The following is a 141,803-nucleotide window of genomic DNA, read 5'->3' as shown; positions in this document are numbered from 1 at the left end:
TCGAGATGGTCCTTGGGACCGCTGGCGTGGCCCTCCGCGTTCCCTGGGTGGCCAGCCGCACACGTGTGCTCCCGCGGGGTCTCAGCTCTTACCTTGCCTGGGACTCGGAGCTGAGGGCAGCGGCGGGTCCCAAGTTCAAGTGGTGAAACTGAGACACCGAGGTGGGAAAGAGGAACTTTATAGAGCTTAAAAGCCGCGCTGGGGGCGGAGCCCGGGGCGGGGCGGGGCGGGGCGGGGCGGGGCCGCCGGGGCCGGGGGGAGCGCTGCGCGCCGCCAGAGGAGCGCCCGCGGGCGAGGCCGGGGCGCGGGCTCCGGGGACCCGCCATCCTGCGGCGCTCGGCCGGTGCCGCCGCGGGCCAGCGTTCCTCGGGGGGGGGCGGAGCGCCGGCCTCCGCGACCCTCGCTGGCGGTGGTTTCCCGCGAAAGGCGAGGCGCGACCTGGGGACCGCGCTTCTGCGCCCGGACCTGCGGGAGGCTGCTCGATGACTACTAACAGCAGAACGACGGCCTGTGGTTAGCGCGGGAAGTGGGGGTGGCGGGGCGGCGTGCAGGAGCGGGAATCCGCCGCGAAGGGGACTGCGCTGGCAGAGCACGGAAGCGCAGACGGAGGGATGGTCCTTGCTGAAGTGGGGGGGTGGGGGGACCTCGGCCCCATCGCCGTCCCCACGAACCTGCGCTCTGCGGTGTTTAGAGAGCATCTACTCATTAAAAAGAAAAGAGGAAATGGCCCAGATCCCTTGAGGTATAAAACTGTGGTGCAAATACTGTTTCTATGTTCGAAATGCTTACATACTTTTGCATCTGTTAAACTGGTGAATTGAGGTGACTCAGACACTGCGTAGCCCCCAAAGTTTCAATTACAGCAACATGAAAGACTTGGGGAAGGGATCCCGAAGTATCCAAGTGCTTAACTGCTTCTAGACTTCAGTTCACCTTAAAATGACGTAGTTTTAACCTCATCCTGGTAGGAAGCAGCTTACTAGTGGAATATAAATGTCCAGACTAGGAATACTATTTAGGCAGACCAGAAATGTTACTTAATTTCCCAAGATGTCCTTAATATCAAAATTAATACCTGAACACCTGCTCACTAAACTTTCACCAGAGCATCTCGGATACTCCCCGCATGTTTATTTACTTAGCAATTTCAGGTAAACCATCAGATCACCGGTTTCTATATGATTTTAGACTACCGTCACCCCAGGTCAACTCGCAACTTTTGTAAAGCTTTTGATTTCACTTATTTCTCAGTTTTTCTTTTAATCTCATATGATGGGTCAATGTCACCTACCCAAAGAAAATACTAAGTTCAGGCTAAAGCAAAAACAGTCAGTTAGACACAGATCAGGTATACTTTTCCTAAAACGAATGAACTTTCTCAGAAATTAACAGGATGCCATATTTTTTTCAACCAAGTCAGTTTTCCATTATAAGAGTCTATGCAATAAACAACAGGGTTTTATTCAAAGAAAATTCTGGTCATAACCTGTTCTTCCTTTCTTGTCCTTTCTCAGATTCATTCATTCAGCAACTGTGTTGTGAGCACCTACTATTTTACTTGACAGGAACTGTTCTAGGAACTTGGAATACTTCAGTAAACAAAACGAAGAATGCTGCCTTCATGTTGCATTACATTTTAATCAGTGAATTGTTTTTTTCCCCCTCCAAATTGTTCACGAACAACAGACAGAAGGAGATTGCTAATGACAAAAATAGCAAACTAGAGCTTTTCACACTTTCGTACACATGTCCTTGCATCAGGTTTAGTGAGTTTCAACATTTTCCTCACTCATCTACTTTTAGAAGTTCAAAACAACAGTCATTGTATGAAACTTTTGAGACTTTAGCAGTCTATCTTGTTTTAAAGTGTGATTGCTAATCTTCAACGCCATCTTCTGGTTTACTCGTTTGTCATATTGATCTACTAGAAGTGATTTTTTTTATGATGAGGTGACTATAAAAAATAATATTTTTAATCACTAAAACCCTTTATGTCCTTATTACTCCTGGGGAAAAGGAGGGAGTGAATAGGTATGCACTGACAGTTGCTCACCAGACTTTTATGCCATAGTCATAGTTGAAACAAAAATGACAAGTTTTTAAAGTTGACCATGTCCCCACACATTTGAGAAATTCAAAGTTTTCATCAGTAAAAGACTAGACATTTATTGTCAAGTGTCACAAGTTGTTAAAAAGTGAAAACAAGCAGAAAGTCAGTTAACTGAACATCTATCCAAAACAAAGACATCGGATTCTGTGGGGAGATTATTTCAGGGAATTGTCCGATGCTGCAGTGCTGTTGTAGATGGAGCTCAATCGGAATGGAGTATTTCAATTTTCAAGTCACATTTATCAGAGAGACTGTAAGAAAAGCTGAATTTACCTAAACTCATTATTTTAAAACTAAAGCTTTAAAATTATACATTCACATGCAAGAAAAATATTTTAGAAAAACCCATAGTAGACAAAAAGTAAATTATAAAACCATGTTTCAGATGAAACTATTTTCTCACTAATTCATTCTCTAAAAGGAGAGCCATGATTAATCAAAACCAATGAAACTATATCCTTCAAAAAGTATGAAGGGCAATCACTTTTTAATTACTTGTTAAAAATTAGGAAAATACTAAAAATATTTTGTTGATATGATATAGTTCATATAGGATAAATATCTTCTCTAATGCTCTTTGGTTGTATATGTGTGAAATGTTAATTATTACCACGACCATGGCATCTCATACGGCAATGTTATTAAACTATTCTTGTATTATTATACTATTATATAAATAGTAACAGTGATCTCTATGTAATAGTGATCTCTATGTAATAGTATAATAATATGCAATATATTACTATACTATATACTATAGTAGCCTAGTAATATAGTAATATAGTACTAGTATAGCATTAGTATGCTATAGTAATATATGGTATATATAGTATTATATTATTGTATAATATAGTATTGTATTATAATATTATTATTCTATGGTATTATTCATAATTAAATGTTCGGGTGTGAGGGTCAGCTAGACCTTGTTCAAATCTGTGAGATCTTGGATGAATTATTTAACCAAAATCTTACCTTCCCATGGACAATGAAGGTAATGACTTTTTTGCCTCCATTTGTGCTGTGATAATGAAATGACGCTTAGCATAATGCCTGGCACATCCTAAGTGTTCAACAAATACGATTATTATCATCACGTTCTGCTTCAATATTTAGGGACGTTTCAGAGACTATTTCATTTGATCTCCCAACCAAATCTGCCTGGTGGCAGGGCAGACTATACTCAGCCCCATTGTACCGATAGAGAAAGCGATTCAAAGAGGTCTATTGAGGTAAAAAGGTCTTGTCCATGGAAACCTTCTGACCAATTTGGTGGCTTGTTGCATTCATATTTCAGAATCAGCTCGAGTGCAGGCCTGTCAGTCTGGAGGTGGCACTTTAATTCTAGTCTGGCACTTATTGGTCAAGTCAACATGGGTGAGATGCATTCTTCTTGACCTCATTCTTCTTGTCCGTGAAGTGGAGATTGGCAGCAGGTAACCCCGGAACTGTCTTCCAACCCTAACAATTTCATTTTTTCTGCTCTAACTTAGAACAATTAATGGCAGCTAGTGGCCTTTTTGGTTATGGTAAATTCAGATTAAGAAAAGCTGCATTGTTTTAAAGCCACTGAACTAACCACTGGTCTTCACTTCATTCTTCTTCATGAAGCTATATTCATTTTGAGGAAACTGGAGGAAACGGGTGCTGCTTCTCAGCTACTACACTCGAATATTTAATCCTCTGAAAAAAATTTAACTTTAAAGCTACTTATACAGAGGAGTTAAGATGGAATACTCTGGAAATACAATTATGTGCTAAATGTTATCACCGCACACCAAATTTAAATCAATTGAGTTGAACTTTCTTTGTAAAGTGGTAAATTCTTTGGTAATTGAAATAGGGCACACAAACCTGGATATTTTCCTGCAGAGCTGCGTACACATCCTGATTTAATCTGCAAAGTGCTCTGAGTTTCTTCAATGAAAGCATTTGGCAGAGCTATAGCATTAAGTTTTCCCAGAACGTGGGCTGTTCAGGACTCGTCTGTGAACTCTGTAAAGTGCAGAGCTTATATGCATGGCTTTTCCCTAGGCACAAAGAATGATGCACTTTCAGGCTTATAAGAAATTGGACTTGTCATTTTAATCAATTAGGTAAAACAAAATCAAAGACACTAAGGCTACATTGTCCCCTCGCCCTTTGTTTACAAACAACTATTCCCTTTTTGTCTCTTCTCACCACTGTTCTAAGAAGTTTCCTTATAACACTTTCCTGCTCTCTGACTTGTTTTACTCTCTACATAAGTACTGACTTGGCTTTTAACAAAGGACCATTTGATACTGTCAACTCCCTTTGTCAAACCAACAAATATGCAAATGGTTTGCATAAGTTTGGGCAATTTTCTGAAAATTGAAGCAATAGCTTAAAAGCACATAGCTTTGTCTAATTCCTCCCATTGGTAGCAGTTCATAATGTTGGATTATTCTAAAGTTCATCAACTGTCCTTTCAGCTGAATATTGTAAAACAACACACCACCTTGTGTGTGACAACCACCACTTGTCATATGTTAAGTGTTACTTCTGAGACTCAAGGGCACTCTGGGTGGTACGGTATATCTTCAGGAAAGGCCAAATTATGCTGTGGTAATAAGTCTCCAAACCTCCGGGGCTTTCAACCACACAGAGGTATCTCTTATTCCCATGACTTATTCACTGCTGGTCGCCACCACTCTGAGAATGCAGGCTGGCAAAGCAGTACCTACGCATCTAGAATGTTCCTGGTCATATGGCATAGTGGAAGAATATAGGGAGAACCATGTGCTGGTTCTTTAAGCTTCACACCATCTTTTCTCATATTCCCGTTACAAGGTAAGAACTGTACTGAAGGAAGAATTACCTGACTATAGCGTGGGTGAGGTAGGAGAGAAAAGAAAGGCCAGGAGTCCCAGGAGGCCTCAGGTAAGATGTAAGCTGCTTGTACTGGAGAGAGGTGGATGGAGGAGTATTTAGAGGAGGGAAGGAAGAGTGCCCAAGGGGCGGGGTGTATATGGCACAATGAGGTAGAGTCAAAGATCACTGGAGTTTCCAGGCTCAGAGACTGGGGGTGTGGTATGACCAGAACCTAAATGAGAAAATCCGAAGGAGGAACAGGTTTACGGGGGACTAGATGGGATATTTGAGATGGCGTCCCAACACCCAGGTTGGTGTAGGTAGGTGATGCGGCTTCTTGATCATCTTTGAACCACAACAGCTAAAAGTGCTGAGTGCCTCAATGCAATGTGCTTGAAAATGAATGTGTCTTGCCTCTAAGGGCATGCTTCTGGGACAAGAAAATGAGATGCCAGTCTCCCCGGCAGACCCTGAGAGGGAGGTTAGTTATGGGATGTTCATTAAGGATTGCTCTTGAGTCGAATACTTGTGGAGTCAGGGAAGGAATCAGGACTAGGCGGGAAGAGAAGTTGAGATGCAATGCCTACCAAAGGCCCCAGTCAGTGTAGCACAGAGCTCAGGAGCCAGGAAGGACCTGCTTCATATTGGGGTAAAGAGGCAGGGCCATCAGTCACAGGGGCAGGCTGCCCTTGGAAGGAGGCATGCATCAGCAAGGTGGTTTTCTTCAGCTGGAGCAACCTCCAAACAGGGCTGCCTGCGAAGAACCAAACCTAACCATCTTCCAGGAGCAGCTCAGTAGGGGGAGTGACTCACTGTCCAGTGGGGACCTGAGAAGTTCATGGTAGCACTAACTGACCCACGTTGGCTGCCTGCTCTGCTTTGGACCCACTTCCTCACATAGGTCCTGGGAGCAGGTCCTCCAGCCTTCCAGTGGTTTTTCTTCCTGGAGTAGGGTTGTCAGGTTAAGCAAATAAAAATGTAGAACTCCCAGTTAAATTTGAATCCCTGATACACAATGAGTAGTTTTTTTGTTTTGTTTTGTTTTTCAGTGTGGGTATGTTCCATGCAGTATTACAGACATGCTTATACTAAAGAAACTGTTCATTGTTTATCTGAAATTCAATTTTATCTATTTTATCTAGCAATCCTATCCTGCAGGAAACTTAGGAACAAAAGGTTAGTAGGGTAAACTACAGCCCTACTACTGTTGCTGGTTTGGGAGCCCCAATTGGAATTGATTAATTGTGTTTCCTCCTCTTTCCTTTCCAGATCCCTTGACTTTTAGCCAGCCACTCTGTTGGGCCAGTGGCTGAGTTGGTGGCAAGCCCTACACCTTCATCCCTGAGGACTTGGAGCCCCTCCTCACCATGCCCTTAGTGGTCCAGGGTGCTGCACCCCCAGTTACTATTTGCTATCAAAACTGTATAAAGGAGCACACAAGGAGCCCAAATGAATCACTCGGTCCTACCTTACTGTAGTCCAGCAGTCCACATCTGATGATCAGAGTCAAGATGGTGACTTCTCAGCTGCCCAAGAGGCCTCGCAGATGGCTGCCATAGCTTAGTGGGACTCTCACTATGTTTCCTGGGGGTAGAGTGACCCTTTTGGAACCAGGACCTCTAACTTGCAGAGCCCAGCTTTGCAGATACGAGACGCACGTCTTCACCGAGTGGTCTGTGGAAGTGATGACAGTGATCCCAGTTCCAGCACTTGGCTCTCTGCCCCATATGTTTCCAGCATCTCCTGGGGCTTAGCTGGCTGTTCAGTCCCATCTCTCTCCTGTGCACCTCACCCCCACCGCCTTGGCACAGCATTCTTAAAACCCAGGCTCACAAATGCCCTCCCGGAGGTGTTGCAGGCCATTCTGGCACTGTACCTGCACATTGCAGCAGACAGTCTCTAACTTGACCCTGGCTACTGGCCTGGTGGCCAGCCAGAAGGCGTGATGGGCAGAGCCTGAGGGAGCACATGTCCTACAGAAGAGAAGCCTCTGCATCATTTCTGAATAAGGAGAGCACTAGCCATATGGGAGAGACAGGGCCACTTCTGCCAGCCGCGAGACTTCTGGGGAACCTGACGACTCAAGCCCTCCTGCAGGGCTTTCAGCAGCCAGGGAGTAAACCCTTCTTTCCTCTGTGTGATCCGGCAGTGCCTCCAGCATGGTCCCCAGGGACCCAGTGCACGCATTCTGCTCTGGGACTCAGTGTTCTTATATGTGCAATTCACTGACTTATCCCTTTTCAATGTGATGCGGTAGAGGGGACGGCCACATTAGAGGCCACTTAATCTCTCAGTGAGCTAACAGGAGTGGTGGGCAGGGGGAAGACTGTAGAACGAAGCACTGCAGGAAGGCTTCTAGGAGTTTGCAAGAGAGTTTGATAGGAGAAGTGATATTTGAACAGAACTTTGATGGGAGAGCTGGGCTTTTCCAGGTAGGACAGGGTGGGGGAGCATTCCAGGGTGGAATCCATGGACAATGACAAATAGGCCAGGGAACCCAAGGCCTGGTGTGGGACTGGGAGTAGGGTGGTGTGGACAGCAACATCTGGAGCCTGTGGGGAAGGAGGTAGTGGGGAGGGAGAGGTGTCCCTCTGGCCGCTTGGGGAGGATTTGAAGAGGGTGTTTTGGAGTAGAAATTGTTGGTTCCTCCTTTGCTTCATGCTTTATGGGTTAGAACAGCCTCTTACACATAGTAGTTTTAGTGCTTCATACCCATTAAGCGATTTTAGCAAGAGAGTTGCTAAGTGTACTTTAAGTTGGATATTAGGCAACTCAAAAAATTCTCTTACAATTACCCTCCACATATGTTTAGATTTAGCTTAAAATATCTGAACATATTTTCTTTGTAATATGCTAAGACTGCTATTTATGAATGCAGCTGATTTGTCCTGTTTCAGAAGTGTGAGAGGGCTACCCAGGCCAAATCTGATGGCAATTCAATTTGGACAAGGGCTTAGATACAGGTTCTTCACCTACTCTGCAAAGCCACCAGCAGCTGTGGAAACGAACACCTTCAGAAGTTTGATGTGGAATTCCTGCTTTGGGTCTCTGAACTAGAACAAAAGGCTGGCCTTCCTAGAGCCTTCTGATTCTGCTTGGGGCTTCCCCAAGGGCAGTGTGGCAGGACACATGCAACAAATCCACGGAGTCATCTAAGTGCAGAAATTTGTCTTGAGACACATTGGTTAACATGAGGCCTTCCCCCTCTGGTTTGGAAGCCTGGACTGCTCCCAGACACATTCTGACTGTGGATAAGAATTTGTGCCCTTTCTGAGCACCTTGGCACAGTGTGATGTCTTCCCACTGAATGTTCGTCTGACAGCAGCAGCCAGCTGGCTACACTGGGCCTTGATTCTGATACTTCAAGGAGGCTTTGTGACATGTGAAGATAGTTTCCTCAGTCATTTTCACTTTAAGCCAGTGGGGAAATGAAGCAGCCATTACGATTCCGTTTTAGAGATGAACACTTGATACGGAAGGGGTTTGAGAGTTGCCTGATGTCAACAGAATGAGCGGGGCAGTGAGGACACTCTCGGCCACATGCCATGCTGACGGCTCAGTCCCGGCCTCTGGCTTTTCACCCAGCCTTTCTGCCGCTCCCCACCCATGATTGTCACCTCCTCCCCCTTCACTTGCTCCCTTCCCCTCACTCAGAGTTGTCCTTGGTCTGGCTTGTGTCTGTACCATCCAGTTTGGGCCTGCAGGCTGTGTTTTCTCCTTAACTCCCTCCTCATAGTTCACAACGCCCCAGGGCTTTGTCTCACCTGCTCACCTCCACCTACCTCCCCCACGGAGATGAGACTGTCCAGGCATCTCTCCCTCCAGCCTCTCCTCCTGAGTTAGAGGAGGTTTCTGTGTCTACTTGCAACTTGTTGATATGGCTGAATGAGTGAATAAGGGGGTAACTGGAGGTGCAGACGTGATACTTGTCCTATGTCCTCAGCGCCCCCTGCAGTCAGACCCACGTGCTCAGTGGGGTTTCTGCTTTGACTTTGCCATTGCATCTCACATCTTCAAAGTTATGTGCTGAACTGGCACATAGGAGCAGGAGAGTAAAGCAAGTGGGGGTACTCGTGGCCTGCAGGAATGGACAGCATTGTGCTGGTGGCATTCAAGAGGGACAGTCTGGACATTGCACAAGACATTTTGGCCTTCTTGAAAGGCAAATGTTGTTCTAAGTTGTTTTTCATAAGGCTTGTTGGACAGCACCTGATAAGGGTGCTTGAAGTGAACCGCAGAGGGTTTTACGAGGACGAGTCTGCTCAGAAATGTCTGAGACCTCCAGTGAGATGTGGGCGCTCATCCCTGCGGGCCTCGTGAACACCTTGGCTGTCCCTCCCTCCTCCCACCCCTTCTGGGCCCTGTGTGTGTGTGTGTGTGTGACTGGGGGAGAGGGGCAACTCCCAGTACCCTGGGGACTTCTTTGGGAAGGGCGACTCAGGCTGTCTATGCACTCCTGCAGCCCCTCGCGGTACCTCGCTCTCAGGAGGTTTTCAGCAATTATTGAACTACCTAGTGTCCCTCATCCAGTTTAAACTGAAATTTCTGTTTTGAAACTCCCTTCAGAAATTCCCTTTCTCTTATAAACGTTGTGCCTTTTCTTTCACCTCTTAGAAAAATCATTCAAAGCCAGTAGACAGTGAATAAACCTATAGATTTGTCTGTTCATTTCTGCTTACTGAATTAGCTTCTCTGTTTTTATTTGGTATTATCTGTGAAGTGTAACAGGGAACTAACTTACATAGAAAATAAGGCCTCAGGGGGCTATGCTATGAACATTTTAACTAAGCTTCTTTGGCAGACGTATTTTATCTTGGATAATCGATGTGTCACTGTGGTTCCCAACAATGGAATCACGATGGCACTTGGCTAGTTCATCCTGGGTGACCTATGTGGAAATTTTGGGAGGCATGAAATATTGCATTTTGCCAATTTGTGATTTATAGGAACTTTTGTTTTGTAAGTTAATATGCTGTCCCTTTTAGGGGGTAAATTTTACTATTTCTTAGGTTCTTTACGTAGTGTCTGTGACAAAAGCCCCCCCTTATATGTTCTCTGCCTCCATCTTTATAAATTAGAAATCAATCGATATTCCTTTTTCCCCTCACAGAATCTTCCTAATTCCCTCAATGTTTCTTCCTTCTGAAAATTAAGTTCAGGGTCTGTCAGCAAATTTGAGTTCCTGGATGTGTTCATTTTAATTCCCACACTAAAGCACCCAGTTGATGAGTGTATATTTAGTGGTTGCTCTGTTTCGCATTAGCCTATTGAATAATTTTCCGAGAAAGACTATTCTTGAATTACTGAATTATCCTGCACAGATCTCAGTAATTTTGGCAATCTCCTTGTCATGGATTTTAGACGCACTGCTCCCTCATCTTTCATGATGAGGTTCTATGAACTCTGCGGGTCCTGCCCACCCCACTACCCCATAGCTCTTCTTGACTGAGAGACATTTCTGTTCACTTTTCCATTTGTCTGGTTGAGGAAGATGTCTCAACGTGCGACAGTATAACCACGGGAGACGCTTCCTTTGCCGGGGGCTGCGAACCCTATTGTGTGACCAGGTGTCTCAGATATAACAGGTGTTTACCTCATGTGATTTGGGGACACCATGAGTCCTATGCACCCACTGCACTATACCTTCCCTCTTTAAGGTGTCGTGGGTTGTCCTCCCCACGTGTCAGTGAACATCCCACTGTGTTTTTCCGAGTCCCTTCTCCAGAGTGGCTCTGTGAACTGCCTAGGGCACAGACCCTCTCTCAGTGAGATATTCTGCTGCTGGTCTCCTTTTCTTCTGGGAGGCAGGGCTTGCTAAAGCAGAGTTCTGAAACTGGCAGCAAGCGCATGACATTTCTCTTGTAACAGCTTCAAGCTGGACTTACATCCTGAGTCTCAACAAAGCATGGTTTTCTTCTGAGATTCTGTGGTTTATTTCAGATCAGCCACCTTTGGGAGGCATAGGACCAGGCACCATGGAAGACATAAGGATGACCACGACATGGAGCCCGTCACAAAGAGGGCACCACGGTCATAAGCCTGCACTCTGTACGTACCACTATCCATGGGAGGAAAAACAAGGAAGAATGAAATATACTTAGGACAAAATGGAAGAGGGGAGGTTCAACTGAGGGAACTGGAGAGAGCATCACGAAGATGGCATTTGACCTGAACTTGGAAGTCTCAGGGTTTCAATATCTAGGCTGAGATCAGAGTAGCCAAAGCCATGAAATGTGACAGTGGAATATTGGTAGAAAAGTATAGTCTGGGGCAGAGGTGGAGATTCATAGCAAAGGGGCTAGAAAGGAGGCGTGAAGCCCATCAAGGACGACCACAGAAGGCCTTGAAACCAACTAAGGGACTCGTACTTTATTGGCGGGACATTGATTATCCAAATATCACATATTCTAGAGATTCAAACTCTGGAATCTGCATTTCCATCAGATGGTGGGGGAATTTTGTTTCAGGGGTCGAGGCCCACACATTTTGAGCAACACAGATGGGATAAAGGGGGCTAGTAGGGGAGGCACATGGGCAGTTCTGGAGCAGGAAGTGACTCAACCCAACTCCAGTTTCAGGAAGGTAACTTTGCAGTAGTTGCAACATGGATTGGAGGTGCAAGAGAGTGCAGGCAGAAGGACAAGGCGCTGCATGTGTGGCAAGGGAAGGGGACACCAGGCGTGCTGAGAGCCGGGATAGCAAATGATGACAGGAGTGATGTTTAGGGTGCAGGGTGATAAGTCTGACTTGGAAACTTGGGCTTGAGGTACCAGCGGGACCTTTGGTCTGATTGTCCTGTAAAAAGCACTTGGAATTCACGTTGGAAGCAGCTTAGGTGGGGGACCAGGCTGGGTTTGCACATTTAGGACCCACTGGCAGACATGGAGGTTTCAGAGGATTCGTTAACTGTCTTAAAAGCAGTGGGTACTGCGGTTAACAGCAGGCTTCTTTATTTGCCTGCCCTAAACTTGTAAAGTTGGGGGCAGGGGGAGGTCAGGAGGAACTAGGTTTCCTCTGACCATGGCTGCCGGTCACTTCCCTCTGAGAGGTTTCATTTGGCTTGGTTTTGGAGTGGCCTGAGTAGGAACCACCCAAGGTGACTTCCTGTAAGGCCTGCTGCAGGTTCCTTTCCCTGGAAGGAAAGGTGGCCCTATGCCATGCCTGTCGGAGTCCTTCCGAGCAGACTGCCCTGGGAGCAGCCAGGGTGCAGGTCAAGCATGCAAAGGAGGGAAGACATATTGGGGAGCGTCCTATGAATGCTCCAGTTCTATGGAGGATTATTCTCCCAAACTGTTTTGAAACATGAAGCTCTTCTGCTCCACACTGGAGAAGGGAATCTGGGGGACCTGTTCCTTCAGCCAAGGTGGACTGAGAGGGAGGACAGAGGTCTCCGCAGAAGTGCTGCTTTGGATCGGGGTTCAGTGGTAAGCTGCAGAGGGGCCAACCTCACGTCTGTGGCTCACGAAGTGGGACTTTTTCCACTGACTCCTCCACCATTTTTCACTATAACTCAGTGAAATCATAGTGCTGCACTGCAGGCATTATGATTTCACCTAGAGATGAACATGATGAGATAGAGGGGTTATTAGAGGTACATGGTGTCAAGAGAATGAGTTAGGCAGTGAGGACGTGTACCTCATTATGAAAGAAGCCCAATGTGATCAACGTGAAAAAGCGTGATCAGCCTCATTAATAACCCCTCTGTCTGGAAAGCTCTTTTCCTCCTGTGCTTGCTTCTTGGTTTCGCTCAGGCCTGTTCTCAAAGACCACCATGCAGGGGACTATTCGGCCCGAAGGAACACTCAGGAGCTCACGCTGGCCTTACTGTCCCATGCGGCTAGCCTTACACGGGCAGTTTTGGAGCAGGAAGTGACTCCTTACAGTCTTTTCCCAGTGCTTGTTGGCACTGGTGATGGCTCCTGTCTGCTCATGAGAGTGCGACTTCCATGAGGACAGGGCTTTGACACTCTCGCTCCTGCATCGTCAATACCATATCTGCACATATTCTATATTCGATAAATAATTTTACAATAAAAAAATTAAAGAATAAGTGGATGATCATTAAAAAGAGAAAGCAAATTCACACCCATTTAAATGAAACCACAGGAGACTACAACTGTGTGGCTGAAATGAACATACTCCTTCTTCTAGAAAGCAATTGGACCCTCTTCTTCAAAAATGTTAAGCTCAGCATTTGTTGCTGTAAAACTCAGAATTAATTTAAATATATAATCTTTGGGGAACAATTAGATACATATTAATACATTCACACAGTTGGGAAATTATATTTATGAAAATGTTTGTTAATTGGGGGAAAACGCTGGTGACATGAAGTTAAGGGAAAGGAGCAGGATGCAAAATTGCATGCATGACATGATCTTAACTAAGAAAACACACCAGAGACAGGGCCCCCGTGTGTGTGGTGAGCTCACGCATTGTTTATAGAAGTTGTTTGTATCTCCATTTTCCTTCTGAAGTTTATACTTTTTTTAGGGATAAAAATATAATCTAAACAATAAAAAACATTTTCTTAAGAACAGAAAATTACCATGCATTAAGATCAACTCATGTTGATTTATGTCAAATACTATAACAATATCTGCCGACCTTCACTTTGACTCAATCCCTCGATCTATGCCAGCCATCCATTCTCCCTTCTTACTTTAAAATTCATTCCTGAAACATGCCTTTAATGCAAGTTACTCTCATTTTCCCATTGGTGTCTTTTTCTGGATTGCTTGAAATCTGGCTTGTGTTGAAGCTCTTGTCAGGGAAACAAGAACTCCATTGTCAAAATTCAAAGATGATATTCTGGGCAGGGTATTTTAGGGAAATACAAAGATGTATTAGAGCATGGTTCCTGCCTTCAATCAATTTTCAGTTGAGTAGTTCTAGTTCTCTGGCCTTCACCTTGGAGGAACTACTTTTATTAAAACCACTAAAGACATTCTTCTGGCAAAAATCCAACGGCTTCATTCCTTTTCTGCACCTCTGGGCCTCTCAGCCCCTCTGCTGAGGCTGACCAGTTCCCTTCTCCATGACGTCCTCCCTAGGCCTGTCTCCAGGGACATTCTGTACCCTTAATTATAGCTTTCATGATCTGTTGGGCAGCCTAACTGAACTCCTTTCCTCTTTCTCTGAATCTCTACACCTTACATCGTTCTTAAATCAACCCTGATTATCTGACCAAACACTTCAAAGATATCTATCTTCATGACACCAATTACCCTCATAACCTTGGGTCCAGTGGCCTATGTTGCCTTCATCAACCAAAGAAAAGAACACTGTTTTTGCCTCTCACATGTATCATACGCATCTCCATCTCCTAATGATTCAAACCCTCTGTTTTTAGCAGAAAAAGGCAGGCCTCTTTTCATCCCACAATACTCTCTTTGCAGCCCTAATTCAACCATTCAACCACAGCTTTCAACTTCCTCTTTCTGGACTGTCCCTGTCCCACTCACCTTTAATGGGCTGTCCCTTTTCTTAGCACAAGTTTACATCTCAGAATAGGTGTAATATCTATGGCCATCGTTTTAAAAATTTATTAACTATTTACTTAATTTTTAAACCACTTTATTGAGAGATGATTGACATGTAAACCGTGGTACATATTTAATATATACAACTTGAGTTTGGGGATTAGTAATACAACTGTGAAACCATCACCACCATCAGGGCTGTAAATATATCCATCACCTCCCCAAATTCCCTCCCATCTCTTTTGTTGTTATTATTTTGTAGCAAGAACACTTAACATAAGATCTATCCTGTTAGCAAAATATAAATAAACATGCAATCCAGTATTGTTAGCTACAGGTGCTATGCTGCACAGTGCATCTCCAGAACTGTTCATCCTGCATAACTGAAATTTTGTGCCCTTTGATCATCATCTTCTTTCTCCCTCCTCCCCAGCCCCTGGCAATCACCATTCTACTCTCTGCTTCTATGAGTTTGATTATTTTAGATTTTACATATAAATAAGTTCATACAGTATTTGACTTGCTGTATCTGGCTTATGTCACTTAACACAATGTCCTCTAGGTCCAGCCACGCTGTCACAAATGGCAAAATTTCCTTCTTCTTTTTAACACTGAATAATATTCCATTGTATGTATACACCACACTTTCTTTATCTATTATAGGCATGTTTTAAATCTTTTATTTGTGTATTTTTCTTGTAATATCCTATTTCCCCCTAAGAAGTTCTAATGGCAAGGACCGCATTTTCTATTTCTTTGTTATTTTTCACATGACTTTAAATCATATACTGCACAAAGACAAATGAAATAGAAAATTCAGGTGATTTTTCAAATAAAGCTAATTTTTTAACTTGCTATTGAGAAACACAAGATGTCTGAGTTTGGAATATCCTAACTGCCCATCTATACTGGCCAAATTCAGGTGCTTTTTTCCCTCATACTTCATTTTATCCCTACAGAGACCTCAGAGGCACATTGTACTTGACCCTCAAGCTTTCCAAATGACACATTACTCCTGCCAGGGTTTCAGAGCCTTTCTTCATTCCAACCCTTATCTTTTTGTGTTTTAGGAGAGCAGATCCCCAGTATTTTTTTTGACGGTTTCTCAGTCTCTCCTTGTCTTTCTTGACCTTGACACTTTTGATAGTTACTTTGTAGAATATTCCAAAATTTGGATTTGTCTAATGTTTTCTCACTATTGGTTACATTGAGGCAATGCATTTTGGGGCAGGAATCCTATGGAAATGACACTGCATCCTCCTCCCACAGGTCTTCCTGGTGATGGCACCTTAATCACTTGATTAAGGTGGCTACAGAGTTTCTCCACCATAAAGTTACTATTTTTCTCTTTCTGACTGACCAATCAGGGGGAGATAAAGTGAGACTATGAGAATGATCCTGTTTCTTCTCAATGATTTTTGTACCCCTCAGCCATCTTGCTTGCATTGATTATTACTACATTGTTTGCCTGTTGGTGATTTTGTATTTCCTTATTGCTTCCACATTTGTTAATTTGAATTATTCTTTAAGGAAGAGCTGCCCCTTCTCTGTAGTCTATTTATTTAATTGTTTGTTTACATCACTATGCACTCATGAATATTTATTTTATTCTGTGGATTAGGACCCAATACTTCTAATTTATAGATTAGAGTCTATTAATTTTGTTGATCCAATTATTCCAGTTCTGGCCTTTGGGAGCTTCTTCTGGTTGGCTCTGTGTCTTCTTGTCATGTTCTTTTCTTTTTCAAACACACCCCTGTTTTCTGGCTCCATGAGTTTCAGGCTCATCTTGTATTTTCCCTGCTTCAACCTTGAAATCAACTGCTTCTCCATGAAATCCAACTCCACATTTTCGGATCTCTATTTCACAATCACAATTGCATTTCAATCACCACCTTCTGGTAGAGATGTTGGCCCCAGGAGAGTAGAGGCCTTGCTTGTCTGGTCATCGCTATTTCCACAGCCCCCCAGACAGCACCTGGTACAGTTTAGGAAATTGCCGGGTATTCTTAGAGGAGCCAGCAGAGATGGGCTCCCTCCTTTCTCCTTTGGTGACTTCTCATCACTTAGCAGAGAGTTCTGGTCAGTGGTCACAGAAGGAATTGGTGGCTTTGAAGCAATTCTAGCTTCTGCCAGCTTGGGGAGCCTGAAACTAGGAATCAAATCTCTGTCCTAACTTTTCTAAAAATATTTCTTAAGGAAACAGAATCCAAGAGAGCATAACTCACTCCACAAAACTAAATGTGCTTGACACAGTCAGGAAACAGGGATATGTCATAGGACATCTCAGTAATTGTTTCATCATTAAGCTTGGTGTTAAACGTGCAATGCTGACATGAATTCTGAAGAATTCATTGGCACACACATACCAAATTTATCAACCAACAGCTGGGAGCCAGGCAGCGCGCTGCCTAGTTGAGCTATCAAAGAAGTAGAAGAGCATTTAGAGTAAAGTTGACTCTATATAACAAGGCATTGGAGTGCTGCTAAGTGTTGCTGTAAAATTCATCTAGAATAAAGTACTTTAAACATTTATTCAGTTATCTTCGCTACTGGGAAAACATTCTAATTAACGTTTTCAAAAATAGTCTGAATGACAAGATAGGCCCCCCCAAAAAATCTCTCCATTTGCCATCATTGCATCGTTAAACCAAGGAGATTCACTGTTTGGATTCTCAAAGATTCTTGAAGTGTGGCATACTGAAGTGTAAATAGTGGTTCTTTAGACCTTACAATGAAGAGCTAAAATTTCAGGAACTAACAAAGTTGTTAAGCGTCAGTCCCAGCTCCTGGCTCACTATGAGAGCTGACAACTAGGAAGCTGATTGAGTTCTTGGCCTTGCCTTGGGGATGTAATAGTGAAGTACCAAGTTTAAAGGCAGAACCCACCCTCTTCCAATCCCAGCTCCTCCCATCACTAACTGCACTTCCTTAAGCAATTGTTTAATCTTTCAGCCTCCATCCCCTCAAATGTTAAACGGTGATAATAATGCAACTCTTCAATTCAAATTTTCCTTATTAGGCATGTGTTATGTGCCATCTTCTCAGGTAGGCCCTAGAGAGACACAGAAGTGAGTAATGAGCAAGGCAGATGAATTCCCTCCTCTCACTGGGTTTGCATTTTTTATATCAATATAAACCCATGGGTATTTATTTCGTTCTATGGATCAGAATCCAATACAGTCATTTATTTTTTTTGCTCAACTTCTTCCATCTTTTGCCATTGGGAGTGCCATCAGGTTGGCTTTTATGTCTTTTTGATACGTCCCCATCCTATTCTGAACACTTTCTTCTTTTATGACTCCACAGACAGAGGAAATAAAGGTTTAAAACAATTACAATAACAGAAAACTAGCATGCCTCAGGTGGCCAAGCTTCTACCTAACGAGGCTGACTTTAAGCTAAGACTGTGGAGGTGGGAGATGGCATAGAGGGACTCGGAAGGTGACAGTGATGCTTGTCTTGTGAAAAGTGTGCTGGGGAGAGGGCAGGATACAGCAAGGAACTGAAAGAAGGACCCAGGCTGATGCCGGTGGGGCACGTGGCTGGAGGAGGGCACAGTGGGCCCACACGGTGCCATGATGCTGGAAATCAAATAAGGAGCTCAGACATTATTCTAAGGGTAACTGAAGCCATGAAGCATTTACGACAGGGCTGTTTTTAAGATTACATGAGATCACACCCAGGACAGGTTCAGCACGGAGGAGGTGTTCAATAAAGGGTGGCTGCTGCTGTCACTCTGCTGTTACTTCTGCTACTGCTGCTACTATGCCACTGCTACTACAGCTGCTGCTGCTACAATGACTGCTGCTGCTGCTATTACTACCACCACTGCTGCCGCTATAGCTATTGCTACTACAGCTGCTATGGCTGCAGTTACTTCTACGCCACTGCTACTACTAGTGCTGCTTCTGTTGCTGCTTTTACTCTCACTGCTATTTCCACTACTGCTACGATTACTGCTGATAGGACTTCTACGACTGCCACTACTACCACTGCTACTATTGCTATAACTAGTGCTATTTCTACCACTACTGCTACTGTGACTACAATTAGTTCTACATCTTTATCCCTATTTCGGAAGCAATAACCAAAGTTCTCTTTTTACTGAACTCTGCATATGTGAAGGCCTCCAAACTGGATGCTAACCACTCCATAACTCCCTGTGTTAATTTACAGGGAAGTTGTTAAGACTTAATTGGGTGCAGTGTGTGGGAGTTGAAGAGTTTGCTTGAGATCGTCCTAGACAAGAAAGAGCCCCAGTCTGGAGAAGACAGGCCTAGACCTGCTGCTGGCCCTGACGCCATGGACTCCCTGAACCACGTCAGTCTTGGATCCAGGTAAAGGTGATTTCAAGGCAAGTAGCTTTGCTTCTTCAATAAGCCTATGTTGAGTACCCGCCATCTGCCAAGCACTGTTCTCGGGGCTGGGATACAGCAAGTACATGGTGCTTACATTCTTAGCAAGGAGCGCATGTAAGGAGTCTCCAAAAGAATAGATCATAACATCTGTTTCTATTTGTTTTCATCTAAAATTTAAAAAATAAGCTGAACTCATCCTTAGCCTAGAAAGTGACTGTGGCCCCACTTTGGCCATCCAGGAGGCTATCCCACTCCACGATCCATGAAGGAGGGTCCTAATGGTGACTGCCACTATGCACTGTAGGAACCATCAAGTGGACTCGGTGTTAAGTAGACAACCCCAAGAGGAACTACGAGCAAAGAAATTGTGAATGAAAGATAGCAGTAATAAAAACCAAGCGAACAGGAAATGGTAGGACCCTTTCTTCTTCTCCTCTGAGTATAAGCACTTTGTCAACTGCCTTTCCAGATTAAAAACATAAGTACTAATGTGGCAAGATCTGAGAACTCAGCCGTCTACATTTGAGATTCTCTAAATGGTTATTTGAAATATAGATGCTATAGCCTGAATGTGTGTGTCCCCATAAAATTCACATGCTGAAACCCTTAAGCCCAATGTGATGGTATCAGGAGGGGGGGGCCTTTGGCAGATGATTACGTCATGAGGGTGGGGTTCTCATGAGTAGGATTAGTGCCCTTATACAAAGACCCCAGGGAGCTCCCCTGTCTCTCCCACCACGTGAAGACACAGAGAGAAGACTGCTGTCTATGAACCAGGAAGAGGGTCCTCACCAGACACCAAATCTGCTGATGCCTTGATCTTGGACTTCCATCCTCCAGAACTGTAAGAACTAAGTGCTTGTTGTGTAAGACACCATTCTGTGGTAGTTTGTTATAGCAGCCCAAATTACTACAATGGATGTTCACCCTCTGTCATTAACATTGAACCTCATACTAGATGCATGTTTTACCCTAAGGTATTAGCTAATGATAGCAACCTTATCCCACGGAATGGGAGGTGTGAACTTAAGTTTTCCCCTTCAACAGAGATGCATGGTGTAAAAGTACACAGGCTTCAAATCAGCCACAGCCCACTCTCACTGAATGAAAAGTTCATTCAATAGCACTTATACCAGGCAGCCTGCTGAAAGCTAGAGGTGCTGAGAGGAGTAAGACACCATCCTTGGCTTCAAGGAACTCTCACACATTCATAAACAATGTGCGCTCTTTTCATACACACTGCATAATGCGGTGTGAGAAGTGATGTACAAGAAGAATTCTGCAGGATGGTGTTCTGTGGGTGCAACAAGGGATGTGTCTGGCAGGAGCAGCGAGGGTCCAGGGACAAAGAGCTAAGCACTGGAAGACAGGGAGTGCAGCAGTCTTCTGTGAGACAGACTCCTCCTGTGAGAGGAGAGGCCAGACTGAGGTGTCAACTTGTGCAGAAGCAAGGAAGCCCTAGGGCAGATGACCTACTGAAGGGACAGTAAAATGTCCTGGGGGGGGGGAGTTGGCACCCTGGAGGCTATCAGGAAGGGCGTGTTTATGGCCACCAGGCTCTGCCAAATTATATCACGGACATCCTGTTGCCCATGGGCCACACAGCCTCTCCCAGGGAGCTAAAGGACTGTAACCAATTCCAGGCAAACCTTCCAGAAAATTTCCCACAGACCTCAAGGTTTCCAAGGGAATCTCAGTGTCCTGGGCAGAGGAGAATGCCAGACATTCTGTATGAATATGAGTGGCTTGACAGGGAGCCAACTAAATGGCAGTCTCTGACCCCACTCCTACCCTGGATCTTCCCCAGAGGTCACCATAACCATGATTTGGGCCTATCGTCCTGTTACTTATTTCTAGCCTTTAGATGTGTATTGTGAACAACATATGATATTTTTTGCTTGTTTTTAAAAGGTTATAGAAATGATATTTGTAACATTTGATATCTCTTTTAGAAAAAGTAAATATGACAAAATATTAAGCAATCAACTTTTATAGTGGGAACCTGGCTATTTGCTATATTGTACTTTGCATACTTTGCATTTCATTTTTTAAAAAAGCTAGTAAAGCTTGGGACCCCAGGTGACTGACAGACCTCTCAGCCCCACTCTACTTACAGTTCAGACCCCAGAACTCTTTCTTATCAGCTCCTCTGGGTGGTGGTGGGGTGGTTACCTAAGAACTCACAAGGGTTGAAGCAGGCATGTGGTCCTGCCCACAGAGCACAAGTCACGGGAGGCTCAGGGCCTGTGCTAAATTCCTGTGGCCCCAGGGACAGAGCAGGGACTTGTGGACACATCTCTGCCTCAGACCCACAGCTTATGTACTCGCACGCAGTGTGGAGCAGGGTCAAGATCATGCCTGCGAGGCCTGGACACATTCAGTTCGAGTCCAGCCTCACCCTTTCTAACTATGTGATCCTGAGCAAGTTGCCCAACAGTCTGAGAGTGGAGATCCCAGTACTAAGCTGATTCTGGACGGATGCAGTTTGATACAACCCCAGGCAGGTGGCCTGGGATGGAGGAGGGGGCAGGTGCCATCTTCTCTAGTGACCATCCTGCTCTCTGTGACATAGTGAAAATGAAACAGATCTCCTTTCCTTTCACAACTAATGAAAAGTACCTCTGCTTCCTAACAACAATATTGTGAGGGTTAAAAACCTTGTCTAAATGCTTTGTGCTCTTTGGTAGAAGAGACAGTTTATAAATACAAGAAAGCATGTCCTCTCAGGGTGAGGTGCAGGAAGCCAGAGTCTGCCAAGTGCTGGACAGCTTGGTGTTTCACCATTTAGAATTAACACCACTTTTCTCCCCTGATTGCACTATAGGTCATTGCATGTCTTTAGAGATTACAGGATAAGCATTTCCTGAGTGCCCTTTAAAGAACAATAATAATTGAAGCCCTCTTATTAACAAAATAAAATGTCTCCAAAGAAGATCAAAGAATGAGAAAGAGATCACAGAAGGCAGGCCTGAGAAGTGGAGAGAGGTACTGGGGTCAGGAATGGCTGTCAAGGTACTGGCGAGCTCTGTCCAGGGCATGCAGGCTTGCGGGTACAGTTCTAAAAGGTAACCATTTCCTACTGAACTAAAAGTTTCCTGCTCCCAGAGGTTTTTTTATGCCTCCATAGGTGGCAAACATTTCCTATGGGGACAGAGTATCATCCTGATGGAATAACACACACATTCTTTTTTTTTTTAATTTATTTATTGGGGTGACAATTGTTAATGGAATTACATAATTTCAGGTGTACAATTCTGTATTACATCATCTATAAATCCCATTGTGTGTTCCCCACCCAGAGTCAGTTCTCCTTCCATCACCATACATTTGATCCCCCTTACCCTCATCTCCCTCCCCCGACCCCCCTTATCCTCCGGTAACCACTAAACTATTGTCTGAATACACACATTCTTAAGGGGAAAAGTAAGAACAGTAAATAATATACTGCTTCTCTCTGTGATTCTGCGAGTTTCGTCCATAATCAATTCTGGAGAGAAGAGATGAACACAAACATAATTCTCAGAACACTTCCCTTCTCTCGACCACCTCCTACCATTGAAAATCAAAATACTTATCCCTAGAGAAGTTTTTATTTTGTTGTTGTGTTCTTTTAAAGTGAGAGTGAGGAGTAGGACTTCATTTACATCTCCTTCTTTTAATTACCTACGAGGAAGTGGGAGAGAGAGAGACAGAGGAATGGAAAGTCACAATCCACTGTCCTACAGTGTTGTGTAAAGTACAGTTTGACCTGGAATTTCTGGAGGTTATGTAAATGTGCATATACTTTGACCCAGGATGGCAGGATGGCACTTCTGGAAAACTATCTTCAGTAGAAAACCACTTAGACGTGCAGAACTATGTGCATGAGGGGGTTCACTACAGTGCTGTACACACCAGTCCCCACACTCCCCAACCTCCTTACACGGAAATGAGTTTGTCTCCCTTCCCATTAGCATGTCTTGTTTGCTGATGTATGTCTGGATCGGAATACTGAATGACATAGAGTAGGCGGTCAATTAAGACTTGTTGAATGAATGAATAATTGGCTCCAATATCAATGTACAAAAAAGAGAATATATCTTCCCAGCATTTAGCACAGAGCAGGGACACATTGATGGAAGTAGGGAAGTCAAGCATAAGATCAGGGAGTGTTTCTGAATCGAGGGGAGACGCTCGGACAGCTGGCAGACCCTCCATGTGAGGCAAGTGTATGCCTGAACTTCTCTGTAGAGTGGAAGTAACGCTCTTGGGCTAGTGTGGACTCTGAAAGTCCTATGCCTCCACTGTGTTAGTTTTGGTGTCAAATGTTTGCTTTAGTCCAAATCCAGTCTTTATCAGCTCAGTAGGGCTTAAAGAGTTTAGGTTAAAGATAGCCCTAGAATATCAAGTAATAAGAAATCAAAAGGTCTTGGCTTGCTAAAGGTTATTTTCCATGTAGATGGTATTGGTTAATTTTTTTCTCAAAGGCATCTTTTGTCCCAGTGTTGGGCTTTTGAGGTCAACTTGTCTTGCCCTACTCTCACAGGAAGGCTTAAAAATTTAGGAGAGAGAGAATATAAGTCAAATATATCATAGTTATGAATCAGTGTGGCTTTTATAATTATGACATACAATTAGATGTATTGACAGGGAACGTTGACTTAAACTGTTGATTAAAAATGCCTGCTATATAACATTATATATACTGTAGTGTCATTTACATAATACTCTTGTCAACCATCTTCCATCATCTATCTATCTATCTATCTATCTGTCTATCTATCTATCTATCTATCTATCTATCTATCTATCATCTATCTATCATCTATCATCTATTTATCTATCATTTATATCATCTATCTAATCGGCCTAGAGAGATAGAAGAGTAATATTCAGTAGATGTTAAATTAAGGTTGTTTATCTCTAGGTGAAGAACTAGAGGTAACTTTTACTTTCTTTTTTATATTTCATATATACTATTTCAGTGTTTAGCAAATATTTTTATCTTCGGAATAAAGCACTTTAGTTTAGAGAGAGGGAGAAGGAGAGAGAAACACAGATTGGCCATATTCCTGAGCTCACATTCAGGTGGGACATTTCATCGCTGAGGCTGAATCCTCTCTGAACAGCACTGGAATAACTGAGCTGACACATTTATGTGTGCAGGTACTATATCCTTTTTCTTTTTTAACACGGACTTTATTTTTTAGAGCAGTTTTAGGTTCACAACAAACTTGAGAGGAAGGTACAGAGATTTCCATGCGTATGTCTCCTGCCCTCTCCCCACAACACTCACACACAGCCCCCCCCAGTATGAACATCTGGCTCCAGAATGGACATTTGTTACATTTGTTACATCAAAAACTACACTGACACGTCATCATCACCCCGAGTCCATGGTTTACATTAGGGCTCACTCTTGAGTTGGACATCCTATGGGTTTGGAAAAGTGTATAATGACACATATCCATCATTGTCACTGCTTTTGTGGCTCTGCCTATTCGTCTCCCACTACCCCTTACTCCTGCAAGCACTGATTTTTTAATTGTTCAAATTGTAGGTTTTAGAGGCAAGCTTTCCTTTTGTGCGGCTTCTCTCTTTAGAACGTGGATTTGGAGAAAGCTTGCTTTGCGTCCAGGCGCTATTACACGCCAGCTCAGCGGCTCCGGGCAAATTCTTCAATCACTCCGATCACGTGTCATCAACTGTAACACAGGCACATAATATCTACCTATCAGTGATGAATAAATGTGTACAAAGTGCCCGTGGTAATTCTGAGGAAGTGTGCATGGATGTGTCTGAGCACACGTGTGTATGCATGTATCGAATGTATATGTTCATGGAGATGCATATAGATGTATGCACATTTGTCATGTGTACATGTGGGTCTGTACATGCACACATTGTGTGTGCAACTATGCATATGTACGTGTGTGTGCACGTGTTACTTGCATATTGTATATGTGCACATATGCATGTGTGTGTACACGTTTGTTGCCCTCCTTTTACTTCTACGCGTATTTCTGATGTGGTTTACTATTAATGTAAAGAGGAAGTGCCATGCTACTGAGACTCAGGGGTGACCGAGGACATTAAAATGCAGAAGAGCCAGCAGAAGACCCCATTCTGCACCCCTCTCCACCTATCCAGAATACCAGATACTCCACCTCCTCACCTTTCTCCATAACTGCCCCAGGTTTCCAAGAGCTGAGACAGCACTGCCCACTGGAGCTAGAGAGGGGTCAGAGTGAGGAGAAGTTGCCAAGCGCAGCTGAAACCCCACTGTTTGTCAAATTCCCAAAGGTACCCTCTACCGCGTAAAGTTTATAAACTCACATCACATCAGTCTCCTCTTAGTTCTTAATCTCCAAACACAGTACTTTGTTTTCAATTCATCAGTGCACAAAGCTCAAAAGACCTGAGAGATAGACTTTCACCTCTTGGCATCTCAACCATCCCAGAGAAAAAAATTGAGCAGTCAGGGAGTCTCTGGTCACAGTTAAAATATTTTAATTCTGGCTCATTTCTTCTTATTCAATCCAAGAGGGGTTTTATGCTGTACCAAATGTTAGGTGATAAGAACTTCTTTAGTTTTGTTTGTTTTAGATCTGTTTTCTTTTAACTTCTGCCCCCATATAAACTTTATTTACTAACATTAAGAATAACTCAGCAGATTCAAAATTCTGAAGCTGAACTGGCAAAATATGCTTGTAACTAGAGTGCATAATATTGGTCCTCATGCCATAAAAATTTTGGTGCAATTTGTTGCTAAATAACTATAATGTCATTCATTAAATGCTTTTATTATAAGCCTCCCAAATGGTTCCTGTGGCTTCCTGGAAACTTAAGCTGTACAAGCCAACCGTGTTTGCTACTTTCCTGTTGCTAAATTTTCAAAACCAGGTTGTATTGAGATATCAACCAGGAAACAAGAATTATATATAGAATTATATATAACTCTTTTTTTCTTCAGTGTTTTCTCTGGTGGACAGTGCAATCTACTGAATACAATATTTTTGGAGATTCCAGAATTTTCCCCAATGTTAAAAAAGAGATCAGTTACTCACATGAGTTCATATTTTAAGCATACATGAAATTAGACAAATAGGACCCTAATGCAATGACATGTATTATAATCAAAGGGAAGATTTCCATCATGAAATACTTGGTTTTAAACATGTAGCCTGAAGATAAGTAGAAATTCAGCAAAGTCTAACTCCGAGATTCTCAATTTCAGCCGCACTGACGTTCTGAGCCACATAACTGTTTGTTGTGGGGCTGTTCTGGGCTCGGCAGGAGGCTTAGCGGCGTCCCTGGCCTCTGTCTGCCGGGTATCAGCAGCAGTCCCCATTCCAGCTGTGACAATGCCAAATGCCTCCAGATGTCTTACAAACTGACCCCAGTGGAGAACCACTGTCCAACCCACTAGTGATCAGCCCTTAACTCCAATAAAAAGCAAACCCCACTGTTCAATAAAAAAGGAAATACACCATGGATGAATCTAAAAACACTTTATGCTAGGTGAAGGCCGCCAGACACGAAAGACTATATACAAATGGTCCCATTTATATGAATGTCTGGCAAAGGCAAATGCATAGAGACAGAATGCAGATCATTGGCTGTCAGTGCTGGGGCCGGAGTGGGGACTCACTGCAGACGGCCATGAGGACTTTTATTGGGGTGATGAAATGTCCAGAATCTGGATTACGGTGACTGCTGCACGATGTTGTAGGTGTCCCAGTAATCACCGCAGTGTACTTTACATGGATGAATTTTATGGTATGTAAATTTGACCTCAATAAAGCTGTTTTCAAAAAAAAAAAAAAGAAAGATAAAATGTATTGCAGAAGAAGAGAATCAAAACAGGACGTATACCTAATCCCAGTGATTTCCTTCAGCTACGGGAAGCAGTCTCCTAAAAGCAGAGCCCAATGCCCCACATTCTATCAACCCAAATGACCGTTAGAGTAAGCCCACAATGTTTTTGCCGGCCAGACAGCTGCAATGTCTGTTAGCACCTGATGCGACTCAACGGGCTGTTTAATTACTGCTACTATGTGTCTTTCTATGGAAAATGACGTGTACGCATGGTCACTCATGTTCAACATAGCCAGAAAGAAGACGGCAATTAGCAAGGGTTTGTTGTGTAAGACAGTCTATGCTGTTAGCAAAGAAAATAAGTTACATTCATGATGAAACATGCCTATGTGACATGATATGTGAAGGGAAAAAGGTTTGAAACCACTCAGAATCCCCCAGTACCCACTCACACCTCTGCCATAGTAAAATAAAATTTAAAAAGCTTTCCTTTTTTGCTATTGTTTGCTATTGTTTTTGCTATTTTGCTATTGTTGTTGCTATTCAGAGAAATTCTGGGGACTCTCTTATTGTAAATGCAACAGCACATGTCTTCTTGGAAAATGTTCAGCTGCTATTAATTTACTGTAAAAAATATTTACTATATTCACTCTTACTTAGAGGCCTAATCATTTTCGGGGGGTTCATAACCTGTTTGGGCATGTTAGCAAGTGGGATGAAGGGGCTCTTCCTGGTAACTTATAAACACTAACTTGGCCAAATACACAGCCTTAAGTGAGGCAGCACTTGAAATTTCTAGAATCTTCAGCTCTGATGGAGCTAAGAAAAAGGAGAAATGGGTTAGAAATTGGGTTATTTGGGTTATTCCACGACCTCAATCTGGCAAAATTTGGGGCAAAGGAAAGTGTTGATAGTAAATTTACAACCCACTCCCTTTAGCTGGAAACTGTGGGGACATGGAAGAGAAGAGATAATTTCAATAATTTAAATTTCCCCCAGGCGACACAAAAAAAGACACTTTCTTCTTTTAACGACTCTACATCTGAGATGTCATAGAACATTGAAATTCTAAGAAATTCTGTCCCTATTTTTAAGGCCTAATAAACTGAGGACTGAAGAATTCACCCTGGGCCTCAGCAAGGCAACCAGGAAGGCCAGAGGCCCAACAACGCCTGCCAACATTTCAGGAAAAATCACTGAAATAGCACACGGTTCTGATGAGACCCACCTTGCAGGGCAGGGAGATGATGATCTACCTGATTCAACCCCTCCTGTTTCCTGGGACACGTCAGCTAGAACGTTCTCTTTGATTTTTTTTCTCATCAACTATGACAACAGGTGCTGAGAGAGCACCAGGACAACAGCACTTGTCTCAGGCATGTGCTGGGAAGTACGCACATCAAAATTTTACCGTGACATCCTGCTGAGCAGGATTCAGGCAACAAACACATTTTCAAAGTAAGCGTCTCCTAAAATATGGACTAAGAGGTGACATCACTAAAGATCCAAAGTTTGTTTTGCTTTGTTTTACGTCAAATGTTGCCTACCTCTTTTGGGTAAATAAATAAATATAAGCATCAGAAGTAATTTTGAAGTTTTCTTTCCACATATGGACTGTCGTCAAGCTCCATGCTAAGGTGGAGAAACATATGGCTGGGACAAAATAAAATCCTTGCTGCCATGTGCTGATTAGGCTGTTTTCTTAAATACCAAGTTATCTTTCATTTCCAAAGAACACTATGGTTTTTTGCTTTCTAATCTTTGAGTTTTAAATCCATAGAAACCAAAGTGGAGGAGGGTACTGATTCCTGACTAGGTTAAATCTAGCTAAGAAAGTCAGAGATATTTTAACCATTGTCCTTAATCACTGTCTTTCAAAATATTTACTTATTGTCTCTTCAGTGGTTATCAAAGCTGCTCTTCAATTGCCCCATTGCTTGTTGCCCTATTCAAACTTTTCTTTTGAAAAAGTCCATTCTTTTCCATAGACTTGAGTTTTTTGTTTAAGTTTGGGGGCAAAACAATTCTTACCTCTGGGCAAGAGGAGATTAACTCTATGGCACTAAAATTGCATTAACTTACATCTGATGATTTGGTGTAAGACTGAATTTGTCATTGATACAGAGCTCTGTTTCCCAGAATGCATAACTCAGCACTTGATCTGTTGAACTACAGATGGAGCACCCTTCACTGCCCCTAGCAGACCCCCAGGAGTGCATGGGAACCCCTTGGCGTGAGCCCTTGTTCCCACACAATCTGTCCTGACTCAGATCAAATTCCCTTCTCCCTGTTTGCTCAGCTCTTGGAACACCCATCTCATTCCCTCTCCTGTGCAGCTTCTGCCTTGCCTCTTACTTCTTTCTGCACTTTTTCTTTTTGGTTCTTCTACCTTGGTTTCTCATAGCTTGTCTATCAGTGTTCCTCCCAGAGACCCATTCCTATCTGCTGCCCCTCATAATTGAGAGGCCACTCACTTGTCTGGACTTCTTCAGTGGATTTCAGACACAACCAATTCAAATCTACAAGCCTCAAAGACGATTTCAGATTCGAAGTCGTAGAGGAAAGCAATTTTCCTGCATAAACGTACCATGAGAAGACAGCACTCTCTCACAGACTAGTTAACTGTGGCCTCATTTTCTATTTATTTCCACTTTATTAATTCATAAATTAATCCACTGAGAACCAACTATGTCAAATTATAAAGCTGCCTCGACCTTTGTTTCTAAATTATTTTGGCAGATTATCCTTGTTTTGCCACCGAGAAGAGTTTGTTGTGCATTGGTTCTAACATGGTGCAGTGCAAAGAGCACTAGGCTAGGAGTCAGACCTGAGTTCTAGATCGGGTTCCACTAGTTGGCAGCTAAATGTGGGTGCTGTTGAGTCCACAGACTTGTTGGTACAATGAGTAAATATATGTGAAAATGCTCTGCAAGTGGAAAGCACTTGATAAAGCATCATAGAATTGACCGAGAAAAAGTAGTTTTCTTCCTTTCTTCATTGACTTATTTTTTTGGGGGGAAACAAAATTTCATAATCTCAGAAAGAAGCTGTTGGACAGTAAACTTAGAGAGTGTGGTCTTTCCCTTAAAAAACCAGAAGAAGAGATGTTGTAAAATAAAACAGATGCATACCCCTGCGTGCTGCTTGTGCACTGCAGTCCACCACGGGCACCTGAGACGCGAGGCGGGGGTCTGCAGGGGGCCTGGGCTGTGAACGTGTGGGCCTAGGGCTTGTCACTCAGGTTGTTCAATATTAGCTCATGTCTTTTCTAGAGAGGCGTGAGATTTCAGTATCACAAAGATACTGTATCTCAAAGAACAGTTGCTTTAAGCAACCGTTTTAACTGGTATTGTGAACTTTGTCCAGAGCTAGTTTCACAGCAAACAATCAGCCTCAACTCTTCTGAGAAATGAGTGAAAATTGTGAGAAAGGTGGTGAATGAACAGATCCAGGAAATACAACAAGGCTATCAGATAGTAAGTGGATGGATTTGAGTGAAAGGTGACAAGAATAAGGTCAACAATATTGCAAGAAATATGTAATAGTTTAAAAATCCAAGCCATAAGAAGGTAGGTGAAGCCAGAAAAGTGTGGATGGGCTCTGGTTGGGGCTGCAGAAGCAAGTCACAGGTCTGGGGCAGCCCTGACCCCTTGAGTAGACATGTAAGTTCAGTAGGGCAGTGGTCTGGCCCATTGCTGAGGCACAGTGGGGTCACCACTAATTTTGATTGATTGTCTTAAACACAGAAAAAAGAAATGAACATATTATTATTATTATTATTATTTGCTAAAGAAGCAAAATAAAACAAGCTTAGGATGCTAGTGGGAAGGACTTGATAATAGAAAGTTTAAGAGGCTAAGATTCAATTCCCAAAATATTTGACTTTTATTTACTTTTAAAGAAAGGCTGAGAAACAGATGCTGTCAGCTCACAGGGAAGATTCTGAAGCTCGGGTTGCGTTCAGCAGGTCCTGCCCATTTCACAGAATGTTCAGACTCCTCCAGTTTCCACTGTGCTAGCTATATGGAGGCAGAGAAGGTCCCGAGCATATTCCTAAAAATTGGGTGGGTGGATAGGAAGGACTCAGTGACCGACGGTCTTTTGTTCACCATTAGATGGTTCAGCCACCTCTCACTGAACACACAAGTAAAAAGATGGAGAGCGTGTGGCCCCAAGAACACACGCTTGCCAAGAAATGGGAGAGAAGTTGTGGGAGAGACCAGCAGAGTGTTTATGCCCTGGGGTCATAAGCTGGAGGACAAGGACGGAGCCAGGGGCCGTGTGGGGGGACCCTGCAGCCATGCTTACTGGCTCCAGGCTATACAGCTATGGCCTGAATAAAGCAAGGCCACTGGGAGGCTCTGACAGCATGCGGAGCAGGCCAGAGCAGAGCAAACAACGGGGTCAAGGATTTGACAAGGGTTCACGGTAGAATAGGATGAAAGCACCAACTGTGCTGCAGGCCCTGCCCTCGAGAAGCTGCATGCCCATTGGCAGAGGCTTGTACCCTGTGACAGAGAAATGTGCTTGGTGATGTCCGCGCAGAGGAAAGCTCTGTTTTAGGACTGGGAGGTGTCCAAACATTCACAAACATTTAAATTAGATCCTATCACCAAACAGAGGTATACTATGATTTTTGCAGTAGAGGAAGTAGTCGTAATAAATTGTATGTACATAGAGTTATTAATAATATAATTCTGACTCTCTGGAAGGCACTAGGAGAGCTAGCAATTTAAAGACACACTTTAAATTGGGAATTCTTTGACAAAGATAAAGCAGAAGCTTCAGCCTCCATTGACTTCATGTGAAATGTCGATTTTCTGACACTGAGTCTCTTCATGGAAGGGACACCACAGGGGAACACAGTACATGAAAAATAAATCAAATTTCTCATCAGGGCCCTCAAAAATAATGAAGGTAATCTTCAATTATCTTTGGAGAAAGAACCAGAAAAAATGAAAGGAACATGTGAAAGTCAGAATTGTCATTATCTTTTTAATTCTGTTTCTACAGGAAAAATAGCTGGCCAAGTCTGAGGAGATGTGATAAAACCAAATGAGAACAGGGAGACAGGGCAGCCACCGACCAGGTCATAGGGAGATCAGGTAGCCTTCCAGTGCCTCCAACACTTCCAAGAAAAAGTGGTTGATACAGAAAGAGGAAAGTGAGGCACATTAACGTTTGTTTTGTTTTTCATGAAGAACCTTGTGAGCACAGGTACACACTGCATTTGACACCCACGTCCATTGTGTGACAATCAGTAATAGTTGTGGAACGAAACAAAGAATAACAAGGGACAGAAAAGAAACACAGGCTGTAAAATTTTTCTTGTACTGAATTTTATACTTATCATGCCAATAAATAAATAAGAACAAAAATTAAATATCACAGTAAAAAGGAAAATGTCATGTACTAATACTTTGTAATTACAATAATGCATATTTTGAAAAATAGGGAAAAACGTATACCTATATGTTGGTCTGTCATATTAATTAATAATTACAATTTTTTTCTGAGCCTTCGATTCTGAAAATTTCTAAATGATTTTGTCAAAACTGAACTTCTCTTTATGTCAGATTTGTCACTCTATCTGCACTCAGCATTGATCACACAACACTTTGCTTTATTTTAATTTTGAAAAATTTCTTTCAGGTTAAGCAACAGATATACAAATAATTAGGAAAAGTGTTAAACAAAAGGATAAGATTGGGAGAATCATAAAAATCCCACTCATATCCAATTCGATAAATAGTATGTCTATGTTTCTTTCAGACTAATTCTAAGGGCTTTCAAATATCTCTGCAATGAAAACATTTTAAAGACAAGTAAACATTCCAGTAGCCACACAGAATGCCAGATTGAAGTAACTGACTATATTATTTCAAATCAACTCTGCAAAAGCACAAATGTTGTATCACAGGAGTTGGAGATGAAATTGCCCCCATGGAGCTCAGATTGCAAATCTTGCTGAATTTACTAAAGAAGAAAATAAAAGCCTAGCTGATTCTTTGTGTGCCAGTACTGCCTGTTAACTGACAGTTCTCTACATTAAGTTCTGAATAGAACACATTGTTAATTAAAGAATGTGCACATTTGAAATCAATTAATGTGATACACCACATTAACAAAATGAAAAATAAAAATCACATGATCATATCAATAGATGCAGAAAAAGCATTTGATAAAATACAGCAACCTTTTATGATAAAAACCCTTAAGAAAGTGGGAATAGAGGGATCATATCTTAACATAATAAAGGCCATATATGACAAACCCACAGCTAACATCATACTCAATGGGGAAAAGCAAAAACCATTTCCCCTAAGATCAGGAACAAGACAAGATTGCCCACTTTCTCCACTTCTATTCAACATAGTGCTGGAAGTTCTAGCCACAGCAATCAGACAAGAGAAAGAAATAAAAGGCATCCAAATTGGTAAGGAGGAAGTAAAATTATCATTATATGCAGATGACATTATACTATATAGAGAACCCTAAAGACTCCACCAAGAAACTATTAGAACTGATAGATGAATTTAGTAAAGTAGCAGGATATAAAATTAACATTCGGAAATCAGTTGCATTTGTATATACCAATGATAAAATATCAGAAGGAGAAATTAAAAAAACAATTCCATTTACAATTGCTCCAAAGACTATAAAATATCTGGGAATAAATCTAACCAAAGATGTAAAGGATCTGTACTCAGAAAATTATACAACACTGAAGAAAGAAATGAAAGAAGACATAAATAGATGGAAACACATTCCATGTTAATGGATAGGAAGAATTAATATAGTTAAAATGTCCATACTGCCTAAGGCAATATACATATTCAACGCAATTCCTATCAAACTACCAACGACGTTTTTCACAGAAATAGAACATATAATCCTAAAATTTATATGGGACCATAAAAGACCCCGGATAGCCTCAGCAATCTTGAGAAATAAGAACAAAGTGGGAGGTATAACGATACCTGATTTCAAACTATACTACAAGGCTACAGTAATCAAAACAACATGGTACTGGCATAAAAATAGATACATAGATCAATGGAACAGAATAGAGAGTCCAGACATAAATCCATGCCTATATGCCCATCTAATCTACGACAATGGAAGCAAGAATGTACGATGGGGTAAAGATAGTCTGTTCAATAAGTGGTGTTGGGAAACCTGGACGGACACATGCAAGAAAATGAAGCTGGACCACCTCCTTACACCATATACAAAAACAAATTCAAAATGGCTTAAAGACTTAAATGTAAGATCTGAAACCATAAAATATCTAGAAGAAAATATAGGAAGAAACTTCATGGACATTACCCGGAGTAAGATTTTCACTGATATATCCCCTCGCGCGAGCGAAGTAAGAGAAAAAATAAACATGTGGGATTACATCAAACTAAAAAGTTTTTTCACAGCAAAGGAAACCATCAATAAAACAAAAAGGGATCCTACTGTATGGGAAAAGATATTTGCCAATGATATATCTGATAAGGGATTAATATCACAAATCTATAAAAAACTTACTCAACTCAACTCCAAAAAAACAAACAACCCAATTAAAAAATGGGCAGAGGACTTGGGGAGACATTTCTCTAAGAAGGACATACAGAAGGCAAGAAGACATATGAAGAAATGCTCAACCTCACTAACCATCAGAGAAATGCAAATAAAAACCACAATGAGATACCACCTCACTCCAGTCAAAATGGCTATTATCAATAAATCAACAAACAACAAATGCTGGCGCGGATGTGGAGAAAAGGGAACGCTAGTGCACTGTTGGTGGGACTGCAGATTAGTGCAGCCACTATGGAAAACAGTATGGAGGTATCTCAGGAATCTGAAAATGGAACTACCCTATGATCCAGTAATTCCACTCCTAGGCATCTACCCGGAGAAATCCAAAACTCCAATTCAAAAATCTGTATGCACTCCTATGTTTATTGCAGCACTTTACACAATAGCCAAGATATGGAAACAACCAAAATGCCCATCGGTAGATGACTGGATTAAGAAGCTGTGGTACATTTATACAATGGAGTATTACGCAGCCATGAAGAAGAAAGAAATCTTATCATTTGCAGCAACATGGATGGATCAAGAGAGCATTATGTTAAGTGAAATAAGTCAGAAAGAGAAAGACAAGTACCATATGATCTCACTTATATATGGAATCTAAAGAAAAGACTATGTGAATGAACTAATCAGAGTCAGTTTTGGGGACGCAGAGAAAAAACCGAGAGTGGTTAGATGGGTGTGTGGGAGGGGGTTGGGGATAAGGGGAAAGGTGAAGGGATTTGGAAGCAGCTGGTAACCACAAGATGGCCTCAGGGTTTTTCTTTTGAAAATTAATTTGGGGAAGGTATTCTATAATGTTGTAAAGATTTTGTTGGGTATCCGATGGACATGCGTCCTATTTGGGAGACCACCTCAGGGATACTGTGGATACCTGATCATGGCATTGTACATCAGAAGCTAAACATTAATGAATGCCAACTATAATTTTATATATATAATGTGATGGTTCAGTGTGAGGTCGGAGGGATAGTGGATGGGGGGAGGGGGGTTTTCACAGTGTGAGGGATATAAATGATGAACGTCTAAGTATTACCTTGTCTTGTACACCTGAAAGTAATAAATAAATAAATAAATAAATAAATAAATAAAAAAAATTAAAAAATAAATAAATAAATAAAATAAAATTATCATTTCATTGATCTTTGTGCAATTCCCAAGCAGAGCCTCTGAACTGGCCAAAGTTATCATCACTAATGAGTTTACAATGTGTCAGTGCACCTTCTGAACCTTCCCCACGCGGAACTCATCTGACCTTCACCCCAACCCCATGAAGTAGGTCCTGTTGTTTTTATAGGTGAGATGCACAGAGATTAAATGAGAAAAAAATAAGAAAAAAAAAGAGAATGTGCACATTTGAAGTTTATTATTAAAACTCTACAGTAGACACAGTCATTGTCTAGACTTAGATCAACAAAATAATTTTGCAGGGAGGCGTATTTTATCACTCATGTTCTTGGATTGTTGGCTCTTGGTGGTAATAAAAAATAGACTAACTTTTAATTATTTATTAAAAATAGTTTTTATAAATGTTCTATAGCCAATGTGTCCCCACATCCCCTGCACTGGGAGTGGAGGGGTTCTATTTCACCCTTGGTGTGGCTGAGGAGGGACAGGTGGGATTCCCTAACTCCTGGTATTTCTCTCATGCTTCCCCAAGGCACCTAGCTCTGATTCAGAGGGAGGAGGAGGAGAGGGGACGAGGGGAGTGGGGGGGGGGGCTTCAACTCACAGAGACACTCCAGTGACCAAGCCACACTGGAAGGCATATGGTTGAGCACTGGCGTTTGGGTGAAGCATTTCAGGAAGTCCACAAAGTGAGACTTTGTGGAGAAGGATCTACGCAAGGTCATGATTCAGTACCAGGTGTCCAAAAGAGCCACCAGCTTGCCCTGCCCTGAGCTGGGTGAGCTGGGTGAGCGCCCCTGATTGAGTTCTGGCCTCTTAGGACCACATTGCCCCATTTTCCAGGCCACCATTCTGAGCAACTGCCATGCCTACCCCCAAGTCCCTCTGGCTGAGAGGTGGGTCTGCCCTGTGGCCCACTGGCCTCTGTCCCCATCAGTCTCCTCCCTGTCCTGTCACAGGTGCTATCTGCCAATAACGTTTTGTACACCTGCTTCTGGAAACCTGCACCACCTGTCACTACTTAAGGTGGTGATTATCTAATTATGTCAGTCATCTCACTTGGTAGATTCATCTTTGGAGAGGTCCCATGGGGCATCAAATCAGGCTGTGATGACTGTCCCTTCTACCTCCAAACTGCTTTTCCTTCTTGCCTCCAGCCCATCCTGCATGGGCCCAAATCAAACCCAATGTCCTCCCATGGCTGCCCACAGTTTACAGAGCAAGGACGTTCCTCAGCACTTATAATCCAGCGTCTTCCACTTTCCAATCTCTACCTTCTCTTACAGTCACTTTCCCTAGGGCAGGTCTGAGGGAAGCTTCCAAGTTCACCGCATTCACTCCCACCTATGCCTTTGCTTTCATATCACCCTCTGCCCTGAATGCCCTTGACTCTTCTCCTAAGATCTCCATTCCCAGCTAGGGCACTCTCCATCAAGCATGCTTCTATGCTTAAAATTCGCTTGAAGCAGAATATTTAGGAGTGACTGCCCCCGTCAATTAAAATCTTTGAAGACAAGGCTGTCCTGCCTAATTCTTCCTTTACTTTCTGGCAGTCTGCATGGTGCTAGGTGTAAAGCATTTCATGCAGTGGCTCTCACGGTCAGCTGTGGGCACCGTGGCATGACTGAGCCACTGTAGAGTATCCTCCCCTGCTCTTCATGGCTGGAGGTCTTGTCATGAGGGCACAGTTCAGGGCAGATGCTCAGACACTTGCAGACCCTGATGGCCTTCCCTTGGAGGGTGCCATTTCTCCACATAAGCCTAGGGAAAGCCTAGGTCAGTGGGGGCACATTAGCAGGCACGGATGCTTCTAGAATGCTTTCTAAAGATGAAATCAGTGACTCACAGGCCAAGATTCAGACAGCACACTTCTGGGGCAAAGGATGTAGAAAATACCAGAATCCCAGCTCAGACCCACTTTTAGTGCCAGCTGGTGACACTCAGATACTTCTTAGAGGCTAGCGGCACTTCCTCCATCCTATCAGTGAGTCTCTGCCGCACTGGTGTAAGGCAGTCCCCCATGGGCCATAGCATACAGGCTCCTCTGCTGGCCAACTTCCCATTGGGTTCGGGGAGACAGGATAAGAGGATATGAGATGGGCCACTTGTAACCTGTTCCCTCCTAGAAGACTCACGCTGCCCAGGCTCTGCAGGGCACCCCTGCACATTCCTGTTCTCACTGGGCTCTGGGGACCTCATCTCCCAGCCCTGCCCATCAACTCCAATGGCTGGAAGGGGGTCCTGCCAGTCTCAGGTTGCCTCAATGTCCACTGTTGTTTCCCTTGACCCTGTCCTTGATGAGTGTCTACATTTGCGTTGAGTTGAGTAACACCAAGTCCCTGAGCTTCTTGCAAAAATCTCACCAGACATCAGAGTTCCTCAGTCTGTATAACAACGGCACATCAAGGACAGAGCACAGAACACCATCTGCTTAGGGTGCCGGCACTAATCTTACCACCCCCCACACAGGGGGAGAATCTAGATTTCTGCAAAGGGCCTTCTGCGGCCCCAGGACATCCCAGTACTCTGCCTGCGCCTCCAGGCTAAAGCAGAAATGCCTCCTGGAGGTATGTATGGCAGCCATAGTCAACCCACAACAGGCAGGTTTTGGTGGAAAGAAAAAAGAAATGACTTTTCCTTGTACCACTGCCTATCTTCACTCTTAACCTCCACATGAAGCCTTTAACCTAATGTAAATCCATCTTCAGAAAGTAAATTGCACATGAATGCACATGACTGTCAGCATTTCATCAGTGTGGACATCCCAGTGGTACTTGCATTCTGAATAGAGTGCTGACTGTAGGCACCGCCGAGTTGCACCGCTTAGATTCCAGTCTTTATGTGGCTACTCTAGCCCTGAGACTGAGCAATGCTCAAGTTCTCTAGAACTTAGTTTCTTCATCTGAAAAACTGGGGTGCATTAAAACTTATCTCACGAGATTGTCATGAGGATGTGATTGCAAGAAAAAATCTCAATGCCAGCTCCTGTCACATTAAGTGACCATCATGAGGTTGATTGTCTTTCTATCAGTGGAAGGTCTTTGGGATTAGAAGGGGCCTTTCTAGATACAAAAATGCCACTCAGGAAGGCTATAATGGAGACTGGCTCTGGCCACATCACGGTACCACTAGACAGGGTGCCATCTAGCACTGCTCATCCTTCCTTCCTAGGGAGTTTCTTTCACGCTAGTGTTGAGAAGAAGTTCCCCACATGAGTGGGCTGCCTCCTCTGGGACTTCCCCAACGTATTCCAGAGAAATGGAATGAAACTGGACCTTAGCCAAGCCTGTCTGGCATGTGACCACCATGCCTCCCCTCTCACTTGATGAGGGCCTGGGTCTCTCATTTGCTAAGTACTCCTCACACCCACCGACCTGCTCCATCAGGATCTGAGGATGAAGGCAGGGACCTGGTCAAGCAGAGAACTCACAGCCCCTCTGCTGAGTCAGGAAACACCAGGCACAAAGTGGGTTTCAGCCCACCCCTGCCACAGAGCTCTGGGTGTACCTCGATTTTGAAGATTTATAAAAGCTGCCACAAACAGTCCAGAAACACTCCTCTCCTCTCATACCTCCTTGCCTCTCCGTCACATTGGTATGACTTGACACAAACCAAGTAGAATCAGGACATCTGACCCCAGCACATGACAAGGCTCTCTAGGGACCCCATGCTGAGGAAGCTCTGTACCACTTGGACCTCTTGCCATGCAAGGCACACCCTTTGCAAAGCAGAAGGTGACATTTCTCTAGTGCACATGTACAGGCCTTTTGATCTTTATTTTCCAAAAAGGCTCCCCCTCACGGCCTTGGGGAAACCCAGAACCGACCAACAAAAGGCAAGCCTGCTCTCCAGAAAGTATGGTTCCTGTTTGTGCTGGCCACTTCTGGGGGTGGGTGTGTGAGGCCAAGGGCAGGGCAATTGATGATAAGCAGACACTGAGGGAAGAGAGGGGCCAATGCCATGCTGAGGCAATGTTCCATCAGCACAAATTGCTTGTCATGAGTGTGTGTCCTGGGGGACTGAGAAGCCAAGTAGAAAGGCCACTGCAAACTGATGTGGTCTTCTTGGATCAAGCTGGGAAATGGTGTGGTCAGTACTGTTTCCAAAAGCTGTCCCAGACTACACTGCTCCTAGAGGGGATAGTTACCTCTAACAAATCAAAGCCCTCACCCCACTCCCACCTAGTTTTCTTAAACAGGCCTTTGTACAAAGGATTTGCTCAGGTAAAATCCCATCCTAAAAGTCTCTCCTACTAAACCTACCTCTAAATAAAGTGACACCACACTTAGAATATTCAGGAGGACTTTCAGTCACCTGCTAAAATAGCTCTTTTGACACTGACTCTAATAACTGAACTAGAAGCTTGAGGAACTACTCACTCTTTATGATCAGGAGTTTGCATGGAGATATAGCCAAAATAAACCCAAACTCGCAGATGTTCAAACATGTGCTGGCAACTCTTTCCTCCGATGGAGACACAGGAGGCACTTGCAACCTTTAGTCAGATGTTTATTGAGGCAGTTACGTCTAAGTTGAAAAACAGAATACTAATTTTGATACTAGCAGAAATAATCATGTCCCATTGTTGTAGTCACAGGCCTCAAAATCCCTAGCAGGAGCAGTAAAACGAGAGCATGATGACAAACATGCAGTGCATTTCACAGTTCCAAACACTTGACAGTCCCCATGAGCCTTAGGCCTAAGTGGAGCCTACAAACCCTAAGATGGAACGGTGGACATGCTCAGGCTGCCAGGGACAAGTCAGAGGCACTCTGTTTGTTTGTTTGCTTTTTCTCGGTGTCTCCCTTTCTCTCTGGGCAATAGAAAGGAAAGGGAAGAGGAACTTCCCTCTGAAGTCTTGGTGATTTCTTGTTAAGTACATATATAAATACAAGCATGTTGAAAGCACATTCTTAATAAAATTATTAATAACTCAGGGTGAGGATGGGAGGAGTCTCTAATGTGGGATCACAGGGTTTTGATTCTTAGTGTGTTCCCTATTTTTATGACTAGCTGCTGGTGTGCAGAGCAGCCTTTGTGACCAGCTCTGGTTGTGCAATATGAGCTCTGACGTTTCCCTGGTGCCTAGTACCTGAGCTCAACACGCCCCTTCATGTTGCAGACACAACTCCACTGAAGGTTAAGGACTTCTCTAAAATATAATTTAAAAACAATAAACTACAGCTGTGCGCACACACACACACACAAACCACATGTGCATGCGCACACGCACACACGGCAATCATTGCACATTATAGGTTGTTTCTATGCACAAGTAACATTGAAATAGCCCCAGAAGGTGAAAGTGGGGTTCCCCACTGAGACAGAAACTAGAAAGAACCAGCACCTAATAAATCTTAAAATGTACTAGTGGGAAACCACCCTCAGGGCAGAGCACAAATGCTGTTGAGGACATGGGTGGACACCCAGGTCAATGAAGATACTCTGAAAAGTGCGCTTTAAGTCCAAGAATCCCTGTGGGCAGAGGGGGCACATAAATAGGGTAGTCTGCCTAGGATCTAGGCAAGGCAACTTCAGGCAACAAGCAGGCGCCTCCTCAGGGCACGGAGAGCCTGGAGGACGGTGGGGTGTGCTAGGGCCACAGCATGGCATTTCCAGGGCGTGCCAGATCAGGGTGCACCGGCCCCAAGCCCTCAGCTCCATGGCCATGCTCACAGGACAATGCCTAATGACTCATTTGGCTTCCCCAAATTCTACTTTTATGATTTAAAAGATGTTTTACTCATTTATTTCAGATTTATTCAGATATAATTGACATTGTGTACAAGTGTGTACAAGTAAGTTGAAGGTGTATAATGTGTTGCTTTCCAAAAATCTTGATAATGAAAGAGATAGCATGGCTAGGAAATAAAATTAGTCTTCATAAAGCTAATGTTTCATCATTCATTCATCAAGAAATTGGACATCTGAATTCTACATTAATTGTCCCAAGTCTGGTTCCTGGGAGTCTGTTCTGGGTGCAGGGACAAATTTGAATACCTGATGTTAAAGTTGGGTCGCAGCCAAGATGAACCCCCTAGGAGGCCCTACGTCTAGCAGTCAGTCCTTTTAAATCTAACCTTGAAATCACAGAGCCCACACACCACTATCACAGTGCAGGAAGACACACGAACCATGCGAGGAAACATGGTGCTGGAGGCGAGATTCCAGACAGCGGCGCGGCCCCTAAGCCCTCACTCCTCCACATTCAGTTTGGCACCAAGACTACTCACTTCTCTCTCCGCAGCCTCTCTCAAGTCCTTCTGCCTCCTTGGCCCCTCCCGTCTCCAAGCCATGACCCTGTTCAGGGAGCCATCTGCTGTCACCTGGGTGGCTGTACCAGCTGCTTTCTGACTGGCCTCCAACGTGGACCCACACTCTGGCCCCCAATCTCCAACTGCAGCGCCTGCTAGCAGAGCACATTCAGCAAGCACTGGCCCCTTCCCTCACCCCTCCGCCCACGCTGGTCCACAGAATGGCATCCGCGCTGCTTACAATGCTCCAAACCCGGGAATCTCACTTGCAGGAGGCTGGCAGGGCACCTGACCTCTGAGCTGGCTTAGCTGCCGGGCTGGCATAAGAAGCAAACCAGTTACTGTAGAGCAGGGACTAAGTAAATAATAAACGCTGCGGTCCCCCCCCACCACCACCACCTGGCTGCTCCACCTGTGCTGTGTCTGCCTCAGCGTTGTTGGCACCTCTGGCCACGACTGCCCACCCTGGTGCTTGCTCTAGTCACACTGTGCTCCCTCGTGCCACCAGCTAACCCAAGTGCTGGGCCTCTGTCTGGACTGCACTTCCTCCCACTGTGCCCAGCAATCCCAGCACTCAGGCTCCACCACTCACATTACGTATCACCTTTTTTGAGCCACTTCCTGGGCACCACCTCTCTCACCCCAAACTGGAAGAGTGTTTCTGCATTCCCTTCCCTACAGAGCACCAGGAGCACCTGTACTAATCCTTATGACCCACTCTGTGAGTGCCAGTTTTCCTAACTGCAATCCCATTGAGTCTTTCTGGGAGTCAGGCCTGTGTCTGTACATCCTGCCTGACTCCCACAGAACCTGCTGTGATGAGCAGGAAGAGAATGCAGTGAGCAAGTCACTTAGTGAAGCACAGCAAGGTGCAGGCAGCCTACTGAAGTCTCCTCCACAGAGGCCATGATTCTGAATTCCAGGCTAGAAAGAATCTGTGTGCGGGGCAAAATCACAGAAACAACAGCCGAAGAAAACTTTCCCACGCCACAGCCATCTCAGCTGACAAGCCACGGCCCCGGGGCGGCGGGAGTTCACCATTCCCCCTCTAGTGTGTCCCCAAACACATAGTCTGCTCATGGAAAGAGATGGGCCTCTGCCTTTGACATCTAAGCATGGTCAGTACTATCTAACAGAAATGTTTTGGGCTTCTAGCTCTGGCACATGGAGTACTCAGAGGTGCCTACAACCGGATTACCTGTGCTACACAGGTAACTACCTCAGCAAGCCTGCTGAGTCAGAAGCATTTCAATGCTCAGAACTGTTCAGTGCATATCATCTACACCCATCGGGGCTGCTGCCAGACAGCTCCTAGCCCCTCCCCTGAGCCCCTGGCCAGGGGCTTCCAGACATTAGAAACAGAAACTTGGAAAATATGGCAAGCCTGCCATCTGCAGTCAAAGGGCCCATGTATACCTGCCTTCATATCAAGCCAAACCCACCCTTGAAGTAAAAAGTTAAATTTCCATCCCCTCTAGTTCCTGGATGTAGACAAGGAAAATTTAGGAAATTGACTTAAATTGTGCTTTGAGCCAGTTTGTGGTTTTTCAGATTAAAAGCTGAATATGGAATCAGAGCAATTGCATTCAACAACGGGCAGCCAATGTTTACCAAGCGCCCGGCTGCATTCCCTGTGAAACACAGCAATCCCAGGGGTGCCCGGCAGGTGTGGTGCCCACACTGTGGGGCAAAGCATAACTCCCAAACCCAGTTTCTTCCTGCTCACACTGAGGATCGATTTTCCTCCCATGGACAAATTAACGCACTTTTCCTAGTGTCTACTGCACTACCTTCTGGAAGGAAACAATAGCCTCTAAAATAAAAGCAGCATTACTGCTGGAGGAGCAGGCGGCGAACTCACTTCATGACTCTCGTAGGCAGCAAGGTGTGACGTCCACACCTCAGCTAAGGAAGAATGCATTGCACATGAAGTTAAATGGGGCCTTTTATTAACAAAAACATGGAGCTTTGGGAAACTCCATGGAGAACACAAAACCGTGGATAAAACACACACCAAGAGTTATGTCCCCGCTGGGGAACTTAAGAACACGTGATGCAGCACAATTGTCATGAGAAGCAATCATGGTTTCTAACCAGAAACCAAAACAGCAAGCAGGCTCTTGAGATTGCTTTAAAGGCATTAAAGATAAGGTGAAAGAAACAGCCATAGCAGTGAAATTAAGGTGAAAATATATTCTCTCGCTAAAGAGTATCCTTAGCGCTCAGCATGTAATGACAGGATTATGTATGTATGTATTCAGTTTAAAATGAAAACCAGACAAGTTTACAAATCACTTCTGGATACTTGAATATAAACTCCAGGTTGCTGTTCTTTTTGGCAGCACCAGACTAAACTCTGTGGCTTTGCAACATTTCAGAAACATCAGCTACATTACAGTCTTCTGAGAAAGGCCCAGTACTTCAGAATTCCCGGTGTGGCTGTGGAGAAAGAACATTACTGGCAACAAGTATTAAAATAACATTCCAAGATCTACAGGAATATATTCCGACGTTCATAAATGTATACACATATCAGCATTCAAGGTGATATCCTAAATACTTTTCCAGTTAACATACTTACACTTCTTTTTGGTTTAAGGAAAAAAATATACTTTATAGGCAAATTCTTTCAGCTGTACATGGATAATTCTATGACCATGTTTCCTTTTCTTTTCGTATTTGGGGCCTGTACGAGTGTGTAGAGTCAGGTGACTTCGTTCTTCCTGGTCCCCAAAGAGTTCACCTGTGACATACCCTCTAAATGCATGGGAAACGGCTCTTCCTATTCAGGGTCTCTTTTTGTAGTGGAATCAGAGGGATGGACTGCAACATCTCTTTAGGGTGAGGCTGAGTGCACTTTTTGATTCTGTGGCGCTGCGCGCTTAACTCTGAGCAGCCGTTTTTGATAAAAAGGGCTGCACCACAGGTAGCTCACCGCATGCCAGGATGCCCACCGGCCCAAGCTGCAAACTGCAGGCGCTCCCTGACCTGCGGGCCTAGGCCCGAACATGGCATTTTACCCACCAGAAAGCATTACTGGAGCCCAAATCAGAAACTTTAAATAGCTCAATGATATTGATGCTTTCCCCTTTGGCTTAAGAAACAATCATAACCGAACATTTCCAACTATGAGGCAGAATTCATTGGAATAACGAAAAACGCCTTTTCAAAAAACATTTAATGAGGTAGCTGAGATCAAATATCAAATCCACAGCATCCACAAAGGTGCTTAATAAGTGCTCCGGCATTCTTAAATGAGTTTTAAATGCAACTGCTACAGTCCCTAATGAACGCTCCTTCTTCCCAGTCCCGGCAGGTGCATGCAGACCTGGGGAAGAGGCCCCTGCCGAGTGAGGACACCAAACGGTTGGGAGGAAGTGAGGCTGACAGAAAGAGAAAGGAAAGGTGCTCTGGGTGAAGGGTAATACTACCCATGGCACTAAAACGCAGTCAGTGCCACAAAGCACAAACACCAAGTAGAACTCCCCCAGGTACCTGATGGGCTGAAAAGGGGGCCTTGCCTTGAGGCAGCAGGGAGCCAAGGTGTGGGGCACTCTCATTGCCAGGGAGGCAGCGCTCCGAGCACCAACTTCCCCGCCCCCCCCACACCTTTCAAGGTCCCTGGAACTACCCTCAGGAGGAGGCCGGGTCCCCTGCTGCCCCGCTGTGCCACCCTGGGTTCTGGGGGAGGCTGCTGCTTTCAGCACTGGCCCCGAGTCCTCCTCACTGTTCTCACAGGCAGAGGCTGCTCCTGGATGAGCAGCATCTCAGAGGTCAGCTTTAAAGCCTTCCTCTGGAGTCTTGCAAGAGGGAAAGGTGGGGTACCAAAGCGGGCAGTGTGGATCCTGTGACTGTTTCAGCTCCAGCACTGTTCACACACTAACACGCCCACAGGCATTCACACACACACACACACACACACACACACACACACACACACACACGCTGCACAGCAGGGTACCCTCCAGGCCAGGCAGCAAGCTTTGGCTGGGCAGGGGTGGGCTGAGTGCAGGGGCCTGAGGCAGGACTGGGTGGGGTCCTGGGAAGGAGCCTGGATCACCTTCTTCGCCACCCGCCCTCTGCTGTCCTCCAAGGCAGCAGCTGGCACACCAGGGTGCCCGGTAGCAGCAGCGTGGCTCAGGTCTCTGTGGTGCAATTGCTGTAGGCCCGAGGAGGCAGGGCCTGGCAGCTGCTCCCCCTTCAGGTGCCAGGCTGGGGCTCTGTGTGCCCTTGCTCTTTATATTTACCCAGAATCTTCTTGGCTTCTTCTGTATCCCGCAAAGGGCTCTCTCCATACTCTTCCTTCAGCCACTGCCGGTACTAGAGACGTCAGAAAAAAATAAACCAAAATGTCACACACATACCTGTATCTATGTAGGCTTTTACCTATTACTTAATGATACAAATTGCCTCCCATAAACTGGGAAATAAATAGCTCTGTGGTTGGCCAGCCAGTATCAAACCTTGCCTCTTCAATACTTTGGCCCGAGGACGTGAAAGCAAGCGAAACGGCCCTTGACCCAAAGGGAAAGAAACAGAAGCCAAGGAAAGAAACGAGGCTCAAGGAAGATGGTAAAGGGTAATGTCCTGTGGCTGCGGCTGGTCAACAAAGGACATGTGATGACCTCAATGGGGATATGGCAAGGGAGGGGCGGGAGGGGCGTGCTTGGACCAGACATCCAGCAGGTCCTTTCCATCTCTAACCTCCATGCTGTGGGAGTGTACAGGACGCCCAGGCCCTCGCATGGTTACCTGGTGGACCTCGTGCTTGTCAAAGTCCTGGAGCTGCCGCTGGAAGCCCAGGTTGGGGTTGGCGCATGGGCGCCCGGCACGCACAGTGTGCAGGGCATCCTCCCAGCCACAGTCAGTGACAGTCATGACGTACGCAGTCACCAGCGTCACACTCCTGGAGACACCGGCCAGGCTGTAGGCCAAGAGAACACCACATAGGCAAAGCACGTGCAGGCCCACACCTGCATCTCCTGACCCAGATGCAGCAGGGCGTCCTGCGGACCTCGTTTTAGAAAGTCTCCCTGTGCTGGATTGCGAGTGGACCGCAAACCAGCATGTTACTTGGAAATTACTCAGAAACACACTAGCTTCCATTACACTAGGATCTGTGGCATTCTTTATCTGTTTTAGCCTCCTTTTTTATGGATTTTCTGCTGGCTAAGGCTCTGGACACTTCACTGTTAGGATTCTCTACCACCCCTGAGCTCCTCTTCAGAAGTTTCCCATTTCCCTGGACAGATAAAGTAACCAAAGCACATCAAAGGAACTTGAGGGGCCTGAGATCTATGCAAGAAATCCACTTATAACCTGCAGCAGTTTAGAAGGCTTTACTCTTTTAAGAAAATCTGGCTTTCTTAGATAAGTGAGGGCTAAATCTGTAACTGAAAAAAAAACCCCATTAAGTACAGAAACTCTTACCAAATATTTTATTCTTTTTCACATAACTAAGCAAAGCACCCCAGTGGGCATACTCCATGTGTGCTCTGAGAGTCAGGGTCAAGGCTGGTGTTCTGCAGGCAATAACAGTTCATTACCTCCACCAGCCTGAGTGAGGGGACATATTCTAAATGCTAATGCAAATTAAGGCGGTCACAGGGTGTGCTATGTCAGTTAGTGTGCTAGCAACGGTTTAAGATGGGGAAGTGTGGCAAATTTCTCATTTCTAGAAATGCCTACCTTCAGATTTACACAACTGTATGAAATACTAATTCCTACAATATCAGACCTACACATAGTTAAATAATAATAATAATACAATAATAATAATGACAGTAATAATAATAAACCACTCTCAAGTAGTGACTCTTTCCTAGGGTTTTATGTCAGAAATAATGAGAACTTTTAAAAAGATATATCCTCGTGAGCTGCAAACTTGGAGATTTTAACTGTCCAGGAGCCCTAGAAGCCCAGGCAGAGGACTTCAAAACTCCCCTTTAAATGGCTCCAGCTGCACCCCATAACATGTTCTAAAACAAATGTAAAGGATGTTAAAAACCTACAACTTGTATTTATAACATGTCCTACTCTTTTCAAAAGTAAAAATTTAAAAACCACACTATTTCAAGAACTGTATAAAACCGCAAAATGCCATTTTTGAAGATTTTTGAAGAAATCAGACTATCTAGTGTCCCTGCCCCTGTATTGCACTTTGGGTTAGTGGCCCTTAGAACAAATGCCAGTTTTCATGACTGACTGCTCTGGATACCAGGCAGCGGACCCCTCAGTCAGGGAAGGGCAGCCACTGACCACAGCAGCAGCATGCCCTAGGAGACTTACTTTGCGTTTCCAAAGGGCTTTCACTGCAATAGCAACTTCCCTGGAGGAACTCAAAAAATTATAAATTAATATCAAGCCTCATTCAAGATATAGAGAGGCCATGCTCAGCCTGCACTTTAACAGACAGCAGCACTCTGGCTCCAGAATACTGGCTGCTGGTTCCCCAGACAAATTATGTTATTAGGAAGAATACTGGAGATAATAAAAATGAGAGCCGAGAGCTGGCCGGTTAGCTCAGTTGGTTAGAGTGTGGTGCTAATAACACCAAGGTTGCCGGTTTGATCTCCACATGGGCCACTGTGAGCTGTGCCCTCCTTTAAAAAAACAACAACAACAACAAAAAAACGAGAGCCCACACTCACTGAGAAGTTCCTGTGTGCCATCAGTGCTCAGCGCTTTCTGTGTGCTGTCCTTGGGTTATGTGTCATAACAGCTTTCTTTGCACAGTGTGTATATGTGTGTATACATATATATATATCTCCACACATACAAAATATAGCTGCATGCAGGTGGATAGCCGTATATATATTGTTTAATTCTATGTGTCTATTCAGATCTTTCCACAGTGAAGTAGTAAGCCAAACACTCATAAAAGCCCCAACCTATAAATGGAGAAGAAATGGTCATTTTTCTAAACATCCACATATGTAATCAAAACTCTCCACAAAGAAACAGTGCTTTGAAAGGCCACTGAAGTTTCCAGAATGAGCTACAAACTATGCACCCTCTCTAGAAGACTGTTCTGACAAACGTTAGAGGTAGCTGGAAAAGGAGTTTCTGTTGTCCAGTAACCGGGATATCCTTACAGAAATCCTAACTGTGAAAATGAAAATCCTAAGTGAAATGACAACAAAAATGTAGGGTTCTCTTTCAGCAAAAGCAAACAATAACTAACAAATAGGAGGGTTCAGGTGGGATGTGTGTTTGAGGTTTAGGGGGTAGAGAAAACAATTAGGATATGAACTAATTATTCACACACAGAAAAACACCTGATGAGAAACCAGGCTGAGCAGAACATGCTAAGCTGTTATTAGGAAAAGGCATACGTACCAGTGTACAAGGCAGCCCTCTCCCCTGAGACGGCACTCATGAATGAATTTAATACTTTCTTTGAAATGTCTTGTCCTGGGGGGAGAAAAAAAGAGAGAAGTGGCATTTCTCCACCCAACACATGATGAAGAGAAAAATCCACCTGAGGTTTCTCAAAAAGGTCTCAGAGCCCCACAGCTTCCCACAGGTCATACTGTCCGGGGCTGCAGTTGCTTTGGCTTTAGAAACCATCACACACACTGAAGCCTGGGAAGGCTGCCCACCTTCTGGGCTTTTCAGAATTTCTCTGCAAGGAATCCCTGAAACGCGCAGTTGCCACTGACTGGTGGTGGCGATGGGGTGGTTGCCGCCCAGCCCCAGGCTCAGTCTGGGCCCCTCAGTGGCGCCACACTGAGGCCCTGAACAGCAGTGGTGGAAACCCGCAGCCATTTGGGTGAGGAAGGTGCCCGCATCACACAGGCTCCCCAAGCCTGAAGGCTAGTTCACTTGTGACAATCTGAAAACCTAACAGTGCTCTCCCACACTGGCCTCCCTCAACTTTGTAGGTGCTACCTGCATGTCATGGAAGAGATTTGGGGAAATGACAACTGTAGCTCCAATACCTGCTCGGTAGCTTAGTGGTTGTATGGCTTTGGGAAAGTCACTTGGCTTCCTGTAACCTCACTTGTAAGTGGGAATGATGTTTTACATGGCACTATGTATGCCTTACAAAATGAAATCCTCTATGACGATGAAAGCAGGATCCTCCCTGCTGACCCTTAGCTTTGCTACCAACCCTTTCTCCGGACACTTACTTGTTCATTCAGCATGTGTGCACCAGCACCACTCAGGTTCTGGGTAGGCCGGTGGACCTACAGACTAAACGCTTTTCAATGTCCTGTCTAGCTTATAAAGTAGCACAATATCTGAAGTTGCCCACGGACCAAATTCATTGCTGTAAGTGCTGACTGAGTACTGCCTGTTTACTGGGGACTCCACTAAGTTGTAACAGATTCAGAGGCAAAGAAGATGTAGTTCCAACCACACAAGCTAGGTCTACTGTCTTATGAAGGATGGCAGGGCAAATGAACTTAGTAAGAATGGGAAATTCAGATGTACCATAAAAAACTCAGCCAGGTATTGCCTGCAGAAGAAATTCAGCAACCTAAGTGTAGGTGCCCAGAGGGATGAGCGCAGGCAGGCAGCAGAGGAAATGTAAGTGTGCATGCATGCATACTTGTCCTACAGCCAACACAAGGCCCGGGGCTGCCACGTGTGCAAAATCCAGGGGTCCGACCCAGGGACTCCAGACTCACATGAAATTTATAACTACCAGAGCATTACAAGACACACTTCTGTTAAATTTCCCAGGGACAAATGCTCCTAGACATAAACTTACAAAGTGACTCAGGGCCTTGCAACTGTACTTCCAAAGACTGGCTTGGGGAAAAAAAAAGAAAAAAGAAAAAAATGATGCCTGCTGTAATCCAAGAATCTGAACTGTTCATATGAAACAGTCCTCAGAGCAGGGCTGTGGAGCAGAAACACACGGCAGCCAACAAAGCTGCGTGGTGGGGTGTGGTCCCTGGGCTGGTGTGGTGGCAGAAGCGGTTTTGGCAGAAGCGGTGCTGCAGACAGGGTGTGGGCTCCGTGCTCAGCTTCCAGTCCTCAGAGCTAAGCCCGCCCTACGGAGCCTGCGGCTGCTCCTCTGTGCTGCAGGATATCCCCGTATTATTGGGGCAGCACAGTGCCTGGTCCCTCGGCGCGCCCCACCGCCTCTCCAGCTCTGGCCTTGGTGAAGGAAAGGGAAAGCTGCGTGGTGGGGACTTCTGGAAAAGTTTTCCCTTCCTGATGAAAGGAAAGCTAGCTATCTCTGTCCAGGCTTCCTGCCAGGGAACTGGGAGTGAGACAGTGGCGACAGGCCCCCGGAGTGCAAGGGCAGAGTGCAGGGTGCAAACAGGGACACAGGGAGCTGCTGCCCAGGCTTGGGAGCACCCACCTTCCGGCTTCTCGGTCAGGGTGCTGAGTAAATAAATATCCTTATAACTTAAAATACTGTCAGTCAGATATTCTGCTACTGATAGCCAACTACCATCTACCTGATATCAGCACCTAATTCAACAGTTTTAAACAGTGAGCCATAGGAGTGGCTACAGGCTGCCTCGCAACCGCTTCATGGTTTATGCAGTGAGACTGATCCTTCTCTGCAGGCCACTGCCTACGGCTGGGATGAGGGTGTGGGGGGGCTTGACTAGAGACCCCAGAACCCAGGACACAGCCCTGACTGGAGGCCAGCAGCTGAGGGGTACCGCGGGAGGGTACACGTCTTGGTCCATTAGCCAGCTACACTAGGACATCCAGGGGGTTTGGAGAGGCCTCCCCATGCCTGCAGACCATGCTCGTGCCTGTCCTTTGTGGGTCTTTCTGCTCGAGGAGAGCTGCATCTGAGACAAGACAAGCAGGGAAGATTACAGCAACCAGAAAAGGAAAGCAAACATAGAAATCAATGACGATTGCCGAAGTAACTGAGTAAACCACAGAAGGCTGAGAAGCGCACTCAGTGACATAAAGTCACCAGTACTCCACCAGGCAGGCAGACCGTGGTGTCGGGGGACATGGTTGGTGCTGTGGATGTCACCAAGATCTTGCAAACATGACAAATGAACCGCTTTACTGAAACTTCTGAATGGGAACAACTTATATCCAACATTTATATCTGCATGTCCCAAACCATACGTGTGATGAAACCTGGGTCTTAAATCTTGTGGGGTGTACCTGGGTCTAAGAGTCAGCCTTGCCACATCTCAGAATAAGAGAGTGGGGGGTGTGGGTATGGTCAGCAGGGCAACACCCAAACTTGCCAGAGCCCAGAGAAAGTGGGAAGGGGCTGAGGAGCCAAGGAAGTCGTGACGAGGCACCCTACCTACTCCCCCGCCACCAGCACTCGACTCTTTAAGCTGTCTCTGCATCAAGCAGCAAGTCCCGGGAAAGCCCACGGGCAACTGCTGTCCACCCCCGTGTTGGGGCATGGGCTCAGAGCCTCAGGGCAGGCCTCTGGAAGAGGGCCGCTCACAGCCCTGGCCCAGGAGCACAGAGATACCAACAAAGGTACCACTCACAGTCCTGCCATGAAACTTGACTCACGAACATATTAGGCGTGAGGCCAAGCCAGGCAGACATTCCTAGAAATGCCTTTTCCAAGAAAAGCCAGGAGGCAGGCGTGCTCACTACTGCTTTGGTGCGCTGCAGGGAGTGGGGGGTGATTTCCAGGGAAGCTAATGACATAAGCCCCAGCCCTGGCCATTAAACTCCCTCTCCCACAGTGGGAAATACCCGCGCCTCTGATCCTGGTATTGCTCAATCCTCCAGTGTGAAGCAGAAGCACAATGTGAAGCAGCATCCCACAAGCTGTTTCAATGAACACAGCTTCCCCATTCTGCTCTTCAATCTGCTTCTTCATTTTGTCCCTTTGCTTCCATACAGAGACATGTGCGATCAGTTCTGTCCTAGGAAAGCCGGTTGGGCTGATCCAGAAGGAAAGCAAAACCTACACGTGTCTTACAAACACCCAATAACGCCTGCTGCTGACAACCCAGAGGGGCACCCAGGGTCAGGCGGAAGGGCACTTCGCATGAGAGACGTCTTACGTGGGGGCTCAGCAAACAGCCCAGCAGCTGCCACTGCCCCCTTCCTCTTCTCCCTCCTTAGTTTGTGCTGGGCCAGGGCATCCCTCTCTCTGTCCAGAGGCCAAAACCAGGACCAGCCAGGTCTTGCTGACCTTCAGAAAGGATGGCAGATAGATCTGGCAAAGCCACACCACACAGTGCTCAGTTTTGGAGACCGAATCATTTCTTCTGACTCCAAGACTTCGCGGCTGGGATCCCCTCTGTGAGAAAAGAGGCAGTCCTCTCCTACCCAGGAGGACTCTGCCTGAGTAAGCAAAAGCCAGGGATCTGACCAAGGGCCGTGCACAGCAGCTGGGCTCACCCCCAGCAGCCCGACTGACGGCAAAACCACAAGATCCAGGAGGCTTCTCCTTCCCCTCAACAGAGCATGAATATGTGTGTGTACACGTATACATGTGTACATGAAAGCAGAGGAGAAAAAACAGGAAAAGGCCAGCATCCTTAGATTTCTTTTTTCCTCAAAAAGGAACGCTTGGGGGAAAAAAAGTCAATGAGTGACGTCTTGTATCTGGCCCCAGGCTCTGGAAGGTGAGCTCAGATCAGACAGCTGCTTCCTCCTGGGGCAAAATCAGTCCAGGCCCCCCAGGTCCTGTCCGGGCCCCCTCCACCTGGAACACTAACCACGAAGCTCTGAGCCACCCAGGAGCAAGCAAGAAGGAACATGCTTCACCTAGACAGACATTGGTAGGGCTGTTGCACCAGTGCACATCACTGAACACATAATACTAACACACATTTCTCAACTTTTATATCTCCTGCACTGTCAATATTATTACAAAATTGGGAGAATGTGTGTACCACACGTTTCTTCTAAAATTATTTCATTATTACATAAGTTTCAGGCATACACCATGATTATTTGACATCTGCATGCACTACAAAGTGATGACCCTCAAAAATCTAGTTACTACCCATCACCATATAATTGACTCCTTTCGCCCATTTCCAATCCCCTCCCCCTCTCGTAACCACCAATCTGTTCTCTGTATCTATGAGTTTCTTTTGGTTTGGTTTGTTTGTTTGTTTGATTTGTGTTTGTTTTTTAGATCCCACATATGAGTGAGGTCACATGGAATTTGTCCTTCTCTAACATACTCCCCTCAGCATAATGTCCTCTAGGTCCATCCATGTTTTCACAAGTGGCGAGACTTCATTCTTTTTTATAGCAGAGTAATATTCCATCGTATAAATGTACCACCTCTGCTTTATCGCTTTATCCATTCATCCACTGATGGGCACTTGTGTTGTTTCTACATCTTGGCTATTGTAAATAATGCAGCAATAAACACAGCATTTTTGAATTACTGTTTTGAATTAGTGTTTTCATATATATTTTTTTTTTTGGATAAAAACGCAGAAGTGGAATAGCTGGATCATACAGTTGTTCTATTTTTAAGTTTTTGAAGAATCTCTATGTTGTTTTCCACAGTGGCTGCACGAATGTGCACTCCCACTAACAGTGCACGAGGATTCCCTTTTCTCCACATCTTCGCCAACACTTGTTGTTTATTGTCATTTTACAACAGCATTCTGACAGGTGTGAGGTGGTATCTCACTGTGGTTTTGATTTGCATTTCCCTGATGATTAGTGATGGTGAGCATCTTTTCATGTCTATTGGCCGTTTGTGTGTCCTCTTGGGAGAAATGTCTCTTCAGACCCACTGCCCATTTTTCAATCAGGTGGTTTGTACCTTACTTTTCATTCTGACAGACAGGTTATTTAAAAAACAAACTACCAAAAGAAAACATACAAAACTTGTCTGCCACCTACTACAACACCATTTCACAAAGGATAGTTCGACGCTACAGACACTAAGAGGGCACAGCGCAAGACTAAACGTAGTTCTTTAAGCTAAATAATGGGGGTGTGATGAGAGATGCAATACGTGCTTTCTGCATGTTTCTCATTTCTGTAGGCTGCAAAGTCCTTAGGGGCCATGTGCACACATGATGTGCATGTGTTCTCACACGTGTGCACACGCGTCTCTGTCTGCAAGGGCCACCCGGGGCTGACTAGCTCTGCTCTTGCAAAACTGCTTTTATAAATAATGAAAATAAAGAAAAGTATAAATAAGAGAGTACAGAAGACATCACCTAAAAGAAGAAAAATACACAAAAAGATGGGAAGGTAGAAAAAGGCAAGGAAGTTTTACCAATATTTTAAATATAAGCTCTCTATGTTGTTAAAGCCTCTTCTCCTCACAATAACCTCAAGAAGTTCAGAGCACTGGACTTGCAGAGCACTGTCACAGAGAGTCTAACCTAGCGGTGCAGTCCGTCCACAGCAGAGACCCAGCTCCCCTGGACTTGACAATGGAGAAAATAAAACAAGAAAAATATTCCCTTAGTGATCTCTAAATACAAAAAACCCGTTTAATGAACGTGAAAATAAGAATAAATAAAATAAGCTATTATACATCTAACCATTCACTCTCAAAAGACCTTAATACTCCTTACTTGAAAAGACAGAAAATGTAATCTTAGTTTTGGAAATGCTTAGTGTCCATAAAAAACACTTTACTTATCTCACCTAAAACCATACCAATTGTGTGAGACAGGTATTTTATAGTGAGAGAAGGAAGGTTAAAATAACTTGCATAAGAAAGCACAGAGAGAAAGCAAAAGCAAATATTTCCGAAGCCTTCTTTCACCAACCACCCATCGGCCACTTGGAGAACACACAGTGTGTCCATTTGATACAAACTCCAGGAAGCCTCCAGTTGTGACAAATCATGCAAAACGCACCAGCCGGGGCCTGGGGTTATTACGACTATGAGAAACTTGAACTTTCACATTTCCTGACTTTTCAAGGCAACGGGGTTGGGGGAACTGAGCTAAAATTTTAGTGTGTTCATGTTATCTCAAACCAGGTTTCTGCATATTAAGTTCCTGGAAGAACAGATGGGGACTTTGTGAGCATTAAGGCCAAAACAGAAAATTGACCTTTCTGGGCAGTCTGCAGCCACTGAATGTCAAGTGAAAGCAGTCGGTCTCAAAAGGCCGCACACCTGGAACTAAGCGTAATCAGCAGGAAGATTTCCTGTAGGCATAGACATTTGTGGGTAAAGATTTAGAATGTAAAATCTTAAATTAGATCCAAGGTTGGAAATAATGTTTAAAATGATAAGCAATATAGTCTTCTAGAATTCATTTTGGTATTAAATGTAGGCACTCCAGACGTGAGGAATTACAGCAGCTACACTAACGGACCACTAGTTCTACCGGGTGCATTTTCCAAGGGATGGATGTGACTCCTTTCACTTTGTTAACCACAGCAGGAGGACTTGTCTCCTGACCGCCATATCAGCTGGTGACATAGAAGTGAACGTTCATTTCAGCCCCCATAGGCTCCTAATGTTTGCAGGCTACCAGAACAGAAGCAGGTCATATAAGCGCAGTCAAGTGTTCTGCCTGCTGACATTAAGGTAATAGTCTGGAGGTATCATGAAGTCTGGTGACATCTGCTGATATCACTGTCAAAAGGCATATTATGCTTTCCAGTGAAGTTTTTATAACAGGTAAAGAGCAACTCAAGCCATTTCGCTTAACACACGAAGTACACTCAAAGTTCAAACTTATCTCTATAATCTCCATAGTACTTCAGTAAAGCAAGAAATGTATAGAACCATAGACATTTATGTGCCCAAAGCCTTACTTATACACACGTGTTGCTATTACTAAGGGATTTAAAATAAATTTCCCAAAAGAAGTACACAAGTGCCCATGTACATAGCTCCCAACAGCAGAGTGCCAGTTTTTCTGCCTTTCGATGAGTTATAGTCTTGACTTCCTTTTCCAACTGAAACAGTGGTTGTCCTATCGCAGTCCTTCACTCGAAATAGCAGCAATGGTGCCTTCTCTGCACAGTTCTCTCTATCATTAGCCCCAACTACGGGTGCTGCAATAACTACCTCCTGGAAACTGGTGTCCCATGCTACACTTTCATGCAGATACAAGGAAAGGGTTAAAAAGGCAATCCACACATTTTAACAACATCACTCTACATATTTGGGACAGAAGAGAACCAAGTCAAATCTATGGGTTAGTCCTCAGGCCCCAAGGTGACTGGGTTTGGGCTGATTCTGCCAGAAGGTTTGACCTCAACCATGAGACTGGAACACAGATGAGTGGCTGCTGCATCTTCTGTCACCCTGGTCTTTCCACATAAGCACGTCTTCCAAGTAAATGAAGCACGCCTCCTGAGCACCAAAACTTACTTGCAATTACCTACTTGCAACTCTCAAGATACAGTAACATACTTTTATTTTCCATAGAGTAAAACTATACTCTTATTTTCAAAGTGCTTAGAGTTCACATAGAACGCTTTCCCTACATGATCTCATCTCCCAAAACTGAAGTCAGGCCTTGTTCAGATGAAAGAATTGAGGTTGACATGGGTTAAAATGACTTTCCCAAGGGAGATGCTGCTGGTTTTAAATCTGAGAACTCTAATTCTAGGTCTCGTGCTTACGTGTCTCCAGAGCACAGCACCACTCAGTGCCCAGTCTCCACAGGGTAAGTTAGGGACACTACCTTGGCTAGCACAGCTGGGCTCCTGGCAAGGCTGAGACATCTTGGGGGCAGCTCAAGTACAGTGTTCACCTGTCCTGACAACAAATGCCCAGAATGTGTTACAGTTTGACTCTTCCAAAGAGTTCAATTGCCAGTCAGGTATTGACAAATTCCACAGTATGTTGGAATCTCAGTTTGAGATAAGAGCAATGCAACCATTCTGAAAATAGCCACCAAAACATGAGCAGAAGACTGCTGTGGTGTTCAGAGAAAGGCAGTGCTCATTTCCTTCCGTACACACCATGCCCTTCCAACCACTTCTGTTTCTTGACACGACTAGTAACCAAGGAAGTTCTCTAATGCTTCTTCCCCTCCTTCTAGACCTAAGCTACTACTGTTTTCCTAGTGATCTTAGTAAAATGCTTCCTCCACCTTCCTCAAACTTAAAGATTGACTTTTCCTGTGAAATGATGGAGAATCAGTGAGGAAACACAAACCCCAGGTAGGACGTATTTGTCCCCACTTCCAACCTGCCCCTGTCTTTTCCTGGTCTAACTCTATACCACCTTACTCCTGCTGTACCCCCTCACCCATTCCCACATCAATCCATCCAACTCTAGCCACCCCCCACTTTTTTTTCCCTCAAACTGGTGGATCCCAAAAAATTATTTATTACTCTCCTTGGCAGCCACGAAAAATCAAGATTGGCTAAGGTTCCAACTGTATAGCTTTCAGAGAGGCTGGATACTTGGGATACTAACCGTAAGATTGTGTGGTCTGTGTATGATATGTAAGATTCATAGGCAATAACTGGAGAATCATGAAGGATAAATCCTGACAAGCCCATGGACTCCCAAATTCACAAAGAGCTCCACAATTTATAACTTCCCTGATAAAATGCAGTAATGTGTAATTCTAGGAGGCTCACTGTGTCTGGCCTCCAACACACAGCCCAAAGCCAGCCTGACAAGCAGCGCCTGGGATCTGCTGGATGCACTGAACGGCTAAGCACTGTACTTCTGCCCCAGCCTTGCAGCCTGCAAGGTTCAGAGCCCTCCTTCAGTAAAACTTTAACCTAGTCCACGTCATGGTCTTTCTGGGTCACTTCTGGAAACTGAAGACTGTGAATAGTAAAGCCATAACTGTGTGGGTCTTCAGAAGCCTCACCCCCATTCTGCCAAAGCCTAATCCTATGGGTCCATACAATTGCTGTGATCTGGAAAAGACAACAATTAGGAATTTCTCTTTATAGGGAGAAACAAGAGTTAAAATGGCATCAAAGATGTATTCAGCTGTGAGGAAACAGAGGATTGGAGTTGCCTAAGTCAGAAAGATCTATTCACTCAACTCAGACGGGCTTTAGAAGTATGAGTACTTGAAAACTAATCTAAACTGAGATACGCTATAAGTGTAAAAAAAAACCTACCTAATTTTAAAGACTTAGTACAAAACAGGGATGTAAAATGTCTCATTTTAAAAAAAATACTGAGCATGTTGTTGAAATGATAGTATTTTGCATATACTGGATGTACGTATATTTAGTACGTATATTTAGTAAAACATATTACTAAATTTATTGTCACCTGTTTCCTTTTTACTGTTTTTTAAATGTAGCTCCTAGAAAATTTAAAATTACATGTATGGGTTGCATTTGTGACTCATATTGTATTTGTACTGGACAGTGCTGTGTTCGACAAAACCCAACAGCCTCTGTAAGGGCTGCTTCTAGAGAGAGGCCGAACATGCTAATGATTTGGTTTCAGGTGTTCTCATCATTTTTAAAAAATGGCTCTTCTTCCAGACATCCCATCAGTTAGTGCTGTGCAGCAGGACAGGCAACCAAGGGGCGCGGCTCCATCCACAGCCCGCCCAGCTCGACACACCGCCTCTGCGGGCCTCACGGGCTCCCCTGGAAGACAACTGCTGTGTCAAGGGTCCCAGCAGTGCGCATGATGTCACTGTCCTTTACCTGTTTAACTAGAAAGCCATTTATTCATTTTCAGTGTCTCCAAATAACACAGGAAAACAAAGACTTACAGGTTTTGTGATGGCGCGTCCGCTGCGGGTATGCACAGGTACTTAATCCCCTGCAGAACGACAAAAAATACGGTGCAATGAAAAGATGCCACCCAGCACAGGGTAGTATAAGAAGGAACGATTTACTGAGGTTAAGGGAATACAAAATAAAAGGAGAAGTTGTTCACTCATCTCTTGTTGCCAAGGAACTGGGGAGAAAGTCTTTAATGAAGGTTCCTGGTTCCTTTCCGTGGCCATGCTCTGCTTTGGAAACAGCTTGTGCACAGGGTACATCAAAAAAGTGAAGGAATGGAGGACTTTCCAGTAAATGGCAACTAATTTCAAAACTATCGTCTCACATGCATCTTCACATTTGCCACATCTTTTTATCTATTTCATTTCGCATCCACTATTAGTGAAAACCTTAACACAGTGACTAAAAATGATAACATTATGTTACAGTTTTCTATATAGAATTTTAGTATGAGAACAATTACAATTTCACTGATGCACTTCATAGGAGCTTTTACATATTGGAAACAATTTGATTTATTTTGCTTCCTTTTTAGAAGATAAAGTTTTGTGTACTAAACCAATAGATTTTTTTTAAAAAGAATGGACAGTTTGAAAAAACCAAACTTCACATAGTTCTCTATAAAAATATTTATGTAAATTCATGTTGCACAAAAATCATGCCTAATATGAGGTTTATTAAAAACAGGATTGTCTCTTCTTCAGAGAGGCTTAAAGTATAGCTTAAAAAGTCTTCACTGTCAAGTAAAAAATATAAAATCTAGAAATCTCAGCAACCTTTGCAAAAGAATATGGCTTCATGGAGACTTAGAGAAACTATTTATTCATTTATTTATTTCAGTTACAGTTGACATGCAACATTATTTTATATTAGTTTCAGGTGTACAGCATAGAGGTTAGACATTTATATAATTTATGCAGTGAGCCCCCAGGTTAGTGTAGTATATCCCTGGCACTATACTTAGTTGTCACAACATTATTGACTGTATTCTTTATGCTGTACTTTACATTTCAATGACTATTGTGTAACTACCAATTTACATTAATACTTCTTAATCCCTTCACCTTTTTCACTTAGTTCGCCAAATCCCTCCCCATCGGGCAAGCACTTTAAAACCCTTCCTCTCTAGACAGCCTAATCTCACAGACTCTTGCCATCATGTCATGGATAGTAAGTGTGTGTGTGTGTGTGTGTGTGTGTGTGTGTGTGTGTGTGTGTGTGTAGGGGATGGGGTAGGGTTGGGGGAAACACATCAGAAACTAGAAAAATAACCAACCTGAGAGTAAATGAAGGACAGATATGTATTAGGTTAATGCAAAAGTAATTGTGTTTTTTGCAATTATTTTTAACCCTTTAAACTGCAATTACTTTTGCACCAACCTCATAGAATAGTGGTATAGACAACCATAAGTCCCTCAGCAGATAAAGTCATAACATAACATGTCTTCTAGAATTATTTGTAATTTTTTGCAGTTGGTCATTAAACTTTTACTGTTAATGCCTGTCATTAGGAATTTCTGTGCTGGACTTGCTAATATAGTCCCGTAAAGAACATCTAAATTTGTGGCTACCCCCAACCCTGACATAGCTCCACATTCTGACACTTCCCCACACTGTGAAGCTTATTTTCTCAATACAGAATCCACACAAACTACATTTCTCCACCTCGTTTGCTATTAGGGTGCAGACTCAGGACCTGGTTTCATCATCTGACATACCTACGTGAGGCAGATTTGGAAACAGGACATGGTAAGAAGCAGCTGGGTAAAGAGCACCTGTTTGGCAGGTGCAGCTGGCAGCAGAGGGGGCAGAAGATCTCACTGGGCCAGCTGTATGATGTGGTCTGGCTGTTGTTCCTGGGACGTCAGCTGAAATCCTGTTTTTCTAGCTCCTCTGTTGAAGAAGATGAGTTTTACCACTGCTTATCCACATGGAAACACTTCTCATGAGACCCAACTGGCTTTCCTATGCCGAGGGTTAAGACTGAAGGATCAGTGGCAAGAAGAAGACAGTGAAGCAGCAGATCCTCCCTCTTTCAAGTTTCGCTTCATCACCCCCAACTGCCTCTTCTGCCTCTGTCCTCATTTTTCCTGGACTCTGGGAGCTGTGCTCTGCTGGAAATACTGAGGCAGTTGTCTGAGGTTCTAAAGCACCTTCACACTCTGTGAGGTATTAGAGCAGTGATTTCAAGGGAAATAAAATGGAAAAGGAAATGATACTGTAAAAAAAAGAAACAAAAAAGATCATTTCACTCCTTCCCTCCATTGTGGCCCAACAAACTTGCTGGCACAGATCCATGCACTAACCATTTCATACACCCACCACTGAAATGACTCATTTACTTTTTTTGTTTTACTCTTACATGAGAGTTGGCTATGGATCAGGCCCAGAAGCTTGTGAAATTCTTTCTCCCACACACTTCCTCCAACCTGTTTCAGACTAAGACTTCCAGAGCAATGAGAAGGATTTGAGGTTTCTGCCTTCCCTTTCCTTACCATCGTCAGTCTGAGCAACAGACTAATCAAGGGTGCTGAGGTGGGTGCCCTCTAAGACAGGACGGAACTCCTGCTGTCACACATGCTGAGTGACAGCCACTTAATTCTACAGAATCTGAAGTCTGCTCAGCCCATATATTGAGAGGAAAGAAAAAAAATAATGAAGAAAAGGAAGAGAGTAGCCAGAAGGGGAGACTAAAACACTCGTAGCTTATTAAGAGCACTCAAGAGCAATGCCGACAGCGGAGTGGTTAGAAAGCACTGTGCTTCCTTTAGGCACCCCCCAAATGGGGCACAGAAGGGCTGGAGGCCAGCCACACGAGGCAGGAGCAAGCTATAGAAAGACGGCTCAGGGCACCCCTCCCTTCCCGAGCTAGAGGACGAGGAGGCCACTTTGGTCCTTGCTGGACCCTCCCCTTCACTAGCTGGGATGTGTGTGTGGCAGCTCCATCTTCCCATCTGTGAAGCTTCTAAGGAGGAACAAAGTAGCTCCCAGTCCCCAAATGTGGGGATCCTCTGGTATTGAGGCAGGGCAGAGAAAAATAAAACATAAGATAAGATCATGTTCTCTCAAAGATATAACACTAAACTTGGTTGGAATGATGCCTGGCACACAATAAGTGGGTACTCAAGAAATGCCTGTTGAATGACAAGGACAAGGTGAAAAACAGTGAACATGAAGATCACACTTTAAGAACAGCGCAAGGGAAGGAAAATGTTGTAAAGTGCCCATGCCTTATCTTGCGACCATGGAAACAAGAAAACCGGACTTTTAGCCACACTGTGTGAAGTGCAGGCTGTACACATACTCCAGACAGCAGTCTCCCGCCTGTCTACTCCAATGAGATACGCTAAGAAGCATCTCACTGTGATCTACAATAAGGAAACAAACTATGCAAATGCAGTAAAGAAAGGAGTCAAAACTGTCGAAAATGTTCAGCTGCTTGCTGCCCAAGAACATCTATTTATCTTGGCTTAGTCATTAACAAAGAAGAAAAATATCTCTCTTGGAGGCCACAGACTGCAGAACATAAGTTGCCTGAAAAAGGCTTCAGGTGCCTGCACATGTGTACAATCCATGGCAGTTAATTACTAATTCAGAAAGCAGCAAGAGTGCTGGCAGCAGGAAGGACCTCAGTGCTACAAGAAATCCGGACGAACTTAAAATTATCGTAGTAGTAACAGACTGGGTTCTACTAATGTTTTAATGTGATATGGAATAAATTTTTCATTTAAGTGGACCTAAACAAAAGACCATTCTCTAGTGCTAAGGTTCATAAAGAGAGAGAGAGAGATAAGGGACAGGGTGTCTTTAGCTAAATTACGGAAAGTATAGCAAACTTAAAGATAAAAGAAAAAGTTCTAGAACAATCTGAAAAATTCATACGTTATAAAGTAATAGCAGCAGTGTTTCCATTAGTATAGCATCTGCTATGTGGCATTTACTACTTCATATAACCTCAAATATTTAAAAATATAAAATTAAAATTGGTTATCTTCTTTTTGAAATAAAATTCTTACTAAATAAATAAAAATTCAGTATTTTGCATGATGTTTCAAAAAAGTGATTAGTGGAAAGCCAATTAACATTAAACTTTTATGGAGCTAATAAACATCAAGTTAAAGATTTGCAATTTAGATTGCTGGCCCAAGACTGCAGTGAAATACAAAAAAGGGGAAAAATATGAAACAAAGGAAGAAAAAAACCCAAAACTGAGAGGGGCTCAGGCCATGCTTTAAAACTATCATGATTTCTTGAGAGACAAAGAAAGAGCAGCCAATTTTTTCTGACTACATGGCATTCTGAATGGCCTAACGTCCAGAGAATGGCACCAATACTGATAAGGTGGGGATCAGAGAGAGGAAGAAAAAGGCAGAGAATTAAGAAAAAGCCTCTTGTATACACTGACCACACACACACACTGAATGTTTGTAATACCAAGCAACATATCAATTAGCACGACATAATGTGGGAAAAAGTTAGGAAAGTGCAGACAAGAAGTAAGAGTTATGTGGGCTCTGCCATGGAAAGCTTTTTGGATGAAGTTTTTGTATTGGGTTTGAAAGGAACGATAGACATCACTTGGCTGAGAAGAGAATTTAGAAAGTATCCCAGAGACTCTTTTTGAACAAAAGATTAAAACTTTCTAAGTGCACATTCTCATAAGTTCTAATATTGTTCAGTTTTCTGTTTCAACAAGCATAGTAACCACCAAAAGTAAGGTTTTGCCTTTCTTTGGGCCTGAAACCAATGAGTACACCTAAAACAGTACATAGGCAAGTACTTACAAGTAGGGTAAAGATTCTGATTTCAGGACTAGCAAAGAGATCAAACTCTCGCTTGTTTCAAGTACAATTTCTAAAATTCACTGTTATTTTCTTTCTGAAACATCCTAAGTGTCTTCTGAAGAACCTAGTTGACATTCTTCGTTTCAAAAGAAAAGGTCCTCAAGAATTCTGTTTTCTCTCTCCCAGGAAAGCTAACGAAAACCCATTATAGAATGTAATTATACTCGTATTCTCTGCAATCACCTATTCAAAACCTAAGAGAAAACATAAGTAGAAGGGGAAGGAGTTCACTAAGGAACCAGAATAAGGAAATCTCTGAAGTGAAAGAGTTATTTTAGCCGCTAATAAAATCGTCAGGATCAGATACCTTGGTTTTTCATCTTATCCCATCCAGTACCAGTAGCAACATGGGTGTAGATAGAAGGAGTCCTCCTAAAGAGATGATATTTTGTATTTGACAGTCACATTTACGAGGTACCAGGGTTGCATGCTGAATTGACTTTGCAGTTCCCAAACACAGAACTCTTTATTAACACTGATCATCTAACACCCATTAATGAGTTGAGTGAAATAAACTCATTATTTTTTAATAATAATTAAACTCTATTAAGTTTAATTATTAAAACTCTATTAAGACTCTATTAATTATTAGGACTCCATTAAAAGAGCTAATTTCACAATACTCCTACAAAATCTAATTCCAAAAAAGAAACACAAAATTAAAACAATTCAAATTTGGCCTGTCCCAAAAAAGCTTCTGGCCTGACCAGAAGCTAGACCACAACTTATAGTAGTCCTTCCTTATCTGAGAATTTGCTTTCCGCAGTTTCACTTACCTGCGGTCAACTACAGTTTGAAAATATTAAATGGAAAATTCCAGAAATAAACAATTCATAAGCTTTGAATTGCACGCTGTTCTGAGTAGTGTGATAAAATCTTGCACCATCTCGCTCAGTCCCACCCAGGACATTAATTATCCCTTCATCCAGCACATCCAACCTCTCATTAGTCGTTTAGTAGCTGTCTGGATTATCAGATTGCCTTGGTGGTAGCACAGTGCTTGTGTTCAGGTCGCCCTTATTTTACCTACTAATGGCCCCAAAGTGCAAGAGTAGTGATGCTGGCAATTTGGATATGCCAAAGAGACGCTGTAAAGTGTATGTATGTATAGGAAAACCATAGTGTACACACACACACACACACACACACACACACACACGGTTTGGTACTATCCATGGTTTCAGGCATTCATTGCGGTTCTTGGAATGTATTACCATAGGATAAGTCGGGGGGGACTACTGTACACTATTACAAAAAACACACACCACACACACAAAAGTCTCTCCCACTTGAGACAACCGCTCTCTGCACTTTGTATTTTCATTGTGGTCAAGTGTCCATAACACACGTATAAAACACACATATTTTAGCCATCTTTAAGTCCACCATGAAACGGCATTGAGTGCATTCACATGTCCATCATCCAGCCCCAAGTTTTCATCTTCCCGAATGAAAACTCTGTGCCCTTTAAACACTAACTCCATATTCTCTGTACCCCCCAGCTTCACTGACATTCTACTTTCTAACACACCTTTTATTGTCTGTCTCTGAATTTGACTACTTCTGTACTTTTAGATAAACCTAGAGGTAATCTGACTGTGAAAAAAAAATTAGCCTGGCCACACTCTTGAAGACTCAGTTGGGAACCACTGACTTGAAGTTGCTTTCGGATGACCATGCGAGATCTGACACCTTAGTCTTCTTTAGCAAGCACCCTCTTTGCAGACTGCCTCACTCCAGAGAAAGCATATGAGGATTTCCACCTAGTTCATGTATGTGGAAGCCAAATCCAGTACCTGGCACACACATTTTGATTATTTTTGTCCTCAGTTTAAGAGTTTTTACACAGCCAATAACATTTTAAAAGGAAAAAGTAGAATACAAAACTACATCCATATTAAGATTACATCTGCAAACACTTAACATCTGTCCATAGACTAAGAACTGGAGGTTAGCACAAAAAAAATCAGAAACATATAAGGTCCGGGGATAAGATTCTTGGCCATCTCTCTTTTCAACTGTTTGTACCATACCAAAAATCTCAAAGAAATAACTATAGAGAATGACCACAGAAGATAAATACAGTCCTTTCCTCGTGCTACAGTAATACATGTTTTAAGTCCAGGTTCTAAACTGAAGATGAATTTTTCTAACATACCTATTTACCCATGACCCTTCCTGCACCAGCTAAATTTAGGAAGCACTACTATAAATAAGAACTTCCAAGAACTCTGCAGCACTAGATGGGGTGGGGAGGGTGGTAAGGTCGGAGTGGAGAGACAAGATTTAGCCCTTGGTTTGATTGTGTGAGAAGAATGCAAATGAGAACCCTCTAACACCTGTTGACTTCTTTCAGGTTAGTCAAAAAATGACACACATTTGACTTGTCGGATCAACAGATGAGGACCCAAGTGCTTATTTTTGCACAAGCTATTTCAATGAAAGGCTAAAGTGGGCCTAGTCAGCACGTCAGATTTCCTTGCGCCAACAAGGGTGGTTTATGGGAAGAATGCAGGGAGGTTCACACCAGCTCGGCCCACCTCCGAAAGCCCTCTTCTGTGATTTCAGTTCTGAGGACTTCTCATGGACTCAGCATGACTCATGAAAACAGGGCCAGTTTCAGCAATGTCTCCAAACTAAGTAACTGCACAGTATTAGTTAATGAATGTTAACGCTAAATGTCCATATCAAAAAATTACCATGAATGAAAACCGATGATTAGAAATCATCAGGAGAAGTCAGCAGGACATACTTCAGGAGTATTCTACAAATACCACTTGTAAAAGATACAGAGGTAAGCTTTTATCTGATCGTGTGTCTTAGATACTAAAAAACAATTCAGTGGCTTCTTCCTGTCTGCAAAGTAAAGAAGACACTCTCTGAAGTCCTTTACTACTTGTCCACAACTTACCTCCCGACCTCACCTTCATGCTCTCCCCTTATTTCCTCCCCCAGCTCACCGCACTCTATCTAGGTCCTGGCTTGCTTGTGAGTCTCCCCAGATGTCCCACACTTACCTGCCCATCCCTCCCCAGACCTGCTGTGGTTTCTTTCTCTGGACACCCTCCTCCCTCGGGAGTCTTCTGAGTAGCACGTCCTCAGTAAGATCTCCCCTGAGGTAGCCCACCAGCCTGTGCACAGAGCCTTCCTGAACTCATGCCCTCCCCTCAGACTGACTCCAGCTCCCCGTTCTAAGTGCGTCACAACACTAAGCCAGCAGGAAGCACCAGGGACCCAGCACAGGGGACAGTAATTGCCTGTGAATGGGCAGTCTCTCCCATTAGACCCCCAGTTCCTCAATGCCTAGAGCCTAGCTTAGTTACCTTTCTTTCAGTATCTTAACACATCTCTCTTCGAAGACCATCAATAAATAGTTGCTAAGTGAAGAAGGAATTCCCTGGAGGGGAGATCCTCTTTTGGAATTTTAAACAGATGGCCACCCACCCAATGTGCACTTAGAGCACTTTCCCCAGGCTGGACAGAGGCACCTAGAGCTGGCCCCAGAGTCACGGTCCAAGGCAGGCAGGCCACGTGCGAGCAGTCTTAAAGGGCCAGGCCTCCATCTGGAGTCAGCTGCACGCTCTAAGTGGTCTCTGTAGGATGTTGTGACTGGTCTCACTAACAGTACAAAATTATAACTAAGGTGAGGGCAGGCAAAATACTCAGAAGTTTTTAGGAATCACATTAAATGTGGACTAACTGGCCCCAAGCTTTAGACCCCACACAGGCTCCTGGAAGATGCTGGCCCCATGACTGAGATCCATCCCAGTTATGTTCCCAGCCACCTGGCCATGGAGACCAGAGCTGGTAGATTGAGGCCGTGTTTACTGGGATGCAGCCACCCCTGCTCGCTGATGCATCATCCCTTCACACCCCAGGGGACAGGAGAGTATAGCACAGAAACCCCAGGGCCCACAGACTCCAAATAATTACTCCCTGGCCCTTGATAAAGTGTGCCAAGCCATGGTCTAGACAGTGACATGTCACAAAGCCATTTTGATGATGTGGAGTTCATTTTGTGTATCTGTATCCCACTTCCCCTCTATATTTAAGTATATGATATACATGCCACCTTCTTAGAACGTCAATATTCTTAGTCATTAGCTGTGCTCAGTTCTCTTCCTTACTCTACAAGAGAGAGGGGCAGAGGAATTTCCCTCTAATATAGGACTTTTTAAACAAGGAAATTCGATGCAGTATGTCAAATGCAGTTGGTAGGTGCTCAGTACATGGCAGAAGGTGACTTTGCTATCGGCAGCCTCCACTTTGATGGCAGTCCTCCCTCGGTTACCAGCAAATGTGGCATCGCAGGGACCGAGTGCAGATTGTCACCAGCACATGGGTCAGGAGGACCAGCGCAGAGAGCTGTGCTCATCTTCAGTGTGTCTCCTGGACCTAAACAAGACACCTGCCTGAGCTGTCCTCAGCTGCTCGCAAGAAAGTGACTGACATCTTAAATACAGCTTTCTACTCAGGAGCAACACGGCACTGTTTGGAATATTTGGAATCTCTTTTCTAGATCACTGAACAAATGCATTCTCACACCCCTCACCTGTGACACAATGGAAACCCAAACACATTGCATAGTGAGTAATGGACTTCGTACAATGCCACTGTCTTCAGACCGAGACACAATCCATAGCACTTAGGAAGGTTTTTCTAAATAACATTCACAATCACTTGAGCCTCATGTCACATCCTCCATGTGTGGTCGGACCCTAGAAATGGTTCGAGAATGAAGCGGACCCTGGCCCGGCACAGGGCACGGCACCGGGTAGCGGCCAGGCCTCCTTGCGCACCGCTAAGCCTAATGACATGCAAAGGCTGAGTGTGCTAAAGGGTGAGGCACACCCGCGGGGCCACAGGGCGCAGAGAACAAGGCAGGGAGCAGAGAGTCTTCCGTGACTCCTGCACACGGGGAAGAGCATTCCTCCACAGTGCAGGTACAGCTGGGTTATTGGAGAGTGCGTGAGTTTCTGTTTCATGGTACAGTCGGGTACAGCAGGTGTGAGGGGTTCTGCGTCTTAAATACGACAGGGAAGGGATCATTTTCCTTGGTCTGCTTTAAGGATTGGCTGGTCAGTGTTCCAGATCCTTCCTTTGAAGGGACAGTACTTCACCAAATCCTCTCTTCCCCACAGCTGCCACTGAAAGCAACTGGATGGGCTATTTTTATTTTGACAGCTGTATCCTCTTGCACTGGGTACAGAAGGAAGTCCCAGGCCACCTTGGTTAGAGCCTGTGTGAGGGGAACTCACAAGGAGGGAGAGAACACACTGGCCACTACGGAGACCAGAGGCCTCTCACTGGGGTCAGTGGGACCTCGAGATGACTCACTGAAACCATTCAACCATGAAGCCACTGCAAGTGCAGGACAGCAGCAAGGGAGGCTTTCATCAGAAAAGGCGGAAAGCCATGGTTTAAAAGGACATTAAAAAATAAAAAAAGAGAGAAAAATAGAAAAGAAACACTTGGAAATGTTATTCTTACTTTGTTAGCTATGAGACTTTTTTTCTTCAGGACATAGATTCGGGACATCTATAAGGCAGTTTAACAAACAATCATTCAAAGTAGATTAGGGACTGCCTTCCGCTTGGGTGCTGTGGGGCTGGTCTCTTTGGCAACATATTTCATTAAATAGGTAAACTCAAGAGGGTCCTGACTGCTCTAAAGGCCAGTGCACTTGGAAATGACCTCTAAGCTGCTCTGCTGAGGAACAGTTTCTAAGACCAGAAGGCTCATGGCAAGGTCGGGGCTCAAGACGCCTCACCCTGTGATCACACAATGTCAGGGAACTGTCCTTTTGTAGCCATTAAAATGACAAAGGGATGACCCAGCGGCAGCTTTCCCACATTCCTCTCCTTTCGCTGGTAGCTGGCTGTGGTTCTCGCAGAAGGAGATTTTTTTCCCTGTAGTTGGGGAACAATCTGAGACCAAGCAAGCATGTCCACACATGGCACTCAGGAAGGAGCTCTACCTCAGGTTCTGGACTCATGCCCGCCTTGCCCGCTCCCTGTGCTGTAAGCAGCTGTGACGTGGTTAGCTGGAGCTGCCACCCTGCATTCCCTTCCTTTTTCCATTAGAAAAGGGCAAGAGTGAACTGGAGATGCTTCACTCAATAAGAATGTTGCAACTTAACATCTGTACTAGTTGTGGTTATAACTGAAAGGAAAGAAATAATGTCTCAACTCTAACCCAGGTTCCATACTTACCTCTGCCCCAGCACACACACACACAAAGGTCTCCAAAACATCCCAAGATTCAGACCAGGGAGAGGGGAAACCACTTCCAACATCAGTGTGGGCAGACCATCTATGCAGCCCGCACCAGGTGCCGGCACCAGCTTGGTGCCACTGCTTCATGCTCAGGCTTTGGAAACCAGGCTGGATTCTTTCCCTCGCAGTTGTGGTAGGTACAAGGCCCATCTGCAGTCCCTACCAGCCACAAATTATTAGGAGCATCTGAAAACAACAAATTTGCTTAAACTAGTTTTCAGTAAACCAGGCTACATTTAAATCATTATTTTTCTTATGGCCAAAAACAATGATGGCGCCACAGAGCTGTTAACCTGCTTTGGGTCTTAGCCAACCAACCACCTGTAACTTCTCTTTCAAATGTCTGACTGCAGACGGGAAGGCCTGAAGCCCGAGCAGCCCTCCAGGGCAGACACCCTCGGTCGTGTCGTCACCACCAAGGTGCTTGGGGTTCCTGCCCACGTGTAGCCACACGCTGTGCTGTGCTGTCCTGACCTGGAACCCAAACACTGCCATCCGGGGACACTGTCCTGGATTGTTTCCTCCACGTTAAGCCGCTCTTCCCTTTTACACTCCTTGGCAAAAATGCACCCTGTATTAAAGCTTTCCAGTTTTGCTCCATGTCACTTACTCTCCCCTTCTAGTGTCCACAGTACCTAACACAGCCACGCACAAGAGCTTTCTTGTTAAGGGTTAATGGCCAAGGAACTGCAGAATATCTACCCCTTCTCTCCAAGCCCTTTGTGCCCTGGGGAACCCCTGCAGGAAACCCCAAGTACTGTACCTGAGGGAGTTGACTAACTAGAACCCATCAATAGGTATGGCCTTAGGACAAGATATATCCGCCGCACGATGTGACGTGTGTACGTGCTTTGACTGTTACAACACCGCGTAAAGGCCAGATGCTCCCACTGCCCTGTCCATCCCCTAACCCCCCGCCCAGTCGTGCTACAGTAGCCTTTTCCTACAGGGTTGTATTCAACGCCAGTGGCTCCTGACACTGCTGACATCATCATCTACAGCCTAGACATCTCCCTAAGCCCCGTACATGTACTTCTATCTAATTGGGAATATCACGTGAGCGTCTCACCCGGAGCTAAGCTTGGTCCTGTATGGACTCTATCTCTGCCTCTCAGAGTGCTCACATCCATTGGCGGCACAGCTATCCTTTCAGCCCATCAAGCTGTGAGCTCAGGCACCCTTAACTTCTGCCCTGCTTTGCTCCCCACATCTCATCTGACAAAATTATTGCTATGCTACTTTTCTTTTAGTTCATGCATGCCAGAGAATGTTTTCCATCCTTTGATTCTCAACCTGACTTTGTGGAAAAGACTCCTCACTTCCAGGGAAACAATCAGTCTCCGCAGCATCCCAGTTCAAACAGTCATCACTTCGGACCAGGGTTACTGGAAGGGCTTCCCAACGGTTTTCTTCATGTCCATCTCCCTCACTCCATCCCTTTACCTAGTCAACCCTGGAAAATAAATGTCACTGCATCACCTGAGTTTGTTAAAAAAAATCTTTGCTGAGTCTCTGCTTCACTCAGCCTGACAAATAAAACCTTTCCTCATCTGCTCTGAGCCTGCTTTTCCAACGTGGCCACCGTAAAACTTGTCCCACTGAGCCCTTCATGAGTCCCAGCACATGCCTTGCCCCTGTACACCCCGTGCTTTGCAAGCCTGCTGCCTTGCATGTGCTTTCTTACCCAGAATTTAACCCTCCGTCCCCAGCTCCAATGGTTCCTTCTTACCATTACCATCTAGCAAACCTCTGTTACCCTCTAGGATGACACCCAGTTGTCAAGTGCTTGGCAAAGCCTGCTGAACTGGCAGAGTTAGCTATTTTCCCCTGGGTGCCCCAGGGACACTTACCTCTGTCATGTATCTGCAACTCTGCACTGTTTCTTTGTTGTTTGTTTGTTTTTTTCTTTAAAGTTTATTGGGGTGACAATTGTTAGTCAAGTTACATAGATTTCAGGTGTACAATTCTTTAATACATTATCTATATCTCACATTGTGTGTTCACCACCCAGAGTCAGTTCTCTTTCCATACTCTGCACTGTTGCAAAGATTTCTGTTCCTGCCTCCTCTGAATGCTGGCCCCATCTTACTTCTCTGTATTTTATCCCCCATCCCTCCTATAAGGTAGCTACTCAATAAACATTTGCTGAATCTGAAGGAATAACTCCCAAGTTAGCTAACAGGAGAACTGAAGACGGCACCACCTTCACCCCACCATGCTGACCACCTTCTTCACTCTATAATCAGCTGACCTCCACACATCTCCATGGCTCTAGGGCTTATTTTCCCCTTCCTGACCAGCCTGAAAGGGCTGTTCCTCCTGAGACACGGCTCCCCACTGAACCAAACCATACTAGTCCTACAAGGTTGCTTCAACACCCCTCTTTACAAAGTCCATCCCAAGCCCCCCAGCCCATGGGCATGAGGATCTGGTATAAACAGAGCTTCTACCATCCATCCACGTATGCCATGTGCTTCGGCACTTACAGGCAATCTAGTTACTGTTGTGTCGATGCATTCGATTGCTCTAGCTGTAGCACAGAGGAGAGACGACACGCTACATGCTTCCCCTGAGCCCTTGGTTTAGAGACCCTGGCAGATCTTGCCATCGGCATATTCTCTGTTGAGGACTAAGAGGGATGCGAACTAGGCATGCTCATTCCAGGACACAGCACTCGGCACACAGTAGGCTCAGTACTCGACCACACAAGGGAGTCAGGAGAGGAGGGCCAAGAAGGGGCTCAAAGAGCAGGAAATGTCAAGAAACTAGGCCCGGACTTAGAGGAAACGTCTAGAAAGAGTGTTTTGTGGAGATGCTGATCACTAAGCATAAGTACTAAAGAGAAGGTCCACAGCTGAAGTACATGGTGTTCTAGAAAGCCAGCAAAAGCAAGCTAAACATAGATCTCTTTCATTTAGAGACAAAAAACATTTTCTTCTCTTGAATCAATGAAGTACTAGAAGATTTCAAGCCCCTTTTAGTCTGTTCGTGCTACAATTTTGGCCTTAGAACTCCATTTGCAAGTGAGTTTGCCCCAAGAAGGTCAGCAGCCAGATGGAGCTGCCTTTGTATGCACTTGACTGCCCGCACACAAGGAACTCAGATGCAGCTTGATTCGAGAAAGAGCAATTACTAGACAGTTTTCGATACCTACCATAATCATTTCTATTTGAGTCATTTCTATTTAAGTCTGGGGTTGGCTTCAAACAAAATTACCTCAACACATGAAAGCTGCTGCAAGCCTTTGGTAGGTAGCACTGATACTTGGGTGGCATCAAAGAGACTTTCCTAGAGAGGTGAAAACAACTGGGGCTTACTGGAAACAATTGTCAATCTGAAAACCATTCCAGGTCAAACAATGATTTGTTTTCAAAGGCCCTGGACTTCATTAGCAATTTGACGGTGTGGTGTTTTTTGCAATGCCAGTAAAATAACTGAAATCGGCCATACTGGAAACAATGGCCAATCCAAACAGGAAGTCTTGCCCAGCGCTTCTCGCCCAAGCTACATAAGTAGGGGATCTATGAACCCTTAAAAAGGACATCAACTCATTTAACTGAGACAATCAAGTAGAGTAGAGTGACTGATATTGAAAATTAAATCTGTACAACTGAAATCCATGTCTTGGGCTATCTTTTCCCTTTGAAGACTAAGATGACTCGAATGCTTTGTGTCCACTGACCACGGAACACAAGAATGTAACTTGTCAGATGTCACACATTCACACATGAATCCATGGGAAACACTGTTAATAAACACAGAACCCATTCCAGCCAAGCCTGAACATCCAGATGCAATCTACCTGTCACTACAACTACACCAAGAGTATGGCCACTTCCTTCCCTACCTTTCTTCATTCGAAGAGATACTATGAAGATACTCCCACTGTAAAATAAATAAATAAATAAAAACAGAACAAAAAGTAAAACGCATCCTTCCCACCCCCTTCTCTTATCCCGTTCCTTCTTTACCATTCTTAGGAGTTTGGCGTGGAGCTTTCAAATCCTTATCTGTGCATTTACACACTTATACAGGTACATACGGAAATACAAAACTGATCATTTTACTTAAATGGGGTCATACTTAGGTATTATTCTACAACTTGCTTAACAATTACTTTTTCACATAAACCTTCTTCATCTTTTTGAATTGCTATAGAATATTTCTTAATATGGCTATATCATAATTGACCCTTCTGCTGAACATGTAGGTTGGCTCCAATTTTTTTGTTATCACAAAGAGAGCTGCAGTGAACATCCTGGTGTGTGAGAGACAGGACATGTGGCTTACAGCAACAATCCTCCTTGTGCCAGGGGAAATGTGGCCACAGCTCCTGTGACTCGAAGGTCATGCAGGATGGGCCTGCGGGTCCTGAGAACTGAGGACTGATATGGTCACCAGGTGGGAAGGCAGTTAATGGCCTGCAGGCCTGGCTGTGTGGCTGCCAGAGGAGCCCACAGGCAAGGTCCTCCCTCATGAGCCAGACCATGAGCCCCTGGGCCTCGAACGCTCTCTCAGCTTTCCAGGATCTGGCTATACGCTACCTGAAATCTGAGACAACATCTCAACCAACTCTGCCCCTACCTCGAGCATGGTGCCTTGGCTTAGCAAATCTTTTACTTTATGATTCACTGTGTCTTTGATGTACTGTCTTCCTGTAGGACCAAGCTTCTAAGGCAAAGCAAAGGTAGCTGAAGGACCCTTAAGAGATCAATCAGAAAGTCACAGAAGTGTCACTGGGGATTCCTGGTTGTAATAACTTAGCAAGAAGTTATCTTGATCTGGAGGCCACAGCAGCCTTATAGAACAGGACATTTACTCCTGCCAATGCTGCCTAACAAGTGAGGAACTGCACAAACCATACAAATGAAATTGCATTGTGATAACCAGACCCTCTGGCTTCACAAATTACTCATGATTAATAAATCATCCTTGGTACAGCTCTTCTTTCAAACCCCTCAATGAGCCACAAATGAACAAAGACACGATCTCTCACTTTGGAATGGAGCTGAAAATCGTGGGGCCCTTACATCACCAGCCAGCACCTGGGGAGGGGCGCCTGCATGTCAGAGCCAGGCTGCATGCTGGAGGAGTCCACAGAGATCCCAGAGTGTGGCCTGCTGGCAGCAGCCTGAGAGCAGCTCAGGGGCCTGGACGTATCAGTGAAGAGCCATGTAATCAAACAGGTGAAGTAGCCATTTGACACTACCGAGCTGTCACAGAGCATACACAATTCATGACCCAACAGAGAGCACAAACACAAATATCACAGTAAAAAGGAACAGAAGCCCTGAGGTGGGAGGGCACTGGGAGTGGCCCTCTCAGCAAGAGAGCTAGACTGAAATTTGAGGGGAGGGGAGGATTCGGGTGAGCAAGAGAAAGGCGGGAGAAAGAAGGGAACATAGAAGCCTAGCTTATTAAATTGCAAATGCCATTTAACAGCTTAGTTCTAGTTTGCTTTACATTTGGGAAGACAAAAAATCTGAGGGGGAGAAATGGGTGAGTCACCAGACAGACATGTATCAGGGGAACTTTCCAGGAGCCCCCCAATCTCAGCACCACAATCTAGGCAGACTGAACCTCTAATCTGGGTGTGCTTCCCCATGAGTAAGTGGGTAAATGAAAACAGCAGTACAGACATGTAGATAATCAGTACCAGATCAGTACCAGATAATCAGTAGGGACCAGGACCAGAAGTGGCCAACTACAGACAAAACTGACACAGTGAAATTTTGAGCCTGGACACCTCAAGGATTGTCTGTATAGTGTTAAAGGAAATAGAAAACAGAATCACCAGAGATAAATGCCTGCCTATAAAAACATCTTATGCTTAAAAAATAATTTAAAGGAAAAAAGAAAACCAACCTAAACGATTCAAAATAGGAAAGTCACAACTTAAAATGGAAAGAATATCCAAGCTGAACTCAAGCTTAAAAAAACCTATCTGGTATAATACAATGCTCTGGTTTAAATATATGTGTATAAACTGTTTCACATATGAATCCATGGGACACAATGTTACCGAACAATATTTTTCTATTTAATCCTAAAATATACATTTTTAAAATTAGAATTCTTTAGGTTATTAGCCCAGCAAAGGAATGAGAATACTTTTTAAAACGCTTTTGTTAATAGTGAAAAATGGCTTTGTTTCCTGCAGGTGCTCTGGTTAAATACACAGAATGAAAAATGAAACAAACTCTGACATTTTTACAGTAGAAATATAGAGTTCTGTTTCTTTTCTCAGGGGAAGCGAGAAACCTTTCATTACTCAATATTACTTCCTCAGCACCTACAAACAATATGAGGTTTCTAATTTGAAAAAGCACTGTCTTTGTGACAGGAGATTTTACCATCCCTCAAATCTGAAGCAATCAGTACTGAAGACACACCTCACAAATAAAAAAACGCTTTTGACCAAATGTAAGCAACTTCCCAACCAAGTCCTAAATGTGGAAACCGATGAAGGGTTACCCTCCTGCCCCGCCGCATGTTATAATTATTGGTCTGAGCTTAATTCCTATTGAAATTATGTATGTGACAATGATTTTTTTTTCTTCCCGGCTCTGCCACTTGCTAGCAGGGGATGTGAGGAAGTTGTCAGGCTTGATTTTGCTATAAAGGAACGGGGACAATGCCATCTGCCTTGCTGGGCTCAGAGTTCTGGGAGGATTGAATGAGACTGGTGTGATCTCATGGAGACTCCACCAAAAGTCATGTCTTGTCTCTCTCTACCAGCCTTTCCTGGCTGGAATGCCACCAACCGGATTTCCCAAACTCCAAGTCACTCCCAAAGGCCCAGTGCAATACCTGGTTGCCGCACATGCCCCCAGGTTCATGTGGCAGAGGAGAAGACCTTGTTCTGAGCTTCAGCAGCCTGTGTTCCTACTTGTTTCCTAGTAGCAAGGGCCTGTCCTGAGCCAGAGCTCTTTTTCACTGGACTGTAATTATTTATAAATTATTTATAAAAATAACCATAATGCATGTCTTGTTTATACACTAAGGGCTTTGCCATGGCAGATACTGAGATTTACTTCCATTATCTTCAGCACCTGTCCTGGGGCCTGGCACATAGCAGGAGCTCAAGAAATGAGCAAATCATTAACTCCCTGCCTTCAAAGGGAACAACTGTCTGGACAAGAGACTAAATAGTGTAAGGAAGGCATCTGAGGCAAACAAAACAAGAACTTTGCTAATTAAGCGTTAAGAAGAATAAAACTCTGCGCTGGTGATGGTAAGCGGAAACATGCACCCTCACACACTGCCAATAAGGGCACAAATGGTACAACCCATTCCAAAGCTAATGTGGCAATATCTACCAATATTGCCACCAAAGTCAGAAGCAACAGTCAAGCATCAGTCATCAAGCAGTGAGGCACTCTGGGAAAATCTCTGGCCTGAGAAAGAAGATCCAGGTTCCAGCAACGCTACCTAGATCAGCTGTGGGATCGTGAGCAAGTCCCATCATCAGCTTCCTTGTGCACACAGTGATGGAGTCAGGCAGGTAATCTCTAGGGCCCTGTTCAGCTGGGATTTGTATTTCAATCAAAGATCAATAGGCATAAAAATGGAGCCAGGCCTCTTGAGAATCTCAGACGTTAGTTTAGGGCTGACTCAAATGAGTATGAATGTCCTCAAGTTTCTAAGAGTCTTCATTCTGGAAGGTCAGCTCCTCAGATACTCTTCAGAAGAAACAACAATTGAAGCCTCAGGCCTCTTTCCCTCAGCTGACCACCTCACCTCATGGTTCAGAGAATAAAGAAGTCTTAGGTCGTCCACCAAAGCGGAAGGCCAACGGCTCTACTTGATGACGGGCCAGGCCCAGCCACTCTCGCGGCCTGGGCACAATGCTCTGCGTTTCCTTCTTCCCACCAGGTTGTAGGAAGAGTGAGATACCCTGCTACTGTTACGTTGGGAAACGCCTCTGAAAGTTACCCAAGTAATGGAGAATCACCTCTAATCTAATAAAATCAACCAAGTTCCTTAAAGTCCTTCCTAAATAAAATCAATAAATGCGTATAACTACATATTTTTCAGCGTACTTATGAGGACTTTCTTTCATGGTGGGTGCATTTTACAGTATTGTCACTGGCCAGGTCCTGCAACACATCACACCCAAGAGGATGTCCCAGGCACAAGAACTGTGCAACCTTCCATCGCACCTGTTCTGCCTATATCAGGTGGTTGCAACAACCCATCCTGTGGCAGCTTCAGTGGGTGGCCAGAGCAGGCCTGGCATTGCCTCAATCCCCAGTGTCCTCAGCTCACCAGGTGAGCGCGTCCCTGTGGATAAGCCCCCACCCAGCAGACTCACCGTCACTCCAAGGGGCAGCAGGCCCCTTTCCAGAGTCCCCCTCAATCTGGATCCCTCTAACCATTTTCAGCAGAATATGGTTCCATGGGTGTTATGAGGTGGTGTGTCACATAAGCATGCACACATGCTAACTGGTTCCCTGATCGTAAAGACAGATAAATGTGTGTCTTTAGTACAGAATCTGAGAAGCTTTATTTTGTCAATACATCTGGGAATCATCCAGAGGGGCCAATGGTGTGCTAGGTTCCCCAAACTTACTTATTTTTGGCAAAGCATCACATCCCCAGGCCTGCTGTTTGACAGTCTATCCTCTGAGAATCCTCACTAAGCCCCTGACCTCTGACCTCTGTTCCGGAAACCACACTGAACAATATGACTGCCCTCTCTCACTTAGCTGTCATCACAATAAGAGCAGACCTAAAGATTCTAAAACCCCCTGATAACTGACACTAAGCATGCAGTGCTCTCGCACCCATGCAGACGCCTGTTGGAAATGATGGAAAGCAGGACCTACGATGTACAGCCCGATGCACAGACAGCTACATGGCAGTGGAACTCGCACCACTGCTGCACGCAAGTGACACGACCGAAACCGCTCTGTTTAGAGAAGAACTACCTCCCCACTTCCAGCCTAGCCCCAGACAGGGCTGCCCAGGGTAAGCGGGGGCCATTCGATAAACATGCATGGCTTTGAAGACCTTAGAAAATGAAGGCAGTCCTAGCTCTCTCCTCTCTCATTCCAATCCCTGTACCCTTTATTAGGGCCTCTTCCCAGCCCGTGGCTCAGCTCACAGCAGGTGCTTGGCCCTGCAGACAATCTGCCCTCTCACCGTCATCCCCATCCTCTTTTACCCCAGGCATCAGAGCCAGTGTAAGCAGGGGAGCTGCTGAGGAATAAAATCCACCTGGTCATTCCCTACCTGCTTCAAATGAATAATTTCCCTGACTTATCTCAGGCTCGGGGAGACCATGGCTTCTGGACCGAATGTGACATTTCAGACAGAAGACTGCCTTTACACGTCAGGCAGGGCTGAGCAAAACTGGAAGCTGCTGGGACCTGGGGTATCTCCTGTACTCCAATCACGTAATGTGAGCACACCACTTCAAATAATTCTCGGTGCCTCAACTGTTCCCCCAATTTGTTTGATCAGAGCGGCTACTGTTTTAATTTTTTTATAAGAATGTATTCATGAATTACTTGTGAAGTTACAATGAATAAAAACTATGATATGCTATGAAATAGTGGTCTAATCCTTCATTAATATGAAATCACAGGAAAGTACATGTTATCAGGCTGAGATAACACTAGCATTCAGACTACAACAGGGCATCACCAAATAAAAGCCACCCCTGTGAAGAAAAGGCAGAGAGTTTCTCCTTCCTTTTCTCAAGGAATAGTGCATCCTTATAGAATGAGAGGCACAGGGAATAAAAAGGAATATGTAGTGACTACTGATGGGAACAGTTTGTCCACAGCTCCAAGGGTTTCACACAAACAGTGGTGTCTATGCTGGGTTACAATCCCATTTTACTTTCTAGCCCTTCGTTTCCCCATGTGTAAAATGGGGAGATCGGATAAATTAGGGTCAGAACTCTTTTGTTTCTAACTGGAAGATCTTGTATCTAGACAGGAGTTACAATGGGAACAGATTTAAGGGACCCCTTCACACATGACAATGTGTTGCATTAAATGGAGTGTAAAGTCTGGAGGATGAGGGTGGGAAGGACATCTATGTAATTTATGAAAATAAAGGAAACCTCAAGCCTCATCTTGTGATCTAAGAGGAAGTCAATCAATCATGACCACTTTGTGTTTAACTTATCATCTTGGCCATAGCTTGGCTATGTTTTCAATACAAACTATCCCTCATAGATGAAAAATGGAGTAGCCACTTTCAAAGGAACTGTTATGCTCCAAACATGGTATGCTGTTGTTGTTGCTGGTGTTTTCAATAAAATCTTGCTGCAACACAAATTACAGCATCTTAGCAAAAACCATGAACCAAAACTACTGAAGGCAGTACAAGCTCACAGAGCCTGTGGCTCTCTGGTACTATGATGTTTAATGGAATCATTTATTATTCCATGTCCTCATTTGTTTTACGCTAACAAATCTGGACGCTCTAATGGCTAAGGAAAATAGATACATTTAAAATAAAAAAATATATTGTCTACTCTTGTATACTATGAAATTAAGTTAAAATAGCTTGAATTAGGATAATTTCTTTTTTTAAATCAAAGTTTATTGGGGTGACAATTGTTAGTAAAGTTACATAGATTTCAGGTGTACAGTTCTATATATCACACTGTGTGTTCACCACCAGAGTCAGTTCTCCTTCCATTACCATATATTAGACCCCGTTTACCGTCTTCTAGAGCCCCCCCCTCCCTCCTTACCCTCTGGTAACCCCTAAACTATTGTCTGTGTCTATGAGTTCTTGTTCCCTCATTTGTTTGTCTTATTCTTTTGTTGTTTTCAGTTTTATATACCACATATCAGTGAATTCATATGGTTCTGTACTTTTTCTGTCTGACTTAAAAATCTGAAAACATTTATCCATAAAGACAAGTGTGTGCCAATATTCATTTGCAGCTTTAGACATGGAAACAACCAAAATGTCCTTCGATAGATGAATGGATAAAGAAGTTGTGGTATATATGCACAATGGAATACTCTTCGGCGGTAAGAAAAGATGAAATAGTACCATTTGTGATAACGTGGATGGATGTTGAGGATAATTTCTTTTAGAACAAGTCACCCCACCCTAAAACAGAAAGCACGCTACACATCATAATGACACATGCCTTATTTTCTTAAGAGAGGTAACTTGGGCTCTGTCAAGGCTGATAAATAGAAACAGATTTTGCTCCTGGCCAACAACTCAACCACATCATTAGGGTAATACTGAAGATGTTTTTGGAATTAGTGTACAGGCAGATACACCCTGTTTATTTGAAAACTGAAACACACAGTTTCTACACTGATAGTCTCTATATCAAAGAAGCCCAGTGACAATTTATCTTCCATGGGAAAAAATGGAAATGGAAAATGGAAAAAAATAATAATCAGGAAATGAGCACCGTGAATTCTTTTGGATTCTAAATCCAGAGATAATTTTGAAAGGAACGAAATGGGTTTTAAATGTCCTTAAAACCCGGAAACAAATGCAGCATCAGCTTATTTTCTGGCACTTGGGCAAAAAACCAAGCAGGAGTACAACCAGAAAAAGAACACAACCTTCCACCATGCCATGGACAGGCCTGAGCACCAAGTGAACACGGCAAGCAATCACAGGAGTACAGTGTTAGCAGAAAGATCCCGGTGCCTTCACGAACGGCCCGTCGCACCCATGGACACAGACAGGACACACGTTCTCTTACCTCTAACATAGGCCTGGCACTATCATGCACGGACAGAATATGTGTCACCTTGTTCTTGCTCAATTGCTCTGCATCTCTGGCATCTGTCACAGAAGAAAGAGGATAGACATTTTAATATTCTCTGCAAGTGAATTACTCCTACAGTTTAGCAAGGAAAAACCACAAAATGACTTGCGTTTTCTTTCTTGAAACTCCATGATTGACCATACCCAGAATAATCTAGATCGAGGGAATTTAGGACTTTTTGCTTTTATATATTTTGCAGATAACTAAGTTTATTTCTGATGGACACATCTTTTGATACAAAGTGGTCATCTAAAACTTAAAAGGTATTTAGATTAATAAACACCATAATTGTGATTATTCCTGTTTAAAGGAAGTGAACCTATGAGATCATTTTGTAGTTGACATTTGTTAAACTGTAGACACTTATAATAAAACATTTAACAATGAAGATGTGTAAAATATTTTTAAAAAACTATCTCTTAATGATTAGTAATCTAAGTCAAAATTAAATACAAAAGACTACTTACTATATAAGAAACAGAACCTGCCAGAGACAACTTTACCCTGACGTCAAAGGCAGGGATGGGACCAGATGCAGACAAGACTGTGGTTTACAACATCTATATTCACTTTAGGGCAAAAGTAAAAATGGAACATTTTCTAGAAATTTCACCAGAACCGACTATAAATTATCAGTTGGCTATTAAATTATCTACATATGAAACTAAGGAGACACCCAAATTACATTCCTGTGCAATGCACACACCTATAAAAGAAAGACTGAATGAATCTCCGCAAGCTGGAACCCTTGTGCTAATCTGCAACACCGGGGTCCAGCAAGAAACAAGGTGGTCACTTCCCCTAAACCCCTGTCCTGGCCTGAGATGAGTTTTTTTACAATGATAAAGAGTAAAATGACCAAAAGTCAAATGTTTAATTATATTTCTGGAGAACATTTAATGACATAGAAAAATACTCAGGATATAATATGAAGCAGAGGAGAAACCTGGTATGAAACTATCAATACAACATAAATACAATTTGTCGTTTAAGCCCTCACTGCCGAGCAGAGAACGGAAGCCTTAGGCACTGAACTAGCTGCCCATCCCTACCCTCCCAGAGCTCGCCCCATCCCCACCTGCCCGGTGCTAAGAGCAGAACAGTAGCAGTGTCACACCAAAAGAACAGAATATTTGCTGTTTTGAGAACTGTGGACCACAGACACAGATTCGCAGCTCAACTCGTTCCGGCAAAGGGGAGGGAGCTGTGGAAGCAGGACCGGCTGTGATGGTGGTCGCCACCATTGCTCTGGGCCACCTCTCACAACTCACCCCACATCTGGCCCCACCTATCTGGGTGGATCGCTGCAGAAGTAAACAGAAATGCTGAAACATACGGGCTCTGAATCTGGGGCAGGAGGAGTTTTGGAACTTCAAAACCTCTCCGCATCCCCACAGGGACGTGGCGCCCTATGACCCAGGTGAACTGTTAACAGAGGAGAAGCCCGTCTCCCAGGGAATCCCCCCATTGTGTGAGAAGCTGGAATAGTGCAGAGAAAACATAGCACGACTGTGTGAGAGAGGAGAAAAAAGGCTGCAGTCGGAGAGAAAATAAAACATTCTACTAACAAGTACTGCAAAACAAAAAAAAAGACCTCTTCCTATCAGCCTGTTGCAGAAGCCACTCCTGTAGATGTCTAGGAAGAGAAATAATAAATCAGTAATTGCCAGGAATAACCAAGGCACTAAGACAGCTCAGAAAGAAAGTGAAAAGTCTCCAGAAAAGGAACTTAAAGATATGGAAATATGTGACTTAAATGACAGAGAATTCAAGATTGCAGTTCTGAAAAAACTCAACGAGATGCAAGAAAACACAGAAAGGCAATTTAATGAACTCAGAAATGCAATCAAAGAACAACATGAGCATTTTACAAAAGAGATTGAAATTTTAAAAAAGAACCAAATGGAATTTCTAGAGATTAAGAACTCAGTAGAAGAAATTAAGAATGAAATAACCAGCTTAGGTAGTAGAGTTGACCAGATGGAGGCAAGAATCAGTGTAATTGAAGATAGAAACCTGGAAATTACACAGATGGAAGAAGAAAGAGACTTGAGACTTAAAAGAAATGAAAGAACTCTACAAGAACTTTCTGACTCCATCACAAAGAGCAATATAAGAATAATGGGCATACCAGAAGGAGAAGAAAGAGAGAAGAGAACAGAGAATATATTCAAACAAATTGTCGATGAGAACTTCCCAAACTTGTGCACAGAACTGGATCCTCGAATCCAAGAAGCAAATAGAACACCTAATTACCTGAATCCCACAGGCCTTCTCCAAGGCACATTGTATTGAAGCTGTCTAAAATCAACGACAAGGAAAGAATCCTCAAGGCAGCCAGGGAAAAGAAGACGGTAACCTACAAAGGAAAGCCCATTAGATTATCATCAGATTTCGTCAGCAGAAACTCTATGAGTCAGGAAGGAGTGGAACCAAATATTCAAACTACTGAAAGAGAGAAATTATGAGGCAAGAATAATATATCCAGCAAAGATATCCTTTAGATATGAAAGAGGAATGAAGACCTTTCCAGACATACAGAAGCTGAGGGAATTTTCTAATACACGACCTGCACTGCAAGAAAAACTAAAGGAGGCTATTCAACCACCATCAACAGGGACAACTTGTGGCAAACAACACATAAAAAGGAGGAGAGTAAAGGCCTGAACCGGAATATGGGAATGGAGAAAGTAGGCAGGCTGAAGATAATGGAATACTCTAAATATCAAACTTTCTTTTACATAAACTTAAGGGTAACCACTCAAAAGAAAAATCCAGAACTGAAATATATACTGTAATAAAAGATAAACAGAGGGAAACATCATAGAATAACACCACACAGAAATAACAGACAACAACAAAAAGGCAAAGAAACAATGGAGACAGAGCCTTACCAGAAAACTAAAGATAAAATGACAGGAAATCCTCACGTATCAATAATCACTGTAAATGTAAATGGACTGAACGTACTGATAAAAAGGCACAGAGTAGCAGATTGGATCAAAAAACTAAACCCAACCATATGCTGTCTACAAGAGACACATCTCAGCTACAAGGACAAGCATAGACTCAAAGTGAAAGGGTGGAAACTGACACTCCAAGCAAATGGTACCCAGAGAAAATCAGTTGTAGCCATAATGATATCAGATGAAACAGACTTCAGGGTGAAAATGATAACAAGAGACAAAGATGGACGTTTCATAATTGTAAAGGGTACTACTACACAACAAGAAGACATAACAGTCATCAATATTTATGCCCCCAATCAGAGAGCACCAAAATATACCAAGCAACTACTAACAGAACTAAAGGGAGAAACTGACCAAAACACAATTATACGCGGGGACTTAAATACATCATTGACAGGTATGGATAGATCATCCTAACAGAAAATAAATAACAAATAGCAGCCCTCAATGACACATTAGAGGAAATGGACATAATTGACATATATAGAGCACTTCATCCTAAAACATCAGACTACACATACTTTTTAAGTTTACATGGAACATTGTCAGGATAGACCATATATTGGGACATAAAATCAGCCTCAGCAAAATAAGAAGATTGAAATCACACCAAGCATATCCTCTGATCACAAGGCTTTGAAATTGGATATCAACTGCAAAAAGAATGCAGGAAAAAACACAAATACATGGAGATTAAACAGCATACTTTTAAAGAACGACTGGGTCAAAGAAGAAATTAGAAGAGAGATCAAACGATACACAGAAATAAATGACAATGAAAATACATCCTACTAAAACTTTTGGTATGCAGCGAAAGCAGTTTTAAGAGGGAAATTTATATCATTACAGGCCTATCTCAAGAAACAAGAAAAATCCCCAATAAATAACCTCATGTTACACCTTAAAGAACTAGAAAAAGAAGAACAAGTGCAACCCAAGGTCAGCAGAAAAAAAGGAAATAAAAAAAATCAGAGCAGAACTAAATGAAATAGAGAATAAAAATACACTAGAAAGAATTAATGTGACAAAGACCTGGTTCTCTGAAAAGATTAACAAAATTGACAAACCCTTGGCTAGACTCACTAAGATAAAGAAGAGAGAACACACTAATTAACAAAATCAGAAATGAAAAAGGGGAAGCTATCACAGACACCACAGAAATACAAAGGATCATCCAAAAATACTATGAAGGACTATATGCCACCAAACTCAATAACCTAGAAGAAATGGACAAGTCTTAGAAACATATAGCCTTCCAAGGCTGAACCATGAAGAACTGGAAAATCTAAACAGACTGATCACCAGTAAAGAAATTGAATCAATCATCCAAAACCTTCCCAAAAGCAAAAGTCCGGGACCAGATGGCTTCACTAGTGAATTCTACCAAACCTTCAAAGAGGATCTAATACCCATCCTGCTCAAACTCTTCCAAAAAATTGAAGAAGAGACAGTACTCCCTAACTCATTTTATGAGGCCAGCATTACCCTGATACCAACACCTGGTAAGGACAACACACAAAAAGAAAACTACAGACCAATATCTCTGATGAATACAGATGCAAAAATCCTAAACAAAATTCTAGCACATTGAATACAACAATGCCTTAAAAATATTATTTACTATGACCAAGTGCGGTTCATCCCCGGGGCACAAGGATGGTTCAACATCTGCAAATCCATCAATGTGATATATCACATAAACAAAATAAAGGACAAAAATCATATGATTATATCAAATGATGCAGAAAAAACATTTGACAAGAAACAACATCCATTTACGATTAAAACACTTAATAAAATAGGTATAGAAAGAAAATACCTTAACATAAAAAAGGCCATATATGACAAACCCTCAGCTAATCTCATAATTAATGGTGAAAAACTGAAGCTCTTTGCTCTACGTTCAGGAACGCGACAGGGTTGTCCCCTATCACCTCTGCTTTTCAACATAGTGTTGGAAGTCCTTTCCACAGCAATCAGGCAAGAGAAAGAAATAAAAGGCATCCAAATCGGGAATGACGAAGTTAACTTATCACTCTTTGCAGATGATATGATGCTATATATAGAAAACCCTAAAGACTCCACCAAAAACCTGTTAGAAACAATCAACGAATACAGTAAGGTTGCTGGCTACAAAATCAACATACAAAAGTCCATTGCATTCCTATATGCTAACAATGAAATATCAGAAAAAGAAACACAAAAAAACAATTCCCTTTGCAATTGTAGCAAAAAGAATAAAATACTTAGGAATAAACTTAACCACGGATGTGAAGGACCTATATGCTGAAAACTATAAGACATTTTTGAAAGAAATTGAAGAAGACACAAAGAAATGGAAATACATTCCGTGCTTATGGATTGGAAGAATCAACATAGTTAAAATGGCCATATTACCCACAGCAATATACAGATTTAACGTAATCCCCATCAAAATCCCAATGGCATTTTTTAAAGGAATAGAACAAAAATTATCAGATTTGTTTGGAAACACAAAAGACCCCGAATAGCCAAGACAATCTTAAGAAAAAAGAACAATGCTGGAGGTATCGCACTCCCTGACTTTAGCTTGTACTACAGGGCTAAAATAATCAAAACAGCATGGCACTGGCAGAAAAACAGATACATAGACCAATGGAATAGAACTGAGAACCAAGAAATAAAACCACATAAATATGGACAGATAATTTTTGACAAAGAAGCTAAAAACCTACAATGGAGGAAAGACAGCCTCTTCAATAAATGGTGCTGGGAGAATTGGATAGCTACGTGCAAAAGAATGAAACTGGACTGCTCTCTGTCTCCATTAATTAACCAAAATTAATTCAAAATGGATCAAAGACTTAAGCGTAAGACCTGACACAATAAACTGCATTGAAGAAAACATAGGTACTAAACTTATGGACCTTGGGTTCAAAAAGCATTTTATGAATTTGACTCCAAAGGCAATGGAAGTAAAAGCTGAAATAAACAAATGGGACTATATGGGACTTAAAAGCTTCTGCACAGCAAAAGAAACCATCGACAAAATAAAGAGGCAACCGACTGAATGGGAGAAGATTTTTGCAAACAGTGCCTCCGATAACGGGCTAATATCCAAAATATACAAGGAACTCATGAAGCTCAACGACAAAAACTCAAACAACCCAATAGAAAAATGGGCCGAGGACCTGAGGAGACATTTCTCCAAAGAGGACATACAAATGGCCAATAGACATATGAAAAAATGCTCAACATCACTAATCATCAGAGAAATGCAAATAAAAACCACAAGGAGATATCACCTCACCCCAGTCAGAATGGCTTTCATCAACAAGACAAATAGTAACAAGTGTTGGAGAGGCTGTGGAGAGAAAGGAACTCTCATACACTGTTGGTGGGAATGCAGACTGGTGCAGCCGTTATGGAAGGCAGTGTGGATGTTCCTCAAAAAGTTACAAATAGAATTACCATATGACCCAGCAATCCCTCTCTGGGTATCTAACCCAAAAAATCTGGAAACATCCATAAAGACACGTGTGCTCCAATGTTCATTGCAGCTTTGTTTACGGTGGCCAAGACACGGAAATAACCAAAACGTCCTTCGATTGATGAATGGATAAAGAAGTTGTGGTACATATACACAATGGAATACTATTTGGCGTTAAGGCAAGATGATATAGGAGCATTTGTGACAACATGGATGGATCTTGAGAATATAATGCTAAGCGAAATAAGTCAGACAGAAAAAGCAGAGAACCCTATGATTTCACTGATATGCGGTATATAAACCAAAAACAACAAAAGAACAAGACAAACAAATGAGAACCAAAAACTCATAGACACAGACAATAGTTTAGTGGTTACCAGAGGGTAAGGGATGTGAGGGGAGGGAGATGAGGGTAAGGGGGATCAAATATATGGTGATGGAAGGAGAACTGATTCTGTGTGGTGAACACAAAATGGGATTTATAGATGATGTAATACAGAATTGTACACCTGAAATTATGTAATTTTACTAACAAATGTCACCTCAATAAATTAAAAAAATAAATTAAAAAAAAAGTGTTGTAAGGAATTAGACCCCAAAGTGGTAATCTTTAAGAGAGGAAATTACAAGTGTTTTCCATTTCTTTTCTTTTTTATATATTTTTGTGTATATTCAACACGAGTGGTTCTAAAAGTTTCACATGCCTAAGTACTATCTGGTGGGGGAGGGGGAGTTGTTAAAAAAGCAGATTTCTAGGCTCCAATTTAGTTCAAGGTCTGTGGCAGGGCTGAGAAATCTGCCTTTCTAATAAGCCTTGATGATTGAGGAAAAACTGAGAACACTGTTCTAAATATTCTACAATAAGCACACACCACTTTTATATTAAGAAACAATCTTTAAAAGTAATATTAAAATGTTGGTTTTAAGACTCTCTTCATTGCTCCAACCATCTCAAATTCAGATGTACAGGCACACAGGGACTCAGTGCCAACTGCCCATCTCCCCACCCCCCACCCCCCACCCAGCTATCACAAGTTGCAGCATCAGTGAGCTTCGAATTAGGCAGGGCCTGGAATCATTTAGGATCCCACAGGCAGCCAGCCTCCACATTCTCATCAAAATGCGATTTTCCAATCACCACCAGTATGTGTGTGAATTCACAGGAAATGAAACAAGATTGAGCTGGCTTTCAGAGTTCACAGAAGAGCCCCAGCCAAGGGGAGGCAGCAGGGGCAGAGAGGCAGGCAGTGGTGGCACTCTCTACAGCAGGCTCAGACCTTCCAGGTCCTGCTTCTGCCCAGGGTTTGCATTTTAAAGATCAGTACTTGTTTAAATATACTTTTTTATTTATGTAAGCAGCATTATTGGGATAATTCTCATACCATAAAATCCACCCTTTTAAAGTATACAATTCAAGGATTTTTAGCATATTCAGAGTTGTTTGACCATCCCTACATCTAACTTGAGAACATTTTCATCACCACATAACTATACTTTTATAACACAGATTAATGTGAACAAGCAGAAGCATGGCACCACCTGGAAACATGTTGGGAATGCAGACTCCCAAGCCCACTACACACCTACACAATCACAGTTTGCACCTGAGTAAGACCCCAGAAGACTGCGTGCACTGTACACAGGAGCCCTGGAGGGCCACCAAGGAAGGACCTTTGACCTGGTACCCACGGTTCCCCTCCCCAACTGCAGCACGTTGGTGCCACTTCAAGCCAGAAAACAACTCAGACCTACCTCCACCTGCCATCACAAATGCAACAAGTCGGTATTAATGAAACCAATGGGAAGATTACAGATTAGAATTCAGACAGAAAAAAATCAAGAGGGACAAATGCTGACTGACCACAGTTACCTAGGGCTGTGGGGTTGTGAGCAGTTTTCACCCTAACATATTTCTATCATGTTTGGATTTTCAAATTTTAAATTTTATTTTAACTCACGAGTCCACATTACTTTTATAATCAGCAAAAACAAAAATTTTAAAATACTGTTCACAAAATTAAATATAAATTGAATTAATAAAACGAACAGACAACCCTCATTGGTAAAAATGCCTAAGAATGCTCTTATCCTCTCTCTGAACACCGCCTCTGGTCCCTGGATTCGTGCAGCCCGCCTCCCTTTACCTTCCTCATCTCTGCCTCTCCCCGCCCCCCAGGCTTTATGTGGCCTTCTGAGAAACAAATGCCACCTTTGCACAACGGGACACTGAAATAGAAACAGATCCTTCCCCGTTACTATTGCACGTTCATGTCTAGCTCAGAGGAAGAATCCACCCGGGGTCACTGGGTAGAGCACACTGAGGGAGTAGATAGATGGGTTCCTACAAGATGCTGTTCTAAAAGGCAAAGTGACAGCCACATGATTCCTTAGGAAGGGTAATTAGCACTCTAGATCTTATATTGATACAGAAGATGGACAGGAGTAACCAGTCCTAAGGTGTGGGAAGGGGAAGTGCCAGAGTAGCTGTGGGAAATAAGCCAGTCCAGCAAAGTCAAACAGAATTGCCTCTGAGTCCAATTAACAAAAATGTACTGGATGAAGCATTAGAAATTAACACTATCAATACAAGTGCTCGAGAAGAAGGAACGTTTGGCAGGAAGAACTGTGGCAATGCTTTTCCAATACGCGGAGAACTCCCTGCACTGATTGTGGGCTCAAAACGATGCCCATGCAGGATGAGAGAGTGAGGGAAGGGGAGAGGAGGGTCTCTGTTTTAAAGAGACCCAGTTCCCTCTGCTCTGACACTGCACCCTAAGCCATATTCTGAGTCATTTCCCAAACAACATTTACCTCCCAAGCTGAGAATCTGCTGAGTGTTGGGAAGGGATTCTAATCTGTTTTACACTTACATTTCCCACTGCAAAATTTAATGGTTCTAGAGTTACAAATTACTATACATTATAATAACTTCCGGAGTTATTAATTAGCTGGCAGTGGTTTCAACCTTTAAGTAGATACATTTGCAACCTGTGCTGGGGCCTAAAATGGGGCAGTTCCTACCTGCTCCCTTATTTATCAAATCCTGGCTTTGATATTCATTGGTACTGACCTTGGGCAACATTTTCTGTGCTTCACTTTCTCATCTATAAAATGGGAAAATGGTAAGAATACACGCTCAAAGGATTGCCAGAAGTACTGACATGAAATGCTTAGAATATGCCAACTGGCAGGCGGTAAATGTTATCGCTGCCATCACTATTATCATCGTGACCAGATTAAGTCCCAAGGCCATGCTACAGGCCTCCATCGCCATCATATATGAACATTTCCCAATACATGCTGCCTTCAACTTCAAAGACATCTGGTTCCCAGCTCCCTCGGGCAGCACCACCTGCCGCTCACCACTCACCACCCAGCTCTACTAGGCTAAGCCAACAGCAGAGCACGACAGATCAGTGCTCAGTAGTCACCAGCTCAGCCTCATCTAAACAACTGGGGAGCCATGGCTGTCCTCACTGACGACACAGTACAAAAGCTCTGAGCTCAGACGTGTCTCTGTAGACACACACTGTGCTTGAGCTTGTCTCCCACTTCTCTAGACTGCTGTAGACATCTTCAAACAATGAGGGTTTCCTCTGCCTGCTGACACCTACTTTGTTTGCACCTGCTAAGTTGTGAGGAAGCAGCTCACCACCCTCTTGGCCTAGGGAGGAGCTGATCTCTGAGCTCTACGCCCTGCCTTCCCTTGTTGTGTCTGGACAGAGCCAGCTGCCAGCTGCAGGTATCTCCACTGAGAGGCTCTCATCAAAGACCGCGTCGAGAAGGTGGGTTTGTGGATTTTTCTCTAAGTGGAAAAATCACCAGGTGTTGGAAAACTGTGATTCATTGTAAAGCTAAAAAGAAAAAAGAAAAAAAGGAAGTTGCAGAGTTATGTGCAAAGGATTCCACTGGAAGGAAGGAAGGAAGGAAAGAAGGAAGGAAGGAGGAAGGAAAGAAGGAAGGAAGGAAGGAAGGAAGGAAGGAAGGAAGAAAGGAAGGAGGAAGGAAGGAGAAGGAAGGAAGGAAGGAAGGAGGAAGGAAGGAGAAAGAAGGAAGGAAGGAGGAAGGAAGGAGAAGGAAGGAAGGAAGGAAGGAGGAAGGAAGGATGGAAGGAAGGAGGAAGGATGGAAGGAAGGAGGAAGGAAGGAGAAGGAAGGAAGGAAGGAGAAGGAAGGAAGGAATGAAGGAGGAAGGAAGGAGAAGGAAGGAAGGAGAAGGAAGGAAGGAAGAAGGAAGGAAGGAAGGAGAAGGAAGGAAGGAAGGAAGGAGAAGGAAGGAAGGAAGGAAGGAAGGAAGGAAGGAAGGGGAAGGAAGGAAGGAGAGAGGGAGGAGAGGAAGGGAGGGGAAAAGAATGGAGGGGAGAAGAGGGAGGAGGGGGGAGGGGAGGGGAGAGATGGTACAGAAGACCATTCAATGACTTAGTTGAAGAGACCATGGCCACTAGAACCAAGGCACTGCTGATCCACACTCTGTAAATAATGAAGGTCTCTCAGAAAGTTAAAAGAAAAAACATTCCATTAACTTTATATATTTCTATATTGGTGGTTGTGCTACAGTAAGCAACTATAATTTGTAATTTAAAAAGCAAAGAACATGACTCAGTGAGACATAATGCTAGAGCACAGATGACAGCCCGATTCCCTTTTCAGGAGAAGCCATGATCCTCTCCCCTTGGGTTTCCACACTTGCTGACTGATACTGATCGTGGCTGCTGCACACCTGGCATGATGTGGGTGCTGTATGATCATGTAGCTCCTTCCCACAACAGTCTGAAGTAGGTATGTGGTTCCCATTTCACAGTCATGGAAGCTGACCTGCCATGTACCAAACACCGTCTGGCTCAGCCCTCACCACAGCCACAGGGCTGACGTTCTCCCACTCTCACATCAGGTTAAGGTGTCAGGGGGCAGCATCGGGCTCAGAGGCTGTGGGGTAGCTAGGTTCCAGGGCAGCCAAGCCCCTCCCCAGCTAGTCTCCACTTTGCAGGCCCTGCTGTCCTGTTCTGTATCTGCCCCCGAGCTCTGAGCCACTGAGGACCAGGACATGGGTCCACCCCGGACTCCCAGCACAATGCCCTGTACACCGGCACTTGCAACAAGTCTGTGGAACGAATGAGTTAATCCACAGGCAGCTATATGGACACAATACTTCCTTCCAGCCTCTTTTGGATTGCTACACTGTCATTCCTTTGTTTTAAATAAGCCTTACACTTGATAAGTGTTTAAGAAATGTTTGGTGAATTAATAAGTGAATAAAACACAACCACATACTAACGTCAGAATAATTGAAAGCAACAACAAAACATGAACTGTCTGAACAAAGACAGATGTGGGTTGCTACAAGCCGATGGGTGAGGCCTACAAAGTGAGAATCCCAGAACTGTGAACAGTGCCTATGACACAGACTATTTAGAAAACAGGTATAGATTTGATGACACAAAGTTTTAAGTATTTCCTTAAAGTTGTGCATAATGTCCTTCTACAGGAAACTCACCTTCCACGTGCAAGGATAAAACTCTCATATAAACTGTCGGCAGTACTTAATTTGGTTGGTATTTATTATAATTTAAAATTTTTAAAGACTTTCACCTGGCAATTCCACTTTTAAGAATGTATCATAAACACTGTTCTCAAACATAAGATGTTCCCTTCTCCCATAAATGCAATTAATGATAACGTACTAAATAACCTATAAGATACTTGCTCTTTTATGTATTCTAGCTCCACTGGTCTACCTACCACAAAGCACTTGCTGCTTTTTCAGAATTACAAAGCTTAGTGACTTAAGAGCTCCAGCACTTGTTCTAGCAGCGATTAGCGGCTCTCAGCTCCCAGTACTTAATTCTCTTTGAGGTGAATTGGCCACACTAGGAGCTTTCCAGGGAAGAAGACAAAATAAACATTATCAGAGAAATCATAAAGATTGTTTTTATAATCAATTTAAACCTGAACTCACAAATTTAAGCAACAACCAGAAAACAGCGAGGAGTGTGTTGTGGCTTGTTCGCGGAGGGAAGGATTTCAGATGCCTATGACAAAGGATGGCTCTCTCCCACCCAGCAGGGGCAGACTCGTTCCTGCAAGTTTCCTAGGTCCATTCCGTGCTCTTCAGGCCACTGTCTCTCCAGTGCTGAAGAGCCGGTGCTTCCCCTCACATACCCTCACACAGCACAGGGACCCGGCCCCTCCCTGGAAACCAACAAAAGCCTGTCTGCCACCATGCACTTTGCTCCACAGGTTTCCACTCACCTCTGTGACTATATAGCATTTGGAAACAGGTAAGCTAAAAATAAAAAGTCAATAGCTGACAGCAAATCAATAAATGCACATTGAATAAGCCGCAGAGAAATGTGTAAGAAGAAAAGCCAACTCAAGACAAGAATAATCTGCCAAAGATAAAATTGCCTCATTTTTCCCAGGGGATTAAAAAAATAAGTTACTGAAAATTTATTAATAATAACTAGAAAAAAGTGATAAGATTATAAATAAGTTACATGGCCGTTAAATGTGCCTTTTAGCCATCTTCTTTTGATAGATAATGATGTTCCAACACATATGCAGAATTAAAATGAAGCTCAGAGGTCAAGTTGGAATTCCCATGCTTCACACCACTCTGTCTGATTGGCCAAGAGAACAGGGCATCAGCATAAGAGCCCAACAGGGGCCTGGGCACAAGTGGCAGCTGTGTTCAGACCAGACTATATAAACCAAGTCTACACTTTGACTCAATCATGTGTGAAGAGCCTAAAGCTGATTTTTTTAAAAAGTGAACTTAATTTTGGGTGGAAGCAACCCAAATGTCCATCAACAGATGAATGAATAAATCAAATGTGGTATATACATAAAAATAGAATAGTATTCAGCCTTAAACAGGAAGGAAATACTGACACATGCTACAACATACATGAATCTTGAGGAAATGATGCCATGAACTAAGCCAGCCACAAAAGGACAAACACTGTAGGATTCCAGTTATGTGAGGTCCCCAGAGGAGTCACATTCAGAGATAGAAAGTAGAATGGTGGGTGCCAGGGGTTGGGGGAGGGGAATGGGGAGTTAGTGTATAATGGGTGTTATCATTAGGACCCAATGGGTACTGACAGTACTGACTTTCAGTTCGGAAGATGAAAATGTTCTGGAGATGGACGGTGGTGATGGTAGCACAGCAGTGTGAACGTGCTTAACGCGTCTGAACAGTTCACTTAACCATGGTTAAAACGGCATATTTTATATTATGCATATTTTACCACAATCAAACATACAAAAAAAGAGTGAGAGAGAGCACTCACCTTTGAAGTTGCCAATATACAGGCCAGGCAGGATCTAGAGGAGAGACACACAGCAGACGTGAGCGTTACAGACCTGCAGCCAATAGTGCCCGGCACAGGGCGGGGCCCTCCGTGTGGCCAGAGCACAGCCCAGGCGGGCCGCCTGCCACACCCCCTTCCCAGCACTCCCCGGGTGGGCAGCATGCACAAACAGGCACGCTTGTCTAAGGGCTCTGACCTGACCACGGCCAGAAGGAAGCCTGCTCAAAGGCCTATAGATGGCAGCGTGTTGGTACCCATAAACTCACAAAACTTTAAAGACCACGCTGTCCCACAGGTCCTCATGGATCCCACGTGTCCTTCCTCACTTCAGGTATCCTGAGTGCAGCACCCCTCTACCCTTCCTTCCTGCAACTTCCCCCACGACTCCTCCTTCTCTCACTGCACCCTCCACACCCCCCCACATCTGGTCTTCTCTCACAGCTCCAGCAAACCCACTCTCTGCCGCCTGAGGCCTTTGCACATGCTGTTCCCACTGTTAGGCAGCTCTGACTCGTGCCCAGAGGAGGCCTGTTCTGAGTCTGGAATAGGCCCCTGCTTCAGTGCCCCATCTGCTGTGCTCCCCTTGGAGTGATGCTGTCTGTCACGGGGCATTACTAGGTGAAGGTCTGTCCCCTCTGCTAGACTGGAAAACTCTTTGGGCAGCAAACACATCCTCATTGCCGCATACCCAGCTTCTGGACCAGGGTTTGGCCCATGATTATCATTCAGTAAAGAGTAGCTAAATGAATGAATGAACTGTCTAAACGCGCAAGTCATTAAGAACACACATTTGCTCCCAACTGTCTACTTCTCTTATGGCAATGGATCTCAAACCAGACCACCCATCAGAATCACCAAAATCTGTTAAAGATTCAACATTTCTGGACAAACCGCCAGCGCCAGCCCCCATATAGAATGATTCTGAGAAGAGAACTGGGGACTATATTTTTCACAAGCTCCCTCCTTTGCAAAATATGAAACAAGAAACTAATTAGTGTTGCCAATACTTTGTATGGAAACGTTGAAGTCCAAATATGAACACTGCTTTGGAAGCGACACCATCCAATAGGGTTTCCAAATGCATTCCGCATACCAGCCTTGGTGACACTTCACTGCAGACCCCCGGTGCCCAGGCAACGTCCTTAGGTCCATACTGCCGCCAGCGCACCCTCCCAGATCCACTGCTTCCCACTCCCTGTGTGTGTCCATTCCCAGTGAGAAATCGGAAGCAGCATGTAATCACGTTCTCCAAGTGCATGGATTTCTTCAAGCATCTTTTGCTACAAACCGATGGCATGTGTGCCGTTCACTGCAGGGAAAATCTACTTTAGCACCACCAGCGGAGGCTGCAGGGTTAGCTACTGTGCTGGCGGGAGGCCACGTGAGGTGTCACAGCTTCCATCAACCAAACCAGGGCACGTGTGAGAGTGAAAAGAGATGCTGTTAATAACTACTCCACATAAAGGAAAATTTCAGTCTTTTCCTTCCTATGTAGGAAAAAAACCAGTTCTTCTCCACTGTGAGTTCCTTCCCTCTGAGTCTCCCTTACTGCCACACAGAATACTTCACGTCTGTTCACCAAATGTGTGGGGGTTTCCCTCACATTAAGCGACTCTCTGATACCAACTGGGTGTCCTACAATTTAATTCGATTCTGACACTAGACCGCGAGACAGTGTCAGATCCCACTAGACTACCCCTCCACTCACACACTTCAAATGGCAATTGCAAGCTCAGGTTGTCACCTGTGCTTCTGACCAACCAGCTATAGATGGGAGGTTCCAAGGACCTGCCTTGGTGGTTCGGATAATTTGCTAGAAAAGCTAGCAGAACTCAGGGAAATGAGTTTCTTACTTACATTTACCCGTTTGTTAAAGAATATGATAAAAGATACAGATGAACCGTCAGATGAAGAGATACATAGGTCTGGGAGGGTCCCGAGTGCAGGAGCTTCTGTCCCTGTGGAGTCGCGGTGTGTCACCCTCCCAGTGTGGATGTGGTCACTGACACGGAAGCTCTCTGAGCCCCCTACTATAGGGATTTTATGGAGACTTCCTCACATAGGCATGATCAACTCCATTTCCAGCCACCTCCTCTCTCTGGAGCATGGGGAGGTGTGGCTGAAAATTCCAAGGTTCTAATCGTGGCTTGTCTTTCTGCTGACCAGGTCCCATCCAGGAGCCCACTCAGTCACCCATTAGGAGAAAAGATGCTACTCGTGTTCTTACCACTTAGGAATTTACAAAGGTTTAGGAGCCTTGTGTCAGGAAGCAGGGACAGGTAATATACAGGGGTGGTAAGGGGGTGCCAAAAAATGTATGCAAGTGGACACTTTGGTCAACGTCGCTGAAGCAGTACTTGGCCGTAATCAGACATGTCTGGACGCTAATGGTAACCACTTTGAGCACCTCTTGTAACTGCAGAAGTCAGACCTGATTTGTATTCATCTTTTCTTATCAGTACATAATGAGTATTACAATTAATAGTTTTTCCTTTCTTAAAATGGGTATACAGTTTTTGGTACCCTCTGTGTAAGTGCGTGCATATGCACGTGCGCTCAAGCCTGACAATTAAGTTTGTGAACTCATCCTAGAAAAAGTGCTGCATACCTCACTGCTGAATATCACTATGGTCATCTTTGAAGTACTCCCCTTGGGAAGCTATGCACCGACGCCAGTGCTTAGTCCACTCTTCAAAGCAATTTTAGGATTCTTTTTCTGGAATGGTCATCAGAGCTGTCATTGTATTACCCTTGATGTCCAAAATGTCTCCCTCTCAACATTTCCTTTATCTTCGGGTAAAGAAAGAAGTCACTGGGGGCAGATCAGGTGAGTAGGGAGGTTGTTCCAATACAGTTATTTGTTTACTGGCTAAAAACTCCCTCACAGACAGTGCCCTGTGAGCTGGTGCATTGTCGTGATGCGAGAGCCATGAATTGTTGGCGAAAAGTTCGGTTCATTTTTGTCTAACTTTTTCACGCAGCCTTTTCAGCACTTCCAAATAGAAAACTTGGTTGACTGTCCAGTTGGTACAAATTCATAATGAATAATCCCTGTGATATCAAAAAAGGTGAGCATCATTGTTTGATCCCGATTTGGACTGACAGAACATTTTTGGTTGTGGAGAATTGGCTGACTTTCATTGTACAATTTGATGCTTTGTTTCAGGGTGTATTGCTACACCCATGTTTCATCACCAGTGATAACACGGCCCAAAACATCATCTTGCCTCTCCAAAAGGTCTTTGCAAACTTTGATTCTACTTTGCTTTTGTTCAAGGGTGAGCTCTTTTGGGACCACTTTTGCACACACGTTTCTCATGCCAAGATTTTCAGTTAAGATTTTCCTAACTGTTTCTCTATCACTGTTTACTTGGTCTGCTATGCTTCTCACAGTCAGTTGACGATTTTGATGCACAATTCAACAAATTTTTGCAATGTTTTTATGAGTTCTGCTCATTACTGGCTTCCCTGACCTCTCTTCATCAGTGACTCATTCTCTCCCCTCAGAAAAACGTTAAATCCATTTGTACACTGCCATTTTCTTCATGGTATTATCCCCATAAAGTTGGACTAACAAGTCCCTGATTTCACTTCCACTCTTGCCAAGTTTAACAAGAAATTTAATGTTTGTTCATTGCTCTAATTCAAGCTCAGACATTCTCAGGACAGCACACAAAAACACACAACCACAATAATGAATGCTACTCAGCAAGACACTGCCACACGTCGACACAAACACAGCTGTGAGACACTGATATACCAAGGTTATGACACCTTACCAAGCAGTTTGTACAGTGCTGCCAGTGTAAGTGCATGGGGGCAAGTTCTCGAACTTAATTGGCAGATCTCGTATATTTATTATTATTTTTTCCCATTATCTCACACTTAGGAAAAGGCAGAAGTGACCTGGACATGGGGGTGTGCAGTCACCTGGCTGACTCAGTACCCAGAGGGGCAAAGTTAGCTTGGAGAGTGCTAACTTTGGGACTGTGAGGTCAGCTATGTCTGTGACTAGTCACAGCACTGAAGCAGGCCAGGACAGCTCCGTAACTGGAACACACAAAACAGCATCTCAAAGGAGAACTCCAACATCCACTGCCAAGGAATTAAAACACTTGACAGATCTTTCTTGAATGATAATCAATCTTTGGCATTCTCCTGGGAGGACAGGTAGAGACTTCATCATTCCTGTTTTAATACATAAGAACAATGCAAGCTCATCTTGGAGATGGATCACACTAATGGCTGCTTCCCTGCGCAGAGCTTCTCCACCTGTAATACCCATTCTCCAGGGTGGCTCCTATCTCTGTTAGGATGTGACATTACATACTAATGGGCATAACTACCACATGGCTCTTTGGTGACAGTGACAAAAGACTTTCTCCTTGACCAAATTTTAGTTGGGCTTCTTAGAGTCCTCTTCTTGACTAGGCCTTGTCCTTGGACCAGCAGATTTAACAAAGAATCCCACTGCTGACATGTAGTCAAGCTCCTCTTGCTCCACTCTGGGTAACTAATGAAATCCTTCCTATGCACTTTCCGTCTACCCCCTCACGCACTGGTTATAAGTCCCGCCGGCCACTCGTTATACCGGGAACTGAGTTCACTCTTTCCCTTGCAATAGTCTCCATCATCCCTGCCATTTTTCATAAGTGTCCGAATAATTTTCCTGTTATAACACCGACTAGAGATGACTCCTGACTCATACAGCTGACAATTACAATGGACTACGTACAGGTGGCCATGTTTGTCACATTGCATGTGTTGTAAGTCACAGAAGATGTCACAGTGGTTGAATGGCTTACTAAACCCATGTTACCCACGGTCACTCGGGACACAGGTGTGACAGGAGACATGGCTCTGCTAACGTCCTACTTCTTGCCTAGGGAAGGAGGAGGTGACTTGACTCTTCTGGGATCCCCGAGGATTTACAGGAGGCAGCGACATTCAAGGGACTTGAATTCTAAGAGGAGAGGACCAGAAGAGAGAAGGGCAGGCCGGGAGCAGGGCAAACAGTGGTGAGAAAGAGGCAGGTGTGCACTGGGAGAGCATGAGGGTGAGGGGCGGCAGGGAGCTGGTCATGCGAGCACACATGGGCGGCTGCGCAGTCCTCAGGGCTCTAGGCTACATGCCACTAATACCTTTAAGGTGTGTGGCGCTATAGAAAGAAGCAGATATTGTATATATTTTTATTTACTATGTCTTAGAACTGTCATGACAAAATGAAGGAAAGATGAAATCCTGTGTGCAGTCCAACATTTTCACGAAAACGCTCACTGCTGTGAGGGGGACACTGGGGCTGGGGAGGGCTGGGGAGGCCCACTGTTGTATTTCTGTGTGCACTTTTCTATGTTGTCTGAATGTTCTATTTGTACGCATACCTTACTTCAGTTAGCTTTTTGTTTCAAGTCAAGTGGAGGGTTATCTGGGGAAAAGATTATGGCACATTATTTTTTGTATTTCTATTACCTTCTATATTAAACATAAACTAATACATTCCATGTTGTTTTTTTTAAATAAAATAAAAACAGGGTATGAGGTTAGATCACCTCTGTGCTCTACTGCTCTAGAACTATGACTTTATGACTTTTATGACTTTTCCAAATCTATCCTTTGGAACCCAGCTCCAGTCTGGCCTCCAACTCCTGCACTCCACTGTCTAAAACGGTTATTATCTTCCCCCTCCCAATTATCAATTCCTCTTGTACCCTGATGGTGTCACCTTCTCTAAGTCACCCAGAATGAAAACAGTGCCTCCCACTCCCACCAGGGACCTCCCTCTTCCTTCCTTGGTGCCCTTCCTCTGCACAGTGAGCTGTGAAGTCCCATCACAGTACCAGTTCCTTGGCCCAAGGTCACCACCCCAGTCCAGGACCTCAGGTCACACGTGGGCTAGAGAAGCAGCCATTGAACTTATTTTTTTGTCCCATTGAATTAATTTTCTGAAGTCATATTCTCACTGCGTCATTTGCTACATCAAAATATTCAGTGGCAAACCCTTTCCCAAGAAAATGAAGGCCAAAATGAAGGCTAGAAATTCAACTCAAAATTTCAACATGGCTTCCTACCTCTGAAGGATTTCCCCACTTCAATCTCCAGCCAAGTCAGGTAACTCCTCTCACTGGTCCTACCTTGAAATATTACCTTTCTTTGGTCCCAGTATTATTTTTCAACAGAAAAGAGGGTCTCACTGTTGGGGGGGTCCCTCATCCCTTGCATATGCTCAAAAATTATAAACTCATTAATGAACAATTATTTTATTGGTTCCCTCATCTCTGAAGCCCTTTCCTGTGTTTGAAGAATCCCTACCCCACTTTGGAGTCTTGGTGGGAAGCAGAGCTCAACTCTTACAACAGAAGCTGCGGATGTCAAATATCCTCTCACTTCTCCCTGTGATGCCAGGGCGTGGACATGTGCCTGAAGTGCAGCCTGTCCCCACAGCTGCTCCAGGCTTGAATCCAGAGGTAGCCCAGAGCAGCATTGCTCACAGCAGGGCAGTGGGGCTGCTGGTGGCTCTGGAGGCAGCCCCAGAAATGTTCTCTCCAGGTCAGTTCTAGAATCTGCTCCTGGCCATCTGAACAGTTCTACCTAAAGCAGCCACATTTGGGTTCTGTTGCTTACAACCATAGACCTCAGTGCAGGACTTTCAACCCAGAAAAAAAAAGCACAAATGCAAATGAGCTGCACAGACCATCAAGCAAATCACAGACTAGCAAAGCCCTAGTCACTGTGAAAGCAGCAGCCCCACTGGTACTCCAAGAACCAGAGGTCCCTTCAGCAAGAACCTGCTGCCTCCTCTGGACTCCTCTCATGCCTCAGCACTGCCTTCTTCTCCTAAGGAGCTCCCCAATTCATTTGCTCTTCTTTGACCTTTAGTGCAGTTCCTGGACTCAGTTTCTTAGGCCCTCCCCTCTGATTCACTGCAACAGCCTCCTAAAGATCTCCCTCCCTCTGAACTTGTCCCTCCAAAGGACTCCTCAACCTGCCTCCAAGGTACAAAGTTGATCAGGTGATATCAAGTTGAAGTTTTCTTAGGACTCCAAGTAGCTCTCAGCATGACACCCAAATTCAACATCTCAGCATGAGAGATCTTCAAGGAATGAGGTGTCTATATCTTCAGCCTCTGCCCCATGCCCACCACCTTCCCCAATCTTCCCCACATCCAAGGAGGTGAAGACACAGAGATGCAGGCCAGGTCCTCCAGTTTCAGCATCCAGCTTTTATGGGAAATAGCCCAATTTTCAAATCCTGTCAACTACATTAAAACAATGACAACATTAAGTATTGTGATAAATAAAACACATCTGCAGGCTGAGAATCACCAGAGACATCTAATATATGACCTCTACTGTTTGCATCATATTTGCGAATATGTTTTCTCCAAACTCCAATGGTTTTCCCTTGTTTGGTAGGCACTCAAGTAAATTATTTTTTTCAATGAATGAATGAACAAATAAACGATGTGAATAGAATGGGAGTAGGTGAAGCAAGGAAAGCATGTGAAAAACAATGGTGAGTGAAGCCTGCGAGATCAAATTTTGTCCCTTTCTGCCCTAGCTGGGTTTCTGTACGTAGCCAGTGACACCAGGCCAATGGCACTGGGGCTGGTGTTGGAGACCAGCACCCTGAAGGGGACACTGGAGCAGAGTGCTGGCTTGGTGGAGGTATGAACTTACCAAAATCAAGAAGTCCACTTACTAAAAATCATTTAAGATGCACATTTTGTGTGCATTTAAAATATATTTGAGTAATATAAAGAGAGGACAGAATTGTGTCAGTAAACTTTTAACTCCATTTTCCAGACCAGAAGAGTAAGCTAGAGTTTCAAGAGCTGGATAGCAAATTGCTCAATCTCAGTTTCTGCAGTTTCTTCCATATAAAATTACAAAACAAGATGAAGGAAGGCTGGAGGATTGGCCACTGGCAGAGAGAGAAACTACATTTTGGTTTTCAAGGAGTATAAAAAGCTCATGAATGTTTAAACCTATACACCAATCAGCTTCCTAATTCAAACTTAAACTCAAAAAGTTTGACCCGACTTTCTCAATATTATTGTTGCTAATAATCCCTAAATACAAAGAAAAATGAAATGAAACAAAATAATTTTCTAGCAGAAAACTGGCTTCTGGAGGAGTCCAGGGAAGAGCTAGGATTCATGGGGAACAACATGGATGACTGACCAGTGATTCACAGAGTCCCAACTCAAACCAGAAGCAAGAACACAGCCCGAGTGAAATCACCACCTAGTAGAAAGGAGGGATAGATCAAGGAAAGACGTTTGTAAATACCACATAAGTACGGGCTAAGACTCTCAAAGAACAAGTTCAGAATTAGTCCTGATCATCTCTGGGCCTCAGAAACAACTGTTCTTTCCCTCTGCACAGGACGTCCTCCCCCATCGTTCACCTAGGTGGCTCCGTCACTTAGGTCTTCCAGGAGCTGACAGCTCCTGACCACTGAACTCCTTAACATGTGCTTTCATATCACCCTGTTTTATTTTCTCATCACATTATCAGTACCTAAAATAATTTCATTTATTTGCTTACTTTTTTGATTGAACTTCAAGCAGGGAGTGTGTCTGCATTATTCCCTGCTGTGTCTCAAAAATCTGCCACTGAGTCTGGCACATGAAGAGACAATCACTGAACAAACAGCGATGAAATACAGCACAAACCGCAAAGGAAGATGCTCTCTGACACTCTGCTGGTCATAAATATTCTTACTTTCTGTTAAAAGGCTGTCTGGGGATAGATAATGAGAGGTAGACTCTTGCAGACATACTCTGAGACCATGCTAAGATTCTCCATGGTGGCTGGCTTTTCCTTCACACCCACACTTTACCAACACTGGCCACATAGCAATGCATCAGATCAAACCCTCAGCAACAAAAAAAAGCCCTTAAGCACAAAAAGGATACTGCTTCTAAAGCAGAAAATATTTTGAGTTTACTTTTTAAACATTTCTCTTAATATTTCAGTATGCCATAAGAACCCATAACCCAAACAGCTGGTGAGAGAGAAAATTCCTGATCAAGCAGCAGTAACAAGGTAACGGGGGTCGGGGCTCATAATTCTACCTAGGTCAGGAACTTTTACAGCCAGGGGTGAGGGGAAGAACTTTGGTGGGTTCCCTGAAGGGTTAAATGTTACAGACCTTCTTAATGCCAGTTGGCTACAAACTTAACAGTTTCCATTTATAAAAGGAAGAATCTGAGAATACTCTTATGTGCACTTAGATGGCTTAAGCATCTGTTCTTTCAATATGAAATAAAACTGCAATGTTGAGAAAAGAAAATATTCAGAGGGTGGTGTAGAGAATACAGAGAGACCACCATCATGGAGACATCTGTCCATCAGCCCCATGCCCCAACTGTACAGCCGTGCCACTCCCAGTGCTCACCTCCCACGGAGGGATCCCTCTGAAACCTGCCCGGGACCACTTTGGGTCCCAGGGTCTTCTTGTCTTTCACATTTTATTTCCCATTACAAGATCTAGCCTATGTCTTGACAATAGCAGGTGTTCAATAATGTAATTTGATGAATGGGTGAATGGACAAACGAATGAATTGTGAAGGCAGCCAAGTCAGGTGCTGCCACAGGGAAACAACAGCATCTAAGAGCACACGGATGTCGGACCTTTAAGCTCCTCACCGCACTGAAACAGTCCTTCTCCATCTTTAAGGCCCTCTTCCACCTTTTGAAATGATTCAGTTCTAGATCACACAGGCCTCAGGAGATTCTGAGTAAAGGACCTAAGCCAGTGCTTCTCAAGGGAGGATGAGTCTGCCCTCCAGGGGACATCTGGCAATACCTGGACATGTTTTTGGTAGCCACAGTGGGGCGGCGGTTTCTGGTATTTAGTGGGAGGGGCCTGAGATCCTGCTACCTCTCCCACAATGCACAGGTCAGCCCCCACAACCAAGAATGATGCAGCCCAAACTGTCAGTACTGCACAGGCCAAGAAAACCTGGTCTATGCTTAAAGGGAATAATCCCCTTGCTCCTTCCCCATTGAACTATACTCCTTTCTCAACAATACTCCCTTATCTTCCTAACCAGAAGAGAGCTATTCTAAAACAGGTCTCAACCATGTCCAAGGCAGATGCCATTATTACAACTACTGATAAGACAAATCCAAGAACTCTGTTAGCAGTGCAGATTTGCACTTTACAGTTTGCAAAAATGTCTTCTAATACATTTTCATTTGCTTCTCTCAAGAATCTGAGTAGAAACTAGGGGAGGAAATCTCAGAAAAAGAAACAACAACAAAATAACAATGCCTTTTGCAATTGCACCAAAAACAATAAAATACCTAGGAATAAACTTAACCAAGGATGTGAAAGACCTATACACTAAAAACAATAAGATACTTCTAAAAGAAATTGAAGAAGACACAAAGAAATGGAAAGACATTCCGTGTTCATAGAATAGAAGAATCAACATAATTGAAATGGCCACATTACCCAAAGGAACATACACATTTTTTTTTCATAGGCATAGTAAGGGTCCTTTTATTTGAACTTAGAACTATTTTGTAAATATTTAATTATATAAAATGTTTGTATAAACATTGCTATCGTCTCTCCATTTCATGAATTTAACTCTATTTCTGGCCAACTCATATCTTTAATTAGAAAATATTTAGGGTACCTCTTTCTTTTTTCCCCACTTTTTAAAAAATAGTTTCAGGTGTACAAAACAATGTACTAGTTAGACATTTTACATTTATATCCCTCACACAATGATAACCTCCCTCCCCCAATCAATTACCCCTCTGATATCGCATACAGCAGTTACATTACCAGTCTCTATTCCTAATACTGTACTCCACTTCTAGTAACTATATATGTGTGTGTGTGTGTGTGTGTGTGTGTATATATATATATGTATAATTATAGTTGACATTCATTATTGTTCAGCTTCAGGTGTACAGTGCAGTGATCAGGCATCTACATCATCCCTGAGGTGGTCTCCCTAACAAGACAAGTGTCCAAGATACCCTACAAAATCTTTACAACATTATTGATTACATTCCCCATATTGACTTACCTATCTCTGTGGCAATCTTGTGGTTTTCGATTGTACCTTCTAATCCCATCACCCTGTCCTTTATCCCCACCTCCCTCCCATCTAGCAACCCTCAGTTTTTCCTCTGTGTCTCTGAGACTGTTTCTGATTAGTTCATTCATTTATACTTTTATTTAGATTCCACATATACGTGAGATCATATGGTACTTGTGTTTCTCTCTCTGACTTATTTCACTTAGCATAATGTTCTCTAGGTCCATCCATGTTGTTGCAAATGGTAAGATTTCATTCTTCTTTATGGGCTGTGTAATACTCCATTGTATAAATGTACCAGTTTCTTAATCCAGTCATCTACCGATGGGATTTCAGTTGTTTCCATGTCTTAGCTATTGTCTATAGTGCTGCAATAAACAAAGGGGTGCATAAATTTTTTTGAATTAGAGTTTTGGATTTCTCCAGAGACATACCTATGACTGGAATTGCTGGTTCATAAGGTAGTTCTGTTTTCAGTTTTTTGAGATACCTCCATACTGTTTTCCACAGTGGCTGTACCAATCTGCAATCCCACCAACAGTGCACCAGGATTCCCTTTTCTCCACAAACTCTCCAGCACTTGTTGTTTGTTGATTTATTGATGATAGCTATTTTGACTGGGGTGAGGTGTTATCTCATTGTGGTTTTTATTTGCATTTTTCTAATGATTAGTGAGGTTGAGCATTTTTTCATTAGTTTGTTTGCCATCTGTACGTGCTCTTTAGAAAAATGTCTCTTTATGTCCTCTGCCCATTTTTTAATTTGGTTGTTTTTATGGAGTTGAGTGAGTTTTTTAATAAATTTTGGATATTAATCCCTTATTGGATATATCATTGGCAAATATCTTCTCCCATTCAGTAGGATCCTTTTGGTTTAATGACGATTTCCTTCACTGTGAAAAAACTTTTTAGTTTGATGTAATCCCGTATGTTTACTTCTTCTCTTACTTCCCTTGCCTGAGGGACTATATCAGTAAAAGTCTTACTCTGGGTAATGTCTGTAAACATTCTTCCCATATTTTCTTCTAGGAGTTTTATGGTTTCAGATCTTACATTTAAGTCTTTAATCCATTTTGAATTCATTCTTGTATATAATGTAAGGAGGTGTTCCAGCTTCATTTTTTTGCATGTGTCAGTCCAGGTTTCCCAGCACCATTTATTAAATAGACTGTCTTTACCCCACCGTAAATTCTAGCTTCCATTGTCGTAAATTAAATTAACATATAGGGATGGATTTATTTCTGGGCTCTTATTTTGTTCTGTTGATCTATGTATCTGTTTTATTCCACTACCATACTGTTTTGATTACTGTAGCCTTGTAGTATAATTTGTATATAATTTGTAGTATAATTTTATGTCAGGTATCATGATATCTCCCACTTTGTTCTTATTTCTTAAGATTGCCGAGGCTGTCCAGGGTCTTCTAAGGTTCCATATAAATTTTAGGATTATGTGTTCTATTTCTGTAAAAAATGTCCTTGGAAGTTTGATAGGAATTGAGTTGAATTAGGCAGTATGGACATTTTAACGATATCAATTCTTCCTATCTATGAGCATGGTGTGTGTTTCTATTTATTTGTATCTTCTTTAATTTCTCTCTTCAGTATCTTATAATTTTCTGAGTACAGGGTCTTTTACTTCTTTGGTTCAATTTATTCCTAGGTATTTTATAGTCTTCGAAGCAATTGTAAATGGGATTTTCTTAATTTCTCCTTCTGTTATTTTATTATTGGTATATACAAATGCAACTGATTTCTGAATATTAATTTTGTATCCTGCCACTTTACTAAATTCATTTATCAGTTTTAATAGTTTTTTGGTACAGTCTTTAGGGTTCTCTATATACAGTATCATGTCATCTGCATATAATGACAATTTGACTTCCTCCTCTCCAATTTGGATGCCTTCTATTTCTTTTTCTTGTCTGATTGCTGTGGCCAGAACTTCCAGCACTATGTTGAATAGGAGTGGAGAAAGTGGACAGCCTTGTCTTGTTCCTGATCTTAAGGGGAATGGTTTTAGCTTTTCCCCATTGAGTATGATGATAGCTGTGGGTTTATCATATATGGCCTTTATCATGTTGAGAGATGGTCCCTCTATTCCCATTTTCTTAAGAGTTTTTATCATAAATGGTTGCTGGATTTTGTCAAATGCTTTTTCTGCATCTATTGATATGATCATATGATTTTTATTTTTCATTCTGTTAATGTGGTGTATCACATTAATTGATTTGCAGATGTTGAACCATCCTTGCATACCAGGAATGAATCCCACATGATCATGGTGTATGAACTTTTTAATATATTGCTGAATTTTGTTCGTTAATATTTTGTTGAGGATTTTTGCATCTATGTTTATTAAGGATATCGGCTTGTAGTTTTCTTTTTTTTTGTAATGTCTTTGTCTGATTTTGGGATGAGGGTGATAGTGGCCTTGTAAAAAGCGTTTGGGAGCCTTCCCTCCTTCTGGATTTTTTTGGAATAGTTTGAGAATAGGTCATAATTCTTTTTTGAATGTTCTGTAAAATTCACCTGTAAAGCCATCTGGTCCAGGGCTTTTGTTTGTTGGGAGCTTGTTGATTACTGATTCAATTTCCTTGGTGGTAATCAGTCTATTCAGGTTATCCGTTTCTTCTTGAGTTAGCCTTGGAAGGTTGTATGCTTCTAGAAAATTGTCCATTTTTTCCAGATTGTCTAATTTGTTGGTATATCGCTGTTCATAGTAATTTCTTAATTTTTTTTTTTGTATTTCTGTGATGTCCGTTGTCACTTCTCCTCTTTCATGTCTGATTTTATTAATTTGGGTCCTCTCTCTTTCTCTGGATGAGTCTGGCTAAAGGTTTGTCAATTTTGTTTATCTTCTCTAAAAACCAGCTCTTGGATTCAGTGATCTTTTGTATTTTTTTTTTGACTTATTATCTCCTTCCTTGTACTCCATTTGCATTTATTTTTGTTCTTTTTTCAGATCCCTTAAGTGTAAAGATAAACTGTTGATTAGTGATTTTTCTTGTTTCTTTAAGTAGGCCTGCATTGCTATGAATTTCCCTGTTAGGACTGCTTTCACTGCATCCCATAGATTTGGGTTGTCATGTTTTCATTTTCATTTGTCTCGAGATATCTTTTGATTTCTTCCTTGATCTCATTGTTGGCCCATTCATTACTTAGTAACTTGTTATACAGCCTCCATGTGTTTGTGTGTCTTCCAGTGTTTTTCCTGTAGCTGACTTTTAATTTCATAGCACTGTAGTCTGAGTAGACAATTGGTATGATTTCAATTTTCTTAAATTTATCAAGACTTGTTTAATGGCCTATCATGTGCTCTTCTTGAAAAATATTCCATGTGCGCTTGAGAAGAATGTGTATTCTGCAGTTTGGGGGTGAAATGCTCTGAAAATATTGATTAAACCCAACTGCTCCAATGTGTCATTTAAGGCCGTTGTTTCCATATTGATTTTCTGTCTGGAAGACCTGACCCTTATTGTCAGAGGTGTGTTGAAGTCCCCTACTATGATAGTGTTACTGTTGAGCTCTGTCTTTATGTCAGTCAATATCTGTTTTTATATATTTAGGTGCTTCTATGTTGGGTGCATAGAAGTTTACTAGGGTTATGTCCTCTTGTTGGATTAATCCCTTTATTATTATGTAATGCCCATCTCTGTCTTTTAATATATTCTTCATTTTAAAGTCTATTTTGTCAGATATAAGTATTGCAACTCCAGCTTTTTTATCATTTCCATTTGCATGAAATATCTTACTCCAACCCTTCACTTTCAGCCTGTGTGTGTCTTTTGATCTGAGGCAAGTCTCTTTTATACAGCAAGGGTCTTGCTTTCTTATCCACTCAGCCACCCTATGTCTTTTGATTGGAACATTTAATCCGTTTACATTTAAAGTGATTATTGATAGGTACATAGTTATTGCCATTTTTAAAATTTGTAGTTATATTGTTTTCATCTTTCTTCTGCTTACAGAAACCCTTTTAATATTTCCTGCAATGCTGGCTTGGCGGTAATAAATTCCTTTAGCTTATTCTTTTCTGGGAAGCTCTTTATCTCTCCTTCAATTTTAAATGATAGCCTTGCTGGATAAAGCAATCTAGGTTATAGGCCTTTGTTTTCCATCACTTTGAGTATCTCCTGCCACTCCCTCCTGGCCTTCAATGTTTCTGTAGAAAAGTCATTTGATAGTCTTATAGGAGTTCCCTTGTATGTAACCCTCTGTCTTTCTCTTGCTTCTTTTAGGATTCTCTCTTTGTCGTTAACCTTTGCCATTTTAACTACAATGTGTCTTGGTGTGGACCTGTTTGTGTTTATCCTGGTTGGAACTGTCTGCACTTCCTGGGCTTATATGTCAGTTTCCTTCACCAGGTTAGGGAAGTTTTCAGTCATTATTACTTCACATATGTTGTCGATCCCTTGCTCCCTCTTTTACCTTCTGGTATTCCTATGATGCGCATGTTGTTGCGCTTGATGTTATCCCAGAGGGCTCTTAAGCCATTTTCATTGTTTTTAATTCTTTTTTCTTTTTGTTGTTCCGTTTGGGTGATCTCTGCTAACTTGTTTTCTAAGCTGATTCAATCCTCTGCCTCATGTAACCTGCTGGTAATTCCTTCAAAGTGTGTTCTTTATTTCAGTTATTGTGTTCTTTAATTCTAACTGGTTGTTCATTATGATTTCTCTATCCTTCTTTATGTTATCACTAAGCTCCTTAAACATTCTTATGATCACTGTTCTGAATTATGTTTCTGATAGGTTGGTTACTTCTGTTTCATTTGGTTCCATTTCTGGAGGTTTCTTCTGTTCTTTTATTTGGAACATGTTTCTTTGTTTCCCCATTCTGGCTGACTCTCTGTGTTTGCTTCGATGTGTTATAGAACCCCTGGGTTCTTGGTTTTTTCTGGGTGATCTTATGTAGTATGTGTCCTTTATATTTGACTTGCACCACTTCCCTATTCTCCTGTGCATGTGCTCCAAAGGTGACCCTTGTGTTATATATATTGTCCTGTTAAAGTTGAGCTTTAATTGCTTTTGGCTGGTCAGTAGATGGGATTGACTCCTAGGCTGACTAGTTGTGAGACTTGGCTCTGCCCATGGTGGATGATGTGCTGCGTGAGGGTTGACAGCTCAAATTGGGCTTGGTCCCTATGGGCTCGTGTGCCTGTAGAGAATTCTGGGTGTGTCATTTGTAGGTCAAACCCAGTAATACTCTGGTTTGGTCTGGGGTTGGCCTCTGGGTGTACTGAATCTTGTGCCTCTTGGGCTAGGCCCTCCTGTAGGGCAATTTCAGAACAAAGCAAAGCACCAAGCAGAAGAACAACAACAACAAAGAAAAAATCAAATACACTCACATGTAAAAACAATCGCTAACCCACACTCAATACAGGCAAAAATATCAAAAATACAAAAACAAAATAAAACAGAACAAAACAAGCAGCGCCAGTCTTGGCTTAAGCCCACCAAGTAATCCCCAGGTTGTCCTCTGCTGTACCAAAGAGTCCTCTGCGTCTTGTGCAGGCAGAGTCGGCCACCTGGTGCCCAGAGTGACCCTGGGACTGCAGTTCTAGATGAGTGGGGCTCTGGGGCATGGATGGTATTTTTCACAAAGTCAGTGCAGTTTCTGCTCTTGCATGCACATATGTGCACTAAGGGTAACACAGCCAGCCCTGTGCACAGGCCTCCTGAGTCTTAGGGCACGTCTTCCGTGTGTGTGTGTGTGTGTGTGTGTGTGTGTGTGTGTGTGTAGGGCGCAAGATTTCTGAGCTGCTAAAAGCCCCGAGCTGCCTCTGCCACTTGCTGCTGACACCTGGGAGTGTCTCCGAAGTTGTAATTGCCCTGCCCTAGGCAGGTCAGAAAAGGTGGGGGCTGGGGATGGAGGAGTCTTCTCTCTCCCAGCCCAGCAGTGTCACACTCTTCCCAGACTCTTCCCTGGGTCACAGCAGCTGCAAACTGTCTTCCCAGATCCTGAGCCCTATTGCTCCTCTGTAATCTGACACTACTCTTCAGTTGTGGGGGGGCAGTTTGAGTCTCTGGAAGGGTAAGGGTAGGATTGGGAGAGTGTGGGGAGGGGCCCAGGCATGGTGTTTACTTCCTTTGTCTGACCTAGGGCCCAGCTGGAGGTCTCATCTGAGGTTGATCATCTCCCTCAAAGGCTGGATATCCTGCTCTCTAGGCAGGAGAGATCAGCTGTGGGATGCAGGGAAAGAGCCCACCTCTTAGCTCTTGTGGTCTCTGTTCTGTCCTAGGACTCCCTGCATCTCCGCAGCCACAGATGCAGACCGCGTCTCCACTCCGCTCCCTTCCCTTTACCCCCCCTTGCCTAGTTTGCCCCCCTTCAAGTAATCCTCCTAAGAGTGTCTTAGCTGTTCTGTGTGAGGAGCAGAGAGGCCTTTGATGGGTTATAGATGTTCAATTTGTAACAATATATACATTTAATGCAATCCCCATCAAAATCCCAATGGCATTTTTTAAAGAAGCAGAACAAAAAAATCATCAGATTTGTTTGGAACCACAAAGACCCCAAATAGCCAAATAAATCCTAAGAAAAAAGAACAATGTTGGAGGTATCACACTCCCTGAGTTTAGCTTGTACTACAGGGCAACAATAATCAAAACAGTACGGTATTGGCAGAAAAACAGACACACAGACCAATGGAATAGAACTGAAAATCCAGATATTAACCCACATAAATATGGACAGATAATTTTCGACAAAGGAGCCAAAAGCATACAATGGATAAAAGACAGCCTCTTCATTAAATGATGCTGGGAGAATCGGAAAGCCACATACAAAAGAATGAAACTAGACTGCTATCTGTCACCATGTACCAAAATTAACTTGGATCAAAGTTAATGAAAAGTTAATTGAAAGTTAATTCAAAGTTAATTGAAAATGGATCAAAGACCTAACCATAAGGCCTGAAACAATAAACTGTATAGAAGAAAACATAGGTACTAAACTTAATGGACCTTGAGTTCAAAGAACATTTTATGAATTTCACCTCAAAGGCAAGGGAAGTAAAAACTAAAATAAATGAATGGGACTATATCAAACTAAAAAGCTTCTACACAGCAAAAGAAACCATCAACAAAATAAAGAGGCAACCAACCAAATTGGAGAAGATTTTTGCAAACGATGCCTCTGATAATAGGCGAATATCCAAAATACATAAGGAACTCATACAAGTCAACAACAACAAAAAAATCCAATTAAAAAATGAGTAGAGGACCTGAATAGACATTTCTCCAAAGAGGACATACAAATGGCCAATAGACATATGAAAAGACGCTCAACATCACTAATCAGCAGAGAAATGCAAATAATAAACCATAATGAGATACCTCCTCATACCAGTTAGAATGGCTTTCATCAACAAGACAAATAATAAGTGTTGGAGAGGCTGTGGAGAAAAAGGAACCCTCATACACTGTTGGTGGAATACAGATTGTGCAGCCGCTATGGAAGGCAGTGTGAAGGTTCCTCAAGAAATTACGAATAGAATTACCATATGACCCAGCAATCGCTCTCCTGGGTATCTACCAAAAAAATCTGAAAACATTTATACATAAAGACTCGTGTGTTCCAATGTTCACTGCAGCTTTATTTACGGTAGCCAAGACTTGGAAACAACCAAAATGTCCTTCAATAGATGAATGGATAAAGAAGATGTAGTATATATACACAATGGAATACTACTCAGCCATAAGAAAAGATGAAATAGTGCCATTTGTGACAACATGGATGGATTTCAGATTATTATGCTAAGCGAAATAAGCCAGACAAAAAATGTTGAGAACCATATGATTTCACTGATATGTGGAATATAAAACTGAAAGCAACAAAGGAACAAGACAACAAATAAAGAAACAAAACCTTGTAGACATAGACAATAGTTTAGTGGTTATCAAAGGGAAAGGGGGGAGAGTGTGATAGATGAGAATAAATGGGATCAAATATATGGCGATGGAAAGAGAACTGACTCTGGGTGGTGAACACAAAATGTGAGATATAGATGATGTATTAGAATTGTACACCTGAAATCTATGTAACTTTACTAACCATTGTCACCCCAACAAACTTTAACTAAAGAAAGAAAAAAAAAAAGAGAAACTGAGGGGGAGGGGTATCATTATATTCATTTTAGAGCACATAAGGAGACTAGATAAGATAGCCATCATCTCTATGAATCAAGGGAGGTAAAGAAATTGAAGCTCAGAAACATTAAGTGACTTGTTCAAGATCACACCATTAAGCAGCTGAGTGGTATAGACACCCCAAATCAGGCTTTCTGGCAGTCCCGCCCCACTTTCTTTCACAATAGTTGGCTTCTCATGGAAAAGTGGTGCACCAATTAATGTGTTTGCCTCTCATGAGCATGAGAAAGTTTCCATGAAATACTGGGACAGCATCCATTTCTGCTTTCAGAGAACACAGAGCAGCAATGAAGGAAGAGGCCACCAGAGTGCTGGGTGAACTGGACCCACCCTGGAATCAGTGGGGAAAAGACATCAGTGCCAGAGGGCCTCACACCCCTCCCTAGAATGTTAACACTTTAGCCCACTTTTACGTCATTAGTTCAGGTTGATCAAGACAAAAACATGCACATGAAGAAGCATTTAAAAAAAAAAAAAAAAAAAAAAGAAGCATTTGATGATGATTTCTCTGACAAAATCCTTGGCTAGAGAAACTGGATTTTTGTTTTTAGTGAGACCAATAAGATGACAATGAGGATAGTTTTCTTTATAGGCCCTCCCCCAAGAGATTTGACACTTGAGAGAACTTTGAGTCAATTAGGAGTTTTCAAAGGCTCTCCCAAAACATGACCTTTGCAGGCAGTAGCCTGTGAGTTTAACCCTAATCCTGCTAGAGACGTTGACTACACTGACCTTTGTAGCAGCGTAATGAGGCACTCTACTAATGGCTGTGAACCAGACCTTCTGGCTTGGAGGCCAGGCTCTGCTATGCCACTCACCAGATGGGTGACTTTGGGCAAGTCATTTAATCTCTGTGCATCTCACCTATAAAAACAACAGGACCTACTTCATGGGGTTGGGGTGAAGGTCAGATGAGTTCCGCGTGGGGAAGGTTCAGAAGGTGCACTGACACATTGTAAACTCATTAGTGATGATAACTTTGGCTAGTTCAGAGGCTCTGCTTGGGAATTGCACAAAGATCAATGAAATGATAATTTTATTTTATTTATTTATTTATTTTTTAAATTTTTATTTATTTATTTATTTATTTATTTATTAGTTTCAGGTGTACAAGACAAGGTAATACTTAGACGTTCATCATTTATATCCCTCACACTGTGAACCCCCCTCCCCCCATCCACTATCCCTCCGACCTCACACTGAACCATCACATTATATATATAAAATTATAGTTGGCATTCATTAATGTTTAGCTTCTGGTGTACAATGCCATGATCAGTTATCCACAGTATCCCTGAGGTGGTCTCCCAAATAGGACGCATGTCCATCGGATACCCAACAAAATCTTTACAACATTATTGAATACCTTCCCCAAATTAATTTTCAAAAAAACCCTGAGGCCATCTTGTGGTTACCAGCTGCTTCCAAATCCCTTCACCCCCCCCACACACACCCATCTAACAACTCTCGGTTTTTTCTTTGTGTCCCCAAAACTGTTTCTGATTAGTTCATTCACATAGTCTTTTCTTTAGATTCCATATATAAGTGAGATCATATGGTACTTGTCTTTCTCTTTCTGACTTATTTCACTTAACATAATGTTCTCTAGATCCATCCATGTTGCTGCAAATGATAAGATTTCTTTCTTCTTTATGGCTGCGTAATACTCCATTGTATAAATGTACCATAGCTTCTTAATCCAGTCATCTACCGATGGGCATTTCGGTTGTTTCCATATCTTGGCTATTGTGTAAAGTGCTGCAATAAACATAGGAGTTCATACAGATTTTTGAATTGGAGTTTTGGATTTCTCCGGGTAGATGCCTAGGAGTGGAATTACTGGATCATAGGGTAGTTCCATTTTCAGATTCCTGAGATACCTCCATACTGTTTTCCATAGTGGCTGCACTAATCTGCAATCCCACCAACAGTGCACTAGCGTTCCCTTTTCTCCACATCCACGCCAGCATTTGTTGTTTGTTGATTTATTGATGATAGCCATGAAATGATAATTTTAGTTGCATGCCTTTCCCTCCTACTCTTTATCAATGTCAAACATGAAGGAGGCGAGGAAGTGGCTTTATTATTTTGCAGTTAATCTGGAACTCTGGGGAGATTTTTCAGGTTATTTTACAGCATCTTTAAAACTCACTTGGGATGAACTGGCATCCTAGCTCAAAGGAAAGACTTCTACTATCTTTAAAATCAGTGGGAACTGGGTTCCAAACCCAGTTCTGCCACTTCCTAGCGTTAGGACCTTAGTCATGCTACTTAATCTCTCCAAGTCTCCATTTCCCAATTTGTACAAAGAGGATCAGACTGACTGACCTCCTGGGGATACAGTGAGGCTTAGATTTTATAAACTGTAGGTACATGACATGAGGCTCAAAAAATAATAGATCACAACTGCTGTGTTCTTTCTCTATTTCTTCATCATCTTCGATTGGCCAGAATCCAGAAGCCTCTTTCCCTTATATTCTCTTTAACACACTGTATATACCTAACTGAGATGAGTATGACGTCTGTGCACAGGAGACTGGAACATGGATAAGATCCTCCATAAGGGCATGAAATATAAGTAAAAACCGCCATACTCAAAACAGTCAGAATGGAATCTGCATTGTTTAGTTCCTAAGTTTTCTTTTGCCAAGGATGACCAACTTGAGTGAGATTGAAACGAAATCTTGTCCCAGTAACCTCAGGACACACATACTGTAAATTACGTTTTTAGTTCTAAGGGTATTGTACGTTCTTATAAATGTTCTTACAAAAGCACTTCTGTGGTTAAGCACCTTATAATAATTCCACTGATTCTGCAAATCAACCCTTCCTTTTGTTTGACAGATGGGGAAAATATGAAGCCAAGTCATACAGTAATACATGAACAAATTCTAGTTGAGACGTTTAATTTTGGCTTCTAGCAATCTACTCTGCCACCAACTAACCTTGTAACTTTGAGCAATTCATTCTGATCTTAGCTTAATAATCTTGTCCTGCGTTGAATTACACTCACTTACCCTACTCTCCTGAAATTGCTGATTTTATCCTCTGGAGTCTTTACTCCTCCCTATCCTGTGCTTGTGTTCTCTCTCTCTCTCTCTCTCTCTCTCTCTCTCTCTCTCTCTCTCTCTCTCTCTCTCTCTCTCTCACACACACACACACACACACACACACACACACACACACACACACACACCCATATAATACAATAGTCATTAGCCACATGCTGAGTACTGAAAATGTGGCTAATCCCAAATGAGATGTGATTTATGTATAAAATACACACCAGACTTTGAAGACTTAGTACAAAAAACTGTAAACCATTCTAAGAATAATTTTATATATTGGTTATATGTTGAAATAACAATATTCTGAATATATTTCAGTTAAATAAATACATTACTAGAATTAATTTGACCTGTTTCTTTTTAATGTGGTTACCAGAAAATTTTTATTTAAGTATATGGCTCATATTTTTCTATTTGATAATTGCTGGTCTACACTAAAGGTGCTGTGAAGGACGTTTGTCCCCATCATTCACCAATGTACTCTTATCCCACCCCTCAGTGGGCATAGCACCTGCAGGAGTAAGTAAACAATAAATATTTGTTTTATTAGTGACATCTCTAAATCTGTCTATACATATGTTTCTCCATTTCTACATTGGTGATAGTGTTTCTACTTATAATATAAAATGGTTAGGATAATAACATCATCAAGAAATTTATTACTTTTTTTGAAAAGTAAAATTATGATATGAATATGACTCCTTTTGCTGAAAAGCCTGAAATTAATTTTGAACCCTTAGGCAATCATTTGTATTTTGAAATATGTTCTTTGAATTATAATATAAATATAATAAATTAAATGTTGAAAGAGTTGGAGAATGAACAATATAAGCGAAAACAAACTGTAGAAAGAACCAAAGGAAAGCTGAGGTATGACCACAATTAATGGGAAGGCAGACAGAACCCATAAACTTGTGAAAACAGCTTTACTGTTCTGTTTTCATTTAAAAAGCAGAAGGCTCATTGTGCTGATAAATTCCAGTACTAATGGGGACATAATGCAAGTATTTATCCAAAAGACAATTAGTCTGTTTCCAAACTTGAACACAGCCCCACACCCCTTTCCCTAACAAAAACACCCCACATACAATGAATACAATTCTGGTTACCAAAAAACCTTCAGATAGGCAGGCCTAAAAGACACAATAGTTTTTTCATAAACTGGGTCTGCAGGACACAAGAAACACACTGTGGGCAGGTGAAAAGAGTTAAGTAGGTCCACAGGACTAGTCCTACTGCACTTTTCCTTCCCCACCCGACTCCTGACACCCCACCCCATGTCTAATACTCCAGCTGAAAGAACCAAATCACTGCAGACCCCAGTGCTGAGACAAATCAATAGAGAAGGAAAGCCACATTGTTACACCCACCGAATTTGAAAGCTGAATGAATGTATGTGGAGGTGTGGGTGAGTGGCATTCAATGAAGAGAAGCAGAAGACCAGAAGCTAATCTCTGATCCAGGACCATTTCAAAGACCCATGAACTTATTTTTCTGAGGGTTTTTTAAAAGTTTGTTAAGTCTTTCCTTTAAACCAGCATTACCAGATCACAAAATCCTTAACCTTGTGGTTGACCTGAATATACACATCCCAGGCAACTCTCAACTCCAAGAGCTGGAATCTGGTACCTTCCAGTGACAGGAAAGACACAAGACTATTCCTCAGCCTAGTAAGCGGAGGGGAGGGTGGTTCTGGAGAAAAGACAGCAGCGGGTGGGGGCCAGAACAGAGACAAAGAAGAGAACGACAGGGATTTTCTAGAAGTTATAATCAGCACAAGCAGCCAGCCAACAGGTTGCCCTTATTGCAGAAGCCACATAAACCAGTTTGCATCAGCTCTGAATCTGTTCTCTCACCACCTACTGAACCCCAGGTATGTGAAAACACCTCAGGGTTTAGGCCTCTGTCAACTTCTCTGTCCACGAGAAAAACTAATCTGGGCGCGCGCGCGCACACACACACACACACAATCTGGAGAGAAAGAGGAAACTACAAAATAGACACCTATCTACTGCTGTTTACTGATGATGTGGGTGGTGACCCTTTACGAGCCCAGATTGGAAGGGGAGGGGAGGGGAGGGGAGAAAAAGAAACCGCAGCGCTCGGAGCTCTGCCGACGCTTCCGCAGAACAAGTAACCGTCAACGCCTGTGAAGGGCACGACGGTTCTCAGCCGCGGCACAGCGGGGCGCCCCGGAACGCGGGCTTGGCGCCCCGCCGCAGGCCCGCTGCCCGCCCCTGCCCCTCCGCCCGCCTCCCACGCCCAGGTCCCGGAGGACCGGGCAGCAGGGAGGCGGGCGCGGGGGCTTTCCCGGCCCAGCAAACGCCGGGCGGGGGGAGCGCTGGAGCGCGGAGGCAGAGGAGCACAAAGACTGGAAGACGCGTTACCTTGTTCATCCCATTCCCCATGGCGGCTGCGTGCGGACTCGAGCACCCCTGGCAATGAGGTCGCAGGCTCCCTAATGGCGCGCTACGAGCGGAGGAGGAGCCGCGGGTGGGGCGCAGGGGAGGCGGCGCAGGGAATTCCGCGCTCCAAGCACAAACAACAACAGGGTCCCCGGGGACGCCGGGGCGCCTCGGCGAGCTCCAGGGAGCCGGCCGGGGCGGGGCTCTCCGGCCGCCCGCCCGGACCTGCGGGTCCCGCCCGCACGGGCAGCGCCGTCTCGGCCCCGCGGCCCCTCCCCGCCGCCTCCCGGGACTTGCAGTCGGGCTCCCGGGCGGCGCCCGCGCCCCCGACGCGGACCCCGCGGCTCGCCGTCAGGCGGGGGCCGAGGGGACGCGGACCGAGGGTCCCGGCCGGCGGGCGGGGGCTGGGCGGGGGCTGGGCGGGGGCCCCGGGCTCCGAGGCGGCCGCGCGCGGGGGCGGGCCAGGGCCCGAGAGCGCAGGCGCCGCGCTAGCAGCCCGCGCGTCCCCGCAGCCGGGCGGGGCCCGGGGTCGCGCAGGCGGCGGCCCTGCTCCGCGGCGGCGCGCCCCGGGCCGGCTCCCGGGGGGTCAGCGTCCCCAAAACTCCCGCAGGCCTTTCCCTCGGGGCGACTCGGCGGTGGGGGCGGAGGCTGTTCCGAGCAGTCGCCGCCCTGCCCCGACTGCCTCGGTGAATCAGGTGCTCATCACCGCGGCTCCGGCCCGGGGTTTCTGAAGGCGACGGTTTTAGGCCGGGGTGGGGGATTCCTACGGCCCTCCCCCACCCACGGAGAGCGAGAAGGCTCGCCCGGTGCGGAAAGGTGGGCTCGGTGACTCATCTCCGGAATGACCCTACCTCTCGACCCTGGGGGAGCAAGCGGCCAGATCGCAGACCTTGTGCCGCGGCTTTGGACGTCTAGTGTGTCCGTGCTTTACATTACAACCTGACTCTCGCGGTGCATGGATGTCAGGTGTCCATACAGTTGCTCCTGGAAACCCCTATCCTGGCTAAACAACACAGTACTGTCTGCACTGCGATTCTGTCCGGAGTGAAACTTTCTAACCTGTAGCAGAGGTGTTTTGAGTATTCTGTCACTGACGAAACTCTTACCTTCTTCCCTGGACACAGAATCCTTGAGATAGAGTGTCTCAATTTCATTTTTATATCTTCAACTATGCCCTGCGCATAGTAGGTTCTTAATAAATAATGAACTTGTGTATCAGTTTGATGTGGCTGAGCTCAGCCCCTTGATGACCTTTTTTCATTTCCCCTCCTTACTCACCAAGTTACACCCCCATTGGCCTTTTGGGTGTTCCTTGAACCTACCAGGCTTGCTCATGCATTTGGGCCTTTGTGTGGGCTGTGCTCTCTACGTAGACATCTCAACCCTAGCCCTTTGCATGTCACCAGATGTCATCTCCTCAAAGAGGCTTTTCCTGGCCACACAATCTAAAGTAGATTCTCCAGTCACTGTCATATTTATTCTGTATTATTTTCTTCATAGCACTTTACCTAATCAGACATATTTACTTGCTTCCTTTTTATCTGTCTCACTAGAAAGCAAACTCCAGAGGAAACAGACCTTGCCTGTCATATCTCCATGTGGCCTGGGACAGTACCTGGCACAAGATAGGGGTTCAGTAAATATATGTTGAATAAATTAATGCATTTCAAGGGGCTGAGAAAACACCAACGAGGTTCTGAGGAATGCTAACAGTTTGAAAATAACTTGCATACTCCATCTTGGTCATTTCTTTCCTTGTATACCGTATCTTCTGGGCAACAACATGTACCAAATCCCTGCACGTAGGAAGCCCCCACTCAGAGTGCACCCAAATTATCTACTGTAGGTAGGATGGGTCCCAGACTAGGCATCACCCTTCCTGCCCCTTACTTCTGAAATATTACTTCCCTACCACCTTCACTTCCTCTTCTCCCTCCCGCCTCCCAGTCACCTGGGCAGCCCACCTCTTACCCCATTGCTCAACAGCATTTTTTTTTTTTTTTACTGCCTTCCTGTGTGTAGACAACCCCATGATTAGTGGACTGCCTGGGGAATCCCAAGACCGACCTTTGTTTCTAAATCTTAGACTGATCTTGGGCAAGATGATCAACTTTTCTGAACCATTTTATTCCTCCTTAAAATAAGCATCGGACTATGAATTTTTGAAAATCATCCAGCAGCCAATGAACTACTTCTATTTTCTTCCATTCTACTTGTGTTATTGTTACTTCCAGTAGTCAGGTAAACTTTCAAAAGCACAACCAGCTTATAAGTTGGTACTTGCCCGTAAATGAGAAATCCGTACCAAATTTTTCTGTCATTTGTTTGGAATATGCCCTTTCTCTTATTTATTTCTTGTAAACTTATTTATCTAACTCAGATCATCCACTTAATCTCTCCTGGGCTCCAGACCTGCTATGGCTGTCCCCTAACAATCAAAACTGGCACTTGACTAACTTTCAGTATGGCCCTGCAAGACTCACGAGCCCAGATTCTCAATTTCAGATTCTCACTTTTTTTGTTTGTTTTTGGTTAAGTGAGAAAAGGGGACACTTTTAATATAACAAATCAGAAGAGTCAGATTTTAAAAATTTATCCGTGTGTGTGGGGGGGGTGGGGGGGTTGGCTGGGACTTCTCCATGAAAGACTCTTATCTCCCTTCACTCTCCTTTATCTTATCCTTGAACCTGACCCCACCTCTCTTCATCATAACAGTAATTATCAGTTTGTCATGTCTTGCGTTTCTGTGCTAAAAAGGAAAAGGGGAAGTCTGATCTACTTTGGCAACATGTCCTGGTTTTCTCTCTTTTCATTCTTCTTGCTGGGGTGCAGCCCTTAGGGTGAACAGATATGCTGCCCATTTGCAAACTCCTTTATTTCTTCCTTCTTTTATTCTCTATAACTCCTGACTATGGAAAGAAGGAAACGAAGGAAACTCCAGAGAAAGATGGCATGCTTCACATCTAAAGTAGAATCTATTATTTTCATTCTCTCACTCATAACATTTTTAAGGCATCATAAGCCTAGTGGAATTTTACTCCATGTAACATTTTTACTTCCACTTTTATATGTGCCATTTTTCTGTCTCTCAACACACCCAACACCACAGATTTTGGCAACAACTCCCAAACAATTAAGCCTTCATGTGTGCTCAGTGAGGAAGGGCTATTGGTCACGTGGACCAGCTGGTCCATACCCGTGTGATTAAGGATAACTGGTTAGTGGTGTATTTAGTCAGCAATTCTTTGAAATTTAAGGTGAAAGTATATAAAAGCCCATAAGCAGAAGCTTAACCATTAGAGTCAGCCAGATCATTAGGGATGTTATTGATAATTTCAGAGAGTTGAGATAAACTTCTGCTCAAGTGAGAAGTAGTTACGTAATCTTCCTTGGTCGTTTGAACATACTGTAATCCAGAGATTCTCAGCCTGGACACTGCTGACATTTGGGGATGGATCATTTAGTTGTTGTGGGGCTGTCTTGTGCATTGTAAGATACTTAGCAATATTCCTGGCCTCTACTATATGCCAGGAGCACCCCCTCTTAATCATGACAACCAGAAATGTCCCCAGCCCTTGGAGAGCCAAATGCACATCCTGCCACTCTTATATGTACAGTGGGGCCACAGAAATGAGGTGGGATCTAGAAATCCCAAAGCAAAAGCACAAAACATCTTCTGTTTCTCCAGAAGTGTCCAGAAAGAGGACACCAGCTGACTGCTTCAGGCTGTGCAGAGCAGCCTGACCTTGAAGATGGGCCCCTTAATGACCTCAACCTTTAAAAGCCCACCTATTTCCAGCCCTCCAGGCAGTCTTCTGATTATGAATTGGTTGCCTCCTTCCACTTACGAGGTTTGGGGAGCTGAAATCTCAAAGCAGAGACTTCTGGAGAGTGTAGGGTCATAGAAGAACAGCAAGAAGAATAGATATCTAGGTAGGTGAGCAGAGCAGAGAGATGAGGTTGGAGAATCTGGAAGGAGGGAAATGGAGAGGTGATAGCAGGCATGTGGTTGTGGGTCAGTAAAGCCTGTCGGTGTGCAGGTTTCTGGGAGGGCTGGCAGACACAAGACCAGTGTACGAGGAATGGAGTTATTAGGCAGGTTACAGAGCAGACTGTTGGGCAAAGGAGAGGTGAGGCAGCCCTGGTTCCTAAACACTGGGTGGGAGGTGATGCTATTGTCAGCCTACAGGTCATCACACACGCTTGTGTATTGTCATCATACCTGGTTTCCAAAGTTGTAAGCTTCATTAGGGCAGGGCCAGTTGTCATCAGTCTGAGAATCCAGCACCTCAAATAGTTCATACTATGTGAGGAAACATTCAGATGTTTGTTGATTAAGGAGAGAAAACACAATGGGAGGTTGTTGCACTTGTCCAGGGGTAAGGTTCACAAATGGTTCATTTTATTTGCCATGTACACGATCAGCACTGCATCTACCTGTCTTCACTTTTCTAAAGCGATGCAATTTCCATGTGGGATGGCTCAGTTATCTAGGAGTGACCAAAGTTTCCTTTGTTTTCTAATCTGATGCTGTGCGCTCTGGTGAGAGAGACACAGTACTTTCCCGTATTGCTGACTCTGCCCCTTGATTTGCAGCCAGAGCTAGGGGTGACAGAGCCCTATACCCTGTAGCTCTGCCCTTGACATCATGTTGTTCTTTGAACTGTGGTTAAGAAGCCATTCCTGATTTATAAACACCCATCTTGCAGGTGGGCTATGGTTATTTTTTTGTCTGGAATGGTTTGACTTGACCAATGGTCTTTCCTATCTCTGTCAAGGAAAGTCTACCTGAGATAACAAACAGGTCCTTCAAAACTTTTCATGGTTTAAAAAAACCAAAACTTCCTGTGGTTGATGATCCCAGCTCAAAACAGCTGACAAAATCTGAACCGCTAACATCTTTTTAGACTCAATAGAATATTATTTATTTTATCTGGGTCTGACAGGACTGGTATAAGATACAATTTGTGCCTTGCTTTCTTACCCTAACTCACCTAGGCACAGAGACATACCCAGGAGCCTTTACCAGTGGCCTTCTATATGTCATGTTCATGGTCTCCAAATCTTTATAATGACCGCATGGCCTATAATCTCGTGGACAGTGGATAGCCCCTAAGTATCCCTGATTGGAGGATCCCATCTGTCTGCATTTACCACACCTGCATGGCCAGCTGCTCTTTTCAGGCACACTTCTGCTTCTTCAAATGCCTGCAAGGGCCAAGGGGCAGCCCAGAAGTGAAGACATAAGGGGAAAAGGCAAGGGAAGCCCCAGCTCTGAGAAATGATTGGGCAAGGGCAGCCCTCAGAGAGCCTAACACCCATCTGCTAAATGTTCCCTTAGAGTTCTTCCCTAGTGAAGAACTTTGTACTGGTTAGTTTTCTTTGTTTTTCACCCTTTCATGTAAAACAGAAATTAAACTAGGTCTGAAGACATTTAACAATGTTTGAGTAGGGGTCTGCAGGGAGAAGGGGATTTCCTTAGAGCATGGAATGTCCCAAGAGAAATTTCACTTGTGAGAGGGGAAGTCCATTTCATATGACATATGGTGTCATTATTTAACACTGTTGGGTTTTACATTTAATATTTATCATTATTTTGATTAATCATTCATCATTAAAACCCTGTGAATTATGAGAAAACCATCATAAATAAGTGCTTCTCAGGCTAGACAACAGGCCAGGATCATTTTCTTTCTTAGGTTGGTACAAAAGTAATTGTGGGTTTTGCAATTATCTTTAATCTTTTAAACCGCAGTTACTTTTGCACCAATCATCTTCTTCCTCGTATTCAATCCACTCGCTATCGGCTGTCCCTCAGCCCAGTTACTGCTCTGCAGTAACATGGTCTTGGACATCCTTGCACATTCCCTATCTCCAAGCCCTGAGGTGGCATTTTTATTCATTCAACCAACATTTATTGAAAGCCTGTCATGTTCTAGGCATTGTGCCAGAAGCTGAGGATACGGAAATATAAACAAAACGACCCCCATACTTAACTCACATTTATTAATATTTGTAAGTCAGTGAGAAAGAGAGACTTCCACGTAAATAATTTCCATGTAATGTGGCATACTCTGAGTTTGTCAAACTTGTTTTTAGGAGGTTAGAGGAGGGCACTCTTAGAACTGCCTCAGCTGGCTCTTCTTTTCTGTAAAACAAGCATCCTTATGTTTCCGTATTTCTGGTATAAAAGCTCTTTTCAAACATACACAGTCGTGTATCTCAAGTACACTTTTGGTTATTTAGAGTCAGGAGTATAAGATTGGCCTGTCTTTTTTGCCACATCCTGGGACTCTTGGTTTATAAAGTATCATTTCCAAAAGCGTTGTAGGGGGTGATGCATGTACCTTAAGCCCAGATGGAATAAGGGCAGCACCACAATGTGCTCTTGCTTATGAGCCAAAACTGATTTTAGTGGCTTCTTAGCTCTCACCATCCCTCCGCCCCTCCCCTTGCCCTTTATGGGATTCTCACAGGTACCATTTTCAAGGGAACCTTTGAACTTTAGAGAAGCTGCAAATAAATAAAAGCTGTGTGTTTGTCTGTGTGTGCGTGTGCGTGTGTGTGTGTGTGCGGTGTGTGTCTGTATGCATACAGATGCATACAGGTTTGGGAAATAGTCAGTTTTGGGAAACATTTTCTCCTGCATTTCTTGAAGAATACCTGGCCTCAGGAGATGGATTGTTGGTAATGAGGTAATTCAGCAAATCAAATTTGGCATATATTGAAGAAAATTGAATTGTATAACTTGAAGCACCTTGGATTCTTAGATTCATAAGATTCTAGTCTAAGCCACATGGCAACTAAAGCACCAAAACATTAAATGATTTTCTTGGGGCCACACAGATGAACAGTATCAGAAATTATTTGCTGTCTTAGTCCCCCCTTATTACCCAGGCACCTCCCCTGGGATTGCCCTACCTTCCCACCACTTGGCAGCTCCGAGGTTAATCCTCAGCACAGCTCAAAGCCTTCAGGCCTGTAAATTCTGCTCCTACCCCAAGCTGCTTTTGTTTGGTCAGTAACAGTGATATGGTAATACTGTGTACATCCATCCTGAGAAGGATGGATGAGATTCTAACCGAAGGCAAGGGGGGCAACAACTGCATCAGCTGAAGGGAAGTGTGTGAGCAGTGGCACAAAGGCTGGCAGTAGAGGTATGTTCCAGGCTGGAAAGTGCCTGGTGTTGACAGGCATTGTGGGACAATGAGAAATCGAAGGGCGCGTAAGGCTTAGTGTGGATGCCTTGAATGCCTCATCTCTCTGATTAATCTTCTGTTGGAAAGATTAACCTGTCATTAGTACTGAAGGTGGAAGAGATAGGGAACAGTGAGATCCACTAGGAAGCTATTTCTAGAGGTGATATCGTCTAGAGGTGATATACTAGATATCTAAATTAAGACTGGAAAGAGGGTGATGGGGGAACTTGGGGTAAGAGGAACGTTAGTCAATGATTATATTGTACCACAAACATTGAATACCTATTACACACCAGATACCAGGACAAGCCTTAAAGATACAAAAAATAAAAAGGCATGGTTTTTACCCCCAAAGAACGTGAAGCTCCGTAGGGAACATGGGCATGGAGTCAGACGGTTGCCATACTGTATGCTAAGTGTTGGGGACAGGAGAGGAAAGCAGCTAACGGAATTCACAGAGAAGGCACTATATCAGTGTCTCAGTAGGAAACAAAATTCAATCAGAAAATTATTACTGTCTGGACACACTGAGTTTCAGATGCCTCTGGGTTATGCAAATAGAAAATATGAAGCCAAGTTACATAAGAAAATATAGGAAACCCATGATGACTTAAATTAAGTATCTTACTGCATAAATCACAATATGTTGATTTCTCTAAAATGAATATTTTTCCTACATTTGTTATGAGAAAGCAAATACCACCACAGTTAGGTCATAGCTATAAGCATGTTACTTTAATAATTTTTTAAACAACCAGTTATTTTTCATAAAGTGCTGAAATAAGTTTTGGGAAGGTAACAGCAAAAGATGAATAAACAGAGTCTTCCAGGTAGAGCTGGTGGAGTACCAAAAATTAAAAAAAAATAAAAATAAAAATGGAGTGACCCAAAGAGAAGGGAGTAAATGTGGAATAAATGTGGCCATAAGTATATCTCAAGATTCGCAACTGAACACTAGTATGATGATGTGAGCTACTTACAAATCCCATTCCAGTCACGTTGTCAGCAATAGAAAGTAATACTAGGCATAAAGGCTACATAAAGATAGCAACTCTTAAGTCCAAGTGGTAGAGCAAATTATACACATTATGCAGCAAGTCTCTTTCTTGAGTATCATTTCAAATTAGCTCAAATAGGCAGCAAATAATTAGGAAGTGGACTGTGCAATGCTAAAATTTATAAAAATAATTTTTAAATGACTATGTATGCTAAATAGGTGACTCCAAAGGTGGTTTTATGAGATCTTAATTTGAAATAATTCATTTTATCATACACCTCAACTTCAGTGGTTTGGTAGTTCTGACAACCCTAATTAGGATCAGCAGATAGCCCTTAGGAACCAAGTAGTATAAAAAAGAGACAACCTCATTGAAAGATGGCTCTCAATCCTCTTAAAAATCCCTTGCAAAAACATCTGTGTGGTTATACTGTTGGTTAAATAATGTCCCTAATATATATTTGGATAATAAAGGTAAGGCACTGTGCATTTTCTTTATTACAATAAAAAAAAATCTATGCACTTTGTACAGCCAATTAAAGAAGATTCCAATGTACATATTTAAAGTTCTATTTTATTATGTCTTATTTGAAATCTCAATAATAAAATAGAAAGAAAGATAAGGAGTTCTAAATACACAGAAAAAAAGGAATATCGCTCTCTAACAGGTAAAATCTAGATATACTCTATGCTTATAACTTTTCTTGAACCCATCAGAGGCCTAAGGTCATAGGTTAAATAAATAGCTCCAAATCCAAAGAAAGGCAGGCCCTTTCAAGGATAAACAGGATATGAGCACTTGCCCACCAGTGGTACAACATGGCAGGAAAAGAAGGTAGGTACAACACAAGCAGGTAAGAGCTAAAAATTAACACATTGCTAGTGTGAGAGGTGCCCAACTGACATGAGGAGAATTTGTACAGACCTACAGGCTCTTCCCTACAGGTTGTCGCCAGATTCCCATTGGTATGACTGAGAGGTGGGTAGCTCAGGAAATTGGAGAGAGCCTTTTGTGGTGGTGAATGGAGGAGGGGAGTGCTGCCACTTCAGGAAAATTATGAATCCCGCTCAGACCCTTTTCTCCTGTGGAACTAATACTTTAACTCACTGGGACAGGGGCAAGAAATATTGTCAGTCCTAGGGCACAGGTGAACGTGCATTGTGGGGAGGTAGGATTAAAAGTGAAACTGCTCTATCTTTGGGGGAGGGACAGAAAACACTCCTGGCCCAAGGTCCTACACCAATACCTTAGAAGTCTCATACCACTGGGAGAGGGCAGGAAAGTCTAACATTTACGGTTGCCAGAGTTAGCATTTAAATTTGAATTTCACACAAACAATAAGTAATTTTACTTATTCAATATTTGGGACATACTAATGCTAAAATAATATTTGTTGTTTATGTGAAATTCAAATTTAATTGGGTTTTATCTGACAACCCTTCTTACACAAGACCTGCCAAAGATACACAGAAGAATTTTACTCCATGGGAAGAAGGGGAAAGCCCAGCCCTGAAGTCCCAGGCATATAGGGTCTGTCTGAGACTGAAGCTAGATCAGGACAACAAGGAATTATCTTGTTTTCCACCACAAAGATAGCAAGCACTAAGTGACAAACAACAATAGTCTCCCACTGGGAGGTGGCAAGAACATGGAGAAAAAAACCTGTAATGGGAGATAAAAGGAACGTCCAAAGCTAAGGATGGAGCAGAAACATTGAGGAAAACTCTCCAGGACCTGAGCTCCCACCCTAAGCACAATGTCAGAAGGTAGAAACAACCCAAATGTCATCAACAGATAAATGCATAAATGAAATGTGATATATGTATACAATAGAATATTATTCAGTCTTTAAAAGGAAGGAAACTGACACATGGATGAACCTTAAAAATATTATGCTAAGTGAAACAAGCAAGAACAAAAGGATAAATATTGTGTGATTCCACTTATATGAGGTATCTAGAATAGGCAAATTTATAGGGACAGAAAGTAGAATAAAGATTACCAGGGACTAGAAGAAGGAAGGAATCAGGAGTTATTGGGGATGACAAAAAGTTATGAAAATGGATAGTGGTGATTATTGCACAATATTGTGAATTACTTAATTTTTTATTATATATTATATATTGCATATATAATTTTATTAATTAAATTGTATATTTAAATGTAGTTAAAATGGTAAATTTTATGTATATTTTACCACAGAACTAAAACTTTAAAAAAAATCTTCAAACAACCTCTCAGACACAGATGGTTTCACAGGCATATATCCCAAACATTTAACAAAGAAGTAGTACCAAGTTTACACAGTCTTCTAGAAAATATAGAGAGAACACTTCTCAGCACATTCTGTGAAGTCAGCATTGCCTTGATACCAAAACCAGACAAAAAATATACAAGAAAAGAAAACTACAATCCAGTTTTGTTGTGAATATAAATGTGAAAATCCTGAACAAAATATTAACAAATCAAATCCACTGATATTTGAAAAGTATAAATCATTACCAAGTGAGATTTATACAGTTAATGCAATATTGGTTCAATATCACACAATCAAACAATATAACTCACCACTTCAATAGACTAAAGAAAAAAAAATGACCACCTAGAGAGAGACAGATTTTTTTTTATTTTATTTTTTTTACAAAATCCAACAATCATTCTTGATAAAGCTCTCAGAAAACTAGGAATACAAGGGAACTTCCACAACCTGAAAAAGGGAATCAATTAAAAACCTGCTACTAACATCATACTTTTTATAAATTAAAATTTATTGGAATGACAATGGTCAACAAAACTACATACATTTCCAGTGTACAATTCTATAATACATCATCTATATATCACATTGTATGTTCACCACCCAGAGTCAGTTCTCCTTCCATCACCATATATCTGACCCCCTTTACCCTCTTCTACTATCCCCTCACCCCTACACTCTGGTAACACTAAATTGTTGTCTATGTCTGTGAGTTTTTGTTTCTTTATTTGTCTTGTTTTTTTTTGCTTTGGCTTTAGTAGTGAATTCTACCAAACACTCAAAGAGGATGTAACACCTGTCTTCAAACTCTTACAAAAATTGAAGAAGAGGCAATACTTCCTAACTCGTTTTATGAGGCCAACATTACCCTGATACCAAAACCTGGTAAGGATAACACAAAACAAGAAAATTACAGACCAATATCTCTCTCTGATGAATACAGATGCAAAAATCCTAAACAAATTTCTAGCAAATCAAATACAACAATGCCTTAAAAAGAATATATATCGAGATCGAGTGGGGTTCATCCCCGAGGCACAAGGATGGTTCAACACACTTGAATCGATCAATGTGATACACCATATAAACGAAATAAAGGATAAAAATCATATGATTATATCAATAGATACAGAAACAGTATTTGACAAGATACAACATCCATTTATGATTAAAACATTTATAAACTGGATATAGAAGGAAAATAACATAATAAAGGCCATATATGATAAACCCTCAGCTAATATCATAATTAATGGTGAAAAACTGAAGCTTGTCACTCTTGTTCAGGAAAAAGACAGGGTTTCCCCCATCACCACTTTATTCAACATAGTACTGTAAGTCCTAGCCAGAGCAATCAGGCAAGAGAAAGAAATAAAAGGCATCCAAATTTGGAATGAGGAAGTAAAACTCACTTTTTGCAGATGACATAATTCTTTATATAGAAAACCCTAAAGACTCCACCAAAAAGCTTTTACAAATAAACAAATATAGTGAAATTGCTGGCTACAAAATCAACGTACAAAAATCCATTGCATTTCTATATACTAATAATGAAATTTCAGAAATAAAAATTGAAAAAGAAATCCTTTTGCAATTGCAGCAAAAAGAATAAAATACCTAGGAATAAACTTAACCAAGGATGTGAGAGACCTATATGCTGAAAACTGTAAGACATTTTTAAAAGAAATTGAAGACACAAAGAAATGGAAAGACATTCCATGGTTATGGATTGGAAGAATCAACATAGTTAGAATGACCGTATTACCCAAAGCAATATACAGATTTCATGCAATCCCCATCAAAATCCCAATGGCATTTTTTTTTAAAGAAGCAGAACAAAAAATCATCAGATTTGTATGGAACCACAAAAGACCCCGAATAGCCAAAGCAATCCTAAGAAAAAAGAACAATGCTGGAGGTATCACACTCCCTGACTTCAGCTTGTACTACAGGGCAACAATAATCAAAACAGCATGCTATTGGCAGAAAAACAGACACACAGACCAATGGAATAGAATTGAAAACCTAGAAATAAACCCACCAAAATATGGACAGATAATTTTCAACAAAGGAGCCAAAAGCATACAGTGGAGAAAAGATAGCCTCTTCAATAAATGGTGCTGGGAGGATTGGAAAGCCACGTGCAAAAGAATGAAACTAGACTGCTATCTGTCACCATGTACCAAAATTAACTCAAAGTGGATCAAAGACTTAAAACAATAAGCTGCATAAAAGAAAATATAGGCACTAAATTTATGGACCTTAGGTTCAAAGAGGGCTTTATGAGTTTAACCTCAAAGGCAAGGGAAGTAAAAGCTAAAATAAATGAATGGGACTGTATCAAAGAAAAAAGCTTCAGCACAGCAAAAGAAACCATTCACAAAACAAAGAGGCAACGAACCCAATGAGTGAAGATATTTGCAAACAACGCCTCCAGTAAGGGGATAATATCCAAAATATATAAGGAATTCATACAAATTAACAACAAAAAGACAAATAATCCAGTTAAAAAATGGGGACATGAACAGAAACTTCTCCCAAGAAGACATAAAAATGCCCCACAGATACATGAAAAAAGGCTCAACTTCGCTATTAGAGAAATGCAAATTAAAACCACAATGAGATATCACCTCACCCCAGTCAGAATGGCTATCACCAACAAGACAAATAGTAACAAGTGTTGGAAAGGCTGTGGAGAAAAAGGATCCCTCATACACTGTTGGTGGGAATGCAGACTGGTGCAGCCCCTATGAAAGTCAGTGTGGAGGTTCTCAAACAATTATGAATAGAATTACCATATGACCCAGCAATCCCTCTCCTGGATATCTACCCCAAAATTCTGAGAACACTTATCCATAAAGACAAGTGTGCTCCAATGTTCCTTGCAGCTTTATTTCAGTGGCCAAGACATGGAAACAACCAAAGTGTCCCTAAATAGAGGAATGGATAAAGAAGTTGTGGTATATATGCACAATGCAATACTATTCGGAGCCATATGATTTCACTGATATGTGGTATATAAAACTGAAAACAACAAAAGAACAAGACAAACAAATGAAATAACAAAAACTCATAGACACAGACAACAGTTCAGTGGTTACCATAGGGTACTGGGGGAGGGGGCATGGTAGATGAGGGTAAAGGGGATCTAATATATGGTGATGGAAGGAGAACTGACTCCTAGTGGAGAGCACACAATGTGAGATATATATAGATGATGTATTACAGAATTGTACACCTGAAATCCATGTAACTTTACTAACAATTGTCATCCCAATAAACTTTAATTAAAAAAAAGAATCACAGAAAAAGAGCCCACATGGAATTGTAACAACTATTTTTATTTATTTTATTTTTATTTATTTATTTATTTATTTTTTTGTGGTTGTTGAGAGCCCACTGGCCCATGTGGGAATCGAACCGGCAGCCTTTGGAGTTAGGAGCATGGAGCTCTAACCGCCTGCGCCACCAGGCCGGCCCTACAACTATTTTTAAATAATAAAATTTTTCTAATTTTTAATAGTATTAACATTGTTTCCATATGTTGAACTGATCAATAGAATCACAGATTAGAACTTTTTGTTTTTTTATTTCATGTACTTACATTTCTAGACATTTACTGTGATAATTCTGCTAAAAGAAGAACATCTGCTAAATATCTGTCTTCACTTGGTCGAGTTCATCTAAGTTGGTGGAGGAAGCAACAAAAGGGAACCACAACTCCAGATCTAACTCTAAAGAACAACAAATAGCAGTATAAAAATGTCCTTGTTTTCTTAGAGTATGGACTTACAAAGAAAAGATAATACTGGATACAGCCAGGCACACGTTTAAAAATTGGGGGAAAGTATATTTTCGTTTAATCTAGAGAATATACAGGTAAATTTTATGAATCTAAATACTTGAATTACTGAAGATTCTTTTAGTTCTAGAGGGAAAAAATTGAATTTACTGAAATGATATTATGTGTATATGTTATATTTATATTGCTGCTTTACCAAATTACCTTAAATTCGGTGGCTTAAAACAACAGAAATTTATTAACTTACAGTTCTGTAGGTTAGAAGTCTAACATGGGTTTCACTGGATTAAAACTAAGGTGTTGGCGGGCTGCATTTATTTCTGGACATTGTAGGGAAGAATTAGTTCCTCCTCATTGGCTTGTTGGCAGAATTTAGTTTCTGCAGTTGTAAGACTTTTGTCCATATTTTCTTTCTGGCTGAAAACTAAGGGTCATTTCCAGCTTCTAGATGTTGCCAGATTCCTTCCTCCATCTTCAAAGTTTGAGTCTTTTGTACATTGCATCTCTCTGACCCATTCTTCTTTCATTGTCTTCCACTTTAAAGGATTCATTTCTTTAAGCTGCACCAGGATAATCTCTCTATCCAAAGATCCTTAACCATAATCACATCTGCACAGTCTTTTTTGCCATGCAAAGCAACATATTCACAGGTACTAGGGTTTATGTGGGTATCTTCGAGAGACTATTATTCTGCATGCCATAGACCATTAGTTAAGAATGTTTGCAGCTGCAAATAGGAAACCTGACTAATAACAAAAAAGAAATAGGGATTTATTTTTCTGTGATAAAATAAAATATGGAGGCAGTGAAATCAGAATTTGGTGGCCCATCAAGGATCTTCTTTGTTTCTACCTCAGTATCTTTAATGTGTTGTCTTGCTGCTGCTTCAGTTCCAGGCACTGTGTCTGTATTCAAGGCCAGTAAAAATAGGGAGAACTATTCTAAAATTCCTCCTCCAAATTTCTCTTATGTATCTTTGGTGAGAACTGGGTCATATGGCCACTCTTGTTGCAAGAAAAGATGAAAAATAGAGTAACTGGCAAAGATAAACTATATTGTCTGGAAAGTCTTAGAGCAATTATAGGTCATTTCATGAGAGCACCATGGAAAATACCGAGATTTTTAAAGCAAAAGACAGGTAGCGTTCTTGAGTAGATCATACAGAACCAAAGGAAAAACACAGTGACCAAGAATCATAGTAGAAGTACCCAGCATGTGTCCAAGGATCTGAACGGCAGGAGTTTCTGAAGCCTCTCCCTAGATACTGCAAAAACCTGACTCTCCAACAACTCCTCATCTCCGGGTTTTTACTTCCAGATTTTAAGTCCCTGGGAGAAACAATTTGATTGACTGAGGTTAGATCAGATGCTCATCCCTTGATCAACTATGGCTCTGAGGTCAGGGCCATTTTGTGCATACGAGGTCTACCCCTGGAGATCTAACCTTGTGTATTGGGAACTATTCTCAGAGAAATGGTAATTATGAGGTGGACCTTTAACCAAGAGATGTCTGTTACATTAAAGAAGTAAATATGGATGAAGTATGCTTAAAAATTAAAACTGTGATTGTATGGCTGTGTCATGATTTTATTATGTGATAATAGTGATCAACGCAATGTAGTGGCAGAGGTTTTTGAAATGACATTGAAATATATTCATTAAATTAAATTAATGTTCCCATCTTATATAACTCATTTGATGAAGACTAAAGTTAATGTGCCAATGTAAGGTATGTCTGGTGATGACTCTACTAAAAAATATGAAGTGTATAAACAAGGTTTTATACTACTACTTGAGAAGTGATAAACTTTATTGTTGCCAGTTTATCATTCTGTAAAGTACTTACTTGCATAGGGGATTCTGAATAGAGGGTCTGTATCAGAGACTCAGTTGATAGGTTCACTGTCGGGCATCAACACAGTGCATTTATTGACATGTGAACTTTAACATCAAATCACAGCCTACTTTCATTGGAATATTTTGTTGAAGGAAAATTGAATTAATTTTGATTTTAGTGCTTTCATATTTTATATTAATTTTATGAAACCAAAAATAATATACAAAATACGTGGTAAAGTTTTTTTAACTAGGCATATACATTTTTTATATCTATAAGGGCTCTTGAAGATAAGCTCTTCTAAAAGTCAGTTCAGGGAGACAACAGGGAAGATGGTGGAGCAGGAAGCTCCAGGAATCCATCTTAACAACAATTTTACTGGCAGATCCTGTCTGATTAAATCATGCTATTTCCACTCAGCTGCCATATATCCCTGGGTAAATTGCTAAAGTGAGTCAGTCTTCACAGGTGTACCATGGGGAAAACTACCACCTAGCACAGAGATTAGAATAAAGCAATATGTATGAAAGTGGCTAGTTAGGTAGCTATGAGACCAAGATGCCACTAGTGACCAGCCTTTGATTCAGCAGGTCTGAGTTTAGATCTGAGTATCTGTGTTTCAAAAACCTCCTTAAGGTGGTTATACTGCATAGGTACAGTTAAGAAACACATAAAAAAACTCAGTGTCTGGCACATGGTAGGCACATGAGTGTTGTTTTTATGGAGAGCATATAGGACTTCTATCATTCAGGTTGTCATGACTTTTTTCATTGAACACAATGACAAGATCTGTCCTAAATGAACAGCTCAGACTTTTTTGCTATGAGAGAAAGAGGAAGAGAGAGGTAGGTAGGTAAGTAGGGGGAGAGAGAGAGAGAGAGAGAGAGAGAGAGAGAGAGAGAGAGAACTAAAATGAACAAATAATACTATATACGGTATAAAGTAGTACTATAGCATTCAAAGATTCAACATGAGAGACCCCAAAGGTCTTTGACATGTGGTCATGTATAATACTGTAGAGGCAAATTTGAATTGTTTTTGCTTCATGATGTGTAGGTCCAGTCACATAGTTGATATGTGTGCTTACTCATTGATCAGTGTACAAATTTTATTTAGGTTTTGTAGTACTGTATTTGTCACTATAAATAGATACAAGCTTTGTTCTTTGTGACACATTTTCAACTACTGTAATACTTTTATTATATTTGCAAATTTGGGGAAATGGAAAAGTTCTCAGAAAACATTCTAGCAAATGTCAAAGATCTAGCATACCGTTAAATTTTTTAACATAAGGGAAAGGTCTTATTTCATAGTTTCCAATAATAAAATGGTCAGAGTACATGGCATATAATGCACCCAGTATTTCAAAATTTGTCTCTTTGTTTTTCTTCCTAGAAAAAAAGAAAATAGCAAATGCTGGGGAAAGAAAGAGAATCTGATTTCCAGAGTTACCACACTATAAGATTTAAATGTCCAATTTTTAACAACAACCAAAAAAATCATAAGGCATACAAAGAAACAGGAATTATGACCCATTCGGAGGAACAAAATGAATTGACAGAAATAATTCTTGAGGAAGAATAAATGACAGACTTGCTAGACAAATTCTTTAAAACAATTTTCTTAAAGTTGCTCAAAGAGCTAAAAGAAGACATAGACAGTCAGGAAAATGATATATGGACAAAATAGAAATATCAATAAGGACACAGAAAACATAACAGGAACAAAAGAAATTCTGGAGTTAAAAAGTACAATTGAAATGAAAAAAATCACTAAAGGGATTCAAGAGCAGATCTGAGCAAGCAAAAGAAGAATCAGTGGACTTAAGAAAAGACAATTGAAATTATTAAGTGAGGAACAAAAAGAAAAAAAAGGTTGAAGAAAAGCAAAAATAGGGGACATGTGGGACATCAACAAGAAGATCAACATACATACTTTGGGAGTCCCAGAAGGAGAAGAGAGATAGAAAGGGGCAGAGAAATATTTGAAGAAATAATGCCTAAAAACTTCCCAAATTTGAAGCAAGATATGTATCTACAAATCCACGAAGCTTAACAAACTCCAAGCAGGATAAATTCAGAGACCCACATTGAGACAAGTTATAACCAAACTGTTGAAAGCCAAAGTTAAAGGGAGCAGTAAGAAGTTATTTATACATACAAAGGACCCTTAATAAAATAACATATTTTACTAGAAACCTTGGAGTTGAGAAGGCAGTGTGTTGAGAGATTTGAAGTGCGGAAAGAAGAAAACTGTCAACTAAGAATTCTATATTAGGCAAAACTCTTTTTCAAAAATGAATGAGAGATTAGGCCATTCACAGATAAACAAAAGCTGAGGGAGTTTCTCGTCACTAGAATTCCCTGCAAGAAGTGCTGAAGAGAAATCCTCAGGTAGAAATGAAAGGATGCTAGATAGGAACTCAAAAGCATGTGAAAAAAGAAAGAGCTCCAATAAGAGTAAATACATGAGCAATTATAAAACAAAAACAAAATACCTCACATTATGGGGCACACAATGTATAAATATGTAATTTGTGACGTCAATAATTGAAACAGGGTGAGGATGAAGCTGGGTAGGGGCAGAGATGTTGTGTGCTATTGAACTCCAGTTGGTGTACATTCAAATTACAGTGTTAATAACTTCAGGGTGTTAAATTTAACCCCCAGGGTAACACCAAAGAAAACAGCTATAGTGTATACAGAAAAGAAAATGAGAAAGGAATGAATATGTTTCAATTAAACACAAAATACTACAGTAATTCAGGAAATATATGACAAAGAAAACTATAAACCCTACAGAAAATAAATAGCAAAATAGCAGGAGCAAGTCCCTCCTAATTAGTAAATAGTTAAATGTAAGTGGATTAAACTTTCAAATGAAAAGAAAGAGATCGACAGAATGGATTTTGAAAAATGTCCCTATTATATGCTGTCTACAAGAGATTCACTTTATATTCAAAGACAAAAAGTGTTCAAAGTGAAAGCATGGAAAAAGATATTCTGTGTAAATAGTAAAGAAGAGAGCTGGGATGGGGATACTAGTACCATACAAAATAGGCTTAAATCAAAAAAGTCTAGTAGAGACAAAAAGGATAATATATATTAATAAAAGTTTCAATACAGCAAGATGATATAACAATTATAAACGCACATAACAAACAACTCTCAAAATATATACGAAGCAAAAACTGTAAGAAATTGAAAGGAGATATAGGCAGTTCTACAATAATTGGAGATTTCAAAACTGCACTCTCAATAAAGAGTAGAACAACCAGAGAGAAGATAAGTAAGGAAACAGAGGACTTGAACAATACAATAAACCAACTAAATCTAGCAAATATATATAGGGCACTCTACTCAGTGACAACAGAATACACATTCTTCTCATGTGAACATGGGACATTCTCCAGAATAGACGATGTTAAGCCACAAAACTAGTCTCTACAAGATTTTAAAAGATTGGTATCATACAAAGTATCTCTTATAAACACAACAACTTAAAGTTAGAAATCAATAACAGAAGGAAAATGAAAAAAATTTCAAGTATGTAGAAATCAAATAGTATCTTCTTAAACAATCACAGGGTCAAGGAGGAAGTCACGAAGGAAATTAGAAAATACTTAGAAATAAATTAAAATATTAACATACTAAAATTTATAGGATGCAGTGAAAGCACTGCAAAAAGGAAAATTTATAACTGTAAATGCTTACATTACAAAAGAAGAAGGATTTCAAATCAACAATCTAAATTTACCTTTAAGGAACTAGAAAAAGAAGAACAAACTAACACCAAAGCTAGCAGAAGGAAGGAAATAATAAAGATTAAAACAGAGATAAATAAAATAGAGACTAGAAAAATAATAGAGAAAAATCAATAAAGCCACAAGTTGGTTTTCTTCAAAGAGACCAACAAATTTGACAAAACTTTAGCTAAATGGACTAGATAAAAAGAGAGAATACTCAAATTATTGCAATCAGAAATGAAAGTGGGGACATCACTACCAATTCTACAGAAATAGATAAACTCGTAAGAGGGCAATATAAACAACTGTACGCCAACAAATTGTACAACCTATGTGAAATGGACAAAATCCTGGAGACACAAAACCCACCAAGACTGAATCATGAAGAAATAGAAAATCTAACTAATGAAGAGATTGATTCAGTAACACAAAATTTCCCAATAAAGAAAATTCAAGGACTGGATGGCTTCACTGGTACATTCTACCAAACATTCAAAGAAGAAATAACACCAAACTCAAACTCAAAAAATTGAAGAGGAGTGAAGACTTCCTAACCTATTCTAAGAGGCCTGCATTGCCCTGATACCAATGCCAGATAACAACACTACAAGAAAAATAAAAAAATAGAAACAACTACGGGTGAATATTCCTGATAATATCGATGCAAAAAATCTTCAAGAAAATACTATCAAACTGAATTCAGCACCACATTAAAAAGACTATACACCACGACTAAGTAAGATTTATGCCTGCGATGCAGAGATGCTTCAACATGTGAAAAGCCATCATGTAATACACCACATTAGCAGGATGTAGGGGTGTAATCACACAATCATCTCAATTGATGCAAAAAACAAAAAGCATTTGACAAAACTCAATCCTCTTTCATGGCTAAAAACACTCAACAAACTAGGAATGGAAGGAAACAAGTCGACAAGAAAGAGCATATGTGAAAATCTTACAGGTATTATCACACTGGGTGGTAAAAGACTGAAAGCTTTTCCTCTAAAATCAGTAACAAGACCAGAATATTCACTTTTTCCATTTTTATTCAATACAGCTTTGAAAGTTCTGGCCTGCCTTAGTCAATTTGGGATGCTAACAGAATACCACAAACTGGGTGACTTAAACAATACACTTATTTCTCACTGTTCTGGAGGATCTGGCACCTTAATCTAAGATCAAGGTGCCACACAATTCAGTTCCTTGTTTGAGCTCTCTTTATGGTTTGCAGATGGCCTCCTCCTTGCTACATCTGAGAGAGAGAGAGGAAGAGAGAGAGAGAGAGAGAGAGAGAGAGAGAGAGAGAGAGAGAGAGAGAGAGAGAGAGAGAGAGAATCTCTTGTAACTTTTCTTGTAAGGGCACTAATCCCATTCATGAGGGCTCCACTCTCACAACCAAATTACCTCACAAAGTCCCCACCTACAAATACCATCACATTGAGGATTAGGGATTCAACATATGAAGGGGGGAGAGCATCAGTCCATAATCTAGCCAGAGCAATTAGGCAAGAAAAAGAAAAAAAGGTATTCACATAGGAAA

The 141,803-nt window shown here is 42.6% G+C and overlaps 1 protein-coding gene across 5 annotated transcripts; it reads right to left on the bottom strand.

Annotated features, from left to right (window-relative positions):
* Positions 1-23,773: 23,773 nt before the first annotated feature.
* DUSP22 (dual specificity phosphatase 22) lies at positions 23,774-120,697 on the bottom strand. Of its 5 annotated transcripts, none has more exons than XM_081057321.1 (8): positions 120,406-120,697; positions 95,723-95,756; positions 81,931-82,013; positions 59,104-59,153; positions 48,890-48,964; positions 46,304-46,475; positions 45,799-45,871; positions 23,774-26,568 (listed from the first exon to the last, which is right to left on the bottom strand). In XM_081057321.1, exons 1-8 carry the CDS (start codon positions 120,424-120,426, stop codon positions 26,387-26,389), a joined length of 690 nt encoding a protein of 229 aa, XP_080913447.1. In that variant the 5' UTR covers positions 120,427-120,697; the 3' UTR covers positions 23,774-26,386. The 5 variants fall into 5 exon arrangements, with proteins under 5 accessions (XP_080913447.1, XP_080913445.1, XP_080913444.1 ...); XM_081057318.1 differs by lacking the exon at positions 23,774-26,568 and adding an exon at positions 43,479-44,934 and having other exon boundaries at positions 120,406-120,676; XM_081057320.1 differs by lacking the exon at positions 23,774-26,568 and adding an exon at positions 43,479-43,990 and having other exon boundaries at positions 120,406-120,674.
* Positions 120,698-141,803: the final 21,106 nt, after the last annotated feature.

The sequence above is a fragment of the Rhinolophus hipposideros genome, assembly GCF_964194185.1.
Source record: "Rhinolophus hipposideros genome assembly, chromosome: 8".
Taxonomy (NCBI): Eukaryota; Metazoa; Chordata; class Mammalia; order Chiroptera; family Rhinolophidae; genus Rhinolophus; species Rhinolophus hipposideros.
This window is presented reverse-complemented; position numbering and strand designations above follow the sequence as displayed.

Excerpts from the sequence above, each read along its gene's own strand:
- DUSP22 (XM_081057321.1), bottom strand. The coding sequence starts at position 120,426 with ATGGGGAATGGGATGAACAAG. Across the intron at positions 48,965-59,103 it reads GACGCGCCATCACAAAACCT|GACAAGACATTTCAAAGAAA; the intron begins GTAAGTCTTTGT and ends TTCTCCCCCCAG. Across the intron at positions 46,476-48,889 it reads GAGGGCTGCCTTGTACACTG|CCTGGCCGGTGTCTCCAGGA; the intron begins GTACGTATGCCT and ends CTTGGCCTACAG.